This window comes from Saccopteryx leptura, chromosome 1, assembly GCF_036850995.1.
Source record: "Saccopteryx leptura isolate mSacLep1 chromosome 1, mSacLep1_pri_phased_curated, whole genome shotgun sequence".
In the NCBI taxonomy this organism is placed as follows: domain Eukaryota; kingdom Metazoa; phylum Chordata; class Mammalia; order Chiroptera; family Emballonuridae; genus Saccopteryx; species Saccopteryx leptura.
Window position 1 is genome coordinate 259667975 of NC_089503.1, and position 126734 is coordinate 259794708.

The window sequence follows — 126734 nt, forward strand, 5'->3', positions numbered from 1 at the left end:
CATTAATAATTGGGTACAACTGAAGTGCAGTATGGAGGGTGCCTGAAACAGTGGCAGCTGGCATAAAAACTAATCAACTAATATAGTGAGCACTGGCTTAGTTTGGGGAACCCCCAGGAGCCAACCCTGAGACTAGGAGTAGAGGGCATGTAAAAGATTCAGGAAGACCCTGTAGGGGTTAGGCAAGTAAGCTGGAGGGAAGGAGCCCTCGAGCAGTGGTCCCCAACCCCCAGGCCGCAGACCGGTACCAGTCTGTGGGCCATTTGGTACCGGTCCACAGAGAAAGAATAAATAACATTTCTGTTTTATTTATATTTAAGTCTGAACGATGTTTTATTTTTAAAAAATGACCAGATTCCCTGTTTCATTCGTCTAAGACTCCCTCTTGACGCTTGTCTTGGTCACGTGATACATTTATCCGTCCCACCCTAAAGGCCAGTCCGTGAAAATATTTTCTAACATTAAACCGGTCGGTGGCCCAAAAAAGGTTGGTGACCACTGCTCTAGAGAATGCCAATTAGTAGAGTCCCCACTAGGGAGCGAGGGGGTGGGGTAGGACTGGACCAACCCTAAGAAGCATCTGGGGATAGCTCCATGAGATACTGGTCTCCTTTACAGATGGGAAAACTAAGTCATCTGCCTGTGTTACAGCCAGGAAGTACCCAGAGTTGTGGGGGAGCCAGGAGGATTGGTGGTGAAGGTGAATCTGGTGAAGGTGTTTGCCAATAACCAGTGCAGGAGCCCAGAAGACTCCCCACAAATGGAACCCTCTGCATCTTTCTTCTGGGGCCCTAGTGGGTTTGAGCCTGTTAACTCCTATATAAAAAACTAAAACCAGTATCTACCCTTAAACTATCTTGAGAATCAACAAGGTAGTGGCGGGGAAGAATATATCCTGAAGAAAGGCTTGGAAAGTGAGCTCCTGCCTGGCCACTCGGGTCTTTGGGGACTGGGGTGAGGGAAGATAAGGGACCAATGGTGATTAAACCATGAAAGGAAACCCGCTAGGCTAAGGAATAGGGCTTCACCCCTGGGCGATGGAGAGCCCTGGCAGGTTCTGCTGGGGAACTGTAGGGAGATGTGGACGACTAGAGAGAGATAAAAGATATAATTCAGGACAGGAGTTGAGAGGGTCGCTGTCAGTCCTCAGACCTAAAGATGTTGGTAATAACGTCCAGCTCCCTTTCACAGAAAAGCCTCTTCTCTTTCTGGCCCTGCCCGGTGAAATCCTGGGCCAGCGAACGAGCACAGGCATCAGGGAATCCCTGTCTTCGCGGCATTGTGAGTTGGGAATTCCGGGAGCTTCCAGATCTCCCCGCGCGCGTAGCCAGGACGACCCAGCGGGGCCGGGGGAACCGCCGAGCGTGCACTGCGCCTGCGGGGCTCCAAGCATCAGGGCTTTCCCGTCGCGCGCGAGAAAGGAATGCCGCGTCTAGCGCGCATGCGTTGATCCCCAGTGGGCCAGGGAATCCTCACCCGCCGCAGTGCACACTGTGGGTGGGGCGGGGAAACCGGCTCAAACCGGAGTGGCGTTTGTTGAGGAGGTGGCGGGGGAAGGAGCGAGAGCTGGGTCTTCCCCAGGTTCCAGCTCCGACCCTCGCCGTCGTCTTGACAACCAGGCGCGCGGGCCGCAGTGCGGAGGCGGCCTCGGGGAAGCCCAACGGTTTCGCGCCTATGTGGAGCTCCGCGTCTGTGGCCGGGGTTCCCCCTCGTGTGCCCGGGGGATCCGCGGGGGTGGATGCGGGGAGGGGAGGAGAGGGTGGGCATTAGGTGGAGTGCGTGGGTGAGCGAGGAGGGCGGGGCTGTGGAGGCGGGGTGGGGATGTTAGGGAAAGGGGTGCAGGGGAAGGAGGGGCTGGAGGAGAGCGTTCGGAGAGGACAACAAAGGGATAGGGAGGGGAGGGGGGAGTTGAGGAGCAGTTAAAAAAAAATGGACAATCTGAGGACAAAGAGAAGCCTTTGAAGGTGGCATGGTGAGGGCTTGTGGGGTTGACGGTAAAAAGGAATGGGAGAGAGGACGGAAACCTTCTGGATCCCCAACCCCACCCCAGCAAACCCCCAGAAGGTTCCAGCCTAAGTTTTCCAGGTTTAGAAAAGAAAAAAAATACAGGACTTTGAGATAAACAACAAATATAATTTTAATTATTATAAGTAGGTCCTATTCTGTGCTCAGTATATTATCCGGCAGCCCTAATTTTGGTTGCACGTCTACCCTTTCCTCTCCTCCCCCCTACACGCCTGTCCTTTGAGCCTTTCTGAAAGCCGTGGGGACCTCGTAGATGACGCCTTTGTCTCTCACCTCTCTAGTTCCTTAAAACGCGGCATGCTGGGTCCCACCCCCACCCTGTTTCTTATGTCATCCCCCATCCTCCTGACCTTCAACACCAGCCTGAGGAATTCTGACCAGGCAGTAAAATGCGCCAAGGCGTAGCACTCAACATGTACCTTTAAGGTCCTTCTCTCGTCAACGCAAACCGTACCCCATGCGCCTGGCCCCGCTGGTCCTATCTGCCCTCACCTCCTGGAACCTCCAGGGCTCACTACTCTCTGCCTGTGACCCGGGAACCCCCACCTGCCAGGTTCATCCTCAGTCTCTGGCCACATAGCATATAGTAGGTGCTTGAAAAACATTTGAAGGTAATTTCATGGGAGCAAGTAAGGGAGGGAGTTGATTTTTCAACAGGGACAGGTGTGTTTTCTGTCCCACAGGAGCAAATACCCTTTCTGAGTATTTGTACCCTCCAACAAAACAATTTTCCTTGTGTAAGATAATAAAACTTGGCCTGACCTGTGGTGGCTCAGTGGATAAAGCGTCGACCTGGAAATGCTGAGGTCACCGGTTTGAAACCCTGGGCTTGCCTGGTCAAAGCACATATGGGAGTTGATGCTTCCAGCTCCTGCCCCCCTTCTCTCTCTCTATCTCTCCTCTCTCTCTGTCTATCCCTCTCCTCTCTAAAATGAATAAAAAAAAAAGATAATAAAACTTATAAAACTTTATGGAAAAACTTATAATGGGGAAGGTCAGCCCCTGAGGGCTCCTGGCCCGGAACTATTCCCAGTACCCCCCACCATTCTCATCTTTTCCCTTCATACTTACTTGCTGTGGGAACACTTCAACAGTTGCTCCTTGGGCCTGGCTTCTTTCTTAACAGTTTGGGAACTTGGTCCCTGTGAATCATTTTTTCCCAGTGCCATGTTATTCTGGAAACAAGCTAAATGGTCCCAGGGGTTGGGAACATGTGGGTGTTTTCAGTTTTGCTGTCCTAGGCAATACCCCTCAAGAAGCAGGACCTGGATCTTTCTTTTGCATGTTTTAGGGATGCTTTTCCAGGGTGCTGTCCCTTTATTTGGAGCTGGGTAGCTCTTGGGGTGGTCTTGGGTCAGAGTGGCCCTCTCCTCTCATCAGCCAGAGCCCACATTGCACTGAGTCCCACATTCAACTGGGAGAGGGGGAAAAGATGGTGAATAAGTGAATAGACCACACCAGGACTTGAAGACAATAAACTAGGATGATATGCCCAGAGAGGTAACATTGGACTTGGCTCTGAAAGATAGTGGAGGTGAGAAGAGCAATCCCGGCAGAAGGAACAGCAAATGCAAAGGCTCTGAGGCTGGGCTAGTTAGTACAGATGCTAGGCATGGCCAGAGCATGGTGGATGCTCCAGGGAGACGACAGCTAGAGGGCTAGCACAAAGGGGAGGGATAGCCAGACAATGTGGGATTTTGAGGAGGGGGCAATTCAGGGTCCTTCTCTTGGTTCAAGGAGGAGAGTGTCAGTTATTCGGGTTAGGGACTTGACCAGTCACATGGATGAGGATAGCCTTCTGTGGAGCGTCTTGGAGAAGGGACTGTGGGGAAGCAGTGGAGATGAGATGAGCTGCATGACTGGGAGGGGCCTTCTGGGGGCTCCACAGGGCAATTGTGAGGGTTCAAGAGTGGGAGAACCCCCAATGATGGGCACTGTTGTGACTGCTGGCTCCCAACTGACCATGATGGTGTCTGACCAATACATGGGCCTCAGCCTACCCCCATGAGTGGTGGTGAGTCACTCTCACAGGAGGTGCTGGAAGCGGTACCTGCAGCCCTCTCCCTCCCTATCTCTGCAATGCAGACCCTGAGCCCACCCCCCCCTTTCCTTCCACACATGGTCACGGTCATGCTCTCTGAGCCTGTGTCACACACACAACGGGAAGAGATGTGTTCCCAGTGCCCACCCCTCCATCCCCACCCTCCTCTTGTGGGTCCAGTCCTTCAGCTCCACCTTAACCAAGGAATCCGGGTCATTGAACCCTAGCCTCAAAACCCCACCCAGGGAGTGCATTACCTTTCACCAGATGCTCTTAGTCCCTTGGGGAGGTGGTTTGGAGGGGGAGGGCTATTTTTAGAATGAATGAAAGAAAAGGGCAACAACAATAACAAAAAGGATGGAGGCTTTTAGAAACCTCTGGCTCCTAAGAGGAAACCCCTCTCCCCAGGCCAGGGCAGAAGGTGGGTAGGGTTTAGAGAAAGATTGGGCTGGGGTGAGTGGGGCGACATAGAACTGTATGGTCTGGAGGATGCCACGCTTCTTGGGGGTGGGGAGCTGGAGGGGAACAGCAAAACGTAGCCGGCAGCCCCACAACCCCCCAGAGTTGGGTGCTGTCCAGTTGCTGAAGTGAAATAGGCTCAGAGAACAGCCTGGCAGCACCAAGGTCACCGCAGGGGCTAAGCCCTGGGTTCTCCTTGCCTCATCCTCTAGTGAGCTAGGACGTGGTAGCTGCATTGTTCTAGTTGGGCAGCGTGATCTTCGCAATCTGCTGCCCAGGTCTCTGCCATTTATACTCATTGGAGTTTCCCAATAGTGAGAGGAGAGGGGGGACTTCGTGATTGGACGATGACAGAGAAGTTTCCTGTGGTTTGTTTACTGGCCACCCAGGGTGCCCCCACCCTTACTGAGACCTTTCAGCCTAGGCAATGTCACCAGCTCTCCGAGGCCTCCGGGGTTCACACTGGACCCTAGGACTCCAGAGCCCGCTCAGAGTGGGGGGATGCTAAATTACCTTCTTAGCTCCCTGGCTCCAGTTCTTTCCTGACGCTGGAATGCAACCCCCAGAGTGAAGAAGGAAGCAGTAATTTGTGCTGCTGGGGTGCTGGGCCCTGGCCAGGGACACCCCTTCTCTCGATCTCAATTTTCCATCTGTTAAATGAACACTTTGGTCCAGAGGTGGCAGAGGGCTCCTCCAGTTCTTGGAGCGTTCTCTGAGGTTTGCAGGCACACTCCTGCGGGAAGGGGCTTGCTGGAGACCCAGAGGGGGAATCTCCCCAGAGCAACGTGGCACAGGCGGGGGTCAAGCGACGGCCTCTCCCTGCGCGGGGTGGCGGGGCGGGGCCCGGGACCACGGGGAGGGGGCGCTCTGCGGCGGCGCACACACCCTCTGGCTCGCAAACCCTTGCCCTGCCGCGCACTTGCCTTCGAGCTCGGGCCAGGCTCGGGGCTCCGGCTGCAGCGGCCGTCTCCAGACAGTGAGTAGGCAGTGTGTGTGTGTGGGAGGGTGTTCTGGGGGTCCCGGGTGGTGGTCCCCGCAGAGTTCCCCTTTTCTTTGATGGGCATATGGGAGTGTGTCCAACTCGGGGAATTCAAAGGGGGACTGCGAGAGGGAGAGAACCCCCTTCTATACACCCCAACACCAAGCCCGAGTCAGCTCCAGACCCCACCCCCCATACCCTTGTGAGGAGGGGCTCCTGTTCCCGCAATCCAAGGTGCAGAAATCCTCCCACCCCCCGTTAAAGTGAGGACTTGAGGATCTCCCATGCAGCCCTCAGTGGGGGGGGGGGGAGGGAAGGACTAGCCCCAACGCCCCTTTCCAGTGCCCACCCTGGGTCATTTCTCTCTCTCCCAGTGTGTTGGGATTCCCCACCTCAAGCAGAGTGAATGGGAACCCTCCACCTGCCAGCCTTTTGTGCTTCTGAGCTGACACTCAGCTCTTCCCTAAGCTTCTTCTCTCTGCCTTCCCAATACTCCCATTAACAGGGAGATGGGCCAAGACCCAGAGAGGGTTAGCACCTACCCAAGGTCACATAGCTAGGCAGGGGCTGAGCAGGGTTTGTGGCTGACTCACTAACTGCAGAACCCAGCCAGTATCAGCATTAGGGGTTTCTGCTTTCTCCATTTAACTGCAAGTATGAGGGTTACTCTCTCCCCCTTACTGGAGCCTCAGGCAGGACTAGGTGATACCCCTGCTTGGTTCCCTCCTCCAGGCTTCCAAGTTTCTAGTCCCCTTTAATACTTCCAACCCCATTCTCAGGCTGCCAAACCTCAAAGGAAATCCCTGAGTGGGGGGTGGGGGGTGGGGGGTGGCAGGGAGTTTTCTAGATGGGTGAGCCAGAGCATCATGAGCTGGTAGAATATGCCTGATGGATGACCCCCTGCCCTTACAGGGTCAGAGTTAGCTCCAAGGTCCCCTGGCTGGAGCAGGTGGCAGCCCCTGAGCCATGCAGGTGGCCATTGGCTCTATCCCAGACCTTTGGCAAGAGAAAGAGCAGCTGGAGCATTCACAGCCAACTGTGTTTCTCCTTAAATCCCATTCTGAAGTCTGGCTGTGACCCCCTATTCCTCATCACCACGGGGCTGCTCTGTAACCCCTTCTGCCCCCTCCTTCAGAACCGGTACTGTGTGCTACACGAGGGCTCTGAAGACGACCCTGTATATAGACAGATAATACCATGAGGGAGCTACAGGCCCCAGGATAGCAGTGGACAGGGGCAGGATTTGGGGGTGGCCAAGAATAGAGTTAGTTGAGACAGGGATCCAAGATGCTTTCATCCTCACACCAACCCATTCCAACCGTACCTACTCAGATCTTATCATGAGGAAGGAACTGGGAGGAGGACAGGAAACAATATGGGAAAAGGCATATGGAGCCTTCAGACTAGTGTCCAGTAGGAGAAGGTGGAGCCTCCAGGGAAGGGGCCTGGCATGGGTGAAGGTATATGCAGGGACTCACTGAGGGGCCTGAGGGAGGAAACAAGGCCCCACTGGATGGACAACTCCACAAATATTAGGTTTCCTTAAAACTTACAAAGTGACCCAGCTTTTCAGAGCACATCTCTGCTGTAAAGACCATTGTAGTCTGGGAACTATTTGTACCCCATCCTCCTGGGCCCCAGTCTCCACTCTATCTCCATGTCTGGTCCTTACAGGTCAAGGCAAAAAGAAAGGCAGCCACAGTCCTCCACCAGTGAAGTGGTAACCCAGTGGGACTGAAGGAGACAGGTCCTTTGGTGGTGGCTTGTCAGGGAGACCCCTGAACCCCAGGGTGTGTCCCTTTGGGGGTGAGGGTGGCCCAGAGGCTGGATGGAAAAACTTGTGACATAAGAAAAGTACCAACCTTTGAAATAATATTAATAATATAATAATAATGATGATGATGATGACTATGCTCCCTAGAGACCCCCAGAGAATCACTGTCCACTTTCTCTGATCACTGGTGGTGTGGGAACCTGCTCAGAGAAGTTAGATGACCTTCCCAGTGTCACACAGCCAGAAGGGGGAATTGAATCAGGTTGGAAAGACCTGACTCCTACAGTCTTTAGCACCCAACTCCTGTGTCCTCACTCCCTGGAGACAGGCCTTAGGGAGCAGCCCTTTTACTTTTTTCCTGAATGGACAAGACAGCTCAGGGCAGGGCTCCATGGGTATGGTGGTGGCTCCTTGATCTCAGCAGCTTTGAGGAGATTGTGCTTATGACAGATCTGATTTCCTGCCTGCCTGTCACCCCCAGGCTCCTACCTCTTCCTTCAGAGCAGTGACTGAGGGCTCAGTGGGCTGCCAGTGGGGGAACCAGGGGGAGCCACATGCCTCCTCTCCCCACCGGTCCCTTCAGTTGTATTTATTTATTGATCAAGATCTTATTTGCTCACTGGTCTGAAATCTGTGTGTGTGTGTGTGTGTGTGCACGCGAGCATGTGCGTGTGCTCGTGCCTTTGTCACCCTAGTATCCCCACCTCAGGGTATAAGCTTTGCATACAAAAGGCACACAATAAATCAGGGGTCCCCAAACTTTTTACACAGGGGGCCGGTTCGCTGTCCCTCAGACCATTGGAGGGCCACCACATACAGTGCTCCTCTCACTGACCACCAATGAAAGAGGTGCCCCTTCCGGAAGTGCGGTGGGGGGCCGGATAAATGGCGTCAGGGGGCCGCATGCGGCCTGCTGGCCATGGTTTGGGGACGCCTGCAATAAATGCTGATAGAACGAAGGAAGCCTCTCCAAATGTCTAAACCCAGAGAGCCCAGGAACAGGCTGTCTGGGACACTGTCCCTGTTCCTTATGCTGCCTCAACAATTCCTGGACACTAGGGGGCTTAACCCTCCATGACTTCTGCTCTGCTCAGAGTCCTCCCACACACAGCCATGCTGATGTGACCCCCCACTCTGACTTGTGCCACCATGTTTGCCCCTTCCCTTTAGCCCCATTGGTCTCCTTTTCCACTCACATGCCCTCCTTGGTCCCACCTCAGGGCCTATGCCCTCAAATTGCCCCCTGCCACATGTACCTTCTCCCAGCTCTTTCAGGGCAGCTCCTGGCCCCTTTTGAATGTTCCCTCTTCCAAGAGTCCTCCCCTGACCACCCTATTAAAGTGTCCCCATCCCTGTTCCTAGTTTTTGTGATTTTACCAGATCTTTTCCCAATACTTTCATTAATCTAGAATTCTTTTTTTTTTAATTTTTAATTTTTTCACTTTTTAATTTTTTTTACAGAGACAGAGAGAGAGTCAGAGACAGACAGGAATGGAGAGATGAGAAGCATCAATCATTAGTTTTTCGTTGCGCATTGCGACACCTTAGTTGTTCATTGATTGCTTTCTCATATGTGCCTTGACCATGGGCCTTCAGCAGACCAAGCAACCCCTTGCTTGAGGCAACGACCTTGGGTCCAAGCTGGTGAAGTTTTGCTCAAACCAGATGAGCCCACGCTCAAGCTGGCGACCTCGGGGTCTCGAACCTGGGTCTTCCGCATCCCAGTCTGATGCTCTATCCACTGTACCACCACCTGGTCAGGCTAATCTAGAATTCTTATTGGTCCTTGATTTGGAGAGGGTTGTTCCTCTCTTCTAGAGGTTCAGCTCCAAGATGGGCAGGTTTTATATCTGTCTCAGACTAGGCATCTCCAGCACCAGACTCAAAGAAGAGGTTCAGTAGATATGTGGTGAATAAATGAATGAATGAGTGAATGAGTGAGTGAATATCTTCCCCATTATTCTGCCTTCCCACTCTCACAGGGGACTCAGCGTCTGGTCTCATCTCTGTCCAGGCAGCCATCAGTTAAACCCAGGATGGGGATGAGATTTCTGTAGATGCACAGCAGGGAGTTTTGGGAGGTGGCCAGCCCATCCCTGTTCAGGCAGCTACCTCTGGGTCCCTCAGCTCCTGTAAGGTTTTCTTAGCTCTCCTGTACCCACACCCAGGAGGAGGGTGTTCCCTGTTTAGCTACCAGTTTCTCCCCTGCCTGGTCTGTAAGCCATTTCCTGGGGCATGCAGCTATACTGCGATCACTCCTGGCCAACGATGGGCTGAGGGGCTCTGTGTGGGATGGAGATCCAGGTAGCCCGTACCCAGTACCTCACCTCCATCCATCCCCAATACCCATTCACCACTGCCAGCCTTGTCTCTGAGAGCTAAAGTCCAAGCAGCAGACAGAGTTGGGGCAGAAAGTGATCAGTCACAAGGTTAACCATCCTAAGTTCAGTTCCTTTAAGGGGGTTTCTGATATCTCAGAGCAGGTGAACCCAAAGGAGAAAAAGGATCTTTCCAGGGGAGGCCTCTGAGGGTGGTGGCTGGTGCTTTTGTGAGTGTCTGAATGTTTATGCGTTAGACTTGAATTCAGAAATTGTCAGATGCTGCAGGGCTTTCCAGCAGCCTGTGCAGTATGGAGTCAGCCCATGGGCACGGTCTGAATGCTTGTCATGGGGCCCATATGTGGGCTGGGCCATTGAATGTGGTGCAGGAATGTGTGCCAGAACCCAAAGGAAATGTGAGTAGCTTCATCATTGTTTTAGAGAGAATCCCTAGCAGCCCAGGTCAGGGAAACAACCAGTGCAAAAGCCTGGAGGTAGGAATGGTTGAGGGGAGATGAGAAGCTTGGGTAGGAGTGATGAGTGGATGGGGGGGGGGTGCAGGAAGGATACTACAGGCACAGAATGACCCTTTTAATCACCACTACCCCATTCCTGGTGCCCTTGTGGACACAGCAGGGGATGGGTGTTCCTTAGACCTCCACTTCTAAATCATCACAGCATTGGGCTCTGTCATCAGAGGTAGGCTTTCCTCAGGGTGACCCAGCAGGCTGGGATGAAGAACAGGACTCTTGAGAGAAGTGGACAGGAGTAGCCAACCCAAGGCTGTCACCTGTCCCTGTTCAACCTCACCACCATCACCCACCCATGGGACCCTCCCTGCACAAGCTGTTGTCCATTCATTCATGTATTCATTCTGTCTAGCTATTTTCTGGGCCATAGAAGAAAGAAAACAGATCCTAACCTGGTACAAAGCTGAGGCCGGGAAGACAGATGTGGGGCTGGGAGAGATATGGAGGAGATGCTGCCTTCAGGAGCCCCCATGCTGGGGAGACAGAGCTGGGGGCACGGGTGGGGACACAGTGAAGCTGAGTTAGTGAGACCACCTGGGGGAGAAGGAGGAGGAAGAAGAGGAGGAGGAGGACAAGGTCTCCCCTCTGCTGTTAACAGTGAATGGATGAATTGCCCAAGGACAGCCTTGGTGACAGGAGAAAGGGGCACAGTTTTGAGGATTCCCCCAAATAGTCTCCTGCTGTCCTGCCATCCTGGCATTTGTTTTAGGGATTAGGATTGGGGCAAGGGCACAGTCCCAAAGAAGGTGGCCTTGAACGGATAGCCCTAGCAGACACACCCATGACGCCTGAAAGCCCTCTTGCCCAATTCCTAGTCACCCACCACTTGCCAATATCCTCCTTCCCCACCCCAAGGCTTCCCCACATTGAGCAGAGTGAAAAGGTCTTTTCTGGGGGCGGAGTGGAAAGATGTCCAGTCGCTTTGCAAATTTGTCCTCTCAGCAAATGCGCGTGGAGCACAAAGGTTGAGGGGTAGCTAGGGTTTGGGATGGGGTGGCTAGTAGTTCAAGGACTGTCAAGGACGGGTGTGTGGCTTGGCTAATGTCTCCTCTGTAGCCCGGGGCAAAAGGGCGAGTTTGAGGCCCCGCAGAGCGCTGAAGGGTGGAACTGGGTACTGGGAATGAGGGATCTTTAAATGTAGGCGGGGCTTGAGGGATCGCTCTGGGCGGGGCCAATTGGGCTTAGCCAATCGGAAGCACCTCCCGCGTCGCACCGCCCCCTCCTCTCCTGTCTTGGGCGGGCGCTCGCCCCCTGGCCCGGCGAGTGCACAGGGCGGCGGGGGATGCTCCCTCCGCCGCCGCCGCCGCCCCCTTCTCCCCCACTCCCGCCGCAGTCGGGCTCAGCGTCCTGCAGCCACTACCCGCCCCCGCCGCGACCCCGGCCCCGGCCCGGTCCTGTGGGTCCGTGGCCACACGGGACTCTGTCCCCTCCAGCCTCGTTTGCCCGCCGGAGCCTCGCCTCGCAGGTACTGGGTAGGATGGGCAGAGGCGCCCTGGGAGAGAGGCACGTCCGGGAGGGAAACGCGGGTTGGGGCAAGGTACACAGGGAAGGGGATGTCTGTACACTGCCAGGGTGAGTGACGAGTCTCGGAGGGGGAGGGTGCTGGTTTCTCTTTGGGGAGGTGAGTCTCCAAACTCCATAGGTACAGTGGGAGGAGCTCTCAGGAAGGATGCAGTGACCCGAGACTGACTTGGTAATGGGAGGAAGGAGACCCTCACTACTAGTCTCTGGATTCAACAGTCAGGGCATCCGAATAGGGGTCAAGAAGCCCAGCTTTTTTTGGACAGAGATCGGGGTACCCGGCACAGAGCACTGCCCGCTATCCTGCAGGGCGACCCATAGATGTGAGTGCTAGAGGCTGGGGCCGAGTGGGAGAAGCTGATGGAGATGTGAAGAAGGCACTAATGGAGCCAGACTGTGGAGGGCAGGGCAGGCTAATTGCACCCTGCTGGCTGCTGGCAGGTTCCTTATGGGGTGGGGGTATGCCTGGGGGAATCGGCAGTCAGCCAGTGCCTCACTGCATCCTTGCTGGGCAGCCCATGGGCAAAGGGTAAGTGAATCCTGCCCACCCTGCATAGTTAGGGTCTCAAGAGTGCTGGAATGGGGCGGGGGGTGGCCCAGGGTCCTTCCCCAGCTCCACAGAGACACACAACCCATGAATTGTCCATACATCCTGAAAGGTTCCTCTATGTGCTGCTCTGGCTGTGGTTCCTGGGAGTGAGTGGTGTGGTGGGTATTTTGCCCCACAGCAGTTTCTGCCTTGGGGACTGAGGGGGCAGGAGTCACCTTCTCCTGGTCCACCTCTGCAGGACAGAGCTTCGCTTTGGGCAGCGACACTGTGACGGGTGTACCCATAGCCACATACTAAGATTTTCCACATGAGATCTGGTCACCTACCCTGCTGAGTGGGCACCAAAATGCCTCTTTGCTGAAGAGGCAGCTGAGGAGGTAATTTTGCCCTGGCTGGGATACTAGAGGGTCCCTCTGCGCAGCCCCTGCAACCAACGTGTCACTCATAAAGGGGCTCATTCGAGTGCCTTCAGGGTCTGGTGGGTTTCTTTGTCTTCCTTTTGGGTGGGAGAGCCCCCTGCTCCCTGTCACCTTCCCACCTTTCTCAGCTCCTTAAGAGCCTTCCTGGGTGCCCCCTGTCCTTACTTGGTTCATAAGATTCCCACAATGTCTCCTGGGATGGTGTGGAAGAGGGCTCTGCTCATCCTCCTTCCCTGGCCTTCGAGAAGGTCTCATGCTGCAGACAGACATATTTGACAATTTTGGTGTTCCAGGACCCCTCAAAATGGAAAGCAGCCCATAGGGTGTTCCTCACCATTTAGGGGAGCTCTCTAAAGAACTTGGGAGACATTACCCCCCCCAAAACACCCTTTAATGGACATCCTGATTCTCTAGAAATCCCTGAGGTCACAGGGACCCCAGTTTTAGGTCCAGGTCACAGTGGGAGAGGAGAACATATCCCTGGGAAATGGAAGGGTCTCTTGTTTCCAGGTCCTTCTGGTCCCACTCAGCCTTTAGAAAAAGGATGCCTCCATGGAGTCTCAGGCAGACCACTTTGTTGTTCTGTTTCTTGTGAGGTCCTGGGAGAGCGTCAGGCACCCACCATACCTGTGCCCTGAGCTCTGGGGCCCCTCAAGGGCAGGGACACACTGTTTCCTGTACAGATGATGGCTCTTCAAGAGGGAGCCAGGAAGACCCTGCAACCGCTGCCCCCCCACCCCCCAGTTGGCACTGACTTTAGTCCCTGCCCTTCCTAGCTGTGTGACCTTGGACAAGGTACTGAAACTCTCTGAGCCTTGTTGCCCTGTCTATAAAATGGGGTCAGGGATGCCACCTGCCTTGGTGAGTGGCAATGGGGATTAAAGTGATAATTCTGATAAAGAGCTCAGCCCACAAGAAGCACTAGGTACATGTTAATATGATGGGCAACAGGAATGCCCTCCACCCCTCTGCTCTCACAGAAGCCACCTGCCGCCTGTCCCCACTTCCCCACCCCCACCCTGTCCAGGGCACTTTAGGACTCGGCTGCCAGGCGAGGAGGATCATGGCCGACAAATGGCTGAATTTGGCCTGTGCGTAGGGTGGCTGAGTCACATCCCCAAATTGCATCTTCATTGGTGCATTTCCGAAGGTCATCTGCCAGGCCCCCACCCCCTTCTCATCCTGTCTACCAGGCCGTTCACTTATCCCGTCTGTCCCCCCCCCAGGCCCCCCAGCAAGGACCTGAACTTTGAGGAAGGATAGTGAGAGGGGTGCTTGGGGTTTCCCACTCTCCCAGATGAGGGCAGGCTCTGGAGTTGCTCTGCTGACAAGCTCTCAGACCTGCTTAGCAGCCAGTAGCCCTCAGGGTAGTGGGCAGGGGCTCCAGCTCAGGAGGAGAGCAGCACCCAAGTGTTTGTGAGGACAGAGAAAGGGATATCAGAGCCAAGGTCAGCCTTAGAAACTGTGAAGTGCCTAGTCCACAGGAGGCTAGGCCTTATAAACTATGAAGTGCTGGGCCTGTAGGAGACCAGCCCATATAAACTGTACAGTGCAAAGTTTGTAGGAGGCCAGGCCTTATAAACTGTAATGTACTGGGCCCAAGTGAGGCCATGCCTTATATACTGTAAAGTGCCAAGCCTGCAGGAGGCTAGGCCTTATAAACTATGAAGTACTAGGCCTGCAGGAGACCAATTCATGTAACCAGTGAGATGCTGGACCTGCAAGAGGCCACGCTTTATAAATTGTGAATGATCAGGCCACAGGTGGCGACAGCCTGGTTGATGTGATGATTGGGAATGGCGAAGAAGGAACATGTTCTAAGACTCATGAGGTCACTCACCATGGAAAGAATATTTCTTGGCCCTGGCCGGTTGGCTCAGCGGTAGAGCGTCGGCCTGGTGTGTGGGGGACCCGGGTTCGATTCCCGGCCAGGGCACATAGGAGAAGCGCCCATTTGCTTCTCCACCCCTCCCCCCTCCTTCCTCTCTGTCTCTCTCTTCCCCTCCCGCAGTCAAGGCTCCATTGGAGCAAAGATGGCCCGAACCTGGGGATGGCTCCTTGGCCTCTGCCCCAGGCGCTAGAGTGGCTCTTGTCGCTGCAGAGCTACGCCCCGGAGGGGCAGAACATCGCCCCCTGGTGGGCAGAGCGTCGCCTCCTGGTGGGCGTGCTGGGTGGATCCCGGTCGGGCGCATGCGGGAGTCTGTCTGACTGTCTCTCCCCATTTCCAGCTTCAGAAAAATACAAAAAAAAAAAAAAAAAGAATATTTCTTACACTTTGGTGTGCTGATACCAGCACCTGGGGGCATGTAGTGAGCAGTACAGACCCAATCTGGGGGGGGGGGCACTGGACAAAGGCACAGTTGGTCCTGTGATGCATGGGGTGGACACTTTGACAAAGGTCACCAATGTCCTACTCACATGCATGGCTCATCTTAACATGTCCTTGACAGTTTACACAACTGTCACCCCAGAACATAGTTTTAGAGCCAGGGAGATGTCCTGTCTGTGCACATAGTTCCCCCCACACCAGGCCCCCAGTTATGCTGGTTTGGCCTTTTCAAAGGGATTACCACTTGGCACACTGCCCACTGCTGCCAGGCCTGTTGGGAGAATTCCACCCAGGCAGTCCGGTCCAGAATCTGCCCTGTAAGGAGATAGTCCCTTCACAGCATGGTTTCTCAATTTTCCCAGCTATAAAGCTGTCCAAATCCCAGGACCCCCTTCTTGGGAGTATTGTGAGGATTTAGGAGAAAATTTGTGTGAAGGATGGAGCCTGATATGTGATAGATAGTTAATAAATGGCAGGGTCATAGCAGGTAGCATGCAAGGTTGAGGAAGTAGGCTGTAGCGGGTCTGGCAAGTCAAAACCCAGCAGACCAGACTCCAGACAAAATCATTGAGGTCCCTGCTCTTGAACATGACACCCACATTACAGCCCTATGCTGGAGCAGAATCTGATGATGTTGAGCAGTCTGCTCCTCACCTGGCAGGGAAACTGAGGCTGGCCTGGCATCACAGGTTGTGGCTGAGCATGTCTCACAGGCCCTATATTCTTTTTTTTTTTTTTTTTTGTATTTTTCTGAAGCTGGAAACCGGGAGGCAGTCAGACAGACTCCCGCATGCGCCCGACCGGGATCCACCCGGCATGCCCACCAGGGGGCGATGATCCGCCCATCTGGGGCCTTGCTCTGTTGCAACCAGAGCCATTCTAGCACCTGAGGCAGAGGCCATGGAGCCATCCTCAGCGCCCGGGCCAACTTTGCTCCAATGGAGCCTCGGCTGCAGGAAGGGAAGAGAGAGACAGAGAGGAAGAGAGGGGGAGGGGTGAAGAAGCAGATGGGCGCTTCTCCTGTGTGCCCTGGCCGGGAATCGAACCCGGGACTCCTGCACGCCAGACTGACACTCTACCACTGAGCCAACCGGCCAGGGCTCACAGGTCCTATAGATTCAATTCTGGGATCTTAGAGTTAAGTCCTAGATTGCCACGTTGGTCCTGAAATCTGCTTGGAGATCATGGACCTGTATCTGCCCAGGCTGGAGGGAGCTAAGGGTCTCTATAGCCCTAGCCTCAATCCATAATGTCACCCCATTCATATCCTACACCTAAGTAAGTGTGTTAAGACCTTGGAACAACTCAAGGGGAAGAACTGGAGGCTCAGTAGAGTGAGGTTAAATTGTCCAAGAACCTGTCCTGCTTGGTTGGTTAGAGCATCGTCCTGAAGCACAGAGGTTGCTGGTTCAATCCCTGGTCAGGGCACATACAGGAGCAGATTGATGTTCCTATCTCTCCCTCTCTCCCTTCCTCTCTCTCTAAAATCAATTAAAAAAAATTTTTTTAAAGCTTGCCTTTAAAATAAAATTGTCAGCAAGAGACCAGCTAAGGTTGGAATCATCTACCGACTGCACATCTATATGGCCCCTAGTCTTCCCAAACAAACCTATCAGCAGATCCCATCTCGAGGTATACAGAAATATTTACTGAGTATTGGCTATGTGCTAGGCATTGTCTAGGTACTTGGAGACCTAGAAATTAGTGGGCAAAGGTCCGGTATGAGAGTGTTCCTGGCAGAGGTGTTATAGCATGTGTAAAGGCCCTAAGGCAGGACCTAGCTGGTTGGGATCAGTGATAGGGAAGCCAGTGTGCTTGAAGGGAGTCACTTTGGGGAGATTGAGAAAGATGAAGGATGTGGAACCTGGACCATAGAGGGCCTCCTGGCCATGGTGAAGAGTTTGGTTTTTTTGTTTGTTTGTTTTTTACACACAGAGAGAGAGTCAGAGAGAGGGATAGACAGGGACAGACAGGAATGGAGAGAGATGAGAAGCATCAATTATTAGTTTTTCGTTGTGACACCTCAGTTGTTCATTGATTGCTTTCTCCTATGTGCCTTGACCGTGGGGCTACAGCAGACCGAGCAACCCCCTGCTCGAGCCAGCGACCCCGGGTCCAAGCTGGTGAGCTTTGCTCAAACCAGATGAGCCCGCACTCAAGCTGGCGACCTCAGGGTCTCGAACCTGGGTCCTCCACATCCCAGTCCAACACTCTCTCCACTGCACCACTACCTGGTCAGGCAAGAGTTTGGTTTTTATGTGATGATAATAAGGAGACATGAGAGGATTTTAGCAGGGGAGGGACATAGGTTGACTTGTATGTTTCTGGGGTGGCAAACCCATGTGTCAGCTGTTCTGGGTTCATGAACTCCCAAACCTCAAAATGTTCTGGAGTGGTGGCAATAGTCCCTGGCCCTCTGTTCAGTTGGCATGACCATGTCCCCCATGCCCCTGCAGGTCAGCGTGGGAGCCCAGCTGCTGAGCCATGCCGGGACCCCGGTGGCCTGCAGTGAGTCCAACCCCAGCACCCACATAGTCATGAACAACCACAGCCACAATGGCTGTGGGGGGCGGCCACTGGGAGGCGGGCCGGGGGCCCTGACCCGAGACCTTCCGGACCCGGAGGCCAGCCAACCCCTGCAGCCCCCACATAGCCCAGGCCTCCAGGTGGTGGTGGCCAAGAATGAGCTGGGCCAGTTCTCACCTGGCAGCCCTCGGGGGCAGCTCCAGGACCAGGAGGAGGAGGAAGACGATGAAGAGGATGAGGCAGGTGGGGAGAGGGGCTCTGGGAAGCCCCCCAACGTGGGCCATCGCCTGGGCCACCGGAGGGTACTCTTTGAGAAGCGGAAGCGCCTCAGCGACTACGCCCTCATCTTTGGCATGTTTGGCATCGTTGTCATGGTGACAGAGACAGAGCTGTCCTGGGGGGTCTACACCAAGGTAGGCATGGCCCTTCCCCTTGGCACCTCATAGAAGCCCCCCCCAGTCCCCCACAGAGGCCCTGCCTGGCACACATGGCTGCTAGCCATCCCTCAGGCATGAGGTCAGGGCACATCAGCCCCGGGAGAGGAGGGTGGGGGATACAAGGGTTCCTGGAGATGGGAGGTGAGGTGCCCCTAGGGTTCTTACTGTGCCCACCTCTTGAAGGTAGCAGGGAGGCTGCAGATGAGGAGGTGGAGACTCCAGTCCATTCCCCTGCCTGTACCAAGGGGCTGCACCCTGGCTAAAGGCGGGGGAGGGTTTGCCCTCTCAGGAAAGATCTGGGCTGGGGAGCCCCAAACAAGGCCTGGGTGGGGTGCAAGGAAAGAGCTTCACTCCCTGAGCAGTTGGGGCCAGGTTACAAGCCTGGTTGTGGGTCCCTCAGTGCTACCCGAGGGTGTGTGAGGACAGAGAGCGAACAGGGCTATCAGCCCACAAACTGTGAAATGCTGTGCCTATGTGAGAACTGACCTTATACACTCTGAAGTGCTATGTTTGCATGAGGCCAGGCCTTATAAACTGTGACATATGGAGCCTATAGGCCTTATAAATTATGAAGCACTGTACCCACATGAGGCCAAGCCTTATAAATTGTGACATGCTTGGCCTTTAGGAGGCCAGGCATTATAAACTGTGAAGTTCTCATCCCACATGAGACTGGGCCTCACAAACTGTAAAGTGCTAGACCTATCTTACTTTCAGCCCAATCCTAAGGAGCAAGACGGGAGCATCAATTTCTGAGCAAAATGCCCAAGTGTGGGCTGCCCCAACCCCAGCATCATCCTACTGTCTGCTCTCTCTCTCTCTCTGCCCAGGAGTCCCTGTACTCATTTGCACTCAAATGCCTCATCAGCCTCTCCACAGTCATCCTGCTAGGTCTGGTTGTCCTCTACCATGCCCGGGAGATCCAGGTCAGTGCCCAGCTAGTCTGGAGTATCCCCTCTCCCTGCCCCAGAGACTACCAACACTAGCCACCTGGAACCCCAGCCCTCTAAACATAAAAGGACCAATAGCCTCCTTATAGAAAAAGATCTCTGTGAAGACACTCCATTTATACCACTTTAATTTTCCTGGAACACGTGTCTATGTTTTCATTTTTATTGAAAGGGTTAGTGAGAGCACAGGGCAGGGGTGCTGAGCTAGGGTCTGGTGCATGTGGAGCACACGAAGCCCTGGAGTCTTCTGAGGTTTTACAGTGGTGGGAACCAGTGTTTGTAGCACCAGGCTCCTTTTATATTCAATAGGACCCTATGGTTAAAAGATTTATTACATGCCAGGGAGTTTGTTCTTCTTTGGGGGAATTAATCAAAACCAGGACAGGCTTGAGTCTAGTTCAGGGTGTGTCAGCCAGGTGTTTCCACCAAGGGCAGACATCTGGGTCTGGTGCCAGGTCCCAGGGACACCAAAGGTTGTCATATTTGGCTCCTCTCCTCTAGTCTCTGACCCCTAATAGTCTGACAGGAGATAGGTGCGGAAAAATCCTGCCTGGGTAGCACCATGTGTAGATGTCTATGGGGACAACCAGGGTCTGGCACACAGGAAGGACTCTTGATGTGGCTGCATGTAGCAGAGAGGGGTACAGTGACAACACAGCTGAAAGGAAGCAGTTCTGAGGGTATAGCCACTGGAGACAATGTTCTGGCAGTAGTTAAATAGTTAAACACAGAGTTACCACATGACCCAGCAGTTCTACTCCTAGGTATAGATCCAAGAGAAACAAAAACATTCACGCAAAACTTGTTCACAGATGCTCATAACAGCCCTATTTACAATAGCTGGAACAGTGGAAAGAACTCAGATGTCTGTTAACTGGTGTATGGATAAACAAAATGTAGTCCATTCATACAGTGAAATTGCTATTCATTGTATTATTAGTATATTATTGTATTTATATATTACTCATTTATTTACTATTCAGCCATAAAAACAAAAGAACGAAGCACTGCATGAGTTTGCTAGGGCTGTAACAAAGCTGCACAACTGAGTAGCTTACACAACAGAAATTTATTCTGTGACAGTTCTGGAGGCAGCAAATCCAAGATCAGGTGCTGGCAGGGTTGGTGCCTGGTGAGTCCTCTCTTCTTGACTTGTAGGCAGTCACTTTCTTACTGTGCCCTCACGTGGCCTTTTCCTGTGTGCATGTATTCCTGGTGCCTCTTCTTCTTAGGACACCATTCCTATAGAATTAATGCCCCATGCTCATGACCTCATTTAACTCTTTAAAGGCTTGTCTCCAAATACAATCACATTGAGAGTTAGGGCTTCAACACATGGATTTGGAGGGGAAACAATAATTCAGTCTATAGCAGAGGTTGGCAAACTCATTAGTCAACAGAGCCAAATATCAACAGTACAACGATGGAAATTTCTTTTGAGAGCCAAATTTTTTAAACTTAAACTGTATAGGTAGGTACATTGTTATTAACTTAATTAGGGTACTCCTAAGCTGGCCTTTGCTAAAAACGTCTTCAATCTGATTGAACTGCATATGGCTCGCTAGCCGCGGTTTGCCGGCCACTGGTCTATAGCAATCCACCCTCTAGTCCAGGGGTCCCCAAACTTTTTACATAGGGGGCCAGTTCACTGTCCCTCAGACTGTTGAAGGGCCAGACTATAAAAAAAATATGAACAAATCCCTGTGCACATTGCACATATCTTATTTTAATGTAAAAAAACAAAACGGGAACAAATACAATATTTAAAATAAAGAACGAGTAAATTTAAATCAACAAACTGACCAGTATTTCAATGGGAACTATGCTCCTCTCACTGACCACCAATGAAAGAGGTGCCCCTTCTGGAAGTGCAATGGGGGCTGGATAAATGGCCTCAGGGGGCCGCATGCGGCCAGCTGGCCGTAGTTTGGGGACCCCTGCTCTAGTCCATCCCCCAAAATTGTGCCTCCTCCCATGTAAAATGCATTAATTTCATCCCAGTAGCCCCCAAAGTCTTAACCCATTTCACCATCAACTCTAGGTCTGAAGTCTTCTTTAAATATCATCTAGCCTGACCTGTGGTGGCGCAGTGGATAAAGTGTCAACCTGGAAATGCTGAGGTTGCTGGTTCAAAACCCTGGGCTTGCCTGGTCAAGGCACATATGGGAGTTGATGCTTCCTGCTTCCCCCTTCTCTCTCTCTCTCTCTCTCTCTCTCTCTCTCTTTCCCCCCTCTCTATAATGAATAAATAAAATCTTTGAAAAAAAATAAAAAATAAAAGTATTAAAAAAATATATCATCTAAAGGAGCTCTGAGTGAGATGAGATTCTTCTCCAGCTGTGAACCAGACAAGTCACTTTCTTTCAAAATATAGTGGCAGGACAGGCAGAGGATAGACACTCCCCTTCCAAAAGGTAGAATCTAAAACAAGAAAAGGATGATGGGTCCTAAACAAGTCTAAGGGCCGCCAAGGCAGATTCCAGGAGACCTGCAAGCTCAGGAATGATCCTCTTGGCTCAGAGCTCCACCTTCCAGGCCTGCTGCAGTGGCTGCATTACCCCCTCGGCCCTGGGAGTGGCCCTTTGTGTCTGTCTTCTGTCACTCAGCAAGAGGTTTCAAGCGTCATCCCTGTTGCAGTGTGTGTCAGTGCCTCACTCCTCTTTATGGTTGTGTAATAGTCCATTGTGTGAGTGGGCACATTTTCATCCACTCATCCTTTGACGGACACTTGGGTTGTTTCTACCCTTGGCGATTGTGACTAGTGTTGCTGTGGCTGTGCACGTACAAGGATCTGTGGAAACGTGTCTTCATTCCTCTTGCATATCCTACCTAGGATGGGATGGTTGGGTCACTGGTCACCCTGTGTTTGACTTTTGGAGGACCACCAGTCCCGTGTTCAGTTTGAAGTGTCGCCAACCCTGGGATCTAAGGAGTTTTGCCTCTGAGGCCACGTTTCTCATAAAAGTTGTGTGGGAGGGATTTAAGCTTGGTTCTTGCTGGGGGGCCTGGACCTATGTCCCAGACCCACCGCCGCCTGCCTTGCCCACCCTCTGCAGCTGTTTATGGTGGACAATGGGGCAGATGACTGGCGCATTGCTATGACTTGCGAGCGTGTCCTCCTCATCTCCCTGGAGCTGGCCGTGTGTGCCATCCATCCAGTGCCTGGCCACTACCGCTTCACGTGGACAGCACGGCTGGCCTTCACCTATGCACCAGCGGCGGCTGAGGCGGACGTAGACGTGCTGCTGTCGGTCCCTATGTTCCTGCGCCTCTACTTGCTTGGCCGCGTCATGCTGCTGCACAGCAAGATCTTCACAGACGCCTCGTCCCGCAGCATCGGGGCCCTCAACAAGATCACCTTCAACACGCGTTTCGTCATGAAGACGCTCATGACCATCTGTCCAGGCACCGTGCTGCTGGTCTTCAGCATCTCCTCCTGGGTCATCGCGGCCTGGACCGTGCGAGTCTGCGAGAGGTGTGCCTTGACACCCACCCCCTAACCCTGTGACCCCCAGGCCCACCTATAACTGCAGTGACTCAGGGCTCCCTCTGCCATCTCTTTCATCCCTTTGATTTCCCCCCACCCCCTTCCAGTTCCTGGCCTCAGTGACTGTCCCATAAACCTGGAACTCCTGGCCCCTCTCCTGACCCACATGCCTTTGGGACCCCAGATCCCTCCCTCCTACCTTTCCTCAGGGGGCTCATATCCCACTTTCTCCCAGACCCTCTGCTCTGTGCAGCTGACTTCTGACCTCTGGCCCAGGCAGTGGAGGCAGCAGGAACAGGGATGCCTTGCATCTACCTGTCTCCCTTCAATTTAACTGGCTCTCCTTCTCCCCTCTGCCCACCCTGCTGGACTGTAGGGAACACATGTGAGTCCCACCTCAGTCAAGCTTTGTACATAGAGTTGCTGCCACGTGCTACCCACCAGGAATTTAAGATTAGCTGCCTAGAGGAGAGGGAATGGGGAGGTGAGACAGGGTAGCCAGGACCGGCAGGAGCCCATGGAACATGAGAAGAACCCATTCCTGCTTGGAGCCAGGTGGGATTGAGTCAGGCCCAGAACAGTGGGAGGCAGGCCATTCTCAGATTCTGTCCACTTGGTGTCCTTGGGAGCTTTATCTCCAAGGGGTGGGAAGGAAAAAGGGTTTAGCTCTAGTGTCTTGTTCGAGCAGCTGACCCAGGAGTCTAGAGTCTGGGGTGAAGGAGAACAGACCCAGCCTTTAGGACCCCTGCTTGGGATTTGTTCTGAATGGCCCTGGAACCCAAGAGACTGGCTATCAACCCAAGTTACAGATAAGGAAACTGAGGTTTTCAGGGGCAAAAGGGCATTCCCAAGGGTTTGTTTCTCGTTGGAACAATCCCAAGGGTCCTAACCCCTGGGGAGATCCAGGAGAGGGAGGGACACTGCTGGGCCTCCCAGGACCTAGAAATACCTCTTCCCGCAGGGGTCTCCAGCATTGCGCCTAGTTGGGTAAGGTCTTTGGTGGGGGGGGGGGTCTGTGTTGGGTGCTGTTATGATTGGGCTCTCTGGGTAGGGGGTTCCTGGGCTAGAATTGTCCTCTGGAAACCCACTCCTCACCTCTTCAGGCCCCCCATCCACAGTCTCCCCTGCAGACTGCCATGGGGCTCATGGGTGCCAGGGCTCAGCTCTTCTTGTCATTCAGGCTTACTACCTGGGGGTTGCATAGGTCCCCTTGGATCCCTGATGTGCCCTCATGCCAGTTCCCACAGCCGACCCCCCACCCCGTGAGGGTGGGCTCAAGATCAGGGTCTGGGGAGTTGAAGAGGGGCATTCTTCCTCAGGCATCCCTGAGGTCCAGGTTGGTCATTTCAGGGCCTCCAGGTAGGGGTGGGGAATGGGGCAGGGTGATGGAGGCTGCCAATCCTAAATTCTGGTCCATATTGCTGCTTGAAGCCCCCTTGCCTGCCTCGCTCTGCCCCTGTGGCTCTGTCCCACCCCACCCCACCTCCTGCATGCCCCCACTCTCTAGTCTTGGGTGGGTGCAGCACCCACCGAAGGCTAGAGGGCCCCCCTTGGCTCCTGCCTCCTGAGTGGGGGATGACTATCTCCCCAAAGCTGGAGGCCAAGGCAGCTTGGAGCTCAGGTACCTCAGTGAAAGATGGGAATCAGTTTCTGGAAGCCCCCCATTGGGATGGAGATTCCCAAACACCAGACCTGCTAAGGCCTTCGTCACTCCTGCCCCCATTGTGGCTTCCCTTCCATCTCCTCCTCATCTTGAACCCCTAGCCCTAGCCCTATCTGCCTGAAACAACCTTCCCCCAGAATCCCCCCAGCCAGGGGCCCACCTTCTTTGTGCCACCTCAGTTGACCCACCCACTGACATGGGTTTCAGATGGCCAGAGGCCTGCTAAGGAGGGGTCATTTGGAAGCAGCTTCCCTAAGCTGAATGGGCTTCGCAGGCTGAAAGCTGGGCTAGAGCAGGACCTTGAGCTGCCCCCAGACCTTGAGAACTAGCCCCTCAACCTCCCAGCCTGGGCTGACTGTAAGTAGAACCTGTTTCTAGCCCGTGTGGCCAGGGTTCCAGGCCAGGCTGTGATGGGGACAAAATACTGTCCTTTGCAAGGCCTTGGGACCTGTCCCCTATACCCACACACCAAAAATTTAGCCCCTGTTTTCTCCCCAGTGCTGAGCAAGCTGTCCCCATCCTCCTTACCCCCAGGTCAACCTTAGGCCTGGGGACTGGTGCTGCCCTCCACATACTGATGTCCCTTCTACCAAGTCTTGGAGCATGATCCTTCAACCTCTGATCTCTCCCAGTAGCTCTCCCCTCTCTTCAGGGGCTCAATGGCTGGGGAAGGTCTTTCCAGTGTCTGACTTGAATCCTCACCTACACTCCCGGCCACTCCTGGTGCCTGTGACCACCCGTGTCCACGTCTGTCTTTGGGTAGAGTATTGTGTGGACATGTGTGGATACATGAACCTATCTGCACCTGGATCCCCCTTTGCCCTGTGACGAGGGCCGGGAGAGAAGATGTTCCAAGCAGCAGCTTGGGGATGGGCAAGGAAGAAAAGAGCGAACAGGAGGCTGGAAAGGAGGATGTGGGTGCCTTCTGCCCTGTGGAGTCTGCCTGGGAAGCTAAGCACACAGGCCCCCGCAACTGTGCCTTTATTACTGAGTGCACAGAATGACCCTCTCCCTGCAGTTGAGTCACTGCCCCAGAGGGTGTGATGGAGGAGGGACCAGTGTGGGCTGACCAGCCCTCCCCACTGTCTCCAGGTACCACGATAAACAGGAAGTGACCAGCAACTTCCTGGGGGCCATGTGGCTTATCTCCATCACTTTCCTCTCCATTGGCTACGGAGACATGGTGCCACACACCTACTGCGGGAAAGGCGTGTGCCTGCTCACCGGCATCATGGTAAGGCTCAGGGCCCTTGCATATCCCCCACTGACAGAGTGCACCCTATCACGAGCTGTATCAAACAGAGACAAACATTTGTTTTTCAAAAAACAATGCCATCCCACCACTGTTTCCTTTCCTCCCACAGAAGGAAGGGCCATTTTGCAGGGGCTCACCCCAGCCCCCTTCACTATATGTAGATTGTCCCTAGTTGTCACCATCTCTTGGAGCCTGCAGCCCAGTTGCTCTGGTCCTGATCACTTCTCATTCCCTCCTGTTTGGGCACAAGCTGGGGGTCTACTTCCTCCTGCCTCCCCCACGAGGGCCGCCCTTCTCCTGGCTACGCTGTTCCCTCTCGTGAAATGGCATCACCCACATGTGCTTGTGTTATTTTGTGACAATGGAAGGGAAAAAAACAAGATCCACTACAATCCGTCGGCCCCTTCCCCAGCAAGTGAACTTATAAACAAAACAATACCAAAAATACTCAGATACGGTGAGGACTTTAAATCCAGAAAACACTCAGTGAAGTGGAAAAGCTGTTTTGCCTTTGTCTTCTCTGGAATGCGGCTCCTGCCAGAAAAACAGTTTCCTGTCCAGCCTGCTACTGGCTCCCAGTCCTCGCCCCAGCACACACACATGCAGTCATGCTTGGATCCCTTTTAGCTCTGTCCTCTTCCATCTGTGCCCAAGTATGTCCCATCTTGGTCACTGTCCAATGGACTTGTCCCCTTCTATCTCACCAGACACATGTCTCCCTATTCTTGAATTTCAAGGCATCCCAGTGGTGCCTCCTCTGAGCCTGGCATCTTTTGCTCAACATGGCGCCATGCTATTGTGCAGATCTGTTGGCTGTTCTTTTTCCTTCCTGTGTAGTATTCCGCGAGCAGGTTTCCAATATGTTCTGCCCCCAATCAACAGGGCTTTTCCTGAGAACAGGCTCGTAGATCCTCACCCTGATCAGTAACCCTCAACAGGCTCTCCTTAGAGGGTAACTTTGTGCCCACCCCTCCAGACCCAATCAGGACAGTTTGACAGTATCCCTGACCCTTGTCCATTCTTCCCCATAAATGTTTTCTTCCACCCCTAAGAAAAACTGATTGCCCAGCTGCACCCCCACTGAGCCCCCAGGGCCCAAGCTAGGGTTTCTCCCTCCTTCCATCCCGAACTCAGCAGCCACTGGAGGAAGCAGCTGGCCTGTGAAGAAACAGGGACAGCCTCCAGCAGTCAGGGAGCCAACTTCTGGCTCCATCACCAGCCCCTGCCACCTACTTCCTGAGGCTGATGATACCTCCTCAGTGCCCTAGGCTCCCTGGACCCCACTTCTCAAAACAACCTCCTGCCTCCCTCCCATTCTTCCTCCTGTGTCGCTTTTTGCTGCCCCCCATCTGTCTTCCTTTCCTTTCTCCTTGGGGCCTCACTCCTGCCCTCTGTCCCTCCCAGCAGCCCCCAAGTAGACAAGCAAGACCTCTTTGACCTCTTTTTCTAGCCAGAGTTTGGCTGCCATTTAGGACATGCTGGGGAGGGTGGTTGCAGCCACATGAGGAGGCATCCTTCTCCCACTTCCCCACCACCTGCAGCCCGTGCTCTGACTCTTCCCTTCTGCAGATACCCCACCATGGGCAGCTGGCTGGCGCTTCCCTCTCACTGCCCTTCTTACTTGTCAGCTAACCCCCATTACTGTTCAATAACCTGTCAGCCTGGTCTGTTTCCAGCACCCCACCTCTAAGTCCTGGAAGATTCTAAATTCTCCATGGTATTGGTCCTGAATGTGCTGCAGGTCCTGTTTTTTGTCCTTATCCCCAAGCCTCAGTTTCCTCCTCTGCCCAGTGGAGATAAGAGGCGTTGTTGGGATAAAATGAGTTAATTTGTAGAACATGCTCCCTAGACATTTGATGGATAAAGCTAATGGGATCAGCAGTTAGTGAACTCTGTGCCAATGCAGGCTTGAAGGGTAAAGTTAAGGGTGGAACCAGAGCAGGCTCCCTGGAGTAGGGAGGTTCTGCTTGTGGCCTGGGATTCACATAAAGCAGGACATTGATGTGCCTCCCACACTCCTCATGCAGGGGGCTGGCTGTACGGCACTCGTGGTGGCTGTGGTGGCCCGGAAACTGGAGCTCACCAAGGCCGAAAAACATGTGCACAACTTCATGATGGACACACAGCTCACTAAGCGGGTAAGGATGCTGCCCCCCCATGTGGCCACCTGCCCTCCTGATCCTCAAGGGCAGACCCTGACCACCTTACTTCTGCACATCACAGGCACACCTATGTGCCCACAAATCACTATCTCCTGTGCCTGACAATACAGCACCAGACTCTGCAAATTATGAGAATGTTCATGAGCTGTGCAGAAATGTGGCAATGGCCACAAGTGTCCACCTGTGTGCCTAGTTACACAGCCCAGCCATGGGCCATGCAGTGAGAAGCAGGAATCCTGAAACCAGGCAGCCAAGTGCAACTTACAAGCTGACCTTGGCAGGTTGATGTCTATGTGCCTCAGTTTCCTCATGTATAAAATAGTGAACTGCTCTTTCTCTGGCCCCAGGTAAAAAATGCCGCTGCTAATGTTCTCAGGGAGACATGGCTCATCTACAAACACACCAGGCTGGTGAAGAAGCCAGACCACGCCCGGGTTCGGAAACACCAGCGTAAGTTCCTCCAAGCCATTCATCAGTAAGTCCAGCACCTTTCCCGCTCACGTTTCTGTATCCGCCTGGGGCGGAGGCAGCGTGACACCCCCCAAACCCTGGGAGGAGGCACAGACAGCTCAGCATGGTCTCGTCATGCTGGTGGTTAGTTGATTAGGGCCTGCAGCTCCTGTTGAATGGGATAGTTGAGATGGTCAGAGGGAGCCAGCACTTGCCCAGGGAAATCACCTTTGATAAGTCATGCAGCCCCCAACATAAATGACAGGAAGCATATTTTATTCTCTGTAATAGCCAAATTTATTTTGCCCCTTAGGCACTGAAGCAATTTCCCCTTTTTGCTTTGGCTTCCAGAAAGCTCACAATTTGTGGCCTGATCTGTAAACTCATTGGGAATAATTAGAAATTACTTAATTTCCTCTTTTATCCCTGTGTCCTGAGAATTACTTAATCAAGTAGTTCTCATCGTTGGCTGCTCACTGGAGACACTCAATGTAGAAATCCTACAGGCCACACTCAACACTAGTTACAGTACAGTCTGGGATATAGTCTGGGTTTAAGCTTAAATTCCTCAGGTGAGTCCATTGTGTAGCCAGCGTTGGCAACTTTTTCTGTAAAAGACCAGATAGTAAATATTTCAGGCTTTGTGGATGAGATGGTTTCTGTCACTGCTTTACTCTGACAGTAACAGGAAGGCAGTGGAGATGAAAGGGGTGTGTCTGTGCTCCAATAAAAATATTATTTTCCAAAACAGGGATCGGGTTAGATTTGGCCCACAGGCTATGATATGCCAATCACTGTCCACTAGAAATATCACATGAGCTACATATATCATTTTAAAGTTCCTAGTACCCACATTTTTTAAGAGAGCAAAAGTATGCAAGTAAAATTTACTATACTTATTTAGTATATCTAAATTATTATTTAAACATGTGGTTAAGATAAAAAGTCATTGCCTGACCTGTGGTGGCATGGTGGATGGAGTGTTTGTTGACTTGGAATGCTGAGATTGCTGGTTCGAAGCCCTGGGCTTCCCGGTCAAGGCACATACAATAGGCAATCAATGAACAACTAGAGTGAAGCAACTATGACTTGATACTTCTTGTACTCTCCCCTCCTCTCTCTGTAAAATCAATAAATAAATTTAAAAAAAATTTAAAAAGATAAAAAGTCATTAATGAGATATTTTTAAAAGTTTATTTTATTTTATTTTTACAGAGACAGAGAGTCAGAGAGAGGGATAGATAGGGACAGACAGACAGGAACGGAGAGAGATGAGAAGCATCCATCTTCAGTTTTTCGTTGTGACACCTTAGTTGTTCATTGCTTGATTTCTCATATATGCCTTGACTGCGGGCCTTCAGCAGACCGAGTAACCCCTTGCTCAAGCCAGCAACCTTGGATCCAAGCTGGTGAACTTTGCTCAAACCAGATGAGCCTGCACTCAAGCTGGTGACCTCGGGGTCTGGAACCTGGGTCCTCTGCATCCCAGTCTGACGCTCTATCCACTGTGCCACCACCTGGTCAGGCGTCCATTGTATATTTTACACTTACAACTCATTTTTTTCCATTTATTTATTTATTTATTTATTTATTTCAGAGACAGAGAGAGAGACAGATAGGCAAGAACGGAGAGAGATGAGAAGCATCAATCATCAGTTTTTCGTTGACACCTTAGTTGTTCATTGATTGTTTTCTCATATGTGCCTTGACTGTGCGCCTTCAGCAGACTGAGTAACCCCTTGCTCGAGCCAGTGACCTTGGGTCCAAGCTAGTGAGCTTTTGCTCAAACCAGATGAACCCACGCTCAAACTTGCGACCTCAGGGTCTCGAACCTGTGTCTTCTGCATCCCAGTCCAACGCTTTATCCACTGTGCCACTGCCTGGTCAGGCTACAAGTCATTTTTATTTGGACCGACTACACTTCAAGTGCCCTGTAGCCATTTATATGATGTATGGGACAGCACTGAGTGTAAACAGCACCAAACCCTGAGGTCTGAGGCACTCAAATGTAAATTACAGTTGAGTCACAGGTACCTGATTTAAAAGTAAAACCGTGTCTGTAGGCACTTTTCAGAATGAGCCTCTCTGAGGTGTGTTCCTGTCTCTTGGAAACCCTGCTCCTAGGTGAATCAGACAGCTTCCCCAAGAGCTCCCGGCCAGACTTGGGCTGATAAGTTAGAGAGTGAGATGAACAGTGTTAGGGTCTGAACCAGTACAGCAGGAAGGCAGCTGAGTCACCATGGGGTACAGAACCCAGAGGCAGCACAGAGGACACCAGTGTGAGCAGCGGGGTGGGGAGGTTAGATGGAGGGGGAGCCCAGGGTGTGGTTGGGGCAGCCCGGATCCCGGGGTGCTAGAGGAAGGGAGAATGACCGTTTACAAGGAGAGACCAGGCCATGGGAGAAGAAGCTCAGCCACGTGGAATTTAATTTTGAAATTCTGTTTAATCATTTTTGCCTCTTTTTAAAAAACAGCTTTATTAAGATACAATCAGGGCCCTGGCCGGTTGGCTCAGCGGTAGAGCGTCGGCCTGGCGTGCGGGGGACCTGGGTTCGATTCCCGGCCAGGGCACATAGGAGAAGCATCCATTTGCTTCTCCACCCCCCCCTCCTTCCTCTCTGTCTCTCTCTTCCCCTCCCGCAGCCAAGGCTCCATTGGAGCAAAGATGGCCCGGGCGCTGGGGATGGCTCCTTGGCCTCTGCCCCAGGCGCTAGAGTGGCTCTGGTCGTGGCAGAGCGACGCCCGGAGGGGCAGAGCATCGCCCCCTGGTGGGCGTGCCGGGTGGATCCCGGTCGGGCGCATGCGGGAATCTGACTGTCTCTCCCGGTTTCCAGCTTCAGAAAAATACAAAAAAAAAAAAAAAAAAAAAAAAAAGATGCAATCAACACAGAGTCAACTGCACCTATTTAAAGTGTACAGTTTGATCAGTGTTAACTTATGTACACACCCATGAAACTATCATCACAGTGAAGATAATGAACAGATCCATCACTCCCAAACTTTCCTTATGCTGCTTACCATCCTTGTTTTTTATTTATTGATTGTTTTTAGAGAGAAAGGAAGGGGGAGAGAGAGAGAGAGAGAGACACACACACACACACACATAGACATAGATTTGTTTTTCTACTTATTTATGCATTCATTGGTTTATTCTTTTTTTTTTTTTTTTGACAGAGACAGAGAGAGTCAGAGAGAGGGACAGATAGGGACAGACAGGAAGAGAGAGAGGAGACGCATCAATTCCTCATTGCAGCATCTTAGTTGTTTGTTGATTGCTTGTTCACTGATTGCTTTCTCATATGTGCCTTGCCTGGGGGAGTACAGCAGAGTGAGTGACCCCTTGCTTAAGCCAGTGATCTTGGGCTCAAGCCAGCAACCTTGGGCTTCAAACCAGCGACCTTTGGGCTCAAACCAGTGACCATGGAGTCATGTCTAAGATCCCACGCTGAAGCCAGTAGCCCTGTGCTCAAGCTGGTGAGCCTGTGATCAAGCCGACGACCTTGGGGTTTTGAACCTAGGTCCTTCGCGTCCCAGTCTGACACTCTGTCCACTGTGCCACTGTTTGGTCAGGCCATTGGTTTATTATTATATATGCCCTGACTGGGGATCAAACCTACAACTGCTGTATCTGGAAGAGACTCTAACCAATTGAGCTACCTGGCCAGGGCTTATCCTTGTCTTTTAGCCATTTACATTTATTATGTTTGCTATTATAATTGGGATTACTTTATGTATGTATGTATGTATGTATGTATTTATTTAGTGAGAGTAGGAGAGGCAGACACAGACTCCCGCATGCATCCCAACTAGGATTCATCCGTCAAGCCCACTAGAGGTTGATGCTCTGCCCATCTGGGGCTCTTACTCTGTTGCAACTGGAGCCATTTTTTTTTAGCACCTGAGGCAGAGGCTATGGAGCCATCCTCAGCACCCGGGCCAACTCGCTCTAATAGAGCCATGGCTGCAGAAGGGGAGAAGAGAGAGTGAGAGAAGTGAGAGGGGGAGGGGTAGAGAAGCAGATGGGCACTTCTGTGTGCCCTGGCTGAGAATCAAACCTGGGACATCCACATGCCTGTCTGTTGCTCTACCACTGAGCCAAATGGCCAGGGCCTAATTGGGTTGATTTCTAATAATAATGGTCCCTACTTCCCAGGACTTTGGGAGGTCTAAATGAGATGATATGTAGAAATGCCTAGTATAGTCCCTAGCACAGAACAATCATTTGGTAATTCATGGAGTCTAACCCCCCCCCCTCCCCCACACACACACCTCTACTCTCTGCGTCTGCTTCTACTGTCACCTAAAAACCAGGGAGAGGAGCTGGTATCCCATTTGCTCAACTTTGCTGTGTTCAGGTGTTAGTCCTACCTTCTCATAAGACTTTGAGGCTCTTAAGGACAAAGAACTCTCTTCATTGACTCTTCACAGCTATTAACTGACCACTGGGTTCCAATCTCATCTCTTCCACCTAACTGTGGGGCCTGGGCATGTAACACACTACTCCAAGTAACTTATATGTAAAGTGGAGATGATGGTAATGTGCCTTTTCTCCAGGAATGGGGTATGGATCAAACATAGTTGGGGTGACATAGTTGTATGTGACTGCCACACAGTATTTTCTTTTCTTTTTTTTTCTTCTTCTTCTTTAATCTTTCTTCTTCTTATTCTTTTTTTTTTTTTTTTGAGAGAGAGGCAATGAGAGAGAGGGACAGAAACATCCAGCTGCTCCTGTATGTGCCCTGACTGGTAAATTGAACCTGCAACCTCCGTGCTCCGGGTCAATGTTCCAACCAACTGAGCCATCTGGCCAGGGATTAATTTTTATTGATTTTAGAGAGACAGATAAAGGAAGGGAGAGAGAGGGGAGGGAGAAGGGAAGCATTTGTTGTTCCACTCATTCATGCATTTTTTTTGGTTGCTTCCTGTGTGTGCCCTGACTGGGATTCAAACCCGCAACCTTGTTGTTTTGGTATGATGCTCTTAACCAACTGAGCTAACCAGTCAGGGCCCAGTATTTTCTAAATATAGGAACTGACATTATTATTATTGCCACCCTCAGTATGGTCATTTTGTCATTCCACAAGCATTTCCTGTACCAGCTGGTATGTGAGACATGGGGACCACAGACACGGCCCTGCCCTGGACCTTGCCCCGTGGGAGGGTCCAGAATGTACTCTGGGGAAAGTAGGAGTATGAGCATTGAGAGAGCCAGGTCTGGGGAGAAGGCACCTACTCTGTGAGTTATCTGTGTCCATTTGTTCTGAGGCAGGACCATCTCACTCACCTTAGATCCCTCTGCACCCCACCCCAACAGCAACAACAAAAAACAACAAAACAGCAACAAAAAATAGGGGCCTGTAAGAATAGATGATGAAATCAGGCAAGTTTGAGCTACGGCCTGAAGGGGTCATGGGATTTGAGCAGGAAACAGAGAGGCAGGAAGGCAGAGCAAGGAGGGCCCACAGGCTGAAGAAAGGCAGGGAGGTGGGATGAGCACAGTGCCAGGGAGACTGGAGGTCTGCTCTGCAAATGTGAGGCAGCCATGGCATGCCGTTGAGCTGTAGAGGTCCCACAATGGGAGCACTGTGTGCACAGCCAGTGAAAAGGAAGAAATGGTCTCAGAGAGAAGATGGATTGGGGCGCACAGCCTGGGTTTGGGGAATGCGTGTTTTCTTTTTTTGTGTGAGAGACAGAGGGACAGATAGGGACAGACAGGCAGGAAAGGAGAGAGATGAGAAGCATCAATTCTTTGTTGTGGTTCCTTAGACTCCTTTTGTTCATTGATTGCTTTCTCATATGTGCCTTGACTAGGGGTCTACAACAGAGTGAGTGCCCCCTTGCTCAAACCAGCGACCTTGGGCTCAAGCCAGCAACCTTTGGGCTCAAGCCAGTGACCATGGGGTTTTCTATGATTCCATGCTCAAGCCAGTGACCCCTTGCTCAAGCTGGCGAGCCCTTGCTCGAGCTGCATGAGCCCATGCTCAAGCCTTTGACCTCGGGTTTCAAACCTAGGTCCTCTGTGTTCCAGTCTGACACTCTATCTACTGCGCCACCACCTGGTCAGGTAGGGTGTGTGTGTTTTCTAGGCCTGCTGTAACAAGGTACCACTCACAAAGTGAGTGGTTTGAAACAACAGAATTTATGATCACTGTCCTGGACGCCAACAGGCCAAAATCAAGGTATCATCAGCCTGACCAGTGGTGGTGTAGTGGGTAGAGTGTTGACCTGGGATGCTGAGGTCCCAGCTTCAAAACCCCAAGGTCACTGGCTTGAGCGCAAGCTCATCTGGCTTGGGTGCAGGATCCTTGAGTTGAGAGTGGGTCATCAACATGACCCCATGGTTGCTGGCTTGAGCCCAAAGGTCACTGGCATGAAGCCCAAGGTTGCTGGCTTGAGCAAGGGGTCACTGGCTTGGCTGGAGCCCCCCAATCATGGCATGTATGAGAAGCTATCAATGAACAACTAAAGTGATACATACAACTACAAGTTGATGATTCTCATCCCTCTCCCTTTCTGTCTCTCTCTCTTTCTCACTAAAAAACAAATGAAACAAAACAAGGTATCAGCAGGGCATGCTCCCTCTGAAGGTGCTAGGGGAGGGTCCATTCCAGGCCCCTCTCCTAGCTTCCGGCAGCCTCAGGCATTCCTTGGCTATAGATGCCTTCACTCCAATTCTCCATTTTCATGTGATGCTCTTCCTGTATCTTCTTCACGTTGTTCTCCCTCTGTGCATGTCTGTGTCCAAACTTCATCCTTATTATAAAGATACCAGTCATACTAGGTTAGGGTTCACCCCAAAGACTTATTTTAACCTGGTCAAATAAGGTCACATTCTGAAGTCCTGGGGTTAGGACTTCAAAATATCTTTTGTGGGCGACACCATTCAACTCATATAACAGAAAGTTTATAGAGAAGCCAAGAATGACTTCCCCAGGGAAAGGGTGTCTCAGCAGGATTCTGGGGTTGGGGTATCTCTATCCACTTCCATTTCTCAGACTGAGGGCTGTGTCTTGGGGGCCTGGCCATATTCAGCATTGTGGGCCTCAAGGGGCCTCCCTGAGCATCCATCACATGTGGGCACACATGGGTTGAATTTGAACCAGTGAGGGAGAGAGTCCTACCTGGAACTATCTCCCTGGGCTGGTTTAGCTACAGAAGGTATGGAGAGGAAGAGCAAGAACACACAGACCAGTTCCCCACCCCTTGGGCAGCTGTTGGAGGCCAAGCACGTGGAGGCTAAGTGGTAGACACAAGTTTAAATCCTACCAGGGTGCTATCAGACAGTGGTTTTGCCTCTCCGAGTCTCAGTTTCCCCCTTAGGAAATGTCATAGGAATAGTTTTCTGGACAAAATGTCACCTCTGGGACCAGGCGCCTGACGTGGGTTGGTAGACAGCAAGGTTGCGGAGCAAGGGCAGCTGCATTTTTCCTGGCTCAGGCTGGGCGGATACTGCTCAAGGGAGGGGCAGAGGACAGATGCATCTTTGAGGAGTTGCCACTGCCCTCTCAGAGACTGAGCCCCTCCCTAGAGCAAGGGTGACAGCCCCTAGGCTGTCCAGTGCCCCCAGCCTGACCCTGGGGTCAGCATGTGGGAGATGGACAGTGTTGGGCATGAACTGCCCAGCAATGCTGAGATTAAAATTACTCTGTGATTTCTCTCCGCTTCGCCGGGTCCTGCCAGAGCTCAGAAGTAAGTCTCTGCTGAGGGACAGGGGTGCATGGTGCAGGGTGCATGGGGCAGGGTGCATACTGAGGGCAGCTACTGGAGACAGCCAGGGCTCGTGTTCACCCCGCAGACCAGGGCAGGCTTCACCTGGACCCAGAGGTTCAAGGTACTAGACCATGTGGTCATGACCAGAGATGATGGACACTGGTGGTGGCTGAGCTGCCTCCACGGCGCTGATGCTCCCTGGGTGGGTGAGGAGATGGACTGCAGTGGGTCTGACCCCAACTTTCACCTCATCTCCCCCTTGCATGTCCCACATGGCAACCCTGGGTGGGGCAGGTGCATGGAGGACCCTCTTTTCTGGTCAGTGCAGCCTCCACTAAACTCCACCTACCCACCTGTCCCCAGGCTCCGGAGTGTGAAGATTGAGCAGGGGAAGCTGAATGACCAGGCCAACACGCTTGCAGATCTGGCCAAGGTGAGCAAGACGGGTGGCTCCCCAGACTAGTCTGGGCTGGATGGGTCTCCGGGGAGAAAGGGGGGCATTCAGTAAAGGACAAGGAATAGCTGGCATTCTCAAGGCAGGCAGGTGACAGGCAAGGGATGCAGAGCGAACAGGACAAGCCACCAGCCCTGACTGCATGGGTCCATCATGACCAGAGGTGCTGACTGTGAAAGGGACTCTGGGAATCTACATCTGTGTGTAAAAGCTACTTTTAACATTGCCAGTAGTTTTTGTTTTTTTTTAAAAAAATTAATAACTAAGAAAATAGCTTTAAAAAGAACATAATTAGTGGGCAAAATTGATTATGTTCTTTTGCTATGAATATAAATTCAAATTATGGCATCAACAGAATGCTAACTTATATAGCAATTAAACACCTCCCAAGAAATTAAAGTTGATTGCATGAGCTCAGTAAGATCAGTTTGTATTATAAATGGATCTATTTGTTACCTTCTTTCTTGCTTTGTGTGTGTGTGTGTGTGTGTGTGTGTGTGTGTGTGTATCAGAGACAGAGAGAGTCAGAGAGAGGGACAGATAGGGACAGACAGATAGGAAGAGAGAGAGATGAGAAACAAATTTTTCATTGCGGTTCCTTAGTTGTTCATTGATTGATTTTTCATATGTACCTTGACCGGGGGGCTACAGCAGACCAAGTGACCCCTTGCTCGAGCCAGCGACCTTGGGCTCAAGCTGGTGAGCCTTGTTCAAACCAGATGAGCCCGCGCTCAAGCTGGCGACCTCGAGGTCTCGAACCTGGGTCCTCTGCGTCCCATTCTGACACTCTATCCACTATGCCACTGTCTAGTCAGGCTCTTTCTTGCTTTTTATTAAAAAGTGTCAATTGACCCAACTTTAGTTGGTGAGCTGTTAGGATGTTTTCACACTAATCTAAACTTGCTCCTGACTGATGACATGCATTTCATAAATAGTTCATGCATGAGCTTTGCTTATTAGCCCCACCTTCTAATCACTTATCAGTCCGAGGCTAATTTAATAATATCTTTGCCTGACCAGGCGGTGGCACAGTGGATAGAGCATCAGACTGGGATTCAGAGGATCCAGGTTCGAGACTCCAAGGTTGCCAGTTTGAGCACAGGTTCACCTGTTTTGAGCAAAGTTCACCAGCTTGGACCAAAGGTTGCTGGCTTGAGCAAGGGGTCATTCGGTCTGCTGTAGCCCTGTGGTCAAGGCACATAAGAGAAAGCAATCAATGAACAACTAAGGTGTTGCAACACGCAATGAAAAACTAATGATTGATGCTTCTCATCTCTCTTCGTTCCTGTCTGTCTGTCCCTGACTATCCCTCTGACTCTCTGTCTCTGTCAAAATAATAATAATAATAATAATAATAATAATAATAATATCTTTAGAAGATGTTAAGTCCTGGCCCTGGCTGGTTGGCTTATTGGATAGAGCATTGGCCTGGCGTATTGATGTCCCGGGTTCAGTTCTGGTCAGGGAACACAAGAGAAGTGACCATCTGCTTCTCTCCCCTTTCCTCAGCTGGTGGTTGAGTTGGTTCCAGCATTGCCCTCCCTGTGCTGAAGATAGCTGGGTTGGTCCCAGCATCAGCCCTTAGATGGAGTTGTCAGGTGGTTTCCCGTCAGGGTGCATGCAGGAGTCTGTCTCACTATCTCCCCCCTCTCACTTGAAAAAAAAAGAGATGTATTCTATTTCACTTTTTTTTCTTTTCCTTTTTCTCTCCCCTCCTCTCACTTGGAAAAAAAGAAGATGTTAAGTCCTGTTCTATATCACTTCATTTTTTTCTTTTCTTTTTTTTTTTTCAGGTAAGAGGAGGGGGAGATAGTGAGACAGACTTCTGCATGTGTCCCCACCCAGAACCACCCAGCAACCCAGTCTAGGGCTGGAGAGAGAGCTATTTATAGCACCTGAGGCTGAGGCACTCAACAGACCCAGCTATCCTCAGCAGGCAGGCATGCTCCCTCAAACCAATCTAGCCATTGGCTGTGGGAGGGGAAGAGGGAGAGAGGGGAGAGAGGGAGCACAAGAGGGAGCGCGGGAAGCAGATGGGCGCTTCTCCTGTGTACCCTCACCGGGAATCAAACCCCGGACATCTGTAGGCCTGGGCAGAGGCTCTATCCACTGAGCCACTGGCCAGGCCTCCAATCTTAAATTTTTATGCTTTCCTTTTCAAGTTGATGATTTCATTTGTATCCCTCTGACAAAACAAAACAAAAACCCAAACCTGTATCTTAAGTTTAAAACAAACAAAAAAAAAAACCTTAAAAGAGGGCCAGAATGAAGCATTTCAGGGCTGGATGCCTTCAGATACTATACCCTCTGGCCCTGGGGACTGGGATTCCCCGAGGCAGGCTGGGATGAAGGTCAGTGGCCCTAGGACGGGCTGCAAAGTGTTTGTCCTTCTCCTCGTGGAGTGGGGTCGGCCTACCTGAAACAGAAAGGGTCAAGTGTACGGAGGAGGCAAAGGCATGGGGAATCTGGGAGAGTCTGCAGGTATTGTAATAGGCGTCTCATCCTATATCTCTCCCTCAGAGCGAGGGTTTGTGGGGAGTTTTCCCCATGGAGCCAGACTGCCCCTTTAATCCTCCCCTCCAAAACCTGGGAAAGGTGGTTAACTGCAGTTCGCCTGGCGGGGTCTGTTCACCACGGAGCTGGGGTTACAGATGCGGAGCAATGCTCGAGCGCCACCTGGTGGCGAGAGTGGCGTCTGCACCGAGAGTAGTCTCGTGGCTGGCCTCCCTTTCCAGCTCCAGGCAGGGTCCATTTGGACAGTGGCAGAACCGGTCCCTGTTGGCTGCGTTGTGGGGAGCAGTAGAGGTGGTGGGGACACCCCGTTGCCTACCATAACAGTAATTATGGCTGTCATGTTCCCCAGTCTGTGATTGGGTCAGATCCTCTGGATAGTCACCTCTCCTTCCAGACCCCTCTCCCAAGCCATGTCTAATGTGCCACGTAGCCCTCGGGGCAGCTATGGTCCCAGCCACTCATTCCAAAGGACATCCCTTGGCCTTACTCAATCCTGCTGGCCCCAACGTGGCATTTAAGATGTGCCTGCCCCCTCACCTATTTTCCCTCCATTCCATGAGGTCCAGCAGGAGACCTATAGGGCTGGGGTGTCCTCACAATTGCAACTGTCTCTCTGTGTGTCTGTCCCTCCCTGTCTCACTCAGCCTCTTCTTTCTCCCACTTCTCTGTCGCTGGCAGACCCAGAATGCCATGTATGACCTCATGTCTGAACTGCATGCCCAGCACGAGGACCTTGAGGCCCGCCTGGCTGCCCTTGAAAGCCGCCTGGATGCGCTGGGCACCTCCCTGCAGGCCTTGCCTAGCCTCATCACCCAAGCCATATGCCTGCCCCCCCCACCCCTGCCTCTCCAGCCTGGTCCCCCAGATCAGGCAGCCCGGAGCTCCCTGTGCCAGTGGCCACCAATGGCCCCTTCAGACTGTGGATGATGGCTCTACCTACCACTGGACTCCACAATCTTGGCCATTGTGTGGCCACCACCTCCACACCATCCAGGAAGCCCTGTCCAGTTGCGCCTCTTGTTGTTCAAAGAGCCAGAGCTGAATTGGGCCGAGTGGCCAGGGGCCCATCCCACCCAGACTGTCTGGACAGGGGCAGCTGTGCCTGATTCTTCTGATTGGCGCTTGAGGAGCCTAGGACTTCCTCTGGTCCCCTGGCCCCCTGACTCTCCCCAGGCCCCCAGTGGTCTCAGAAGAGCTGGGGGAGGGGTCCTTGCCAGTTCTGAATAAAGCAGGACCCATCAAGTTGCTGTGTGTTGTTGTAGCTAGGGGACACTCATAATCATAATATGGGCGGTGGACACCTGGCCTGGGGCCCCAGAATGGATATGGGGGTCAAAGTGAGCCTATCTCCACCACCTTTCTAGCCTGGTAGTCTCCTCAAGCTCAGTCAGGACATCTCCCTGAAGACATCTGCACCAATCCCACCTGGCACTGATTGAGGGACCTGCAAAGGATGTGGCCCAGCTGCCACAAGAGGCATTGAATAGTCAGACATCCTTCCCTTTGACCAGTTGACTTGGCTGGAACACCCATCGTGGGCCAGATGGCAGAGAAGAAGAGTTCAGAGGGGGAGTTGACATGGATGAGGAAGGCTATTTAGTCTTCATTGGACATGTATTGAGCACAGAGAATGTGACATAAATTATCACAGACTTTACCAGAACCTGACCAGGTTAATATGGAGAAACTGAGGCTCAAAGAAGTGAAGCCACCTACCTGGGGCTACAGAGCGAGGAGGGGTGATCCATGACTCAAACTTGGGGACCCACACGCCATCATGAAGAATCTGGACTTGGTAGAAGACACTTCATGGGGGGGCTGGTATGAGTTGGGGAAAGTGTGGTATAATCCTGGGGTTGCAGTGGCACATTTTGGGTGAGCTGGAAGGGAAAGTTCTGGACACGAGTAGAATCAAAAGGTCCCTTCAGGCTGTGGGCTCTGGGTGCTGGGGTCAGGGAGGGGTGTGGGCATTTGGCAGATGCTGGGCCCTGGTGGGGGTGGGAGGGGAACACCTGGGGAGGCTTATCTGGGCCCAGCAGAGAGCCCAGGCCCTGGCAGCCCCTGGCTCAAAGAGACAAGTTGGGTGCAAGAGATAAGGACGTGGAGAGATGTCAGTGAGCTGTGATCAGACCTAGGTTGGAGTTTTGACTCTGCCACCCCTGCGTGCCTCAGGCAGTGGCTGCCTCCTTGGGGTTCTCTGTTTGCTCATCTGTAAAATCCAGTGATGAGACTAGGGCACAGTGCCCACCCTTAGGGGTACCCAGTGTGATGGAGGAGCCACAGTAGACACACAGCAGTCTCAAACACAGAGAGCAGAGCCATAAAGAATAAACAAGGCCAGAGCTACGGGACTCTGAGGAGGCGACATTTGGGCTTGGGGGCAGGTGGGAGGGCGGATCTGGGGAAGGGCGTTCCTAGCAGCAGAACAACGGTGTAAAGGCCAAGAGGCAAGACCTGAGCTTGGTGTGTTAGGGGAACAACCAGTAGGTGACAGGAATGGAAGGAGTGGGGAGGCTGAGACAGCACCCAGGGCCAAAGGTGCCAGATGGGGTACGCATGAGACAGCAAAACACGGCCCCTGTGTGCCTCTACTCTGCGCCAGCCACATCTGCTCCCGCCCGCCTGTGACTCATTAGAGCCGACCCTACAAAAACAAGGCCCGCCCCGCACTGGTGGGGGGGGGGGGGAGGTGTCAAAGCCAACAGCGTGGCCCCTGCGGCCCGGGGCACGTCACGAGGGCGGACGCGAAGGACCAGGAAGTCAGCCCAGCGCCTGCGGCTTCTGCAGAAGTTCTTAGAAGCTGGAGAATGCGCCAGGGGCGGCGAGGACCAGCGTTGAGACCTGGGACACCCGTTGTGCGCCTGGTGACTGCTGTCCCAGGCCGTGACCCACGCCGGGTGCACCGTCTCTGCTGTGCACCCAGGCCTGCGCCATGCGCCCGGGGGGCGTGCGCAGGTTTGCGCTGGAGCTGGCGCGGGGCGGTGTATACCGCGGCGGAGAGCGCCTGTGTGGTCGGGTTCTGCTAGAGGCGGTGGCGCCGCTGCGGGTAAGAGGGCTCGAAGTGGCTGCCCGCGGCCGGGCCACAACGCACTGGTTCGAGGGCCGAAGTGTGGGCGTGAACGCAGTTTCCAGCGACTTCGCGGCCGCCGAGACGTATCTGCGACGGCGGCAGCTACTTCTCGGAGGTGAGCCCCTCACCCTCCTAGTCCATAGCCAGGATTTCCTCGGCACCGTCTCCCCAGGTCTGCGCGCCCCCCTCCAGAGCCAGGAACCTTTGACTTAGAGGCGGTGCGGTCGGGCAACCCTTCAGAAGAAGTGGGGGCCTTATTTCTGGACCCTCCCACTGGGACATCCACCTACGTAACCCCCTCCAAAACCCTTTTCCCCAGGAACCCCTCCCAACGTCTTAGCACCTACCTACCTGCTCCAGAGACTTGACGCCCTCAATTTTGAGGCTGTGTGGTGGGGACCTTCTCTGTGTGTGTGTGTGTGTGGGGGGGGGATCCTTGGGTGGAGCCGGGAGAGCCTCTTCTCTGGGCGCCAGGATCCTTGTTAGCCCCAGGTGTAGGGTCTCTGATTCCCAACGAAGGCCCCTATCTCGCTTAACCAATGCACCCTTCCTCAGATTAAGTCCACAGTGTTTGCAGAAGCGAGTTCTTCCCTGGATTGGGGGGTTCTGGTGGCTTTTGCAGGTGAGGGGGAGGAAACTTGGGGTGAGGTCAGATTAAGCTGGGATTCCGATGCTGGGTTGAGTATCAGTCTCCCACCCTCAGGCCACACGACTCCCCAGTCAGGAGCAGAACAGGGGCCACAGAAAGCTGCAGGGAACTTGTGTCTTTCTGGGTGACCCTTACACCTTTTTCCTTACATCCATCTGCAAAATGTGCACCACAGGAGGCAACTTAGATCTGGCCTTGCAGCCTTGCTCCTATGTTCCCCAGGTGCAGGGAACTCTCCACCAGACAGCCTGTCCCAACAGCCCCCAGGTTTGGGGCACTCTTCCCTCACCAGCTGTGGAAACAGGCATAGCTGGCATGGGGTGTGGCCGGAAAGGACCCCAAAGGAACTTCCCTTCCCCTGCAGCTCAAGCAAAATTGGATCTGGTCTCACCTTACAGCCCCCTGGTCCCACTCACTGGTGGCTTCCTCAGGACAATTAGAGGCAAAGTTTTTGGATCTGCTTTATGACCCTGCCCATCTCTGGGCCTCTGGGGACCTATCTGTAAAATGGAGGGGGAAATGTTTGCTCATTATGAGACTTCCTGTCCCCCCCCCCCCCCCCCCGAGTCACCTCATGCCCCACCTCCTCCTGGCTTATGGCTTCCTATCCTCTCTCTTGTCTCCACTTGGCCCTGACAGCAGGCTTTAACCCCTTATTCAGCCCTAGAGCCCCCTCCTTTAAGCAGGTGCCAGGCTGATCATTGAGTTGAAAGCCTCTGCCCCCTCCATTTGGGCCTGCTCTGACCCCTGTCACGCACGAGCTGACTGTATCTGGTTATGGCTGTCTCCCACTAGAGGTGCTAGAAGCTTTCATGGGGCGTCTCTGTGTGGCGGGAGCCAGACTCAGGGATGGCCAAGGTAGGCATGGGTTCGAGTAGCAGTGCATCACGCTGCCACCAGAGGACGCAGGTGCCCCACAGGTCGTGAGGAGGCAACTTCCAGCCTAGAAACCCAAACGTACAGTTCTTCTTTGGGGAAACTGAGGCTCATAGAGGGGTCATCCTCACCCCGAGGTCATACCACAGCCCTGGATCTGGAGGTGCCTGCAGCTTCCCCTGCACTCGGTTCTGTCTGTGAGGGCACCAGGGCAGGAGGTGCCCGAAGTAGGCACGGGGATAGGCCCAGAAGTCAAGTAGGTGTTTGCCTGGGGCTGGAAGTTGGGAAAGAAATGTTGGTTGTTAGGTAGGAACACCCTGGGCTAAAGTGCTTTAAGCCCATCGGAGTAGCAGTGGCAGGTCCAGAGTGGGTTGGTGATCAGGAAACAAGGCTCTGGGAGGGTCCAGTAGGGGCCTCACTCTCATTCATACACAACTTTCTGAGTGGAGGACTGATTTTCTTCCGGCACTGCGTACATGGAAACTCAGGTTCCAAGAGGTTGTCACTAGTCCTGGGTCAGCAGCTGAGTAGGATTCGAGATAGGGGCAGCAGTTTCCCCCCGGGAGGGTGGGAGCGGGGCGGGAGACTCCACAGACTTCCTTCTGTCTCCCCATTGCTCAGAGGGGGAAACTGGGACCTGAGAGACATAGGCTCTCAGTGCTTCGGTTGCGGCAGGCCATTCCACCCCCCTCCAGCTCGGGCTGGACATGCTCCGAGTCACGTCTGCAAGTAGTGACGGGTTGATGATTAAACCGAAGGACAGAATGGTCTATCTGAATGACCTCAGGCTCAGGCCTCGGTTCCTGGCTTCATTTCCCCCCCCCGGGATCCACTAGAGATCATCTCTGGTCCCCAGTGCTTCAAGTTTCTCCCCAGGGTCCACGAGGGCGGAGGGCAACTAGGCTGCCAGTCTGTGAGTTTGTTATTTTGCTCCACGCCTAGACGGAGCCACGCCTCCCTCCGCGCCATTGGCGTATTCCCTTCCGGGGCGTGGCATGTGTCTCGCCGCGCCCCGCCCTGCCATATAAACGTAGCGCTGGCATAGGTTGTGAAGAATTTCTGGCCCGCCCTGTGCATGCTCCTGTGAGTGCCGAGTGGGTTCGCGTCTTGAGGCTGTGGCGTCCGCATCTCGCTCCTCGGTGTCAGGGTCCGCATATCTAGGGTTCGCATCCCTGGTGCAATGCTGTTCCACAAGGTGAAGGCATTCATGGTGCAGTTGGACGACGCGATCGTGGGCGCCAATCCCGTGTTCAGTGGCGGCCAGGCCGTAGCCGGCCGGGTGCTGCTGGAGCTGGCGGGCCCGGTGCGCGTGGGTGCCCTGAGGTTGCGCGCGCGGGGCCGCGCCCACGTGCACTGGACCGAGTCTCGCAGCTCGGGCTCGAGCACCGCGTATACGCAGAGTTACAGTGAGCGCGTGGAGGTCCTGAGCTACCGTACCACGCTTTTCGCGCCAGGTATGACGCGGGATCCCTGCGCTGTACACGTGTTGCGCGCCCTAGAAACCCACTCCACCACTGAGCCACCCTCTCTTGCTCCTACCTGCAGACACGGGAGAGACCACTACGCTGCCTGCTGGGTGCCACGAGTTCCCGTTCAGCTTCCAGCTGCCTCCGTAAGTCATCTGGGATGCTGGGTTGTGGGGGAGTACCTCCCGGGTTTCTGAATCTACTGTTCCTATCAGGGGACTTCTGATCCCCAAGATTGTCTCTGCTGGGAGACCCTCAGGAGTGTCTCTGTTTCTCAAGCCCCCCCTAAGTCTTTGGGAATCCCCAACCTACTAATCTTTGTATCTTGCCTCCTGAAGCCCCTTCCTTCCACCCCAGGACACTGGTGACATCATTCGAGGGCAAACATGGCAGTGTTCGATACTGCATCAAGGCCACCCTGCACCGGCCCTGGGTTCCTGCCCGCCGGGCAAGGAAGGTGTTTACTGTTATCGAGCCTGTGGACATCAACTTGCCTGCCCTGCTGGTGTGTGGTTGACTGCCCCTGGGGAAGTGGGATGGAAGCACCTGGGGCAGGGGCCTGGCTGCTGGGTGACTCCTACTGGCTCCTCACCCCCTTCACAAGAATCACAAAGTATGGGTCAGGGTTGAGCCCTCTCAGGGAGGGAAGCAGGCAGGCAAGGCAATGTCTGTAGAGTCAGAGTGGCCTGGTGCAAATCCCAGCTGCACCAATTCGCTCTGTGACTTAGGGCAAGTGTCGCATCCTCGCTGAGCCTCAGATGCCCTGCCTGTGAAATAGAAAACAGCCAGGGCACAAAATGATAATGGCTTGCTAAGCACTAAGTAGTGGATTGCTTATTTCATTTTTAATTTAATGAGATGGGTCATATTCCTGGATCTATTTTACATTTTTTCCTAGTTTGTTAAAAAGAAACCAGAAAACTGGGCCCTGCCCCAAGTCTTCCCTCAGCTGGGGATGGTTTGGAAATTCCACAGAGTGACCCATTTTTGTCCTTTTCCTCCACTCTGTCAGGCCCCTCAAGCAGGAGCTCGGGAGAAAGTAGCCCGATCCTGGTACAGTAACCGTGGCCTCGTCTCCCTTTCAGCCAAGATTGACCGCAAGGGCTACACACCAGGTAGCAGGCATGAGTAGCCAGATTGGGAGGGAGGGCCAATGTCAGGACTGCAGATGGGGAAACTGAGGCTCTGCCATTCCCATTACAGGTGAGATAATTCCTGTGTTTGCTGAGATTGACAATGGCTCCATGCGTCCGGTGCTGCCGCGAGCAGTCATGGTCCAGACGCAGACCTTCATGGCTCGAGGTGCCCACAAGCAGAAGCGTGCAGTGGTGGCCAGTCTTTCGGGCGAGCCCGTGGGCCCAGGACGGCGGGTGCTGTGGCAAGGCCGGGCCCTTCGGATCCCTCCGGTGGGCCCTTCCATCCTGCACTGCCGTGTGCTGCATGTGGATTATGCCCTCAAGGTGGAGTATCTTAGGAGGCAGGGGCCTGCATCTACTTTATCCCCAGAAAGGGTCCCCCCAAGCCTGGAGCTGGGACCTCTCAGCACAGGATGGGCCTTCTGTAGGAGGCACGTGTGGCAAGGCTGCCTGGCCATACTCTGTTCTGGCTGCTTCTTCCAGGTCTGTGTGGACATCCCAGGCACATCCAAGCTGCTTTTGGAGCTGCCACTGGTCATTGGCACTGTTCCTCTGCACCCTTTTGGCAGCCGCTCATCCAGTGTAGGCAGCCACACCAGCTTCCTTCTAGACTGGGGGCTGAGGGCCTTGCCGGAGCAGCCTGAGGGTGAGTGCCTTGTTCTGGAGTCCCCAAGGGGATGGATGGGTAGAGGAGCAGGTTCCAGGCCAACATGTCCTCCCCTACCTCAATGCTTCCATCCGTAATAATACACAATAATGATCACATCGACAACCATGGGCCCCCCAAGAATTCCAGCCTGATAGCACAACCCAGCAGTCCAGAACTGGCACAGGCAGGCTCCTGGCCATTGTCTCCAAACCTAGGGCTCGCCTGTCACCACTCTCACCTCCTCTCACTTCCAGCTCCTCCAGAGTATTCAGAAGTGGTGGCAGATGATGTGGCAGCCACAGGGCAGAGCCCCTTTTTACTACCTCAGGACTCCGACATGAGCCTCGAAAGCCCCTTCTTTGCCTATATCCAAGAGTTCCGCTACCGTCCACCACCCCTGTACTCTGAGGTGAGCACGGGGATCCAGGAAGCCCCCATGCCTTTCTAGACCCTGGGGGCTGAGATGGGGGTGAGAGACATGAGAGTTTTAAATATAGAGGAAAGTCCTATATATAAGTTCAGGACCTGAATCAGCTTCGAGCCCCAGTCTGCTCTAGGAGTTGGAGACTGGTGGGGTGTTTCTGAGCCTTTGGTGTCCCTGAGGCTTGATGAGTCTGTTTTCCTCAGGAGGATCCAAACCCCCCCTCTGAAGCCATGAGGCCACGCTGTATGACCTGCTGAGTGGAAATGGATACCTTGACAGACAAGATTGCATATATGCTTCTGGCCACCGTGGACGTGGGGAGTGGCTGGGTGGAAAGCAGACCAGCCTGACTGCATTTAAGTCAGGGAAATCAAGTTTTGGAACTGGGCAGGGCTGTTCACACAGGACAGAGGAAGAGCCAGTCTGGCATCTGACTTATCTGGTCCTTGGAAGACATCAGATGCCTGGTGCAGGATCCAGGTGACTGTTCAAGCTGACTGTGCTGGCCTGTGTGTAGGGCTGGGGTTCCCCCAGGAGCCTCCAGTCTGGGAGGGCCACAGCCAGACAGAAATACTTCCAGTTTTGTGGGACCAGAAGAAGACCTGGGAGAGGCCAGAGAGGAAGCAAGAAAGGGCATTTTAGCTGAGGCTTTGGTGTATTAATAAGAGCTCAGGAGACAGGCAAGCAAGAGGGTAAGTCAGAGGTCAGAGTTTAGTGATGTTTGGAGACTTTCCTTTTCATCTTAGAACTTGGGCTCAGAGGACAAGTGCCTCAGTTGAGGTCGCACTGCAAGGTCCAGCATGGAAGATGACCCAGGAACAAGGTATTCAGCGAAGCAGGTCACAGGAGCTATGTGGGATCTGTGGTTGGCAGGGGCAGCAGCCCTGGAAGCTTTGAAAGCTGGAGGTTCCTGCTGCTAGCTGGGACTGCTTGGTGGCTTCTCCAGGCACTCCAGACACAGAATATGTGGCCTGTAAACCCAGGTTCAGACGGACAGACAAGACTTGCTACAGAACTTCAAATGAAAATGAGGGCCCTTGTTCAAGGAGTGTTAAGAGTTTCAAGATAATGATAGCAGTGCATTCAGCCAGGCCCTGGGTTCAGAGGTCAGCCTGGCATGACACAGGAGGGCCAGTGTGCTTCTGGAGACCCCTTTGTCCTGGAGGGACAAAGCAGGAGGGAGCAGCTGGACAAGCACCCAACTGCAGAGTCCTGGCTCTGGCTGGGGCAGGGTCCTAGCCTGGGCCTCAGCATTTCTGATAAGCCTTAAATCGTTCTCTTTTGTACAATTATTTTCTAAAAATAAAAGTGTGGAGGAAGAGACTGGCGTTATTGGTTTATTTTCCCCCAGCCACTGAGGAAGCTGGGGTGGCCTTGACCACCATCCTGGGTCCGGATCTCAGATTGAATTCCAGGCTAAGGAGGGATGAGGGGCTCAATGTACAAGGAAACATAGGGAAGCTGAGCTCAGGTTGGAGCCAAACCCTCCCACCCCAGCCCTTTCCCCTAGTGCAGTCACAGTACTGGGAGCATGGATGCTGGAGAAGGGGCCAAGGTCTCCTCTGTCCTCAGTAAATGGAGAGGAGGGGGCTGGGTTGTAGGAGGATCCTGACTATCTGAGCCTGGGCTTCATTTTTTTTTTTAAATTTTACTTTTATTAATTTTTAGAGAGGAGAGAGAGTGAGAGAGAGAGAGAAGGGGGAGGGAGGAGCAGGAAGCATCAACTCCCATATGTGCCTTGACCAAGCAAGCCCAGGGTTTTGAACTGGCGACCTCAGTATTCCAGGTTGACGCTTTATCCACTGCACCACCACAGGTCAGGCTTCATTTTTTTTAATTGAGGTACAATGTAAAATGACCATAAAATGAATAGTTTAAAAAAAAATAAATTCTGTAATGTTCAGCACATTCACAATGTTGTACAACCATCACCTCTGTCTAGTTCCAGAACATTTCACCACCGCAAAAGGAGACTCCATCTCCATTAGCACTTACTCCTCATCCCCTATCCCCCAGCCCCTGGCAACCACTAATCTGCTTTCTGTCTCTGTGGATTTGCCTGTTCTGGACATTTGCTATAAATGGGGTCACATACTGTGTGGCCTTTTGTGAATGGCTTCTCTCACGCAGCATCATGTTTTCCAGGTTCACCCACATTGTAGTATGTCAATGTTTTACTCCTTTTTAAGGCTGAGTAATATTCTGCTGCTGTAAATAGACCCCCTTTTTTTTCTAAGTGAGAAGCAGGGAGGCAGAGAGACTCCTGCATGCACCTGGACCAGGATCCACCTGGCAAGCCCCTTACCAGGCAATACTCTGCCCATCTGGGGCTGCTGCTCTGTTACTCTGCATCTGAGAAGTTTTAGGCCTGAGGCGAGGCCATGGAGCCATTCTCAGTGCCTGGGGCCAACTTGCAATCGAGCTGTGGAAAGGGAGAAAGAGAGAAAGGGGGAGGGAGTGGGGGAGGGGTAGAGAAGCAGGTGATTACTTTTCCTGTGTGCTCTGACTGGGAATTGAACCCAGGACATCCACATGCCAGGCTGATGCTCTACCACTGAGCCAACTGGCCAGGGCCGAATAGACCACATTTTGTTCATCCCATCAGTTGATGGACATTTGAATTGTTGAGTCATTTCCATGTTTTGGCACTGTGACATGGGGCTTGTGTGGACTAATGTGTAAAGGATTTGTTTGACACTCATTGGATGTTAAAGACAGCCCAAGTGGTGGGAGGTTGTCATTCTCTTAGAATTGCAGGTGGAAAAAATGAATCCAACAGAGTGAGATGACTTGTACTGGGTCCCACAGTAAGGACTAATAGAGCTACCACTCAAAATGACCCCTGGAACTTCAGAGGCCACATGACACCCCACTTGCTGCTCTCACCATACCAGCTGCTCAGACTCTGCCTCAGACTCCGAGCCCTGCCCCTTGGGGCAAGGTACAATTAAAACCCTGTTCTGAATGCTATACTGTACCCACCAGCTGGCCCAAGGCTGTGAAAATTCCCTGGCAGCTGAGGATGGTCATTGGTGGGGTGGAGGGGCAGGGATGAGACTTGGGTGGGTGGGAGGAGGGAACCTAGGGGCTGAACACTGGGACATCCAGGCTGAGCCTTTGCTCTATGTGACCATGGGTACGGCATGTGCTTCTAAGTCTCAGTTTCCCTATCTCAGACTCCGGGACACCCCAGAGCTTTTTCCATCACCCCCTTCCCTGGTCTGAGTTTGGTCCCTGATTTGCAGCTGCTCCTGGTCATGGGCTCTACCCAGTGCTCCCTGTCCAGCGGCATCTGCTCCGGGCAGCTGACCTGGCATCCAGCTCTGAGTGCACCAGACTAAGTGGTCTCCAAGGCTGGGGTGAGGGGAGGTCTTTCTACAGCACAGTCACCCAGACCCCAAATCGGCTGCTTCAGGAGAGGATGTATGCAAGACAGAACATCCCAGTTTCCAAAACTGAGACGAGTCCAAGGTATTTATTGCAGCAGCAGGAGTGGGTACAGTTCTACAAAAAGTTCTCCTCAGCAGGCTTGGGAGGATGAGCCACCCCAGGTCCCCAGGACTCCTGTGTCTGCAGCTATGGGGAACTAGATCCCTAAAGGAGATGGATTTTCTGGTTCAGATAAATGACAACCGGGATGCAGCTGGCTTAGGTAGTCCAGAATCCAGGGAACTCACTGAACACAGAGGCCCATAAGGTAGAGATGAGAGTAGCCAAATACTCTTCTAAAATAAAATCTGACCCTTCTCCAGGTTCCTAAGATCTCCCACCTACCTCTCCTTCCAGCTCCTTTTCCATCCCTGGCTGCTAAGCTGGTTCCCACCGCAGAGTCTTTGCACTGGTGATTTCCTCAACTGAAGGCTTTTCTCTATGGCTGGCTCCTCTTTGTCCTCAACCTCATCTTTTCAAGTACATCCCAACTTCCTGGCTGAAGTCATCACCACCCCTCTCAGTCCCTGCCTCATCCCCCTGTCCTGTTGTCTTCATAGCCCTCACCATTTTCTGAAATTCTTTAGATATTTACTTGTTTGTCTGAGCCTTTGAGGGCAGGGCTAAGTTAGAACTGTGTCCTTGGCCCCAGCACATAGCAGGTGTGAAGGCATTGCTGATGACTGAGTGACTGGAGGGGTTTTCCTCCTTACTCTGGTGTAAACAAAGTTTCTGGTGGGGGTGGGGGTGCCACTGCCTTGCAGTTGTTCCCAGGACCCCCAGGCCAGACCTGGAACCCATTCAGAGGGTCTGTCTTTGTCACTGCCTTGGCAGTTGCTCTCACTCACTATCTCTGTCTCTGACTCTTTTTTAATTATTTTTATTTATTTATTCATTTTAGAGAAGAGAAAGAGAGAGGGGGGTGGGGAGGAGCAGGAAGCATCAACTCCTATATGTGCCTTGACAGGGCAAGCCCAGGGTTTCGAACTGGCGACATCTGAGTTCCAGGTCGACGCTTTATCCACTGCGCCAGCACAGGTCAGGCTGTCTCTGACTCTTGCTCACTGTCTCTCCTAATCATCATCTCTGTCTCACTCTGACTCACTATCTGCCTCTGTCATTATTTCTATGTCTCCCTATCTCTGTCTCACCATCTCTGCAATCTCTGCCTCTCTCACTACCTCTCCGTCTCTAGCTCTCCATCTCTCTGTCTCTGTCACTCTTTGACCCTTTTACCATCCCTGCTGCCTGTCCTGGCTGGGCCAGGCCCAGGGTATGGGGTGACAGGCAGGCAGGGCTTCCACTGCTTGTTTTCCACCCTCGCTGGCAGGGAGCCCAGCCAGGCTGCTGTTCAGGAATCCTCCTGCTACCCTGCTCCATCCACCAGACACAGGCTGCCTCTGACCTCTCTTCCCAGCACATTCTGTCCTGAACAGGGTGTGCTGAGGACGGACAGGAAGGGAGACAACTTCCTCTTGGGGTCCAGTAACAGGACAGCCTGTCCTAGTGGCCCTGCTCTCCACCAGGGCTGTCCCCTGATGCCTCCCCTCCCTGCTCTGAGCTTAGATCTTCCTGAATGGGGCTCCTCTGCCAGCTCATCCCCACCTCAGGGCCTTTGCACCTGCTGTGCCTTACACCTGGAGTTCTCTCTCCCCAGATCTGCCCAGGGCATTCTCTCCTACAGGCTTCAGATCACACATCACCTCCTCAGGACATCCTTCCTGTCTCTAGGTACCCCTGGGGTCCCCATCCCTGCATTTTGCTTTCTGATCTTTCCCTTTCCCCAGAGTTAATATATTTACTTGTTTGTTGTGGTTTCTATTACCCCAGGGCTCCACTGTGTCCCCAGCTCCAGGCACACAGGGTAGGTGCCCGGTGAATAGTTCAGAATTGATGTCACTTCCTCCAAAAGCTCAGTTTTGGCTGAGGCTGCCCAGGCTCACTCATGCAGCTCCTCATCCCTCAGCCTGCCTGACCCTGCACCCCTGCTGTTCCCTGTAGCCTCCTGCTATTCCCTGAACCTGACAGTCTCCCAGCCCTCCCGCCTTTGGCCAGGGAATTTCTTCCACCAAATGCACCTTTTACAGCAAGGGGCTGGGTCTCTCTGTCCACAGGGCTCCACACACAGGACAGCCCTAATGCACACACACATGCAGAAATACACACGTGTGCATACATGTGTAGAGACCAGAAACGGGCCGGTTACCTGGGGCACATGTACATCAAGTATGCTAACATCTGTCCGAATAGGTACAACACAATGCCCATGCTCACCTCAGCGCTCGGAGCCCACAGCCCTAGGTAAGGGTTTGCACGGTGTTCATGTGCAGAGTCCTCCTCTCCAGTGAAAGTGGTTGTGGCCTCTCTGTTATGGGTGAGGACAGGATGTGAGAATACACCTATGCCAGTGTGTGCACAGACTTGCACACTTGTCTTCTGCCCTTTCTTCCCCTGCCCTAGAGTCTTCTCTAACTTATTTCTGATGTTCAGGGAAGGCTAGGAAAGTCCCCAGAAAGTATCAGGCTGGGCAAGGGGCCCAGGAGGAACTGGTGAGTGACTCAGCAGGTGGCCATCAGTGCCTGCAAGACTGGGCCACTGTCTGGGAGGCCACAAAGAACAACAGTGAAGTACGGGGCTACAGAGTCAACAGCGGGTGAGGGAGGGGCGAACGCTTCTGTGCTCCAGCACCTCAGCCCTGCTGAGCCTGGTAGGAAAACTGAGACACAAAGAACAAGTGACTTGCCCAAGGCCCCAGACAGGATGGGGCAGGCAGGGACCTCCAGGTCTGGGGGCATCTACCCTCCCTGCCTGCCTTTAGTGAGCAAAAGGAGCCAAGTCCATCTGTCAGCTTCAGATGTGGACATGAGATCAAATCTGGTCTCTCAGAGCCTTTTGTCACCACAGATACAGGAATTGGTTCAGGGATAGGCATGTAACTCTGGCTGCACCAATCATCCTGAGGGTTTGGGGGCTCCCTAGAGGGGATAATAGGCCTGGAAGTGATGGAAGCCATCTTGCCATCATGACAAGGACAGCAAAATGAGTCCCAAGGACACTGTGGAATCCACAGACACCTCCAGCCCTGTAGAGTCAGGATGGAATCAGAGGACAGTATGAGGACTGGTGGGTCTTAGGATGGCTTCCAAGAGGAGAGGACATTCAAGTTGGGGCTTTGATGGATGAAGAGGAGTTCACCAGGGAGCTAGACATTCCAGACAGAAGGGATAGTTTGTGCAACACAGCAGCCAAAACAGAGCTAGTTGGGCTGGAATGGGGGGAGCACTGAGGTAGTGGCGGGGAGGAGCAGGCCTCCAGAACATACCATCAGCAGTTCCCAACCTCTGAAAACAGGAAGCCAGCTCTCAAGGGAACCCTCAGCAGCACTTCCTGAGCCTCCTCATGATGTGACAAGGGGCGGGGGATGATTTGCAGGCGGCCTGGAAGGAAAGTGCTAACAGAGCGCCTGTGTGTTTGTGTGTCGGCCTTGCTGGCAGAGTCACCTTGAGCTGTGTGCACACATATTATATGTGCCTTGCATGTTGGTTTATACATCTCAGCCAATGTGGGAAGCAGACATGTGCTTGGTGCATGGCCAGTCTGGGCTTGGTGTTGGCATGTAGTTGTCTGTCAGTAGTGGGTAGTGCTGTGCGCTGGCCACTGCAGGCCTGTGCTGACATGGGCTGGTTTGAGCTGCGAATGCTGGCAGACCGGAGCCTGTGCGGCCACCCCCAGGTCTCTGAATTCCCAGGTCCACCCTGATTCAGGTGCCAATGATCACTCTAGATTCCATCTCTTCCCTGCTCCAAACCTACCATGGCTCCTCTTGATCCCCAAGCCCCTGCACGGCCCCTGTGACTACCCATCCTCCTTTTCTTTCATCTACCCATTGCTCCTTAGACTCCAGCCCACTTGCCTCCCTGCTATCCCTTGAGGCTGCCAAATAGGTCCCTACCTCAGGACCTTTGCACCTGCTATGCCCACTGGCCAGCTTGCTCTTCCCTCCTCTTAGGTCTCAGAATAATGGCCTTACATGAGTCACTCACCTCCTGATTCTCAGCTGTCCCATGCCTTGCCCCAAGTCTGACCACAGTCCCTAGCTTTGACTACTTCATCTGCATCCTAAGATGGGTAGCCTCCCTCTATAAGCCTCAGTATATTTTCCTGTAAACTGGGAAAAATTTTGGTGTGGCCTCACTTGCCCAGAATCACCCAGAAAGTGGAAAAGCCTAGATTCAAGCCTGGGCTGCTCTGATCCCAGAGCCTGTGTCCTTTTCCCATCGAGTGGGAGAAACACTTGCGGGTCAGGGATAGTCTGGGGTCACTCAGCTGCAGAGGCCAGATGAGGCCAAACTGGGGCCTCCTGCATGTCACGTTCCTGGATGCCTTTCTCTTATCTGCAAACTTCTACTCATCCTTCAAAACCTCACCTCCAATACCCCCCTATCTCTGACCCAGTCTTGACCCCGTGGGTTGAGGGTATCTGTATCTGGTTGCCAAGACTGAGGCCTCTCAGGAGCCCAGCAATGCCCAACCAGAAACATGAGACCATGTTTCCCACATGCTGACTTTCTGGAGCTGGCCAAGCTTTAATCCCCAGGAGGTGCCTTCTGCTGCTGTATCACCCTCAGGACCTGCCAAGCTCTGTGCCTTAGAAGAGCAGGCAACACATATCACTTGCCTCAGAGGCCCATGTGTTCTTGGAACTTCCCTGCTCTGGTCAGTGGCCTTTCTGGCCTTGACTCACATCAGCTTAATGCCAAGCTGGTTCAACTGTGGAATGAACCAAAGATATTCTAAAAGCCCAAGCAGAGCAGTGGGAGTTTTTTGCTGGTGTCTCAGTGCCTTCAACCCAGAGCAGCCATAAGGGCTGTGAAACAAGGTTCGGATCCCTTGTACACCCTCCCCAAAGGCCATGAGGGCCCATGTGGCCCGGCCCCTACCATCTCCATCACAACAGGTTCAGTCCCACCTCAGGGCCTTTGCCCAGAGAGCCCTTCCCTTACTCCCTACAAGGCCCCACCTCTCCTCCTTCAGGTCCCCTCTTCAGAAGGCCTATCTGCCTCTCTTAGCTCTTCCCTTGTGCTTCTAGAATTCATAATTAGAACATATTGGGTCCTGGCTGGTTGGCTCCACGGTAGAGCATCAGCCTGGTGTGTGGAAGTTCTGGGTGTGATTCCCAGTCAGGGCATACAGAAGAAGTGACTATCTGCTTCTCCACGCCTCCCCACTTCCCTTCCTCTCCTGCAGCCATGGTTTGAATGAGCAAGTTGGCCCCGGAGCACTGAGGATCTGAGGATGGCTCTATGGCCTCTCCTCAGGCACTAAAATAGCTCGGTTGCCAAGAACAGAGCAGCAGCCCTAGATGGGCAGAACATCAACTCCACACAAGGGTTACTGGGTGGGTCCATGTCCCGGTGCATGTGGGAATCTGTCCCTCCATCTCCCTGCCTCTCACTTGATTAAAAACAAAACAAAAACACCCTGGCCGGTTGGCTCAGTGGTAGAGCGTTAGCCTCCCGGGTTCGATTCCCGCCCAGGGCACACAGGAGAGGCACCCATCTGCTTCTCCACCCCTCCCCCTCTCCTTCCTCTCTGTCTCTCTCTTCCCCTCCTGCAGCCAGGGCTCCACTGGAGCAAAAGATGGCCCGGGCGCTGGGGATGGCTCTGTGGCCTCTGCCTCAGGCGCTAGAATGGCTCTGATTGTGGCAGAGCAACGCCCCGGATGGGCAGAGCATCGCCCCCTGGTGGACATGCCGGGTGGATCCCGGTCAGGCGCATGCGGGAGTCTGTCTGACTGCCTCCCTGTCTCCAACTTCAGAAAAATACAAAAAAAAACCCCAACCATATTGATGGGTTCATGGCTGTCCTCTGCCTCCTCTGTAAGGGAAGCTCTGAGAGAGCAGTGCTGCAGATATGGTGAGTGCAGTGAACACACCAGGACAAAGAAGACAGTGGAACCCAGAGCACACCCCTCTGAGTGAGAGAGTCCCTGCCTCACCTCTGGCTCCCAACTCCTTGCTGTCTCCCATCTCTGGAGGCTGCTTGGTGTTTGGGGTATTGGAGAGGAAACCAGAGGCCCTGCTCTGTTATATGTGCACTGGCCTCTCCCATGAATCCTCTCAATCACAATCTGAAGCAACTTTGCTTCCAGGCTCCAGGCCTGGAAAGGTCCATATTCTGGCCACCTCAACCAACAGCATGAATGGGAAGGCCAAGGTCACAAGAAGTTTTGTCCCTGTATCCATGCTCTGCTCCCACTCTGGCTATAGCTCCCCATCATGCTTAGGAGAAAGTCCAGCTCGTCAGCTCAGAGTTCCTGGTCCTGCCCAAGAGGGGCGAGAGCCTTCCTTTCTCCTTTACATAATGCTCAGTTACCCTTTGTATCTTGTCTCAGTTGGTTTCCCAGTATTGACTGTTCACACAGTCTCAAGACATTGACTGCTGTCAGAGACCAAATATTCCCTGCATCCTGCATGTCAGCATATCTGGTTGAATGTGACTCTTACAAAGTAAAAGGATATGCTGTTTACACGTTATATGAACACCATGAACCACTGAGCCCATTGACTGTACAGTATATGAACACTGTGGACCATTGAATACTAACAGGATATAAATGCAATATAGGGACAGAGACTTTCCAAGAGCTTAGAACAAGAATCAACAAACTTTCTCTATAAATAGCCAGACAGTATTTGAAATTTTGCCAGCCATACTGTCTCTCATTGTAACCATTCAGCTCAGCTCACTTGAAAGCAGCCCCACACAGTGCACAAGTGAGTGGGCATTACTGGATCCCAAAAGAACTTTATTTGTGGACACTGAATTTCATATAGTTTCATGTCACAATATATTGTCTATTCGTCTGTTTTCAGTCATTTAAAAGTGTGAACGCCATTTCTAGGTCATGAGCAGAGCTATAGTTGGCCAGCCCCTGAGTAAGGTAACCAAGTATCGGGATTCATTGTTACAAAGAATCGAAACGCTGTTTAAAGACCTTCCAGTTAGCCAGCTGAGAAATATTAGGGCAGATTGATGACTAAGAGGGACTATTGACAAGTAACAGGTATCTGGACTGATGTTTATTTTTAGTATCAGAACAAAGCAAGCATTGACTGCTGAGGGGGGTTAGGGCCTCAGTTGAAGTCCAACCCACCCCTGGCCCTGTACCTCATGGACCAGACTGGGTGCTGCAGCCCATTCTCCGAACGCTGTTTACCAGGTATCGAGTGACAGGGGCCAGTGGCAGGGTATCGAGTCACAGGGCAATCACACCTAGACTTGGGCACTGTGACAACTCTAGATACTAGTTGTTTACAGTGACATAAGACCAGTTGTTTACAGGGGACTGGCTGCCCCATTATCAGTTGCCAGAATTCAGATGGCCCATGGTATGAGTTCCCCTTAGCTGTTCCCAGAGGCTCTGGTCCTGGAAGTCCTCTACAGTGGCTGCTGCCTCCAGTACCTGCGGTGGGAATGAGGAAGGGGCTCCTGACCCAGGAAAGGTGGGGCTTTTGCTCTCTTGGGACCCCCATACTCAATTTTGGGCTATTTGGAGGCAGAAATTGAATACTAAAGACCTTGGGTCCCATGGTCTGACTTCTGTCCTCCTCTTGCTCCTCCCTGGCTGTGCCACCTGGGACTCATCATTTATCCTCTCTGGGCTTCCACTTCCTTATCTGTAAAATGGGCATGATAATGAGTCAGGGTTCCCAGACAAACTACAGGATACTCAGTTAACTTTGAATTTCAGATAAACAATGAAAAAATTATTTTATTATATCTCATGCAACATTTGGGTTATACTTATACTTAAAAAATGTATTGGTTGTTTACATGAAATTCAAAGTTAACTGGGGGCCTAGATGTTTATTTGTTAAGTCTGACCTCCCCTAGGATGAATCTGCCCCCCCCCCACAAGAGGTTATGAAGATCCTGAGGGAACCCTTGGTTAGGCTCAGAGAAAGTACCTGATCCGTGGTAGCCTGGGGTTTGTCATCCTTTCTTTCCCATGATGAGAAAACTGGGCCCAAGTCAGGTCTAACGATTGGTTCATAAATGCATCTGATGATTGGCTCATAAATGTATCATCTGTCTCTGGGGAACAGGAACAGGACTGGTGTGACAAGAATGGCACCATTATTCAAGAACTTCACTTGATCATTAATTAGCAAGAGCCTCTGGACCACAGGGGTCCTACAGGAGGGCAGAGGATCGGGTTTCTTTATTCATAGCATATCCCCAGGACCCAGAGCCCAGCCTGGTGCCCTACTCTGCTTAATAACAAGTTGTTGAATGAATGAAAGATGGGATTCAGTAATTATTGAATTTAATGATTGCCTGGCCTGTGGTGGCACAGTGGATAGAGCAGTGACCTGGAACACCGAGGTCACCGGTTCAAGACCCTGAGCTTGCCTGGTCAAGGCACATACTATAAGCAACCAATGAACAGCTAGAGTGAAGCAACTGCTTTTTGGTACCCCCTCCTTTCTCAGTAAAATCAATAAATGAAATCTTAAAAAAAAAAAAAAAAAGAATGCAATGATTGATTCTACTGCTCTTTATTGAATACTTACTATATGCCAGGCACCTCTACCCCTGCCTGTCCATGGCACCCCATCAACAAGGGAGATGGATATTAATCCAGTCATTACTTTAAGTGCAAAATTGTAACTTGAACACACACTGCCAAATCTAGACACCCAGTGCTAAGACCACTGCATAGGGTCCAGGAGGGCTTTCTGGAGGAGGGGACATCTGACAAAGACCTGGAAGAGGAGATTTGTAGATACAAATGGGGGACAGGAAATGCCAGAGGGTACCGCATGCGCAAAGGTCCTGGAGTGGGAGAGAACACAATGATTTCAGGGACTATTTTTATGTCACTCCCAGTTTCCTTTGATAATTTGCAGACTCCAGCAGATAGCTAGAAGGCCAAATTTGGATGGCCAGGGTTGCCTGGCAAGTTGGACAGCATATGATGTCCTCAATTGCCTCTAGGGGGGAGGGCAAAAGCCCCAGGCAGGGACAAGATGAACTGCACCTGGCACCACCTCTGTCCTGGAATTCCTCAAGTCACCTTCTTGCCCAGTGACTTGTTGCCTCCAGCCCTTGTTGCCATGGCCACCTCAGGGACATAGAGCAGAAGGTGTGGGATGTGGCTGCAGGCAGTGTCGGGAGGCAAAGAGAAGAGCTATGGGATGCCCAGCTGGAAACTCTCAGGACCAAGAACTAGAGCTGGGATGGCCACAGAACAGGCACATAATAAGCCATTAATGCCTATTAATGCCCAGCTGAGACTTGTTGGAAGAGATCTCATTTAATAGCTATAAAAGCCCCACCAGGCTAGTTCTTTTTTTTTTTTTTAAGAAATCTTGTCCTTTTTATTTTATTTTTTTAGATTTTATTTATTCACTTTTAGGGAGAGAGGAGGGGGGATAGGAAAGAGATGGAGAGAACCGAGGGAGGAGCAGGAAGCATCAACTCCCATATGTGCCTTGACCAGGCAAGCCCAGGGTTTCGAACCGGCAACCTCAGCATCCCAGGTCGATGCTTTATCCACTGCGCCACCACAGGTCAGGCCCCACCAGGCTAGTTCTTTTTTTTTCTTTCTTTTTTTCTTTATTCATTTTTAGAGAGGAGAGAGAGAGGGAGAGAGAGAGAGACAGAGAGAGAGAAGGGGGGAGGAGCTGGAAGCATCAACTCCTATATGTGCCTTGACCAGGCAAGTTCAGGGTTTCAAACCGGCGACCTCAGCATTTTCAGGTCGACGCATTATCCACTGTGCCACCACAGGTCAGGTGACCAGGCTAGTTCTTGAGAGTCTCAGGGAAACTGAGGCTTGGCGGGATGAAGCTGCTGGCTGAGGACTTGTGGTGACCCCAGGATGCAGTGGGGCATAGTTCAAGCTGCTATGACAAAAATGCCAAAGGCTGAGTGGCTTAAACACCAGGCATTTATTTCTTACAGTTCTGGAGGCTGGAAGTTGAAGATCAACGCTCTGATAGTCATCTGGCTGTCTTGCTGTGTTTTCACGTAGCAGAAGGGCAGGTACGCTCCCTAATTCCATCATGCTCTCATCACCTCCCAGAGACCCCACCTCCAAACACCATCAGGCTTTCAGGTTATGAAAATCTGGGAGACATAAACATTTAGTCTATAACAACACTTACCTTTCTTTCACTTTTAAGGTGAGAAGATGGAGGGCCAGCACCCAAGGCCAGAGTGGGGGCCACTGAAACTGCTGGTCCATTTGTCTCTAAACTCAGTAGCACTGAATGTAAAATGGTACTTTGGCCAACTGCAGAGGGGCATAGGCTGACCCTACCCCAGGCCCTTGGGGGACTGTGGCAGCAGGAGTCCCCAGATCCCTTACCCACTGAATCTGTAGCTCCCTGTATCCAGTCGGCAAAGACAAACGTGCTCATCCAGTATTCATCACCGTATACTTTGAGTAGGGTCAGAGGTTGGCCGCACAGGGACCACAGTGGAACTTTCTGGACAATGGGAATGTTATATCTGGGCTGATATTTCCAGAACTGGACAAATGCATCCAAATAAACTCTGTTGTATGTGAGTTATACCCTGATCAACCTTACCTTAAAAAAAGTTACAGGACTGGCCCTGGCCGGTTGGCTCAGCGGTAGAGCGTCGGCCTAGCGTGCGGAGGACCCGGGTTCGATTCCCGGCCAGGGCACACAGGAGAAGCGCCCATTTGCTTCTCCACCCCTCCGCCGCGCTTTCCCTCTCTGTCTCTCTCTTCCCCTCCCGCAGCCAAGGCTCCATTGGAGCAAAGATGGCCCGGGCGCTGGGGATGGCTCTGTGGCCTCTGCCCCAGGCGCTAGAGTGGCTCTGGTCGCAACATGGCGACGCCCAGGATGGGCAGAGCATCGCCCCCTGGTGGGCAGAGCGTCGCCCCTGGTGGGCGTGCCGGGTGGATCCCGGTCGGGCGCATGCGGGAGTCTGTCTGACTGTCTCTCCCTGTTTCTAGCTTCAGAAAAATGAAAAAAAAAAAAAAAAAAAAAAAAAAAAAAAAAAAAAAAATGAAAAAAAAAAAAAAAAGTTACAGGACAGCCTGACCAGGCAGTGGCTCAGTGGATAGAGTGTTGGACTGGGATGTGGAAGGACCCAGGTTCGAGACTCCGAGGTCGCCAGCTTGAGCGCGGGCTCATCTGGCTTGAGCAAAGCTCACCAGCTTGGACCCAAGGTCGCTGGCTCCAGCAAGGGGTTACTCGGTCTGCTGAAGGCCCACGGTCAAGGCACATGTGAGAAGGCAATCAATGAACAACTAAGGTGTCGCAACGAAAAACTGATGATTGATGCTTCTCATCTCTCTCCGTTCCTGTCTGTCTGTCCCTATCTGTCCCTCTCTCTGACTCTCTGTCCCTGTAAATAAATAAATAAATAAAATTAAATTAAAAAAAAAAGTTACAGGACAGTGATTTTTAACCTTTTTCATCTCATGGCACACATAAACTAATTACTAAAATTCTGTGGCACACCAAAACATACACTTTTTGCCAGTCTGACAAAAATAAAGTATAATTTTGACTTATTTACGTTGGACGGCTATTGTTGTATTGGCTGTTGTCTTTTTTTAACTTGACAATCTAAGGGAAAAGAGGTCAGTGCCCCTGATTAAATAATCAATCATTGCATGTTTTAAAAAATTTTTGTAGCACACCAGTTGAAAATCACAGTTCCGGTATATTTTATTTTGAGACTATGGGGAAAAGACAACACAAGAGAAAAATCTAAGTGCTTTATATATAGTCTTCTGTTTCAGAAAACTCCTGCTTTGATCATAACTCTGGAAGGATGAGAAGGGCCATCACACTCTAATACCCAAACTGCCTATTAATGTTTGCTTTCCTCACTTCAAAAGAAAACACATCTGTATTTTAAATTGTGTAAATATTACTATACTATATATGGAGCATTATATAAACAGAGAAAAAAGGTAGCCCTGGCCAGGTGGCTCAGTCAGTAGGAGCACCGTCCCAAAAGGCCAAGGTTGCAGTTTTGATCCCCAGTCAGGGAACAATAAAAAAGAAAAAAGAAAGAAAACAAACAAAATTTAAAAGTGGAAGTTTTAGCCTGACCTGTAGTGGCACAGTGGATAAAGTGTCAACCTGGAATGCTATGGTCACCAGTTCAAAACCCTAGACTTGTCCAGTCAAGGCACATACACAAAGCAACTACTACGAGTTGATGCTTCCAGTCCCTACCCTCACTTTCTCTCTCTGTCTATATATATATGATCTTCTCTCTCCAAAAACAAAAAAAGTGAAGGTATTAAAGCTGTTCCAGCTGCGCATGCAGACATTGCCTCAGTTTCCCTCTCTGTACATGGTGGTGATAACGCCCTCCTATGGCCTGTGGTAGTGCAGAAGGTGTTATCAACCTGGGATAAGTACACCCTAAGGTTGATTTAGTATCTCTGATTCTCAGCTCTGTTTGTTTTATGCCAAGGTATGCTAAGGTGAGTCATTGTCCAAATGCTCAGGTTGTTTATTACTAAGTAGGAGAGTCTCTGCTGGCTGGGGCCACCCTTGTGAGGCAGTGGCATCACCCAGGTCATGCTCCAGTGTACCACTGGCTCTCCTGGTTCTTTTTCTTTTTTTGTGACAGAGAAAGATTGAGAGACAGAGAGAGGGACAGATAACGATAGACAGGAAGGGAGAGAGATGAGAAGTATCAACTCTTTGTTGTGGCACTTTAGTTGTTCATTGATTGCTTTCTCATATGTGCCTTGACTGGGGGGCTACAGCAGAGCAAGTAACCTCTTGCTCAAGCCAGCGACCTTGGGTTCAAGCCTTCAACCTTGGGCTCCAAGCCAGCAACCATTTTTGGGCTCAAGTCAGCAACAATGGGGTCATGTCTATGATCCCATGCTCAAGCCAGCGACCCCGCGCTCAAGCTGGTGAGCCTGTGCTCAAACTGGATGAGCCCATGCTCAAGCCAGTGACCTAGGGGTTTCAAACCTGGGTCCTCTGTGCCCCAGTCTGATGCTCTATCCACTGCGTCACCACCTCGTCAGGCTTTCCTGGCTCTTGATAAGGTCCAGGCCTGGAGCTACTATTCTAGAACAATGTTGGGGTTGGTGAGGAACCCAGGTCAGTATCTTTCTTTCTTTCTTTCTTTCTTTCTTTCTTTCTTTCTTTCTTTCTTTCTTTCTTTCTTTCTTTCTTTCTTTCTTTCTTTCTTTCTTCTTTTTTACAGAGACAGAGAGTGAGTCAGAGAGAGGGATAGACAGGGACAGACAGACAAGAATGGAGAGAGACGAGAAGCATCAATCATTAGTTTTTCATTGCGCCTTGCGACTTCTTAGTTGTACATTGATTGCTTTCTCATATGTGCCTTGACCGTGGGCCTTCAGCAGACTGAGTAACCCCTTGCTGGATGGGTGATGCCACTGCCTCACAAGGGTGGCCCCAGCCAGCAGAGACTCTCCTACTTAGTAATAAACAACCTGAGCATTTGGACAATGACTCACCTTAGCATACCTTGGCATAAAACAAACAGAGCTGAGAATCAGAGATACTAAATCAACCTTAGGGTGTACTTATCCCAGGTTGATAACACCTTCTGCACCACCACAGGCCATAGGAGGGCGTTATCACCACCATGTACAGAGAGGGAAACTGAGGCAATGTCTGCATGCGCAGCTAGAACAGCTTTGGGTTCAAGCTGGTGAGCTTTTCCTTAAACCAGATGAGCCCGCACTCAAGCTGGCGACCTTGGGGTCTCGAACCCGGGTCCTCCACATCCCAGTCCGACGCTCTATCCACTGCGCCACCACCTGGTCAGGCCAGGTCAGTGTCTTAACACCCTGGAGTCCTTGATCACCAACATTGGACTCAGGGTGACCAATAGGGGAATTTGGGGACCTGGGAACACCACTTTGGGGACTCAGCAATATGGCTTCTGTGGTGGGGGGTGTGAACAGGATTAAACAAGATGCCCAGGCCTCATCTGAACGTCCAGTCCATCAACCATTCATTGTAGCTTCAACAGTGGCTCATCCCACTCAGACTGGAGGCCTGAGGGTAGGTGCAGAGGCCAGGGGAGAGATCAGACAAGGGGCCCAATCTACCTGTGAGAGAGACAGACGGTGAGAGACGGGGGAGACACAGAGAGACAGGGAGAGAAATAGGAGAAAGACAGAGATGGAAAGGGAAGAAGACAGAAATAGACACAGAGAGGGAGACAGACACAGAGATGGACAGTAGGGGAGACAGAGACAGGGGAGGCAGAGAGAGATTCCTAGGCCATTAATTTCACCACCAAATCTGGCCCATGGACTCCTCCTTGCCCCCATTCAGATGAGGCCCCTTTTGCATACAGGTGGGGAAACTGAGGCCCAGAACAGCCAACCTGCAGTTCCTAAGGCTATGACACCAGTTGGACCTTGAGGAAGGGGTGGAACAGGTAGGACTCAGAAGGCTAGGGTGCTGGAGTATAAAAAGGACCCAGGGGGACTTCTTGGGAGCTTTGAGTTTTGGAGTTGGCTAGTCCTGTGAGAACCATCTCAGTTGACCTTGGGATGAGCAGGAGCCCAGTATGGTCGATAAGGGAGGCTGTTGTGGAAATGAGGTCAGTACCGTCTGGGTCCTATGAATTTTGGGCATCCCATGGGTCACTGTGTGTTCTCAACAGCAGAGCACATTTGAAATTTTTCATGATGCCCAGAGTTTTAAAATGACCTCTGGCACCTGGGGTTGATCCCAGACCTGGATGGAGGAAAATTTCAGCTCTTTCTGGAGGCCAGCCTAAAGTAAGGGATGTCAAGAAAACTCTGAGAACATCTGGAGCCTAAGAAGAAGGCGCCAAGTGGCCTCGAGGGTGTGGCTGGGAATTCTGCTTCTGGCATCACCATACCATCTTGGGAGCATGTTGAACACATCCCCACACCTGCTGGAACCCAGGCTGAAATGACCTCAGTAGGGACCACCCCTTCTCACCGCTGGGAGGGGCATTAGTAGTACACAGAGTGACCCCCCACCCCTGGACACGCTGGGGCAGTAAGAAGTGGTGGCCTGAGGTTTTAGGGCAGTTGGGGTCTCACTCCATTCTCTGAGATTGGGGGACTGGGATTGGTCTTATCATTGATGTCCTTGTGGAAATGGGCTGAAATCTAATGGTCAGATCTGGAGAAATCCTCATTTCACCAGAAAAAAATCATTGAAAAACAGCTTCCATCAGAAGCAGGAACAGGAAGACAGATAAGCCAGGAGATTAAAATGAACTTGATACACATCCCAAAACAGGCAGGGAAGATGCCAGCTGTGTGATAGTGAGTCCATCCAAAAACTTCAGAAAAAAACCCTCATAGTTGGAATAAGGAGCACAATGAGAAAAAAATGACCTGGTGAAACAGAAGATCAGATGGAAGCTCTCCTGCATCAGGAAAGAGGAAGAACTGAGACAGACAGTGCTCTCAGCCCTTCAGGGAAACAGACACAGCCGTATTCAGAGGTCCTCAGGAAGCCACCGAGGTGGTGGATTTACCATGTTTATGGACAGGGAGCTGGAGGCTCAAAGACGCTGATTCTACTTATTTGATGTTTTTACACAATCCCAACCAAAGTCACAAGAAAGTTCCCCCACCCTGGAACTTGATAAGTTGATTCCAAAATTTACATGGAAGAACAGAAGGTTGCAAACAATCAGGATACATCTGCAGAGCAGGATGGTGTTACCTGTCCTACCAGATGCTAGGACCCATTACAAAGCCTGTAATTGAGTCAGAAGGATATTGGCACTGGGACAGACACATGGACCACTGGATTGGAACTAAATGCCTACAGACACTGGATGCAAATAAGGAATTTTGCTCCAAGATGGAGAGGGTCTGTCTCAGAAATGGGGATGGAAGACTATTATTATATAAAAGGATCTGGGTAGTGAAAGCCTCTGTTGAAAACAATTAAATTGGACCCTGGCTGGTTGCTCAATGGATAGAGTGTTTGCCCAGCAAATGGATGTCCTGGATTTAATCCCTAGTCAGGGCACACAGGACAAGAGAAGCAACTCTGCTTCTCCACCCCTTTCTCTCCCTCTTTTCCTCCTAAACCAGTGACTTGATTGGTTCAAGCATGGCCCTGAGCACTGAGGATAGCTCAGTTGGTCCTAGCGCATCAGCCTCAGGCACTAAAAATAGCTTGCTACTTGAGTGTCAGCCCCAGACTGGGTTGCCAGGGCTCATGCAGGAGTCTGCCTCACTATCTCTCCTCTTCTCACTTAAAAATCAAAACAAGCCTGACCAGGCAGTGGTGCAGTGGATAGAGCATTGGCTTGGGATATTGAGGATCCAGGTTCAAAATCCTGAGGTCACTCACTGGCTTGAGCACGGGCTCACCAGCTTGAGCACAGGCTCACCAGCTTGAGTGTAGAGTCGCTGGCTTGAGCATGGAATCATAGGCATGACCCCATGGTTGCTGGCTTGGGTCCAGGGTTCTCTGGCTTGAAGCTCAAGGTCGCTGGCTTGAGCAAGGGGTCACTGGCTCAGCTGGAGCCCCCCAACCAAGGCACATACAAGAAAGTAATCAATGAACAACTAAGGTGCTGCAACTATGAGTTGATGTTTTTCATCTTTCTCCCTTCCTGCCTTTCTGTTTCTATCTCTCACTCTCTCTCCACTCCCTTGCAAAAATAAATAAATAAATAAGTAAATTGGATCTTATGTTACAACATTCACAAAACTTGATTTCAAGTGGGAGAGAGGTTATGTGCAAAAATATAATAAAATAAAGCTTGACTATTTTGGTAGAAAAGGTAGGCAATCTAGGGGTCAGAAAACAAGATCCTACACAAGAGTCAACAGGCTTCATCTATATAAGAAAACATTGATTAATTTGCATATATTTAGGTTAGCACTTTTTGTTAATCAAAAGGCTTCTTGACAACGGTTAAAAGGCAAGTTACAAAGTCAGGGAAGATACAAAACAAACTAAAAAAAACCTAGGAGAAGATATTTTCAATATACTATACTGACAGAGAAATCGTATCAACATACATAAAGAGCTCATCATGGAAGAACTCAGAGGAGGAAATGCATTCGGCTAAAAAATGTTTGGCATCTATTGGAAATAAGGAAGATGCAAATCAAAACACCAGTTAGATGCCATTTGATTGGCAAAAGCTACAAAATCCAATAACACCAGTGTTTCTCAAGTCACAGATTCACAAGAAAATCACACATGGCTGGGGAAGGGTAGATGGTTCCTACACCTTAGAAAAGTGTCGGGACTTTCTGAGCACATCAGAGTCTACAACTCGCATCCCCTTCAAATGCCAAAAGAGAAATGCATACCTTCTTCCTCCTGGCCAGAGTGTCTGTGTGTAGGCCCTGCCCTCACCGGCCAGAAGGCAACGACCATTATCTGGGATGGCAGGAAGTGCAGGAGTGTCCTGGGGGGCTGTCAAAACAAAGTATCACAGACTGGGTAGCTCAAAACAACAAAAATTTATTTATTTATATTTTATTATTATTAAGTGAGAGGAGGGGAAACAGAGAGACCAATTCCTGCATGCGCCCCCACCGGGATCTACTTGGCAACCCTAGCCTAGGACTGATGCTGAAATCAACCGAGCTATATTTAGCACCTGAGGCAGATGCCCTGGGGCCAACCAAGCTATCCTCAGTGCCCAGGCTGCCGCTGGAACCAAATGAGCCACTCGCTGCAAGAATCGAACCCGGGATGTCCATACACCGGGCTGAAACTCTATCTACTGAGCAAACCAGCCAGGGCCAATAAAAATTTATTCTCTCACAGCTCTGGAGGCAAGAAGTACAAGAATAAGGTGTGAATAGGTCTGCTCCTTCAAGAGCTCTGAAGGAGAGTCCATTCTAGGCCTCTCTCCTGGCTTCTGGGGAATTTTTAGCATTTCTTGGCTTGTAGCAATACTACTCCAATCTTTGCTTCTGTCAACACCTGGCCTTCTCCTCTTATCTTTTTTTCTTTCTCTTTCTTTCTTTCTTTCTTTCTTTCTTTCTTTCTTTCTTTCTTTCTTTCTTTCTTTCTTTCTTTCTTTCTTTCTCTCTCTCTCTCTCTCTTTCTTTCTTTCTTTCTTCATGTAAGAAAGAGACGGAGAGACAGAGACAGGAAGAAAGAGAGATGAAAAACATCAACTCGTAGTTGCCTCACTTTAGTTGTTCATTGATTGCTTCTCATATATGCCTTGACCTGGGGGCTCCCACTGAGCCAGTGATCCCTTGCTCAAGCCAGCAACCTTGAGCTTTAAGCCAGCAACCATTGAATCATTTTGATGATCCCACCCTCAAGCTGGCAAGCCTGTGCTCAAGCCGACGAGCCCACATTCAAACCTAGGTTCTCAGCATCCCAGGTTGACAATCTATTGCACCACCATCTGGTCAGGTACCTTTCTCTTATCTTTTTTTTTTTTTTTTTAATTAATTTATTTTTTACAGAGACAGAGAGAGGGATAGACAAACAGGAATGGAGAGATGAGAAGCATCAATCATTAGTTTTTTGGTTTTTGTTTTTTACAGAGATAGAGAGAGGGGCAGACAGACGGGAATGGAGAGATGAGAAGCATCAATCATTAGTTTTTCGTTGCGCATTGTGACACCTTAGTTGTTCATTGATTGCTTTCTCATATGTGCCTTGACTGCAGGCCTTCAGCAGACCGAGTAACCCCTTGCTCGAGCCAGCGACCTTGGGTCCAAGCTGGTGAGCTTTTGCTCAAACCAGATGAGCCCACGCTCAAGCTGGCGACCTCGGGGTCTCGAACCTGGGTCCTCGGCATCCCAGTCCGATGCTCTATCCACTGTGCCACCGCCTGGTCAGACTCAATCATTAGTTTTTCATTGCGCGTTGCGACACCTTAGTTGTTCATTGATTGCTTTCTCATATGTGCCTTGACCATGAGCCTTCAGCAGACTGAGTAACCCCTTGCTGGAGCCAGCGACCTTGGCTTCAAACTGGTGGGCTTTTGCTCAAACCAGATGAGCCAGCGCTCAAGCTGGCGACCTCGGGGTCTCGAACCTGGGTCCTCTGCATCCCAGTCTGATGCTCTATCCACTGCGCCACTGCCTGGTCAGGCCCTTTCTCTTATCTTAATGACACTTGTCATTGAATTTAGGCTCCTAAATCCAGGATGATATTATCTCAAGATCTTTACCTTAATGATGTCTGCAAATACCCTACTTCCAGATAAGGTCCCAGTCACAGGTTCCAGGTGGGCATGTCTTTTGAAGGACACCAGCACAGCTCACTGCAGGGGGACCCTTGATCCTAAAATTGTACTCTAATCTATGGAGCATCCAGCAGTCTGAGGTTCAAAGGTCACATCCCTGATGCTGTAATTCTTGTTCCCCTCTGTGTCCCAAGGACTTGGCATATAGGTGGAGCAGTGACATGGGTAAATCTGAGCTCCAGACAGCTGGGGTTTAAGTCCTAGCCCTTCAGATCAGTCACCTGACTTTTTTGTGCCTCTATTTCCTGGCCTGTACTGTGGACCTGGTGATACCTACCAAGGGAAGAAGGAATTGTGGTCCCCTCAAAGATATGTCTACCCAGAACCTTAGAACGTGAACTTAAAGGCCACAGCAGACATAGTTGATTACAGATCTTAAGAAGAAGTCATCCTGGTTTATGATGATCCTAAATTCAGTGACAGGAATTCTTGCAAGAGAGAGAAAAGGAGACAAAGAGAGACAGGTAGGAGCCCACTTGGAGCCAGGGCCAGAGATGGGAATGATGTGGCCACAAGTGGAGGGTTGCCAGCAGCACCCAGAAACTGGGAGAGAAGCCTGGGACAGACTTTCCCTCAGCGCCTCCAGAAGGATCCAGCTCCACCCACACCTTGATTTCAGACTTCTGGTCCCCTGAGCTGGGAGAAAAAATGGTGAGGTTTTTTGTTTGTTTGTTTGTTTGTTTTGACAGAGAGAGTCAGAGAGAGGGATAGATAGGGACAGACAGGAAGGAAGAGAGATGAGAAGCATCAATTTTTTGTTGCGGCACCTTAGTTGTTCATTGATTGTTTTCTCATATGTGACCGTGGGACTGCAACAGACGAACCCCTTGCTCAAGCCAGTGACCTTGGGCTCAAGCTGGTGAGCCTTGCTCAAACCAGATGAACCTGCGCTCAAGTTGGCGACCTCAGGGTCTCAAACCTGGGTCCTCCGCGTCCTAGTTTCATGCTCTATCCACTGCACCACTGCCCGGTCTGTTTTGTTGTTTTAGGCACCAGGATACAGAGGTTTGTTACACAACCCCAGGAATACACATGCATTGCCTTTGTAGGACTATTGGGATGATTAAACGAGGGAAGTAATACTTGCTACACAGTAGGCACTTAATATATGCTCACTGGGAGAATAAAGCATGCTAATTCAGCAAAGCATGAAGTAAGTACCAGTTGTGGATTGTAGTGATCAAGGCTGAGTGGAGACAAGGGCTCAGAGCACCTCTTCCCAGACCTTGATTGCCCCTGGGTGGGGTGCCCTCCAAGCCTGGCTTGTCCTCTTACAATACCAACCATCCCCGGTAGTGGCCCAGCAAACCTCCCAGGGCTGCAGCAGGCAGTTGGAGCTGGATGCTATTTGCATATTGAAACCGGAGCCTGTGGCTTTGGCCACCTACTTGTGAAACTGGCGGTGCTATTCCTCCCTGTGAGAAAGCTCCCCAGTGAGGCTGCTTGGGGGAGGGACTGGGTACACAGTATAAATGCTATGGGACACATGGCCAGATGTGGCAGGGGTGGGGTGGAGGAGGGCCAACTCTATTCCCAGGGGACTGGAGAGGACAGACACCTGGCCTATAAGTAGAGCTGATAATACTTGATAAAAACTGGGTCTCGCCTGACCTGTGGTGGTGCAGTGGATAAAGCGTCGACCTGGAAATGCTAAGGTCGCCGGTTCGAAACCCTGGGCTTGCCTGGTCAAGGCACATATGGGAGTTGATGCTTCCAGCTCCTCCCCCCTTCTCTCTCTCTCTCTCTCTCTCTCTGTCTCTCTCCCTTTCTCTCTCCTCTCTAAAAATGAATAATAATAAAAAAAAAACTGGGTCTCAGTTTCCTCATCTGCAACCGGGCCACATGGGAGCAAGGGAAGAAATCACAGGCTCCTGGTTGTGTAAGTCATGTCACCTCTCTGAGCCTCAGTTACTCCATTTGTGAACTGGTTGAAAACACAGGGCCACTAGACTGGCCGCAAGGGATCATGTTTCTTTCTTGTGAGGATACATATCAAACCCTATCACTCACTGTGAGACCTTCTCAGGGTGCCCTATTGCTCCTAAGGGGCAGACCAAGGTCCTCCTCCTGGCCCCAAGAGCACTGCCTCATCTTCCTCCACTACCTCCTCAGGACTCGACCCCAGTGGCTTCTCAATCTAGAATGACCCTCCCTCTGCCGCATCTGGACATGTATCCCATGTTATTTATACTGTCCAACCCTCCCCTGCCCCAGACCATGACTCCCCCAACAGCAGGGATATATCTCAATTGCCCCAGTTAGTTGTGTCCCCAGCCCCCAGCCCAGGGCCTGGTGCACAAGAGGCACCTGGCAAATGACTCTTATTATCAGGGTGATTATTTTGAGTACACTGCTTAGAACAAAATACAGATTCCTGATGGCAGAAAAGGAAGAAAGGGCATGTGAGTGGTTATGACACTTGAGCTGAGACCTGAAGGAGGTGGGAAAGATATCCCGGCATTTGGTGAAAATGGTCTCAGGCAGAGTCACAGCCTGTGCAAAGGCCTTGAGTAAGGAGAGTGCCTGACTTATTGGTGGAGCTTCAAAGAGGCCTGAGTGCAGCCAGGGGCAGGGGGAGGAAGTAAGGGCGGCAAGACCAGCAAGGCCTTGTGGCTAAGAGAAGGACTTTGACTTTTCCCCTGATGGAGGTGGGAGCCATAGAGGGTTCTGAAGAGGGGAAGGATGAGTCTGACTCCAGCCACCATATAGAGAAGAATCTGTGAGGAAGAGAATAGAAGCAAGGTGACCAGGGAAGCAGTGCCTGCACTGGCTCCAGAGATGGTGACGGAGATGGACCTAGTAATCAGAAGGGGTTGGCTTTGGGAACAATTTCACTGTGGTGGATGGGGTAGGGATGGAGAAGAGAGTCAAAGATGCCTGTTTGGTCTCATTTCATGGAGGGAAACTGAGGCTCTAGGGGCAGAGGGATCTGGGTAAAGAAGAGGCTAAAACGGTCAGGTAGCCAAGATAAGGGAGGAAGCCTCAGGATCCCATCTCCCTTGAGGCTTCCTCCCAATGCAAGCCCTTTATCCTTCTGTCTTTCTTTGATTTCACCTCTATATTTCTAATCTACACTTGTAAGAGGGAGGAGGCATACCACTCAGATGACAATAGGCCTGATCTGGCTTCACACAGATTCATTTACTTCCTCAGCAATCCTGAGACACAGATACTGTGTCTGTTTCATTGATAGGGAAACTGAGGCTCAGGGAGGTAAAGTAGTCATCCAGGTCGATGGATGGCAGAAGAGGAATTAAAACCCTGGATGTCAGGTTCCTGACTGGGCTCCTGACCAGTTTCCTGAGCACACTATGCCTGTGGGTACTCAAGTCATCAAACATCCCACCCTGGAATGTATTACTCAGTCCCAGCTTCAAAATGGTGCTGAGGTGAGAGCCCCAAGGTGTGCTAAGAATTCCGGTTTTTGTTTTTATGACCTTACATCTTTGCATGTCACACGTTTGTTCATTCATTTGTTTATTCATTTTCTGACACTTTCAGGGCCTGTTTTTGTGGGTTGATGTCCCAGGTTGGGTGGGTCTAGGCCTGACATAGTTTTATAGAGTCAAGCCCAGGTCAGAGTGAGGTACCCAAAGGTGGGGGTCCCAGGAGTCTAGGGGTCTTTCTCAAGAAGGAATTCTCAGCCCAAGAAGCCTTGAGCCTTCTTCCCTGCCCCCCTACCCCAAACACATACCATGATGAAAACCAGGGAGGGTGGAGACACTGTGAGGTTTCTACAGAAGACCCTTGTCCCTGCCCCAGACCCCACCCTCTGGTCCCCATTCCTGGCTGACACCAGAAATCCACCAACACCACAGGATGTATCCTGGGCCAACTGCCAGACTGGCTGCTAGGAAACCAGCTCCAGGATGTGGGGTTGTCACTGCCTAGCCTGTCCCTGTGGAACCATCTGTGCTGACTGTTTATGGGCCAAGCCCAGAGGACAGTAGGCTAGAAGGCAGCCAGATAATGTCAGAGCCCAGCAGCTGGACCAGGGTGACCAGTGATGGGTCTTCATGATACAGGCCTCAGTTTCCCCATTTAAAAACCTTAGGGTGGGGGGAACACCATGTCTCAAGACTGGGTATTGAGCTGCTGGGCTTCCAGGGTTAGAAAGAATTCTTACGTGATTTGGACTTCCATATAGCAAGTGAGAGTGCCAGGCTTCCTGGACCTGGCTCTGTTGGGGAAAAGTGGGGGGAGATTAGAATCTGGGTCTGTTTCCTGAGGCCCAAAGACACTGGCCAGGTCTAGGCTGATCCAGGTGGTAGAGGGCTAAGCTGGGAATAAGGCTGAGAGAGAGACAAAGGCAGTGAGACCAAAGAGAGAGACAGAGAAACAATGAGAGGGGGAGAGATGAGACAGACAGATACATAGAGAGAGACTGGGGAGACAGTAGAGACAAAAGAGAAAGAAAGAGAGAGATAGGGAGAGAAGGGGAGGAGGTCAAAGAAGACACAGGCCCCTCCCCACCTAGCAAATCTGGGGATGCAAGACCACCCCCGGTGGATTGGACTGAGGCGCCCCTGAATGGAATGAACTTCTGTACACCTGAACAAACCCTGGCTCTAATATTATGGAGGATAATATTAGTGACAGCTTATGCTCTGGTGGGCGCCCCAGGTCCTGGCTCCTTCTTACTGCTCACAACTTTCAAGGAGGATTAAATACCCCCATTACTCCCCCAGGGAAACCGCACAGCTAGCTGAAGAAAGAGCCAGAACCTGCAACTGACTGTGACCTCCCTCGCTGCCAACCCTAAGAACAGGGAGGCTTGCAGAGGAGAAACCTGCTCCTCCCCACCCTCTTCTCCACTCCTGGCCCAGGGGGACTGGGAGAGTGTTTTCCTTCCCTCCTGCTGGGTGTTTTGGTTTCAGCAGGAACTGCCTGCGGGAGCAGGAGCAGGTGGTTCTTGCTGGTCAGGGTTGGCCCAGGACTGAACAGGAACCAGGAGTGTCTCCACACCGGGGTGGGGACAGCGAGCTCTTTCAGAGTTGCCGGTCCCGTTCTCTACATCACCCTCACCCCCGCCGTGCCCAGTGCCTCAGTTTTCCCACCTGGAAAGTGGGGCCCAGTGTGGGCGCGGCCCCTACATGTGGCCACCAGGGGCCCGTCGCTGGCTGCAGCCAAGTGGCAGATGGTTCCAGGCGCGGTTTCCCATGTCCCTGCCAAGGTTCCGTGTGCTCGTTATTAAACATTGATGGAGGTGGCCTGGTGCTGCCCTAGAGCCTCCTGGTGGCAGGACAGAGTTGGAGGCAGATGCCCCAACCCAGAGGGGATGAGCTAGAGGTAGGGACTGGGGCGCCAGGAAGACAGCGACAGGTGCCTGCAGAGACCAGAATTCTTAGCTATGACACCAAAAGCACAAGCAACCAGGTGAAAATACTTAAGTCAGACTCTATCAAATTTACAACTTTTCTTTGACAAAAGACACTCTTTTTTTTTTTTTTTTTTTTTTTTACAGAGACAGAGAGAGAATCAGAGAGAGGGATAGACAGGGACAGACAGACAGGAATGGAGAGATGAGAAGCATCCATTATTAATTTTTTGTTGTGCATTGCAACACCTTAATTGTTCATTGATTGCCTTCTCATACATGCCTTGACCACGGGCCTTCAGCAGACCGAGTAACCCCTTGCTCGAGCCAGTGACCTTGGGCTCAAGCTGGTCAGCTTTTGCTCAAACCAGATGAGCCCGCGCTCAAGCTGGTGACCTCGGGGGCTCGAACCTGGGTCTTCCGCATCCCAGTCTGACGCTCTATCCACTGCGCCACCGCCCGGTCAGGCAAAAGACACTCTTAAAAGAATAAGAAGATAACCCACAGAATGGGAGAAAATATTTGCAAATCATATATCCAAAAGGGATTAATATCCAGAATAGAAAACTCTTATAACTCAATAATAAAAAGGTAACAACCCAATAGAAAATGAGCTACAGGATTCGAATAGACATTTATTCAGAGGATACACAAGTGGCAGACATGCACATGAAAAAGTTCTCAACATCATTAGTCATCAAGAAATGCAAATCGCCTGACCTGTGGTGGCGCAGTGGATCAAGTGTCGACCTGGAAATGCTGAGGTCGCCAGTTCGAAACCCTGGGCTTGCCTGGTCAAGGCACATATGGGAGTTGATGCTTCCAGCTCCTCCCCCCTTCTCTCTCTTTGTCTCTTTCTCCTCTCTCTCCCTCTCTGTCTCTCTCTCTCCCTCTCTCTCTCCTCTCTAAAAATGAATAAATTAAAAAAAAAAGAAATGCAAATCAAACCACATTGAGATACCACCTCATATCCACTAAGATGGCCAGACTAAAATAAAAAGAGAGAAATAACAGTGTTGCTGAGGATGTGGAGAAATTGGAATTCTCTTGTCTATGGCTGATGAAATGTGAGTGTGCAGCTGCTTTGGAAAACAACTTGGTGCTTCCCCAATAAGCTGAACATAGAATCACCATAGGACCCAGCAATTCCACTCCTAGGTATAAACCGAACAGAAATGAAAGCCCATTCACACCCAAACTTGTACACAATGTTCACAGCAGCGCCAGTCACAATTGCCAAGAAGTGGAAAATAACCCAAATGTCCATTGACAAATGAATGGATAAATAGTAGGACATCTACACAGGGGACTATTATTCAGCCATACAAAGAATGAAGCACTGACAAACTCTATTACGCATATGAACCTCGAAAACATCATGCTAGGGCCCTGGCCAGTTGGCTCAGTGGTAGAGCGTCGGCCTGGCGTGCAGGAATCCCAGGTTCGATTCCCAGCCAGGGCACACAGGAGAAGTGCCCATCTGCTTCTCCACCCCTCCCCCTCTCCTTCCTCTCTATCTCTCTCTTCCCCTCTTGCAGCCAAGGCTCCACTGGAGCAAAGTTGGCCTGGGTGCTGAGGCTGTGGCCTCTGCCTCAGGCGCTAGAATGGCTCTGATTGTGGCAGAGCGACACCCCAAGATGGGCAGAGCATCGCCCCCTGGTGGGCGTGCCGGTTGGATCCCGGTCGGGTGCATGCGGGAGTCTGTCTGACTGCCTCCCTGTTTCCAGCTTTGGGAAAATACAAAAAAAAGAAAGAAAGAAAGAAAGAAAACATCATGTTAACTTTCTTTCACAAAAGAATAGACAAAAAAGACCACACAGTATATAATCCCATATATATCAAATGCCCAGAGGAGGCAAATGCCTAGAGACAGGAAGCAGATTGGTGCTTGTCAGGGGATAGGGGACAGGGGATGAGGAGTAACTGTTAATGGAGATGGGGTCTCCTTTTGGAGTGGTGAAATGTTCTGGAACTAAATAGAAGTGATGGCGGCACAAAATTGGGAATGTCCTAAATGCCACTGAACTGTTCACTTTAAAAGGATGATTTGGCCTGACCAGGCGGTGGCGCAGTGGATAGAGCGTCCGACTGGGATGTGGAGGACCCAGGTTCGAGACCCTGAGGTCACCAGCTTGAGCGTGGGCTCAGCTGGCTTGAGCAAAAAGCTCACCAGCTTGGACCCAAGGTCGCTGGCTTGAGCAAGGGGGTCACTCGGTCTGCTGAAGGCCTGTGGTCAAGACACATACGAGAAAAAAAAAAAAGACACATAAGAGAAAGCAATCAATGAACAACTAAGGTGTCGCAACGAAAAACTGATGATTGATGCTTCTCATCTCTCTCTGTTCCTGTCTGTCTATCCCTCTCTCTGACTCTCTCTCTCTGTCCCTGTTTAAAAAAAAAATGATTTGTATGGTATGTGAATATATATATATATTTTTAAAACACACACGGACACACAAAATGAGGAATGGGAAAAGACACCCAATTGGGGGGAGGGCATTCCTGGCATCTAGGGGAAGCAGGTCATAAAGTGTGAGAGAGGCCAGGCCAGGGCTGTTCTGTGTCATCTCCTGTAGCCCGTGGTCTCTAGAGGCCCCTGACACGCCACACCCATCCAGGCTCAAGGGCAGAGGTAGAGACAACCTCTCTTTGTGACCAAATCCAGAAGCCACCAGAAAGAGAGAGGAGGGAGGTATCTGGGGAGGTAAACTGAAGCAGCCTTCCCCCTGATGGATACAAGCTACCTGACTCACAGTGGGAACCATGGGGAAAGAGAGAGTTCAGCCCAATACAGACAGACAGAGAAGAGGAGGTGAGAAGGGAGCAAGGGCTCTGGAGTGGTCACCTTACCCATTTTATAGCCAGAACACCAAGGCCAACAAAGCTGAGTCACCTGCTCTATCTAGACTGAACCACAGTGGGAAGAATCTGGATAAGTCACAAACCTGGTCTGAACTCTCCTACTCCAGGACACTCCCACACCCAGCCTAAGAATAAGTCCATTAGCCCCCCTGCCATGGCCTGTGAGCTGTGACCTCTATCTTCCCCTTACCCATTTTCACCGGCAACACATGCCTCAGAATCTATGATCTCACTGTTCTGGCCTCTCTTCACCATCTTTTTTTTTTTTTTTTTGTATTTTTCTGAAGCTGGAAACGGGGAGAGACAGTCAGACAGACTCCCGCATGCGCCCGACCAGGATCCACCCGGCACGCCCACCAGGGGCGACGTTCTGCCCACCAGGGGGCGATGCTCTGCCCCTCCGGGCATCGCTCTGCCGCGACCAGAGCCACTCTAGCGCCTGGGGCAGAGGCCAAGGAGCCATCCCCAGCGCCCGGGCCATCTTTGCTCCAATGGAGCCTTGGCTGCGGGAGGGGAAGAGAGAGACAGAGAGGAAGGGGGGGGGTGGAGAAGCAAATGGGCGCTTCACCTATGTGCCCTGGCCGGGAATCGAACCCGGGTCCCCTGCACGCCAGGCCGATGCTCTACCGCTGAGTCATCCGGCCAGGGCTCTTCACCATCTTGACTCTAACATCACCTCTTCCAGGAAGCCCTCTCTCATGCCCATTCTTCATACTTTAACTTGTCACTCTTCTAAGTTTATTATAACACTGTATGATGATTAGAATAGTGTCTGCCTTCCCCACTCAACTATGAACCCCTCATAATGGGAACTGTGTCAGACAGGATTTGGTAGGTGCTCTGACTTCCTGCATCAATGAATGAATGAAGCTGTGAATTGTGGTCTACCACAGTCTTGACTCCTGGAGTTGCTAAGACCAGGGTAATGAGTACACAGCAGGTAGTCAATAAACACTGGGTCAGGGCTCTGCTAAGCAGATTTGGTTGCCCAAACCATTGAGGTAGGAACCTCAACTAATGTTCTAAACTCCTTCCTAATATACTGACAGGCAAGCAGAGGCCCACAGAGGACCCTCTTGTGGGTCATTTCGTCACAGCAGAACCAGAACTCAATGTGGCTTCCACAAAAAGAGAACTTGATGAAAAAAAACTCTAGGGTCGTGATCTTCAGGCATGGTTAGATCCAGGGACTAGGGATCCATCTTTCTATATTGCTGTTCTCCATGCAGGCTTCTCTGAGGTAGGCTCAGCCTTCCCCTGGAAGTAGGGTGTCCCTTTTCCCATTCACTTCAGCAAGAGTTCTAGGCAGTGCTCAATAAATGTCTAACTTCTGTTTCTTGGATCCAGAGGACTGTGCCTGGGGTTAAGTTTGTGGCCAAACTGGGCCCTGTGCTATAAGGTGGGTCCAAGACTGGGACTGCCGGCATGGGGCAGTTAGCTCCCTGAAGTCTCTACTATGGTGGGGGGATAGAGGGTTCTGGACTTGAGGGGCATCAGGTCACTCTGGTCTTTCTCACGAGGCTGCTGACCCAGCATCTTCTCCTATCTGTCCATTTGGCCCTGCTCCTGTCTGGGCCACCTTCTTAGGCTGAAGCCCAGCCCTAAAGATGAGGAGGGAGTCCATTCAAGGAGGGCATGCCTGGTGGAGGGCAGGCTTGTGCAAAAAGCTGGGAGGTGGCAAATCCAAGGATGGAACAGTAAACAGCCACGTGTAACTGGAGTACAGAGGTTAAGGTCTCCGTGTACCCATCTAGACACATATCTGGGAAACTGAGGTACCCCTCAAATGGGCGGTGCCTGAATCTCTTGCCTCTTAGTCTTACCGGCCATCTGATGTTCCTCACCCATTGTCCTCATATCCTTTTGCCATAAATTTTTTTTTTTTTACCTATACAAAAAGAAGCTAAACTTAATTCTTTTTTTTTTTTTTTTTTTTTTTTTTTTTACAGAGAGAAGGATAGACAGGGACAGACAGACAGGAACGGAGAGATGAGAAGCATCAATCATCAGTTTTTTGTTGCGGGTTGCAAAACCTTAGTTGTTCATTGATTGCTTTCTCATATGTGCCTTGACCACAGGCCTTCAGCAGATCTAGTAACCCCTTGCTCGAGCCAGCAACCTTGGGCTCAAGCTGGTGAGCTTTTGTTCAAACCAGATGAGCCTGGGCTCAAGCTGGCGACCTCGGGGTCTCGAACCTGGGTCTTCCACATCCCAGTAGGACACTCTATCCACTGCGCCACCACCTGGTCAGGCTATTCTTTTTTTTTAAAACAAGTTCACGTGTACTGTAAGATTTTTATATTTAATTGTAAAAGTTTTAACTAAAATAGTATTCATGATCTACGTAGGTGATTTTCTCTTTTAATTTTTTTAAAATTAATTTTAATGGGATGACATTGATAAATCAGGGTACATATGTTCAGAGAAAACATCTCTAGGTTATTTTGACATTTGATTATGCTGCATTCCCATCACACAAAGTCCAATTGTCTTCCGTCACCTTCTAACTGGTTTTCTTAGTGCCCCTCTCCTCCCCCCCATCCCGTAACCCCCACACTCTTGTCCATGTCTCTGAGTCTCATTTTTTTTTTCAGGGACAGAGAGAGAGTCAGAGAGAGGGATAGATAGGGACAGACAGACAGGAATGGAGAGTGATGAGAAGCATCAATCATCAGTTTTTTGTTGCGACACCTTAGTTGCTCATTGATTGCTTTCTCATATGTGCCTTGACTGCGGACCTTCAGCAGGCTGAGTAACCCCTTGCTCAGCCAGTGACCTTGGGTCCAAACTAGTGAGCTTTTTGCTCAAGCCAGATGAGCCGCGCTCAAACTGGCGACCTCAGGGTCTCGAACCTGGGTCCTCTGCATCCCAGTCCAGTGCTCTATCTACTGTGCCACCGCCTGGTCAGGCTCTGAGTCTCATTTTTATGTCCCACCTATGTGTGGAATCATAAAGTTCTTAGTTTTTTCTGATTTACTTATTTTGTTCAGTATAATGTTATCAAGGTCCATCCATGTTGTTGTAAATGATCCGATGTCATCGTTTCTTATGGCTGAGTAGTATTCCATAGTATATATGTCCCAAAGCTTTTTAATCCACTCGTCCACTGATGGACACTTGGGCTGTTTCCAGATCTTCACTATTGTGAACAATGCTGCCATAAACATGGAGGTGCATTTCTTCTTTTGAAACAGTGCTATGGTGTTCTTGGGGTATATTCCTAAAAGTGGTATAACTGGGTCAAAGGCAGTTCGATTTTTAATTTTTTGAGGAATCTCTATACTGTTTTCCACAGTGGCTGCACCAGTCTGCATTCCCACCAGCAGTGCAGGAGGGTTCCCTTTTCTCCACATCCTCGCCAGCACTTATTCTGTGTTGTTTTGTTGATGAGCGCCATTCTGACTGGTGTGAGATGATATCTCATTGTGGTTTTAATTTGCATTTCTCTAATGATTAGTGATGTTGAGCATTTTTTCCATATGCCTATTGGCCATCTTTATGTCCTCTTTGGAGAAGTGTGTATTCATTTCTTTAGCCCATTTTTTGATTGGATTATTTGTCTTCCTGGTATTGAGTTTTACAAGTTCTTTATAAATTTTGGTTATTAACCCCTTATCAGACGTATTGTCAAATATATTCTCTCTTTGTGTAGTTTGTCTTTTTAGTCTGTTCTTATTGTCTTTAGCTGCACAGAAGCTTTTTAGTTTGATATAGTCCCATTTGTTTATCCTGTCTTTTATTTCACTTGCCCGTGGAGATAAATCAGCAAATATATTGCTGCAAGAGATGTCAGAGAGCTTACTGCCTATGTTTTCTTCTAAGATGCCTATGGTTTTACAGCTTACATTTAAGTCTTTTATCCATTTTGAGTTTATTTTTGTGAATGGTGTAAGTTGGTGGTCTAATTTCATTTTTTTGCAGGTAGCTGTCCAAGTTTCCCAACACCATTTGTTGGAGAGGCTGTCTTTACTCCAATGTATGCTCTTACCTCCTTTGTCAAATATCAGTTGTCCATTAAAGTGTGGGTTTATTTCTGGGTCTCAGTTCTGTTCCATTGATCTATATGCCTGTTCTTATGCCAGTATCAGGCTGTTTTGAGTGCAATGGCCTTGTAGTATAACTTGATATCCAGAAGTGTGATACCCCCCACTTTCTTCTTCCTTTTCAAGATTGCTGAGGCTATTTGTGTTCTCTTTTGGTTCCGTATAAATTTTTGGAATATGTGTTCTATATCTTTGAAGTAAGTCATTGGTATTTTAATTGGTATTGCATTGAATTTATAAGTTGCTTTGGGTAGCCCTGTCCGGTTGGCTCAGTGGTAGAACGTTGGCCTGGTGTGCAGTAGTCCTGGGTTCGATTCCCGGCCAGGGTACACAGGAGAAGTGCCCATCTGCTTCTCCACCCCTCCCCATCTCCTTCCTCTCTGTCTCTCTCTTCCCCTCCTGCAGCAAAGGCTCCAGTGGAGCAAAGTTGGCCTGGGCACTGAGGATGGCTCTGTGGCCTCTGCCTCAGGCACTAGAATGGCTCTGGTTGCAACAGAGTGACGCCCCAGATGGGCAGAGCATCACCCCCTGGTGGGCATGCCGGGTGGATCCTGATTGGGCGCATGCAGGAGTCTGTCTGACTGCCTCCCTGTTTCCAACTTCAGAAAAATACAAAAAAATAAAATAAAATAAATTGCTTTGGGTAATATAGACATTTTAATGATGTTTATTCTTCCTAACCATGAGCACGGTATATGCTTCCACTTGTTTGTATCTTCCCTGATTTCTTTTATCAATGTTTTATAATTTTCTGAGTACAAGTCTTTAATCTCCCTGGTTAAGTTTATTCCTAGGTACTTTATTTTTTTGGTTGCAATGGTGAAGGGGATTGCTTCCTTAATTTCTCTTTCTGACAGTTCATTGTTAGTGTATAAAAATGCCTCTGATCTCTGAGGATTAATTTTATATCCTGCCACCTTGCTGAATTCATTTATCAGGTCCAGTAATTTTTTTGACTGAGACTTTAGGGTTTTCTATATACAATATCATATCATCTGCAAATAATGATAGTTTTACTTCTTCTTTTCCAATTTGGATGCCTTTTATTTCTTTTTCTTGTCTGATTGCTGTGGCTAGGACTTCCAGAACTATGTTGAATAAGAATGGTGAAAGGGGGCATCCCTGCCTTGTTCCTGATCTTAAGGGGATTGCTTTTAATTTTTGTCCATTGAGTATGTTGGCTGTGGGTTTGTCATAGATGGCCTTTATCATGTTGAAGTATGTTCCCTGTATTCCCACTTGGCTGAGAGTTTTGATCATGAATGGGTGCTGGATTTTATCAAATGCTTTTTCTGCATCTATTGAAATTATCATGTGGTTTTTCTCCTTCCTTTTGTTTATGTGATGAATCACATTGATTGATTTGTGAATATTGTATCAGCCTTGCCTCCCAAAAATAAATCCCACTTGATCATGGTGTATGATTTTTTTCATATATTGCTGGATCTGGTTTGCTAATATTTTGTTGAGGATTTTAGCATCTAAATTCATCAGGCGGCCAGGGCACACAGGAGAAGCGCCCATTTGCTTCTCTACCCCTCCGCCGCGCTTTCCTCTCTGTCTCTCTCTTCCCCTCCCGCAGCCAAGACTCCATTGGAGCAAAGATGGTCCAGGCGCTGGGGATGGCTCTGTGGCCTCTGCCTCAGGCGCTAGAATGGCTCTGGTCGCAACATGGCGACGCCCAGGATGGGCAGAGCATCGCCCCCTGGTGGGCAGAGCATGGCCCCTGGTGGGCGTGCCAGGTGGATCCCAGTCGGGCGCATGCGGGAGTCTGTCTGACTGTCTCTCCCTGTTTCCAGCTTCAGAAAAATGAAAAAATAAATAAATAAATAAATAAATAAATAAATTCATCAGGGATATTGGCCTATAATTTTCTTTCTTTGTGTTGTCTTTGCCTGGTTTTGAAATCAGAATGATACTCGCCTCATGAAAGGAGCTTGGAAGTCTTCCTTCCTCTTGAATTTTTTGAAATAGCTTGAGAAGGATAGGAGTTAGTTCTTTGAATATTTGGTAGAATTCACTTGTGAAGCCATCAGGTCCAGGACTTTTCTTTTTGGGGAGTTTTTGATAACTGTTTCTATCTCATTTGTTGTAATTGGTCTGTTTAGGTTTTCTGATTCTTCCAGATTAATTTTTGGAAGATTATATGTTTCAAGGAATTTGTCTATTTCATCTAGGTTGTCTAGTTTTTTGGCGTACAGTTCTTCATAGTATTTTCTTACAATATTTTGTATTTCTGTTGTGTCAGTTGTTATTTCTCCACTCTCATTTCTAATTTTATATATTTGAGTCCTTTCTTTTTTTCTTGGTGAGTCTGGTTAAAGGTTCATCGATCTTGTTTACCTTTTCAAAGAACCAGATCCTGGTTTCATTGATGCTCTGTATTATTTCTTTAGCCTCTATGTCATTTATTTCTGGGTGTTATGCTCAACCCTGAGGGCAGGGGTGAGCACCTTTGCTCAGCTGCGGGTCTCCGCCTGATTCCGGGCTTTCGCCCCGCCCCTGCAGGAGGAGCCCGCTCAGGCAAGCCTTGGCTCCACAGGCCAGTCAGGACTGCGTGCCCACGCTCAGTAGTAGGATTCCGCCTGTTCTGGGCTTTTGGCTTCACCCCTGCGGGAGGAGCTGGCTCCCACGTCAGGCCACAAGCCTCAGTTCGTGGGCAGGGCAAGGCTGTGCTCCTGCGCCCTTGCTCAAGGGCGGGTCTCCACCCCTTGCGGGGCTCCTGTCCTCCCCCCCCCAGCCCCCCAGGCTGGATTACAGGTGGCCCGCAGCTGGGCTTGACCACTTTTGCACGTCCTCTCCTCCCCAGCTGGGCAAGACTGAGCTCACACCTGGGCCTCAGTGGTGGCCAGCTGGCTTCCACCCTTGCCAACAGAACCGTGCTCCCACCCTCGGGGGAGCCCTCAGCCGTGTGGGTGGGGGCGCTGCAGCTCAGAACCTAAGACTCACTACTTTAGCCCCGAAAGCTCCCTCCTTCTAAGCGACTCTGCTCTGAGTGCCGTGGGAGAGCTTGTTTGGCTGGTGTCCTGCTTCCCTTTGCTGGTATTGCTGTTTCCAGGGGAAATATTCACTTCAGATTTGGGGAGTGACTCATCCCAGAGGTTAGGGTGGCTGTCTTTCAAATTGTTTCTCCCTGTGCCTCCTAGATTACACTCTCTTCCTGCTACTCCAGTCCTCTCCTCTCTCCCCATCCCCAGGAGCCCCGGGTGAGTGGTTGTGAGAGAGGTTTTCTGCGCGGTCCCTTTAAGAAGAATCCTGGGTCTGAGAAATCAGTCTCGTTCTCACAGACAGTATCCTGTCTTGTTTCCAGCTAAATACTGTCCATACGCCTCTTCTAGGCTCTGGGGCTGCAGGCTGGGGCTTTGTTCCTGGGACTCAGGACCCTCCCCTCTCTGCTAAATTCACTTCCCACCATGCGAGCCTCTCCCGGCTGCCGTTTGCTCCGGGGAGCTGGGCAGCCCTCTCCACATTTCTGCTTTTCCTACCAGTCTCAGTGTGGCTTCTTCAGTGTTTCTTGGTTGAAGAGTCCTCTTAGTTTAGTCCAAAGTTGATTTTTCCAGATGATGGTTCTTAAAATTAGTTTGTAATCCACTTTGGTTCTGGAAGGTGGAAGTTGGTACGTCTGCCTACTCCATCGCCATCTTGTTTTCCTCAACTTTATTCTATTTCATTGATTTATCTTGTATGTAATCAATTTCCCCATGTCTTCTTGTTCTCCTCAGTTGGGCTCAGAACTCAAATCAACAAGTCATGACACTTGAATGGAGTCTCTGGCCTCCAGACCCTCCATGGCTGCCATTTGTTTATTATCTTTCAGGGACGCATCCATTAGAACGTGCCAGGACCCTCCGCCCCACACCCCCCTGCACTCCCCCCTCACAGCCCGCCCCCCCAAAAAAAGTGCCAGGACCCAACCAGTATTGCAGACCTGGCCAGGTAACACAGTGTGGACAAAAAGGGATTCCATTGATAGGGTCCTTCTCGTGATCTGTTAGAATATTCCATTCATCCCTCTCGTGGCCATCGATCTAGAAACCATCACGCTGCCTCAGCGACCGCCTCACTCGGAGCCTGGGCTGCGGTCCCTTTGCCATAAAATTTAATGGTTCTGAGTTTTAGTCTCTGCCTTCCCCACCCCGTTTTTGTTTTTTGTTTTTTAATCGGAAGTGTCTGTTTTGCAAACTTGGTGAAAAGTGGAAGCGGGGGGAGGCGGGCAGGCTGGCCTTGGAGACACGCGCCGGATGGTCATGATGGGAATGGGCGACAATTCTAAGATGAAGGGTAGATCCTGTGGGGAAAGGTTCAGGAAGCAGTGGGTTCTGCGGTGTGTATAAGGATGGGGAACACGGGTCCTGCTGCGGCGCTTTAGGTGTGAGGAGGAGGGAGGAACCCCAGGTCCCGGCCTGAGCCCGGAGCAGAGGGCAGACTGACTGCTGGAATGCGGCGAACCAAGGCACCTTTTATGAGGGGAACCCAGACTCACTTCCCTGTCCTGTTCTGACTTTTCAGAGAGATCCAGCTGTGTTTTCCCCAGAGTGGGTGCTCTTGGGCGTACCCAGGAAAGATATTAATAAATTCACATGAATGAATGAGTAAATGAATTCTCGGGCTTTTATTAGGGGATTTTGAGCAGGAATTCAGGCTTCCCCCAGGGGAAAGAATCCAAGAGGAGGCTCATTTATGAAGGCTTAGACTCCTCCAACAGCTCTATGAAGTCCACATTATCATCATTCCCATCTTACTGGCGAGGAGACAGAGGCCAGAAAAGCGTCATCATCTCCCCCCAGAATATTAGAGGCGCCCTTCTTTTCCTCTCACTTAGATCCTCTGAGCCTGGAGACCCTGCAGTGCAGGAGGGAGCCGAATGCCCAGACTCCCCATCCATTGCTCTTGGGACAGGACTCCCAGCCCACGACCCTGCGATCAGCTTAGCCTCCTTTGGGCCACCCTCCAGTCTATTTCACCCCAACAAGCCAATGGCAGCACCTGGTGTAGCAGCTCCTGTTCCATGGGAATTTTAAGCTTCCCCTCAGGATGTGTGGCAACAGGTGTGGGACATAGTGGGGAGAAGGGCAATGGTGGCAGAACCTAAGAAGTGGAAATGAAGTATGAGTTACTTGGCTAGAGTTTGACTTCTGTCTGTGCTGTGTGGTTTCAGGAAAGCCACTTGCCCTTTCTGTGCCTCAGTGTTCACATCTGTAAAATATGACAGTAATGTACCTCAGGCATCATGCAAGTGTCTGAATGGAAAGGCTAGGTTATGCAATAAGCATTTGATAACCAGCTACTGTGATTTCAATCATCGGTCTTCCTGTCCATAAGATGAGGTAGACATTCCCTTTCTTCCCTCAAGCCTCCAAGTCCATGTGTTGAAGACTGTAGGACCTGGGGCTTTGCATTTGGTCTCCCAATATCAGGGACAGTCCAGCTGCCTGGGCAGGGCTAGCCTCCAGACTGTCCTGCCCACTGGACTCCAGAGGCCCAGACTCAAGGTGTCCTTGCACCTGTCTCCTGTCCAAGGGCAGCGCTATGTCAAGAGCTGGCTCAGGGATGCCACGAGGCAGCTCTGTCTTGTCCTTGAGAGGGCTGGGTGTGTCCAGGTCAGCCACCTCACTTTTTCCACAGGGCATAGTCACCACCAGGGCCTCTTTCAAGAACTCCTCCTCCTGGAAGTCTGCTGGGCTGGTCCACTGCCAAGCCTGGAGAGGGAGGACAGGGAAAGGCTGTGTGCAAGGTTCTATTTCTTATCCACATAAGGATGGGATGGGCCAGATACCTGCTGGCTAAATTTTCTAAAATTTTGAGATAAATTTGAGGATCTGATTGAAGGAACCCCATTTCTCTTTGGGAAATCGCTCCTGCTTTTCTCATAGTTGATGTAATTGGGCATGTGACCCCTGGTTCAACCAATCAGAGCACTCTGGCTTACCATAGGTTCAGGGATGGACTTGTGACCCATGCTGGGCCAATCAGTGATGGCCCTGAGAGTTTTGCTCCAGTTAATGGAGAAAACAGACATTTTTTTCCATGGGAGAAGACTGAGCCTACTTGGGAGAGGGGCCTGTAGAAAGGACAGCAGCACAGAAAGACAAATCCATATTTCCTGGATCCAGTCATGCCTGAAGCCCACCACCCTGGGATTTATTTTCCCCCATCAGGTTCCCTTTTAAATAAAGCTATTCTGGGTTATTTCTGCTGCTATAAAATGGCCCCCAGGATGTTCCTTTTTGGGCCTCTGCTTGCCCATATGTAATAGAATAGTTTTTTGGGACCTCTGTCTAAGTGAGCTGGAGTAGAATAAAATGAGCTAATAATGGCCATTACTCAGCAGAGCCCTGGCCTAGAGTGTGGATGCAATAAACAGAACTTGGGATTAAAAAGGGAGCCCTTGCCTGACCAGGCGGTGGCACAGTGGATAGAGCACTGGGCTGGGATGCAGAGGACCCAGGTTCAAGACCCCGAGGTCCCCAGCTTGAGTGCGGACTCATCTGGTTTGAGCAAAAGCTCGCCAGCTTGGACCCAAGGTTGCTGGCTCGAGCAAGGGGTTACTCAGTCTGCTGAAGGCCCGCAGTCAAGGCACATATGAGAAAGCAATCAATGAACAACTAAGGTGTCGCAATGAAAAACTAATGATTGATGCTTTTCATCTCTTCGTTCCTGTCTGTCTGTCCCTATCTACCCCTCTCTCTGACTCTCTCTCTCTGTCTCTGTAAAAAAAAAAAAAAAAAAAAAAAAAAAGGAGCCCTTACCTGCTTGCCCTGACTGCCAGGGAACTCGACAGCAGTGCTGGCACAGGGTGTGGGCAGGGGTGGACACAGGTGTGGCAAGACCCTGGAGAGGGAGGGGAGCTGGTCAGAGGAGCAGTACTTCTGTCTATTCTTACTGCTTCATTGTTCTAACTTTTTTTTTTTAATCTTCATTAGGTTACAAAGGGAATGAGGATGTGGATTGGGGAGGACAGTGCAGAAGTCTGATAGACCCAGGGTCACATCTTAGCTCTGCCCTGACCATATGGGTCTCAGCTTCCTCATCTGAGTGAGTACAAATGCCTACTTGGCATGAGTGGCTATTACCATTATTGTTACTGTTACTATAGCTATTATTGGGGATCATGTCAGGGAGAGGTTGTAAGTTACCTGTGCAGGCTGATGTATCCAAGGATGCCCATGAAGAGAATGCCCAGGAAGCTCCCAAGAGACGCCAGAATGATGGACAAATCAGTCAACTTCGAAAGCTGGACTTCTTGGGAGTGAGAAACTTGGGTTGAGGAAGGGGTACCTGTTTCCTCTCATCAGGGAGGGAGCTGGGTCGGCCAGGCTCTTTATCAACTCCCTGTTGACCCTGGCATACCATGGGCCCCCATCATGCCTCAGTTTCTCATCTGTGATGTGGGAGACCAGGGGATCCACCTGCCCTGGGACTGCGGGATCAAGGCCTGAAACGCAGGAGTGCTCAGGACTCTGCTCCCCTGGACCCAGAGGTGCCCATACCACATGGAGCCTGACTATTGGTTGTCTCTAGATTTTACTCCAAGGTCAGCAGGCAGGGACATGGCAGGAACAGGGATTGTTTGGTCTCCAAATCTCTCACAGCCTTACACACCAAGACAATGAAGCCTACCTCATTATCTCTGTGATGAAAAAGACATTTATTCATATACATTTGTTTACTCAATAAACAGCTCCCTCCTCCTTTCCAGGAACTTCCAGCTGGGGGAAGCAGAGACAGACACAGACACATCCACCCACTCCCAAGGTGTCAGACGGGGATGAGGGGAAGCCACAGGTAGAAGGTGCCCAGAGGGAAGCACAGAAGGCTTCCTGGAGGAGGTCGCTTTTGTACTGAGTTTTGAAAAATGAATAGGACTTTGACAACAGGGAGGACAAATATTCCAGGTAAAGGGGCCTTCATGGGCAAGGCCACAGGGGTGTGAGAAAAGGTTCCAAAGGGGAAGCTGTAGGAGCTAAGGTTGGTGGAGGCAGTAGTGGCACATCAAGCTGGAACTTTCTCTGAAGGTGATGCATGGAGGGCAGGGCTGCTTGCAGACTCAGGTGGGATAGGACAGTGCATGCTGGGTAAGTCTCTGGGCCCTGTCCCTGGCTCCCCACTCACCTATGCGGAAGTGCTGGGGCTGGCTCCAGGCACCCCTCAGAGTCGCTGTGTCTGCTCGCACTTGCACGCTGTAGGTTATACCAGGTCGCAGGCCATGAAAGGTGACCTGGTTCTCTGTGGGGTTCACAGGTAGCTCTGTAGGGAGAGGCAACCATGGGTCCATGGATCCTCTTTACTCCCAAGAGGCTGGACTTGGGCAGTGGGATGTCCCAGTTCCTCCCAGCAGGGCTGTGACACCATGGCAGTGGAGTTGCTGATGAGTGAGGAATTGCCATCCACGAACCTGCTACATGAGTACTTGGCCAATGCCCACTGGGCCCTCTCTGGAGGTTTAGAAGGGGCAGTCAAGACCCTGGAGTCCCATTATCTTGTGTTATAGGAAAACCACAGCCCAGAAAGGGGCAGTGAGGTGCTCAGGGTCACACAGGAAGGGGGACTCCTTCCTACCCCAGTCAGGCCTGTGCTGCCCCACATACCAGACACCTGGTTGCTGTCCTCATCCCAGCAGCGTACAACGTACTTCTTTAGAATGCCAGGGCAGGTGCTTAACAGAGATGGCATCCAGTCCACAGACACTGAGTCCAGGCTGAGTGTCTTCACAGATACGTGCTTCAGGCTCCCAGCCTCTGAAGCTGCAACCAGCATCATTGCATAGTCAACTCCCAGAACACTAGCCAAGTACTTCCTGCCCAGCACTGTCCAGGTCGCTGGCCACAGAATCCTGGCTCCACCACTCAAGCACTGTCACTTTTCCTCCCTGAGCCTCTCTGAGCCTGGGGCAATGCCTCTCAGGGTATCTGAGAAGTTGACTGAACTCACTCTATATATCCGACTTCTGGCCAGGGACTGACAAGCAGTAGATGCTTCTGAATGCTTATTCCCTCCTCTTGACTCCTAAGGCCACTGTTGAGTCTTCCGGAGAGACCACCCTGCAAGTTTGAGCCACTCACCATTGCCTCCAAAGTGGTAGGTGGACAAGACTGTGGACCATGAGGTGGGCCTCTCCGGTTTTTCAGAGGCAAATATGGTGATGTGGTAACATTCTTCCTGCCTCATTGCCCCAGAACCTCGGCTCCAGTGGTGGGTTACTGGAAGGATTAACAAGTGTTAGGCCAGTAGTTTCCATTCACACTTCCACATCTTTGCACTTACTGTGCCATCTGCAAAGAATTCCTAGAGCACTCTTACTCATACTTCAAAGCCTTTGCACTAATGTCTCCTCCTCCCAGATCCCTTCCCTATACCCCCAACCCAGCCCTAAACCTTCCAGCTTAGCCATTACTCCATGGGACAGGGTATCTGCATCCAGCTCTTTCTCCCCAAGCTGTAAGCTCATTAGGGACAGGTTGAGGCTAAAAATTCCTATGACCCTGGCCAGGCCCAGGGCAGGAAGTAGGAGAGTGAAGGGCTACCTGGGCCATATAGCACCCTCTCTTTCTCTCCAGAAGCCTCATTAATTTGCCACCATCTGCTTGCTAGCTGTCACCTTCCTTGATGAGGGTGGATGTTTAAGAAACAGACTGGAATGTGAGACTCATTACTCACTGGGTGCCATCTTCCCAGGGCTGAGCCCTGACACCCCCGATTCCCAGTAGGAAGCTCCAGCCTGCATGGGTGGCATGGGGACCTCGAGTCTCGGCCTGTCCCCACCTTTCTGTGATGCAAGCAATTGGCGAGACCTGCCTGGACTTCAGACACCCTACATGTACAGTCCCTGTAGATTTGGGCTGACCAGGAGCTCTAATGGAGGGTACAGAGGCAGGTACCAGTTCCAGCAGGATCCCGGTCTTTGGGTGCAGTCAGGGTACAGGTGACAGGGCTCCCGTATTGGCCCTTGAACTGCCACTCGATGCAGTATGTCAGGCCCGGGGCCCAGGCTGGCCAACTCATAGTGGTCCCATTGGCCCCAGAACTGATATTCAGTACTCCTGGTTCTGAAAGGAAATAGGGAGTCATATTAGGACGGCTGCCGCAGTCTGCCCTCACGCCCACCAAGGTTCCTGTTGCCCACCTCTACCCAACAGGGCCCAGAACATCTGTATTTGTCTCTCCTCACACTGGGAGCTGCCGGGTGAAAGGCTGGGCACAGAGGGGACAGAAAGGCTGTTTAAATTAGTTGAGTCCTCACTGACCAAGAGTTCCTTGCCAGGACATCCCTATCAGTCACCTGGACTGACACATCCCTGCACCAGCCTGGTGGGCATTTCCTACTCTAGCAGATGCCTGGCCAGCCCCGACCCACCTCACCCAGCATTGGGTGAGGCATGACCAGAGCTCAGAGGCTGAGGACACACCCTCTCAGTCCCTTGGCACATCATCTCTTCTACTCCCTAGAGCAAGGGTGTCTGCAGCAACCTCAGAGAAGTGGGTGCTGCTTCCAAGCAGACTGTATGCCACAGGCCAGTGCCGAGTGCTTTACAGGAACAACTTTGCTACACAGTGGGACCATGATCACCACAATGATATAGAAACTGAAGCTCAGAGAGGGAGAGTCACCAGACCAAGGTCACACAGTGAGGTCATGGCCCAAACCAGGCCAGGGGCTTACTAACTTACTGCTGTGCAACCCTGGCAAGTGGGTTCACCTGTCTGAGCCTCAGTTGTCCCAGCTCTAAAAGAGGCATCATTGCTCTGGCCAGATAGCTAGGTTGGGTAGAACATCATCCCAAAGCTCAGAGGTACCCAGTCCGACCCCAGTCAGGGCACATACAGGAACAACTCAATGTTCCTGTCTCTCTCTCTTCCTCTCTCCCTAAAATCAATAATAAATAAAGACTTTTTAAAAATAAAACAAAATGGCCTGACCAGGCGGTGGCACAGTGGATAGAGCATCGGACTGGGATGCGGAGGACCCAGGTTCGAGACCCCGAGGAAGCCAGCTTGAGCGTGGGCTCATCTGGTTTGAGCAAAAGCTCACCAGCTTCAACCCAAGGTCGCTGGCCTCAAGCAAGGAGTTACTCAGTCTGCTGAAGACCCACGGTCAAGGCACATATGAGAAAGCAATCAATGAACAACTAAGGTGTTGAAATGAGCAACGAAAAACTAATGATTGATGCTTCTCATCTCTCTGTTCCTGTCTGTCTGTCCCTGTCTATCCCTCTCTCTGACTCTCTCTGTCTCTGTAAAAAAAAAATTTTAAAATAAAAAAAATAAAATAAAGTAAAATGGACATCATTGTAGCAGCCTTGCACTCATAGGCTTGTTGGGTGCTCAACATGGCCAGACCCAGGATGAGATGAGTGAGACACTCATCTCAGGCATGAAATTTAAGGAGGCAAGGAGAACTTAGTCATCAAGATAAACATTATTCTAATACAATCTTTTTAAAAAATCAAAATAAATGCAAAAATATGTCATGAGCACTATTCATAATAGCTAAAAAGTGGAAACAGCCCAAATGTCGACCAGTGGATAAACAGATAAACAAAATGTAGTCCATCCACACGTGGATTATTACTGAGCCATAAAAAGGAGTGATGCACTGCCTGACCTGTGGTGGCACAGTGGATAAAGCCTTGGCCTGGAACGCTGAAGTCACTGGTTTGAAACCCTGGGTTTGCCCAGCAAGGCACATACGACAAGCAATCAATGAACAACTAAAGTGAAGCAACTATGAGTTGATATTCCTCCCTTTCCCCTCCCGTCTCTCCTGTCTCTGTAAAATCAATAAATAAAATCTTAAAAAAAAAAGAAAGGAGTGAAGCACTACAATGCAGATGAACCTTGAAAACATCATGCTGAATGAGAGAAGCCAGACACAAAAGACCATGTAGTATGTGATTCCATTTAAGTGAAATGTCCAGAACAGGCAAATCCATAGAGACTAGAAGCAGATTAGTGATTGCCAGGGGCTGGGGGTAGGGGAATGGGGAGCAACTGCCAATGAGGGTGGGGTTTCTTTTTGGGGTGGTGGAAATGTTCTGGAATTAGAGGTGGTGGTTGCACAACATTGTGAATGTACTAGATGCCATTGGATTGCATGTTAAAATGGTTAATTTTGCCCTGGCCAATTTGCTCAGTGGATAGAGCATCAGCCCAGCATGCAGACTTCCTGCGTTTGATCCCCAGTCAGGGCACATATGTAAAGCAACCAGTGAGTGCACAACTCAGCGGAGCAACTAGAACAACTAGATGGATCAACAAGTTGATGCTTCTCTCTCTCTCCCTTTTCCTCTCTTTCTCTCACATTGATGGAAAACTTTTTTCTTTAAATGGACAGTTGGGCCTGACCAGGCAGTGGCGCAGTGGATAGAGCGTCAGACCCCGAGGTTGCCAGCTTGAGCGCGGGCTCATCTGGTTTGAGCAAAGCTCACCAGCTTAAACCCAAGGTTGCTGGCTTGAGCAAGGGGTCAATCGGTCTGCTGTAGCGCCCCAGTCAAGGCACATATGAAAAAGCAATCAATGAACAACTAAGGAGCTGCAACAAAGAATTGATGTTTCTCATCTCTCTCCCTTCCTGTCTGTCTGTTCCTCTCCCTATCTCTGTCACAAAAAGAAAAAAAAATGGCTAGTTGGCTGGGCTGTCCTTTGCCTGTGAGAATTTTTTTTAAATATTGCATTATAACATTATGAATCTCCATTAGTGACTTTTGGCACACCCCTAAATTAAACACCCCCTTAAATCTTTGTGCTTCACACATCTCACCTTAGTCTAGCTGAGGCTCAGAGTAGATGCTCAGCTCCAAAGGGCCTCCCTCGGCCTCCCAGCCAGAGCAGTTACCTGTGTGTGTGTGGGCAGGGATGTGTCTTGATTGGTTGGGGCCAGAGCCAAAGCGATTCTCAGAGATGATAGCCAGGTTGTAGGCAGCACCGGAGAGCATGAGTGTCTTCTTTCTCGGGCCCAGGACCTTCTTGGCCTGGGCCTTACATGAACAGGACAGCATGTGCAAGTGGAGGTGGTAGACTACCTCTGCACCAGACTTGGACCCACGGCAGCCTTCTGGAAGCTGGAGCTGGGGCAGCTGTCATGAGTGGGAGAGATAGCTTGGGAGAACCTGAACATATTCATTGTCCTTGTGGGCTGACATCAGAGCAAGCCCACGAACACAGACTCATCCACAGGCCAGAGCCTAGGACATAGGCCACAAGTTTAAAATAGCCTGACTGCTGGTGGGGTAGTGGATAGAGGATCAATCTGAGATGCTGAGATCCCCAGTTGAAAACCCTGAGGTCACCAGCTTGAACATGGGCTCATCAGCAAGAGCAAGGGCTCCCCAGCTTGCACATGAGGTTGGTAGCCTGAGCACGGGATCATCAACATGACCCCATGGTCACTGGCTTGAGCCCAAAGGTTGCTGACTTGAAGCACAAGGTCTCTGGCTTGAGCAAGGGGTCACTGGCTCAGCTTGAGCCCCCGGGACAAGGCACAAATGAGAAGCAATTAATAGACAAATTAAAGTGAAGCAACTACGAGTTGATTCTTCTTTCTTTCCCATTCTCTCTCTCCCTTCTCCTCTCTAAAATTAAAAAAAAAATTTTTTTTTAAATAATAAACCTTGATGTTAGCAAGACTGCTGGGGAACTGGCGTTCACATCTAGTGCACACTGGGGTATTTTGGGTGGGGGGAATAATTTGGCAAAACCCACTGAAAGCCAGGAAAAAAATGTTTCCATTTTTGGACCCAGTGACCTCAACTCTGTAAATTTTTCCTGAGAAAAGGAATTAAAATGAGGAAACGCTGGAAACAAAGGAGCAAAGGGTTTATTTTGATGGCCCATTGGGGACTTAGCTAAGTCAGTAATGGCAAAAATTTGTTGTAGTTTTGCCCCTGACTCAGGCAAGAAAATTTCCCTCTGTGCATGTTTCCTTCTCTGTAAAATGGAGTTAATTAGACTGTACTAAATGGGTTGTTTTGGGGACTTAAAAGAAATCATCTCTCATCCAGCACAACACAATTGACCCCTTCATGGCCTTCCAGTGTCCACCAGAGCACTCCACAATCTGTTCCCCTGATGGCAGCCAGAGGGAGCCTATGAACACTTAAGTCCAGTTATACCCCTCTTCTGCTCACATACCCTCTATGGTTCCCCAGTACCTTCAGAGTTAAACCTACAGTTCTTCAATTCCCTGCCACCTCAACATCTTGTCTCCCTCCATCTCCCACTAGTGCACCGCACCCTAGGTCCCCCTGCCCACCACCAGTCTTGTATCCTCCCAAGGCCACTGCACCACACAGCCCCAAAATAGCCCTTGTTACCTGCTTCTGCAGGGTCACTCGCCTCTTCCCATTCAGGCCAAGCGGCTCCACTGAGAACCACACCTCCGGCTGTGGTGGGGTTTCTGTCATAAGACAGCAGGACAGTGACACTGAAGGGGGGTTGCCCTTTCTCACAACCTCCTGCAGACCTTGAATGGGGACCTGGGACCCTTTCCTTCCTTCCCATAAAACACAGGCTTCCATGGAATTAAATCCACTTTCACCCATCAACTCCTTGTGCAGCTTTCAAAAACCAAACGAATTGGAACAAGAGGCAGACTGATAAATGTTTTCTTTTCAGATTATGGGTTCCGGCCCTGGCTGGTTCAGTGGTGGAGCGTCGGCCTGGCGTGCAGGAGTCCCGGGTTCGATTCCCAGCCAGGGCACACAGAAGTAACCATCTGCTTCTCCACCCCTCCCCCTCTCCTTCCTCTCTGTCTCTCTCTTCCCCTCCTGCAACCAGGGCTCCATTGGAGCAAAGTTGGCCCGGGCGCTAAGGATGGCTCTGTGGCCTCTGCCTCAGTCGCTAGAATGGCTCTGGTTGCAAACAGAGCGATGCCCCAGATGGGTGGAGCATCGCCCCCTGGTGGGCGTGCCGGGTAGATCCCGGTAGGGCACGGGAGTCTGTCTGACTGCCTCCCTGTTTCCAACTTCAGAAAAATACAACCCCCCCCCCCAAGAAAAAACCAGATTATGGGTTCCCCTCGTATGAAGCAAAACTTGCTCATGGCCACCTGTTAACAATTTTCACTAATTTCTCCTGCTGCCTTATTTAAAAAATTTGTCATCTTGTTTTTAACACTTGCTGCTGCCATAGTTCTAATGCCTGTCCCTGTTCTTGTGGCTGTGGCATTCTCACCAGGGGGGACACACACAGGGCTGCTCCAGCTGCTCCACGGTCTCTCTGGGTCTCCTGACCTAAGCTGCCGGCGCCTAAGCTGGAATTCCTGCACTTTGTTTATGTCCAGTGGGCAAAGGCACGACTCTGGTGGAAAACAGGTCAAACGTGAGAACAAGGGACTGGCCCATACCTGGGGGTACAGAAGTAACAGCACTGGTCACTAAGCCATTGTGCATGCAATGAGTGCCAACTGTGTACATGCACTTATTAGGTGCCAGTTGTATGCATGAACTTATGAAGAGTCAACTGTATACCAGGCCCTGAGGACATGGCAGAAACAGTCCAGGGCCTGTCTTCTTGGGGCCTCAAGGATCATCTACTTTTCCTGTCCCTGGTTCGAGTCCCAGCAAGGCCACCACTTGAAATGTGACTTTGGCCTATGGCTTCTCACACCCCTCCTCCAGCCTTTGTTTCCTCACCTGTAAAGTGGGAATAATCCAATACAGAACTACAGGGGAGGCCAATAGTTATACAAAAAAGTTAGCACTGGCCTGGCACACATTAAGTGCTTGATTAATGCTAATTTGCCGCAACTGTTGCTGTTGCTATTTTTATTCTCACCGAAGCCGGCATCATCTTCATCATCCTGGTGTTCACAGTTGCCCTAGGACAAAACCATATTTATATATTGTTTTACATTTTGGTGTTGAAAATATTAGCTCTAATATTATTAGTAAAAATATTATTCTTTTATTATTAATATTCTATTTAAAAATATTATTTTACTGAGTGCATTGTGAAACCCTGGACTGAATCCAGGAGAAAAAGCAGACATCCTCGGAGAGATCTGCCGGAGTATGGCTCAAAGCGATGCTCCCGTCTGCTCAGTCTAGGATGTAAGATGCTAATGGAAGGAAAGCTGGGCAAAGATTCTATGGGAGCTCATTGTATTTCTTTGTAACTTTCCTGAAAAAAAATCTAAGATCATTCCAAAATTAAACATTTATTTATAAGAATTATCTTAGGGCCCTGGCCGGTTGGCTCAGCAGTAGAGCGTCGGCCTGGCGTGCGGGGGACCCGGGTTCGATTCCCGGCCAGGGCACATAGGAGAAGCGCCCATTTGCTTCTCCACCCCCTCCCTTCCTTCCTCTCTGTCTCTCTCTTCCCCTCCCGCAGCCAGGGCTCCATTGGAGCAGAGATGGCCCGGGCGCTGGGGATGGCTCCTTGGCCTCTGCCCCAGGCGCTAGAGTGGCTCTGGTCGCGACAGAGTGACGCCCCGGAGGGGCAGAGCATCGCCCCCTGGTGGGCAGAGCGTCGCCCCTGGTGGGCGTGCCGGGTGGATCCCGGTCGGGTGCATGCGGGAGTCTGACTGTCTCTCCCCGTTTCCAGCTTCAGAAAAAAATATATATATACAAAAAAAAAAAAAAGAATTATCTTAGGAGACAACATTTATTTTATAATTTTTAAAAACGTATTTTAAGAAGCAAAACCTGTCTGTCTGCAGTGTCAGGGGTCAGGAGAGCCCTGCCCCAGCCTGCCCCAGCCTGCCCCATGTTCCTCATGTGACCTGAGAGGTCCCTGACATCCTGAGCCTCAGTTTCCTCATCTACAAAGGGGTCTGAGAGGGCCTACTGCAGAGTGTACTAGGGGGCTGGAAATAAAACATGGAAAGAGGTCCTCCCTATCAGGGTCCCATGTCACCACATCTAGTCACCTAATGGGGAAACTGAGCCTCGGGGAGGGGCACAACATTTGGAGGGAAGATGGGCTGAAGCTGAGGCAACTCCCTGCCCTTGAGATGCTCCCAGTTTGAGGAAGGAAAGTGGCCACAATTCGGAGGCTGGGTGTCTCTGTCTTCCTCAGACTGGGGGCTCCTTGGGAACTGGGTCGAAGCTGAGGTTTTTTTGTAGGTATAGGCTTGTCTGGCTGGGACAGCGAGGCTACAGACAGTAGCTGAAGAATGAATAAAGATCCAAAGAAGACATACATATGGCCAGCAGGTACATGAAAATTTGCTCAACATCAGTAATCATCAGGGAAATGCAAATAAAAAACCACATTGGCCTGACCAGGTGGTGGCAGACTGGGACTCCAGACTGGGACGTCAGACTGGGACTCAGAGGACCCAGGTTCGAAACCCTGAGGTTGCCAGCTTGAGCGTGGGCTCATCTGGTTTGAGCAAGGCTCACTTGGTCTGCTGTAGCCCCCCAGTCAAGGCACATATGAGAAAGCAATCAATGAACAACTAAGGAGCCACAATGAAGAATTGATGCTTCTCATCTCTCTCCCTTCCTATCTGTCTGTCCCTATCTGTCCCTTTCTCTGTCTCTGTCACACACACACACACACACACACACACACACACACACACACACACACCACATTGAGCCTGACCAGATGGTGGCACAGTAGATAGAGCATTGGCCTGGGACACTAAAGACCCAGGTTCAAAACCCCGAGGTTGCTGGTTTGAGTGCAGACTCATCTGGCCTGAGTGCAGGCTCACCAGCTTGAGTGCAGGGTCGCCAGCTTGAGTGTGGGATCATCAGCATGATCCCATGGTCGCTGGCTTGAGCCCAAGGTCACTGGCTCAGCTTGAGCCTTCCCACCCACACCCCGTCAAGTCACATATAAGAAGCAATCAATGGATAAATAAAGTGTCGCAACTACGAGTTGATGCCTCTCATCTCTCTCCCTTGCTGTCTGTCTGTCTCTCTCAATCTCACTAAAAAATAAAAAGAAAAATAAAGGAAAAAGAAAAAAACCTGTAACTATGTGTGGTGTCAGAAGTTAACTAGACTTATTGTGCTGATCATTTAGCAATATGTACAAATATTGAATCATTATGTCATACACATGAAACTAAGATAATGTTTTATGTCTATTACATCTCTATTTTTAAAAAGAAGAAAGGAGAGGAAGGAACCAGCAGAAGGGCAGCTTTGTCAAGAGGTGGCCCTTGAGCTGGATTCTGAGGGTGGGCTGGGTTCATATGTGCTCATATAGAGAAGAGGGCAGATAGAGGAAACTTCATGTGAAAAGGCAGGCCCTGGCCGGTTGGCTCAGTGGTAGAGCATCGGCCTGGTGTGCAGGAGTCCTGGGTTCGATTCCCGGCCAGGGCACACAGGAGAAGCACCCACCTGCTTCTCCACCCCTCTCCCTCTCCTTCCTCTCTTCCCCTCCCGCAGCCAAGGCTCCATTGAAGCAAAGTTGGCCCAGGCGCTGAGAATGGCTCCATGGCCTCTGCCTCAGGCACTAGAATGGCTCTGGTTGCAACAGAGCAACGCCCCAGATGGGCAGAGCATTGCCCCCTGGTGGGCATGCCAGGTGGATCCCGGTCGGGCGCATGCAGGAGTCTGTCTGACTGCCTCCCCGTTTCCAACTTCAGAAAAATACAAAAAAAAAAAAAAATTTAAAAAAAGAAAAGAAAAGGCAAAGAGGCTAGAAATCCAGGGCATGGGTAAAGAATGATGGCCATTCAGCAGTATGCCAGAGGAAGCACATGGCAAGTGAGGGCACCTAGGGCTGACTGAAGACAACCATGCCTTGTGAGGGTAATAGGGAGCCATGGAGAGTATGTGAAGAAGGGAGGTCACAGTAAAAGCTTCATGTCAGAGAGACCTCAGAGATTAGACATGGGGTAAGAGTGAAGGCCAGGTGGGAGGTGTAACAGATGTACAGATGATGACACTGACCTGGAAAACAAACTCACCAACTTCCACAGGCTTCCAGGTGTCCGGTGCCGGTACTGCACCTCAGCGCCATCCTGGTGGGCTGGGGTCGCCCATTTCATGTACAGCCTCCCTGCTAACACTGACACCTTGATGTCTCCTTGTGGAGGGTCATATTTAACTGGAAGCAGAGGTGGAGGTTGGGGAGGGAAAATAGGTGTTTGTGTGAGTTGTTGGTCCAAAATATTCCAGAAAATCTTTCCAAGCATCGCCTAGCCCAGAGTAGCCAACCAAGTCCCCCAAATGTGAATCAAGGACACCCTTGTGGTTCCCACCTAAGCCTGGGAGTCTATGGGTCAAAGAGTCAAAATTTATACACAGGATCCTGTTAATGAAGACATCTTTATAATATTAACACCTACTGCTGACAAGGTTGTGGTGAGACAGGCACTTTTGTTAACTGCTGACAAGAGGGGAATGAATTGATTCTATTTTTCTGGAGGAGTATTAAGGGGAATCTTACTAGTTCTTTAGACCCAATTCAAGGTGCTCGACCTAAGGAGAGACATCTATCATCTTGCCACACCCAATTCCACCTTAGAGCCTTTGCACATGTTGTGGCACACTCTTTTCCACATGGACCACACTTTCCCACCGTCCTTCCCGCTGGGTTCATTCTATCCTTCAGGACTCAGCCTGAGCTGGAGGCCTCCCTTGACCTCCCAGCAGTATCTCATCATATGTATTGATCATGCCTCATCCATCACCCCTGCTTGAAACTGGGCTCCATGAAAGAAGAGGCAGGATCAGGATCAGGGTGAGGCAAGTGAGGAAAGGTTGTACAAAAACAGGGTTGGATCCTGTCTTTGTTTAAAATTTTGACATTTTGTTCATCATGGATAATTTTTACATTAATTTTTATTTTTAAACAGATTGCATGACAGTGTTGCTTCTATTAACTACTGAGGGGTTTTTGGCACCCCCCCTAAAATTTTGTACCCCAGGTGGTGTCTCAGTCACTTCATTTTAGTGCCAGTGCTAGGCTGTGACTTCTGCTGGCCTTGCCCATGGCACTTATGGCTCAGTGTGGTACACAGTAGCAGCTTGACAACTATATGCTAAATGCATGTTATTGACTCATGAAAACAGTTTTAAAAAAACCAAAACCCAACAGGGTCCTGGCACCATGACAGTGTCAGGGAGAAACCAAAAGCAACCTGATTATCCAGCAATAGGCAATAGGTAAGGGAATTGTAAAAGACTCTGCCAAGTCATACAACAGTGTTTGATGTGTAAATGGCTGAAAATTTCAAGCCCCTTTCCAGGGGCCCTGTATATCCCCAGGTACAGGCTTGAGGACCATCCTCTGAACAAGGGAAGGGCAGTGAGAAGGAGGAGAAGAACAGGGTGCTGACCAAAGCTGTACAGGTTCAGGGTAATCTCAGGAGACTTCTCTGTCTGGTTGGCAGCCCAGGATTCCACCCAGAGAGTGACAGGGTACAGCACAGATACAACATCCTGTTCAGAGAACTGCAGCTTGGTGGATGAGCCCGCAGAGAAGTAGCAACAGCGCCCGGGCCGGAGGCTGCAAAGAAGGAGTGTATTGATGCTGAATCTGGGGTCCTAGTGGGCCTCAGAAATGTCTCAGCCACAACAGATGGTGTGTATAACATCCCTGCATCCTTACATCCTTCTCTGCCCCTTTGACTCTCCCTCACCAGCCTGGGGGTTCCTTGGGGAGCAGCTTGAGATTGAGGTGCTTGTGGGACCCCAAATATCCCAACATGAGCTGCCTGCCACAGAGAAAGGGATAAATTAATTGAGGGATGAATGGATGGACGACCAAACAAATGAGTGAGGGGGTGAGGATAAAAAAAGGACTAGAGCTTGACCAGGTGGTGGCGCAGTGGATAGAGTGTCGGACTGGGATGCGGAGGATCCAGGTTTGAGACCCCAACGTCGCCAGCTTGAGCGCGTGCTCATCTGGCTTGAGCAAAAAGCTCACCAGCTTGGACCTAAGGTCGCTGGCTCGAGCAAAGGGTTACTTGGTCTGCTGTAGCCCCACGGTCAAGGCACATATGAAAAAGCAATCAATGAACAACTAAGGTGTCGCAAGGAAAAACTGATGATTGAGGCTTCTCATCTCTCTCCGTTCCTGTCTGTCTATCCCTCTCTCTGACTCTTTCTCTGTCCCTGTAAAAAAAGAAAAAGAAAAAAAAGGACTAGAGCCTGACCAGGTGATGGCGCAGTGGATACAGCGTTGGACTGGGATGCAGAGGACCCAGGTTCAAGACCCCGAGGTTGCCAGCTTGAGCATGGGCTCATCTGGTTTGAGCAACGCTCACCAGCTTGGACCCAAGGTAGCTGGCTTGAGCAAGGGGTTACTCGGTCTGCTGAAGGCCCGCAGTCAAGGCACATATGAGAAAGCAATCAATGAACAACTAAGGTGTCGCAACGAAAAACTGATGATCGATGCTTCTCATCTCTCTCCATTCCTGTCAGTCTGTCCCTATCTATCCCTCTCTCTGACTCTCTATCTCTGTAAAAAAAAAAAAAAAAGGACTAGAGGGACCCTGATTGCTTTCCAATCTGGATGCCCACCCAAGCTGACCCCTCACAACACAGAGCCCCCTCCTTCCCTGATCACATTATAAACTGAGGCCCAGGAAGAGGTATGGACCAGCCCTGGGCTGCAATCACACATCCATGGGCAGATGCATTAGGTCAGGAGCAAGGGCTAGATCAGGGGTCCCCAAACTTTTTACACAGGGAGCCAGTTCACTGTCCCTCAGACCGTTGGCGGGCCGGACTATAAAAAAAACTATGAACAAATCCCTATGCTCACTACACATATCTTATTTTAAAGTAAAAAAACAAAAGAGGAACGAATACAATATTTAAAATAGAGAACAAGTAAATTTAAATCAACAAACTGACCAGTATTTCAATGGGAACTATGCTCCTCTCACTGACCACCAATGAAAGAGGTGCCCCTTCCAGAAGTGCGGCGGGGGCCAGATAAATGGCCTCAGGGGGCCGCATGCGGCCCGTGGGCCGTAGTTTGGGGACCTCTGGGCTAGATGGTGGTTGAGGGTTTGGAGTCTGGGAAGGGGTTCTCACCAACACCGCAGGAAATGGCTGACCCCAGCCGTGGGACCCTCATACTCCCAGGAGCATTCATAACCAGCACCAGATATCCGGTAGCAGGTCAGGTTGCTGGGGCCTGAGGCTGACCCCAGAGGAGATCCTGGAGGTTTGAAAACAGACGAGAGTAAGGAAGACATCTCTGTGCTGACATACCCTCAAAATGAATCTTTGTGACACTTATGAAATCCAGTGTTTCTACAGTCTAAACAGCTCCCAGCATCCTCCTGTGCCCTTCACACCTGTCTCCTGCCATCTTCTCTGCTCCCCCTGCTCCATCCACACCAAGCTCACTCTCATTTCAGGGCCTTTTGCATGTGCTGTGCCCTTCCCCCAGATCTTGACATTTCAGTGTTTCCTTCAGTGTCACTTCCCTGACAACCAGACAACCAGAAACAGCCCCCTCCCCCCCACCCCTCCCCCTGCTCTGTGCACATCAGTATATGCAGTTATACCATGTAGGCAGTATATACATTTATTGATCTGTTGTCTACTTCCCTCATGAGACTGACCCCAGGAGGACAGCTGGGCTTGCAACTGATTCCTTCATGTCTAGGATTTTGTGTGCACGTATTAGGTGCTCAGTAAATATTTCTTGAACAAAAGAATGAATGATGCACCTGCTCAGTCGCAGAACCTTAGTGGGGTGCATTATAAGCCTAAATGTTCCAGCAATGCCTGCTTGGGGGTGATTAAAAATTCAAAATATTTAACAGCTGCTTAGCCCCATGTGCTGACCAATCTAAACAGATGCAAACACCTGTGACCCTGGTAGGGAGGGGACGAGCCTCAGAGAGAGTGACTGCTCCAAGACACCAGAGCTTAGTGAGGACAAGCTGGCTGACTGTGAGGTAGGGGCTGCCAAGACCCCAAGTAGCCTGACCAGGTGGTGGCGCAGTGGATAGAGCATCAACCTGGGATGAGGAGAACCCAGGTTTGAGACCCTGAGGTCGTCAGCTTGAGCGCGGCCTCATCTGGTTTGAGCAAAAGCTCACCAGCTTGGACCCAAGGTCACTGGCTCGAGCAAGGGGTTACTCGGTCTGCTGAAGGCCCGCGGTCAAGGCACATATGAGAAAGCAATCAATGAACAACTAAGGTGTTGCAACGAAAAACTGATGATTGATGCTTCTCATCTCTCTCCGTTCCTGTCTGTCCCTGTCTATTCCTCTCTCTGACTCTCTCTCTGTCTCTGTAAAAAAAAAAAAAAAAAAAAAAAGACCCCAAGTGGACCCGGATCTTTGACTGGACAGGAAAGAGCTGAGTGAGGGGCTGCTAGGGGTTTATCAGTCAGAGCCCAACATGACACCAATGGGAAACTGCCCCAACCTGAATCTGCAGTCTGATATGGTGGGTCCTGAAAACAGCACCTGCTGGTATCACAGGCTTCAGCTGTAAAGACAACAAAGAGATAATGACAGTTCCAGCCTTTCACCACATGGGGAGAGGGGCTCAGCTGGGAGCTGGCCAAGTAACCATTCACCCCTCACCCACGTTTCCATCCGTGCACCCACCCATTCATCCATCCATCCATCCATCTCCCTACTCATCCACCCATTCCCCCATCAACCTCTTGGGCTTCTCCTCCAAAGCAATCCAGGGTCCCCTGGTCTCCACCCTATCAGACACCCAAAGGCTCTGAAACCTTACTAATCCCCAGTTTACAGAGAGGGAAACTGAGGTCCAGAGAGGCAAAAAGTTGCCCAAGATCACACAGTAGCAACGGAGGAGCTGGAATAAGGGTCTAAACCCAGGCATCCACAGGAGGCTGGGCCCTTTCCCACCCCATTCCACAAGATGGAGAAAGAGTAGATATAATACATAATACTATGTTAAGTATATTGATAATTTACATACTTGTTCACTATCCCTTCCTTGACTATTTCTCATTGACTCTGGGACGTGAGAAAGATTCAAAGATCCAACCCATTCTACAAAAGACGACATTAAGACCAGAGGGGAGATATCCAAGTCTGACTCAAGAAGTCATAATGACCGATCATCTGTATGACAGAGAAAGAAGGCACACAGACACAAAGCCAACGCTGGAACCCGGGTCCTCAGTCCTCCACACACAGCCTCCTACCCTCAGCAAGACATGCAGTGGCACTAGGGTAGAAAACTTACCTCCCTGCCTGGGGAGCAGGAGGAGGAGAAGGGAGACCAGCCTGGCTGCCCGCTGCCCCATCGGGTCCACACAGAGGCCTGTAGTCTCAGAAGAGCTTTTGCGCTGCCAATGAGGCCCCAACCGCCCTGTCCTTGCCCCAGAACACTTTGAAGCTGAACAAGAAAGAAGACTAAAAAGGTTTAGAAGAAAAAAAGTGAGGAGTCCTGGCCCCTCTTGGGCAAGTCAAAGTGAAAGAGAAACCCAGGAAGTCAGCTTGGTGGTGGTCATGGCCTCATGCCTGCCACAACCTGTGCAGGGCAAGTCAGACACAGAGCAGGGGTCTGAGCTTCTGTTCTGCTGGCCCCAGACCAAAGCTGCCTACCAAGTGCCAGTCCCTTGGGTGGCCTGGGGCTCTGTGTCCTTGGCCAGGTCTCTAGCCCTCTCTGGACAACCTCTGGGACTCAGGAGTTGAATGGGAGCCCAGTGTCCTGGAATGTCTTAGGTCAATCTTCCCCAAAATTGTTATGAGGTGCTTGCTGTAGACTGAGTCCCCCCCCCCCCCCCAAGTACCCACCTTCCCATTTTCCAAACACCAGCCTCAGGGTAGGTTTCAGCTCTTTTTTTTTTTTTTTTTTTTTTTTTTTTGCATTTTTCTGAAGCTGGAAACGGGGAGAGACAGTCAGACAGACTCCCGCATGTGCCCGACCGGGATCCACCCGGCACGCCCACTAGGGGGCGATGCTCTGCCCCTCTGGGGCGTCGCTCTGCTGTGACCAGAGCCACCCTAGCGTCTGGGGCAGAGGCCAAGGAGCCATCCCCAGAGCCCGGGCCATCTTTGCTCCAATGGAGCCTTGGCTGCGAGAGGGGAAGAGAGAGACAGAGAGGAAGGGGGGGCGTGGAGAAGCAAATGGGCGCTTCTCCTATGTGCCCTGGCCGGGAATCGAACCCGGGTCCCCCGCACGCCAGGCCGACGCTCTACCACTGAGCCAACCGGCCAGGGCCTGTATTTTTCTTAAGTTGGAAACGGGGAGGCAGTCAGACAGACTCCTGCATACGACCCACCAGGATCCACCCGGCATGCCCACCAGGGGGCGGTGCTCTGCCCATCTGGGGCATCACTCTGTTGCAACCAGAGCCATTCTAGCACCTGAGGCAGAGGCCATGGAGTCATCCCAAGCTCCTGGGCCAACTTTGCTCCAGTGGAGCCTCGGCTGCGGGAGGGGAAGAGAGAGACAGAGAGGAAGGAGAGGGGGAGGGGTGGAGAAGCAGATGGGCGCTTCTCCCGTGTGCCCTGGCTGGGAATCAAACCCTGGACTCCTGCACGCCAGGCCGATGCTCTACCCCTGAGCCAACCAGCCAGGGCGATGGTTTCAGCTCTTGAAGAGTCTCTTTGCTTCCTTTAGATTCATATTAATCTTTCCTCTATGTCTGTTTCTTGGCCTCTGCGGGTTTCTTCTCACCTTCTGTCCCCACTGTCAGCAAAGGCCAATGTGTCCATGGAGATGATTCACACTACAATGTGGATGAAACTCAAAAATATGACGCTGTCTGACCTGTGGTGGTGCAGTGGATAAAGCGTTGACCTTGAATGCTGAGGTCACTAGTTCAAAACCCTGGGCTTGCCTGGTCAAGGCACATATGGGAGTTGATGCTTCCTGCTCCTCCCCCCTTTCTTTCTCTCTTTCTCTCTCTCCTCTCTAAAATGAATAAATAAAAATTAAAAAAATATATATGACGCTGAACCTGACCAGGAGGTGGCGCAGTGGATAGAGAGTTGGACTGGGATGCGGAGAACCCAGGTTCGAGACCCCGAGGTCGCCAGCTTGAGCGCAGGCTCATCTGGTTTGAGCAAGGTTCACCAGCTTGAGCCCAAGGTCGCTGGCTCGAGCAAGGGGTTACTCAGTCTGCTGTAGCCCCACAGTCAAGGCACATATGAGAAAGCAATCAATGAACAACTAAGGTGTCACAATGAAAAACTGATGATTGATGCTTCTCATCTCTCTCCGTTCTTGTCTGTCTGTCCCTATCCCTCTTTCTGACTCTCTCTCTGTCTCTGTAAAAAAAAAAAAAAAAATGATGCTGAGTTTACAGAAGCCAGACAAAAAAGACCACATGATGTGTGATTCCATTGATATGAAATGTCCAGCCTGGCCTGTGGTGGTGCAGTGGATAAACCTTCGGCCTGGAATGCCAAGGTTGCCAGTTCAAAACCCTGGGCTGCCCTGGTCAAGGCACATACAACAAGCAAGCAATGAACAACTAACATGAGCAACTATGAGTTGATACTTCTCATTCCATGCTCCCCTTTCTCTCCTGTCTCTGTAAAATCAATAAATAAAGTATATATATATATTTTAAATGTCCAGAATAGGCAAGTGCATAGAGACAGAAAGCAGATTCGTGGTTGGGGAGTGACTCTTTATGGGGACGGGGTATTGCTTTGGGATGATGAAAATGTTCTGGAACTAGATAGAGGTGCTTGTTGCACAACACAGTGAATGTGCTTAATGCCACTGAATTATATGTTCTAAAATGGGTTTTTTTGTTATGTGATTTTTAGCTAAAAAAAAATGTATACAGAGCCCAGCATGAATGAGAAGCAGGGGAGGGTCTCTGCTAGGGAAGAACATCTAGGAAAACTGAGGCCCAGGTGGGCAGAAAGGAGACCTCTCTTCTGAGGATCCCAGTCCCAAGGGGCAGCTGGGCCAGCCAGGGTCAGGCGCCCAGCAGGACATGAGATCAGAGCCATGGGAACAAAGAGGCAGTGTTCCAGGCCTGGCACAGTGGGGATGGTGACCTCATGACCCCACACAGTGTCACCAGCAGTGCAGGCCCAGGAGGCAGAGTAGATTTCAGGACTGATGTATGTGGCCTGGGGGAGGGGCAGAGACAGAGACAAAGATTGAGAGAAACATACAGAAAGATGGAAGAGACAATTTGCTCTCAACAATTCTGAGACCCCACCACCCCAGAAGACGCCATCACATGCCCCACTTCACAGATGGGGAAACTGAGCCCAGAAGTGCCCTGACCACTTGAGGCCTGGGCTGGAGGTGAAGAAGTAGAAAAAGAACCTACCAGTAAGGTTGAGCTTTGCCCCTGTAGGAGTAAGGCTCATTCCCCAGGGCTATGCCCCACCTCTGACCCCACCATGGTTGGTCCTTTCAGGACTCAACTTCTCCATCTGCACAACGCATTGCAAGAAGAGTAAAGAGGATTCTGCCCATCAGAGAGCCAATATAATTAGTCATTGTTTTGGAACCCCCCTTTCCATGTGCCTTTGCTATTCTCATACCTCTTCCCAATCCCCCAGTATCAGAGCAGCTGCTGGAAAAACACTGATGGAAACAGAGAGGTGGGTGGGTATAGAGCTGGACATAGGTGTCCCCAGTTCCTTGGGGTCAAGGAAGGGCAGAGTCTGGGAGTGTTTCAAAGGGCAAAGGGCAGCAGGAAAGACTGTCCAAAGAAGGAGGTTCTTGGTTTATATAATTACAGGACAAGATAGGCAGATAGATAAATAAATAAATAATTTTAAAAGATTTTTTAAAATGCCCTGGGCAGATAGCTCCATAGAGCATCATTCCAAAGTGTAGTTGTCAGTTTGGTCCCTGTCAGGGCACATACAGGAACAGATCAATATTCTTATCTCTCTCTCACTCTCCCTTTCTCTCCCTTCCTCTCTTGCTAAAATCCTTAAATTAAAAAAAATAAAAAAATAAATATATAATTATAGAACATTTCCAGCAAAAGGCACAGCAGAAGTAAAAGAGCAAGGGACACACTTTGGGGAACACCAAGCTGAACATGGCAGGTCTAGGGCTCTGTGGGCAAGATGAAGGTGATGAGGTGGGTCAGGGCCTGGAGGGCTGGGCCTCTTTCCAAGAGCACTGGGGAGCCATGCGGGCTGTGTGGGCGGGACCCTAGCCACACATGAGGTGCTGTTTTTACCCTTATTGAGGTCACAGTCCAAGACTCACCCTGAGGTTCACCACATCCCATCTTCTAAGTCTTAGCATACACCCTCCCCCTCCCTTGATCTGCCTTCTGCCTACCCAGAAAGCCCTGAGGGAGCCTTATTGGCTCCTCCCAGGTGCCACAGAAGCACAGCTGTGATATACCCCCAGGGTTGCCCCACTTTCAGATGCCCCACAAACTGGGGGGAGGGGGGGTGCAGTCAGGAAGGATAGGGTTACAGACACTCCTCCCATCCCCTTCCCCCTGGAAATTGGAAATCTTGTCAGGAGGAACCACAGAAATTCCCCAGCCCCTTGGCTTCTGCTTGCTTTCTCTAGAGAGTAACCTTCAGTCTGAGGAGGGCTGAGCTAACTTACCTCCATGTGAAGTCCAAGAGACCTTCATGTCCCTGATGGGCATCTAAGGAGAATGTTGAAGAATGAGTAGGAATTTGCAAGGAGAAAAAATCTATCCATTTCTTTAACAATCACATTAATAGGCATCATTCACCAGTAAGCTTTTTCATTTACTCAACCAGGACTTTCTGATGCCTGAAAAGGATCATTTGAGGATGTTTTAATTTAAAGAGTATATAGAAGGTTACAAAAAAAACTTCATTCATTCACTTAACGATCACACTTCCTAATGCCTCTTATGGAGACATCTGAGGAGGGTTTTGATGAATGTGTAGAATTTCACACAAAAAAACCTATTCTTGGCCCTGGCCGGTTGGCTCAGTGGTAGAGCGTCGGCCTGGCGTGCAGGAGTCCCAGGTTTGATTCCCAGCCAGGAGACACAGGAGAAGCACCCATCTGCTTCTCCACCCCTCCCCCTCTCCTTCCTCTCTGTCTCTCTCTTCCCCTCCTGCAGCAAAGATCCATTGGAGCAAAGGATGGCCCAGGTGCTGGGGATGGCTCCTTGGCCTCTGCCCCAGGCGCTGGAGTGGCTCTGGTCGCAACAGAGCGACCCCCCCTCCCCGGAGGGGCAGAGCATCGCCCCCTGGTGGGCAGAGCGTCGCCCCTGGTGGGCTTGCCGGGTGGATCCCGGTTGGGCGCATGCGGGAATCTGTCTGACTGTCTCTCCCCGTTTCCAGCTTCAGAAAAAATACAAAAAAAAACCCCAAAACCAAAAACCTATTCTTGCCTAACCTGCGGTGGTACAGTGGTTAAAGTGTCGACCTAGGACGCTAAGGTTGCCAGTTCAAAACCCTGGGCTTCCCTGGTCAAGGCACATATGGGAGTTGGTGCTTTCTGATCCTCCCCCCTTCTCTCTCTCTCTATCCCCTCTCTCTAAATGAATAAATTAAAAATAATTAAAAATTTTTTAAAAAGTCTATTCTTTTTTTAAAGATTTTATTTATTCTGGCCCTGGCCAGTTGGCTCAATGGTAGAGCATCGGCCCGGTGTATGGAAATCCTGGGTTTGATTCCTGGCCAGGGCACACAGGAGAAGTGCCCATCTGCTTCTCCACCCTTCCCCCTATCCTTCCTCTCTATCTTATCTCTTTCTTCCCTTCCCACAGCCAAGGATCCATTGGAGCAAAGTTGGCCCAGGTGCTGAGGATAGCTCCATGGCCTCTGCCTCAGGCGCTAGAATGACTCCAGTTGCAATGGAGCAACGCCCCAGAAGGGCAGAGCATTGCCCCCTAGTGGGCATGCCATGTGGATCCCTGTCAGGTGCATGCAGGAGTCTGTCTCTGCCTCCCTGCTTCTCACTTCAGAAAAATAAAAAATAAAGAAATAGATTTATTTATTGATTTTAGAGAGAGAAATGGCAGAGGAGAGGGGGCAGGAAGCCTCAACTTGTAGTAGTTGCTTCATATATGCCTTGAGTGGGCAAGTCTGGGGTTTCAAACTGGCAACCTCAGCATTCCAGGTTGATGCTTTATCCACTGCACCACAACAGGTCAGACAAAGAAATCTATTTCTTCAAAAAATGTTCTCTGATGCTTCTCCAAGAGACTTTGAGATGGATTTTGAAGGATACATAGGTATTTACCATTGAAAAATTGCATTTATTCATCAGTCAGTCAATAAATGTTCCCTGTTGGACATTGAAGGGGTCATTTTGGAAGGTGTTCTGTGTAGGAGCTCTCCAGATAAAGCAGGGACATTTGAGATCTCTCTGGTGCCTCCCCATCCAACAGCTCCCCATTTGCCCAGCCCAACCAGCTCCAGTACACAGGGAACCTTTCTTTTCTCCAGGATTCCATCCTAAGTCCCAAGGAAAACTCTGATTGGCTGACCTTGAGTCATATGTCCACCTTAAACCAATCACAGTGGCTGAGGTGAATAAAGACTTTAGGTCACATGTCCACCCCAGCCTGGACTACAGGAGAACTTTCAGGCAGAACTAGCCAGAGACAGAACAGCTGGCCATTATAGGGCATGAGCTTCCCATCACTTGGAATATGCAAGTCACAACCAAAGTACAGTTAGTATAGGGTTGCCAGATAAAACACAGGACACTGGATTAAATTAGAATTTCATGAAATGCTGAGGTCATTGGTTTAAATACCTGGGCTTGCCTGGTCAAGGCACATAAGAGAAGCAACTACTGTGAGTTGATGCTTCCTGCTCTTCCCCCCTTCTCTCTTTCTCTTCTCTCTAAAATCAATAAATGAAAAATCTTAAAAAGCATTAAAAAAAAAAAAAAAAGCCTGACCCGCAATGGCTCAGTGGATAAAACGTCAACCTGGAATACCAAGGTTGCTGTTTCTAAACCCTGGGCTTGCCCAGTCAAAGCACATAAGGGAAGCAACTACCACAAGTTGTTTCCTGCTCTGCTTCTCTGCCCCTTTTTCTCTCTCTACTCTCTCTCAACAAACAAAGTAAAATAAAATAAAATAAATAAAATCTTAAAAAAAAAAAAAAAAAAGAAGCCTGATCAGTTAATGGCACAGTAGATAGAGTGTTGACCTGGAATACTGAGGACCCAGGTTCTAAACCCCAAGGTCTCTGGCTTGAGCCACAAACTCACCAGCTTGAGTGCAGGGTCACTGGATTGAGGGTTTGAGTGTAGGATCATAGACATGACCCCATCGCTGGCTTGAGCCCAAAGGTCGCTGGCTTGAGCAAGGGGCCACTAGCTCAGCTAGAGCCTCCATCCTGGGTCAAGGCATGTATGAGAAAGCAATCAATGAACAACTAAAGTGCTGCATCTACGAGTTGTGCTTCTCATCTCCCTTCCTGTCTGTCTGTCTCACTAAAAAAAAGGGAAGAAAAGAATTTTAGATAAGCAACACATAAGTTTTCAGCATAACTGTGTGCCAAGTATTGCATGGAACATATACTGAAAAATTATTCATTGTTTATCTAAAATTATTTATTTATTCATTTTAGAGAGGAGAGTAAGCATGTGAGAGAGGGAGGGAGAGAGGGAGAGAGGGAAAGAGAGAGAGAGAGAGAGAGAGAGAGAGAGAGAAAGAGAGAGAAAGAAAAGGGGGAGGAGCAGGAAACATCAACTCCCATATATGCCTTGACCAGACAAGTGTAGGGTTTCAAACTGGCGACCTCAGCATTCCAGGTCGACACTTTATCCACTGCGCCACCACAGGTCAGGCTGTTTATCTAAAATTAGGCCCTGGCCGGTTGGTTCAGTGGTAGAGTGTCGGCCTGGCGTGTAGGAGTCCTGAGTTCGATTCCTGGCCAGGGCACACAGGAGAAGAGCCCATCTGCTTCTCCACCCCTCCCCCTCTCCTTCCTCTCTGTCTCTCTCTTCCCCTCCCGCAGCCAAGGCTCCATTGGAGCAAAGTTTGCCCGGGCGCTGAGGATGGCTCTGTGGTTTCTGCCTCAGGCGCTAGAATGGCTCTGATTGCAGCAGAGCGACACCCCAGATGGGTAGAGCATCGCCCCCTGGTAAGCATGCCGGGTGGATCCCGGTCAGGTGCATGTGGGAGTCTGCCTGACTGCCTACCCATTTTCAACTTCAGGAAAAAAAAAAAGGTTAAAATTAAATTTAACCACTGGGTTGTATTAGTTTGCTAGAGCTGACATAAAGTTTCACAGATTAAATGTCTTCAATAACAGAAATTTATTCTGTACAGTTCTGGAGGCTGGAAGTTCAATATTAAGGTGTTGGGAGGTTTCGTTTCTTCTGGAGTCTCTCTCCTGGGCTTGTAGACGTCCATCTTCTCCCTGTGTTTTCACAATGTTATCCCTCTGTGCATGTCTGTATCCCCATCTCCTCTTCTTATAAAGACATCAGTCATATTGGATTATGATTCACCTGCATTACCTCATTTTACTTTAATTACTTCTTTAAAGGTGCTATGTCCTAATACAGTCACATTTTGAGGTCTTAAAGGTAAGGATTTCAACATATGAATTAAGGAACACAGTTTAGCCCTTAACAGTAGCTGCATTGGGAAACAGTCTAGTAGTTTTTGAGAAAGTTAAAACATAGTTACCATGTGAACCAGGAATTCACTCTGGGTATATACCCAGGAAAATTTAAAGCAATGTCCCCACAACAACTTGTACATGAATGTCCATAGCAGCACTATTCACAATAGCCATAAGTGTAGAAATAACCCAAAATCAATTAATGGATAAATGGGTAAACATGAAGAGTGGTACATTTATAAAAGAATATTACTCACCGAGGTCTTCTTCTTTGCCTCTCTTGGCAGGCCTCCCCTTCTTCCTCTTGACATCAAGTTGTGTCTTGAGTAGGTTTTTCCCACACGACACTGGTAGTTCCCAGTGGGCTGGAGTACAACAAGTGGTGACCCCCTACATGATTGTGTGACATCTGTGCATAAAGAGTTTAGCCTGACCTGTGGTGGCGCAGTGGATAAAGCGTTGACCTGGAATGCTGAGGTTGCCGGTTCAAAATCCTGGGATTACCTGGTCAAGGCACATATGAGAGTTGATGCTTCCTGCTCCTCCCCTCTTCTCTCTCTCTCTCTCGCTCTCTCTCTCCTCCTTCTCTCCTCTCTAAAATGAATAAAGTCTTAAAAAAAAAAAGAGTATAGTAGCCTGATCTGTGGTGGTGCAGTGGATAAAGCGTCAACCTGGCGACGCTGGGGTTGCCGGTTCAAAACCCTGGGCTTACCTGGTCAAGGCACATATGGGAGTTGATGCTTTCTGCTCCTCCCCCCTACTCTCTCTCTCTCCCCTCTCTATAATGAATAAATAAAATCTTTTTTTCTTTTTTTAAAAAGAGTATAGTAGTTTAGCAGCGGCATCTTACAGGGAATTCCGGCAAGGAACAGTCCCTACGTGCCTTGAGGAAGGGATTGAGGCACGTAGGTTAAAGAGGGGTTTCCACATGGGTCAGGAGCTCACTAAGCAGCAGCACATTGACATTAGAAGTTTATAACACTTGCTCCACACTGCTCAGTGTATTGTAGAGCCTAAAACATTACAGCAACTCTTACTGGCTATACAAGAGCACTGCCCATGGTTCTCCAACAAGAGAACCTTAAATTTCAAATTATGGGAGCAAGTAGGTAAAGTTTTGAAAAGGCGAATTGAACGAGGATTAAAGGTTTCTTTTCCTCTTCTCACAACATGGCAGAAAGTAAAAGAGGAATCTCAGCAGTCAACCTGACCGCCAGGTACAGCAACCATGAAATTTGAGGAGGCCTCTAAGGAGGACAAAACACCTTTCCCTCCTTCTTTGCCTCTTCTACCTCTTCCCCACCTTCACTCCAGCCCAGACCTGGGAAGAGTCATACTCTTTCCTTAATGGAAAATTGTCTCTGAGTAGGATTAATGTTAGGAAACCCAGATACTATTAAAGCTACAGCTTCCCTTGCTATTGTAAAATCCTGAATTTTTCTGATTTTCTTTAATGTTTAACTACAATCCTCTGAACTATTATTTTGTTTCTTCCCTATCCTTTGCCTTGAAATTAGTCCCAGACTAGGGGACCCTGAAGGATCTGACTACAGTACTTCCCAGGCAGCTCTGAGTGTGTATTTACTCAGGGCGGTTCTGCTAGTTACATTCTCTAGTGCCCCTGTCACAAAACACCCTGACTGAGATCGGGCAGGCATCTTTCTGGTCTGGTTGAGAACTGAAATCCCAGATTCCTCTCTGGTTTTTCTGATTCTGGTTTCTGTTTAGTTTTTGTCTGATATTGTAGCAGAATGCATAACACCCTGTCCATTCCTAAGGATAGTTCCCCTAGGGTGAATTCTGACTAATTGGTCAACCTATGTTTATAAATCTATAAAATAATACCAATTTAAAATAGTCAAAAGGGCCTGACCAGGCGGTGGCGCACTGGATGGAGCATTGGACTGGGATGCGAAAGACCCAGGTTCGAGACCCCGAGGTGGCCAGCTTGAGTGAGGGCTCATCTGGTTTGAGCAGAAAGCTCACCAGCTTGAGCCCAAGGTCTCTGGCTCGAGCAAGGCGTTACTTGGTCTGCTGAAGGCCCATGGTCGAGACACATGTGAGAGGGCAATCAATGAACAACTGAGGTGTTGCAACGTGCAAAGAAAAACTAATGATTGATGCTTCTCATCTCTCTGTTTCCTGTCTGTCCGTCCCTGTCTATCCCTCTCTATGACTCTCTCTCTGTCTCTGTAAAAAAAAATTAGCCCTGGCCGGTTGGCTCAGTGGTAGAGTGTCGGTCTGGCCTGCAGAAGTCCCGGGTTCAATTCCCGGCCAGGGCACACAGGAGAAGAGCCCATCTGCTTCTCCACCCCTCCCCCTCTCCTTCCTCTCTGTCTCTCTCTTCCCCTCCCGCAGCCAGGGCTCCATTGGAGCAGGGTTGGCCCGGGCGCTGAGGATGGCTCTATGGCCTCTGCCTCAGGCACTGGAATGGCTCTGGTTGCAGCAAAGCGAAGCCCCAGATGGGCAGAGCATCACCCCCTGGTGGGCATGCCGGGTGGATCCCGGTCGGGCGCATGCGGGAGTCTGTCTGACTGCCTCCCTGTTTCCAACTTCAGAAAAATACGAAAAAAAAAATTAAAAAAAATAATAATAATAAAAAAATAAAATAAAATAGTCAAAAGGTGGCTCTTTTGAGGCCTAAATTAAGTTCTTGCATGCAAAAATTGGACAAGCCAGCTCTAATACTGAACTAAATAAAATAGTTTTATTCTTGCATTGTTGCTTTAAAATTGAAATATGTAAGGAGTGCCCATTTAAATTTAAATAGAATGGAATTTTGCATCCTAAGCTTTTTCTTTGGTTTGTACTTTCTGAGGTCCTGCCATGCTGATTGCTCTAGTCTGTATTCTTTGTCTTTGGAGTTGGATTCTGCCATTAGGATTAGTCAGATTTATTTATGTGTCATGCCCATATCTCTGTACTGTAATTGTATTGTTTGTGTGTAAAATTGTACTCAGGTCTGTGAAACAGAGGGATAAATAATGGATGGCTAGTTTTTAATTTTGGCATTTTTCAATTAGAACTACTTAACTGAGAGTCTAATCAAAGAAAACCTTTGCTGGATAAATGAGAGCCTGAACTTGTTCAGCTCTGAAGATAAGGGGCTCTTCCTCTGTCCAGTGCAAATCGAGTATTCCTAGGTGACTAAGAATCTCTGTGGAGGTATTGAGAGGGCATCCCTCATGACATGTAGGCTGCCCCACAGGGACTTCCAAATTCACATGTAATTTAAAAATTGACTCATCCAGGGACGGGCATATAAAGGCTGGTTACCTAGTGTTCCGAGTCCTCACAGCTATATTAGGCAGCCGGGGAGAGAAACCGAGACATGTTACTCTTCTCTCCCAAAATGGCCTCCTAACTCCTCCTTTTAAAACTTTTCAGCATGAAAGCCCTCCTCCAGCACACATTAGCATAACCAAGCCCCTTCCCAAGCAGAAAGGTAGTTAGATGTATCACCTGGGCCACTGCCATTCACGTGGGCAGAACCATTTTTTTTTTTCTCTTTAATTCTGAAGCTGGAAATGGGGAGAGACAGTCTGACAGACTCCCACATGCGCCTGACCGGGATCCACCCGGCACGCCCACCAGGGGCGATGCTCTGCCCACCAGGGGGCGATGCTCTGCCCCTCCGGGGCGTCGCTCTGCCGCGACCAGAGCCACTCTAGCGCCTGGGGCAGAGGCCAAGGAGCCATCCCCAGCGCCCGGGCCATCTTTGCTCCAATGGAGCCTTGGATGTGGGAGGGGAAGAGAGAGACAGAGAGGAAGGGGGGGGGGTGGAGAAGCAAATGGGCGCTTCTCCTATGTGCCCTGGCCAGGAATCGAACCCAGGTCCCCCACACGCCAGGCCGATGCTCTACCACTGAGCCAGCCAGCCAGGGCCGGCAGAGCCATTTTTAACAATAAAAGTGAGCAAAACCAAATAACACAAATTTTACAAACTTATTTGCCCAACATCCCTCCTAAGTGATTTTTTTTCTGCACGCTCAATTAGAAAATGCCAACTCTAAAGTTAATATTAAATGAACAGAAAGCAGACATTGATTGGAAATAGAAGCTTCTGGGAGAAGTACAAAAATACTTTGAAAAAAAGTTTTAGACTGTCTCTAAAGTAATGAATGGCCTTGGAAGTTAATGAATGATACCCCCCCCCCCATATCTCTCGTTCTACAGCTTCTCTTCTATTTGCTACCTGAGCTCCCTCGTCTGGACTCCCCCTCATCCTCCTTTCTTCCTTCCTCTTCTATCTTTGTCTCATCTACTACCACTCCCTACTGATTTAGGGGAAAATAAGAATAGGAATTCAGATAAGAATAATCCAGGAATTCTAGCAGCTCCCTTTGAAGAAAAACTGGTTTTAGGTAGAGAGGAACCAGCAATTGTGTATGTTCCTTAGACTACAAGAGAATTAATATACATAAAAGATTTCCCTGACTTTATCTGGGACCCTGGTGAGTTCACAAAGAAATTTAAAATTTAACTGTTGGAACATTTGATCCTGGCTATTCTGACCTATTCCAAATAATATATTTACTGGTTTCTAGGAGCCAAACAACAGAATTTAGTTAGCTTAAACTTCTGCAGCAATGATGACCGGGTCATCCTTTTTTAACTGTGGGAAGCCTGGACATATGGCTCAGGATTGTAGAGCACACAAATAGGAGTTTTTTTGTTGTAAAAAGCCAGGTCACCTTAAAAAAATAGGAAGCTGAAATGGGATTTAAAAAACATCTATGTATTAAGCATATAGTTGTACCAAGGATTATAGAAGGGCATTTCCCTTTCTCTTTACTAAGAATTTAGGAGAAATTAAAATTACCATTAAAAATGGAAATTGCTGGCCTGACCTGTGGTGGCGCAGTGGATGAAGCGCCAACCTGGAACACTGAGGTTGCCGGTTCAAAACCCTGCACTTGTCTGGTCAAGGCACATATGGAGTTGATGCTTCCTGCTCCTCCCCGCTTTTTCTCTCTTTCTCTCTCTTTCTCTCTCTCCTCTCTAAAATGAATACATAAAAAAAATTTTAAAAAAAAGAACTTGCTAAGGCCCGGGTAAATACTGTAGGCTACTTTATCTGTTCTTAGCCCTACCCAACTAAGTTGCATCCTACTTAAGAGTAAAGCTTATGTACAAATGGTAGGAATATGTAATCAATCAATGCTTGTTAAGTCAAAACCTGTCACTTTCCAATGAGGGAATATTAAGAGGCAATATATATTTTGTTAATCAAGTTTTCCCCAGTTAGCCTGGCCAGGTGGTGGCGCAGTAGATAGAGCGTCAGACTGGGATGCAAAAGACCCAGGTTCGAGACCCCGAGGTCTCCAGCTTGAGCGAGGGCTCATCTGGTTTGAGCAAAAGCTCACCAGCTTGAGCCCAAGGTCGCTGGCTCGAGCAAGGGGTTACTCGGTCTGCTGAAGGCCGGCGGTCAAGGCACATATGAGAAAGCAATCAATGAACAATTATGGTGTTGCAATGCGCAACGAAAAACTAATGATTGATGCTTCTCATCTCTCCGTTCCTGTCTGTCTGTCCCTCTCTCTGACTCACTCTCTGTCTCTGAAAAAAAAAAAAAATCCCGGCCAGGGCACACAGGAGAAGTGCCCATCTGCTTCTCCACCCCTCCCCCTCTCCTTCCTCTCTGTCTCTCTCTTCCCCTCCCACAGCCAAGGCTCCATTGGAGCAAAGTTGGCCCGGGAGCTGGGGATGGCTCTATGGCCTCTGCCTCAGGTGCTAGAATGGCTCTGGTTGCAACAGAGCAACGCCCGGATGGGCAGAGCATCGCCCCCTGGTGGGCATGCCGGGTGGATCCCGGTCGGGTGCATGCGGGAGTTTGACTGCCTCCCTGTTTCCAACTTTGGAAAAATACAAAAAAAAACCCCAAACTGATTACCCACATATCTTCCAGAAGGATAAAATGTCAGAGTAAATCAAATACTGCACCAATTGGGAAAAATAATAATTTTAAAGAAATTTCTATGAAAGAAAAGTAATCTTGAGACTAAAGGTTTGTTGCAGGACATTCCAATACAACTTTGAGCCTTTCTCAGTACAGATATTGACAACATATGCCAATGTCCTTTAAGATCTGATGCACTAGCCTGACCTGTGGTGGCGCAGTGGATAACGTGTGGACCTGGAACGCTGAGGTCACCGGTTTGCCCAGTCAAGGCACATATGGGAGTTGATGCTTCCTGCTCCTCCCCCCCTTCTCTAAAATGAATAAATAAAATCTTTTTTTAAAAAAATGCTCACCAGCTTAGACCCAAGGTCCCTGGCTCAAGCAAGGGGTTACTCGGTCTGCTGAAGGCCCACGGTCAAGGCACATATGAGAAAGCAATCAATGAACAACTAAGGTGTTGCAATGAAAAACTGATGATTGATGTTTCTCATCTCTCTCCATTCCTGTCTGTCTGTCCCTATCTATCCTTCTCTCTGACTCTCTCTCTCTGTCCCTGTAAAGAAAAAGAAAAAAAGATCTGATGCACTAGGAATTGGAATTAAGACCATTATACTAGATTACTTGAAAAAGCATTTATAGCCTGGCCTGTGGTGGCACAGTGGATAAACCGTCGACCTGGAACGCTGAGTTCTCCAGTTCAAAACCCTGCGCTTGCCTGGTCAGGGCACAGATGGGAATTGATGCTTCCTGCTCCTCCCCCCTCCCTCTCCTCTCCTCTTTAAAATGAATAAATAAAATCTTTTGGAAAAAAAAAACATTTATAATTCTATGTACAAGCCCTTATAATTCTAGCTTTCCAGTAAAATAGATTTATAAAATATCTCAAAGTTTTAAATAAGATACCATAATTATTCCTAGACATGCTGTGGTTCCAAATCCACATAATCTATTACCAGCTATTCCTATGGATTGCCAATATTTTTCAATAATAATAAAGTCATGTAGTGCTTGTTTGAGCATGTCTATAAAAGGACAAGGATACCTCTTTGCTTTCACCTGGGAAGGTTACAAGTTTAGTTACACAGTAACACCACAGGGATACACAGAGAGTCCCATCTATTGTCTTAGATACTAAAAGCTGATTTGAATAGTGCTGAATTTTCCAGAGATTTTACTCTAATCCAATTCATAGATAAGATACTTAGCCCTGGCCGGTTGGCTCAGCGGTAGAGCGTCGGCCTGGTGTGCGGGGGACCCGGGTTCGATTCCCGGCCAGGGCACATAGGAGAAGCGCCCATTTGCTTCTCCACCCCTTCCTCTCTGTCTCTCTCTTCCCCTCCCGCAGCCAAGGCTCCATTGGAGCAAAGATGGCCCGGGCGCTGGGAATGGCTCCTTGGTCTCTGCCCCAGGCGCTAGAATGGCTCTGGTTGCCGCAGAGTGACGCCCCAGAGGGGCAGAGCGTCGCCCCCTGGTGGGCGTGCCGGGTGGATCCCGGTCGGGCGCATGCGGGAGTCTGTCTGACTGTCTCTCCCCGTTTCCAGCTTCAGAAAAATACAAAAAAAAAAAAAAAAAGATACTTGATGCTCTAGGTCAGGACAAGCTCTGATTCTCTACCTTTAGTGAAATACTTGGGAAATCTCACACTTAAAAATTGGCTACTAATTAACCCTGAAAACTCAGAGGAATCCCATATTTCAAAAACAAAATGGCTTACAGGATTTCTGGGTTTGATTGGATATTGTCTCAATTAGGTTCCAAAGTTTTATTACTAAAATCAAATTTACATAAGGAACATAGACATCATCCTATAAAATGTTATAATCAGCAACTTGATTTCAGTAGCAAAAGGGCTCCATCCCTGAATAAGGGCTATCTCTACTACAGCCATGTAATGTAAACAAGCAAAAGAAATAAGTATGGCCTCACCAGGCGGTGGCGCAGTGGATAGAGCATCAGACTGGGATGCAGAGGACCCAGGTTCAAGACCCCGAGGTCGCCAGCTTGAACGTGGGCTCATCTGGTTTGAGCAACACTCACCAGCTTGGACCCAAGGTCGCTGGCTTGAGTAAGGGGTTACTCGGTCTGCTGAAGGCCCACGGTCAAGGCACATATGAGAAAGCAATCAATGAACAACTAAGTTGTCGCAACGAAACACTAATGATTGATGCTTCTCATCGCTCTCCATTCCTGTCTGTCTGTTCCTATCTATCCTTCTCTCTGACTCTCTCTCTAAAAATAAAAATTAAAAAATAAATAAAAACAAAAGTACTGGCTGGCATTTGCTACAATACAGATAAATCTTGAAACCATTATGCTAAGTAAAAGAGCCCGACACAAAGACCACATAGTGTATGATCCCATTTACTGTATATGAAATGTCCAGAACAGGCAAATCCATAGAGACAGAAAGCAGATTGGTGCTTGCCAGGGGCTAGGGGACAAGGAATGGGGAGTGACTACTCATGAGGACAGGGTTTCTATTGGGGATGATGAAAATGTTCTGGAATTAGGCCCTGGCCGGTTGGCTCAGCGGTAGAGCGTCGGCCTGGCGTGTGGGGGACCCGGGGTTCGATTCCCGGCCAGGGCACATAGGAGAAGCGCCCATTTGCTTCTCCACCCCCCCTCCTTTCTCTCTGTCTCTCTCTTCCCCTCCCGCAGCCAAGGCTCCATTGGAGCAAGGATGGCCCGGGCGCTGGGGATGGCTCCTTGGCCTCTGCCCCAGGCGCTAGAGTGGCTCTGGTCGCAGCAGAGCTATGCCCCGGAGGGGCAGAGCATCGCCCCCTGGTGGGCAGAGCATCGCCCCTGGTGGGCGTGCCGGGTGGATCCCAGTCAGGCGCATGCGGGAGTCTGTCAGACTGTCTCTCCCCGTTTCCAGCTTCAGAAAAATACCAAAAAAAAAAAAAAAAGTTCTTGAATTGGATAGTGGTGATGGTTGCACAACTCTGTGACTATGCTAAAAATCATGAAACTTTAAAATGAGAATTTTGTGGTATGTGAATTATATGTCAATTTACAGAGACAAAGAGAGAGTCAGAGAGAGGGATAGACAGGAATAAACAGACAGGAACGGAGAGAGATCAGAAGCATCAATCATCAGTTTTTTGTTGAGACACCTTAGTTGTTCATTGATTGCTTTCTCATATGTGCCTTGACCGTGGGCCTTCAGCAGACCGAGTAACCCCTTGCTCAAGCCAGCGACCTTGGGTCCAAGCTGGTGAGCGTTGCTCAAACCAGATGAGCCCACGCTCAAGTTGGCAACCTCGAGGTCTTGAACCTGGGTCCTCCACATTCCAGTCCGACACTCTATTCACTGTGCCACCACCTGGTCAGGCTTTTATGTCAATTTAAAAATGCATGTGTTAAGAACTAGTTTTGCCTGGGGGTCCTGTGTTTTTATGTGCTCAATCTGGCCATCATAACTTGGCAAATCCTACAGAACCTCTGTTGGTCAAATAAGTTTTTAAATATGATATATATGTTTGCTTGCTTATAGTTTGCATTGGGTGTGGGGGACAGGCTGTAAGCAGGCCGGGTCCTTATAGCCTAAGGCTTAGTTTCAAAACTAAGTCTTTCCCCACACCCTTGACTGTTGCATGATGTGGGGTGGTGCACTCTCATGAGGAATCCCATTATGCTTCAGATAAGTGACTTTGTATCAGAGACTTCCTTGTTTGTATATTGGATTAAAGGTTTGGATTTCTACACAATAAAATGGGGCAGAGGAGCCCATGCAGGAGGAGGACAGAGAAAGGCCGTGTTGAGGAGAGGAGAAGCAGCCAAAATGGCTGAGTGCTGAAGGAGAAGCCAGTTTGTGCAGAGTTTGTGCAGAGAGAAGGAGATGGGGAAGAGAGGTGAATAAGGCTGGTGAGGTGAGGTACAACTTTTGTGTAAGAATGAGACAGCACTCGATCACCAGATGTGCAGGCTTTATTAGAGGAGAAAGACCTGCCGGGGCACTCCTTCAGGAGAAGCGCAAGGGGTTACAGACTAGGGGTGAGTTATATAGTGTTTGAGAGAGCCTGAGGGGATAGTGAGGCAAAAGTCCTGGTATGTCCGGAATGCTCCTCCTTGGGGGGCTTCGAGCATGTGGGTGTTGAATCAAAAGTCCTGGTATGTCCAAAGCCCCTCCTTGGGACAGCTTGTCAGCTTTTTGGAATTCCTCTGTCTCAGGGGGTTAGTCCAGTAAGGGTGAGGCCTGACAGATAAGCGGAACATCAAGAGGGCAGTTTGGAATACACATATCTATCACTTTGATTCTAGGAAACTCAGATAAGTCAGTGGCTTTGGGAGCCCTGAATGGAAAGGGAAGTGTTTCCCCACTGTGTGTATTTCTTGCCCACTGGGTGCAAGCTAGGATTAAAGCTAATGGCCCACCAGTTCTTGGCTCCGTTGTTTCATTACCGTCTGTCTGAATCAGATGCAAACCTGCATGGACCAGGCAGCTGTGATGGTGGTCGTGGCTACTGGCTTTACAACCTCTCAGGCAATTAGACAGATGACCCTCCTGAGGGTTCCCACCAGCCTGACAACATATTCTTATGTACAGGTCCAACTGGGGCAGCGGAGGAAACCTGCTGCTGCAGAGACAGTGGGAGTCCTAGTAAAAAAGAATGTGTGTGGTGCTGGGCAAATAAGTTTGTAAAATGTGTTTTTTAGGTTTGCTCGCTTATATTTTGCATTGGCCTGGGCAGCGCCATGTGTATGTAGTCTGTGAAAGGCTGTGGTGCTTGCCCTCATGGCAGCACATTGCAAATTGTGGATTATCTTCCTGCTTGGGAGGGGCCGTTGTATTGCTAATGTTTGCTGGAGAAGGGATTTTCCCCTCCTAGCTGGGGTTTTGCAGGAAGAGAAGGAGTGCAGATGTGGAACCAGGGCTGAGGGGCATTGGGAACTCTGCCGAGGTTGGTGGAGGCCTTTGATTCAGGAGGAACCAGAGAAGATTTTCTGAGTTGTGGAACTGGAGAATGCGTCAAGGTTTTGGGAACTCTGAATGAGAGGGAAGCGGTCTTCCCTGCCTGTTTGCTTGCCTGCCGATAGGAGACTTTAATAAACGAAATGGCCCACTGTAAAGCCAGTAGCCACAGCCACCATTACAGCCTCCTGGTCCATGCAGGTTTGCATCTGATTCGGACAGACGGTAATGAAACAATGAGCCAAGAACTGGTGGGCCATTATCTTTAATCCTAGCTTGCACCTGGTGGGTAAGTAATACACGCAGTGGGAAAACACTTCCCTTTCCATTCAGGGCTCCCAAAGCCACCAACTTATCCGAGTTTCCTAGAATCAAAGGTTTCTAGCTCACTAAACTTATTCACCTCTGTTCCCCATCTCCTTCCTTCTCCCTGCACAAACTGGCTTTTCCCTCAGCATTCCACCATCTTGGCTGCTTTGCCTGGCCTCCTCTATGTGGCCTTTCTCTGCTCTTCTCTCCAATACTAATCTCAGAAACCGTGAGAGAGCAAGCTCTCGGTCTGCCCCCATTTTATAGTGTAGAAACCAAAACCTTTAATCCAATATACAAACAAGGAAGTCTCTGATACAAAGTCACTTATCTGAGGCATAATGGGATTCCTCATGAGAGTGCACCACCCTACATCATACAATCAGTCAAGGGTGTGGGGAAAAGCTTATTTTTATTTATTTTTATTTTTTTGTATTTTTCCAAAGCTGGAAACGGGCAGGCAGTCAGACAGACTACCGCATGTGCCTGACCGGGATCCACCCAGCATGCCCACCAGGGGGCGATGCTCTGCCCATCTTGGGGTGTCGCTCTGCCGCAATCAGAGCCATTCTAGTGCCTGAGGCAGAGGCCACAGAGCCATCCTCAGTGCCTGGGCAAACTTTGCTCCAGTGGAGCCTTGGCTGCAGGAGGGGAAGAGAGAGACAGAGAGGAAGGAGATGGGGAGGGGTGGAGAAGCAGATGGGCGCTTCTCCTGTGTGCCCTGGCCGGGAATCGAACCCGGGACTCCTGCACGCCAGGCTGACGCTCTACCACTGAGCCAACCGGCCAAGGCCCGAAAAGCTTAGTTTTAAAACTAAGCCTTAGGCTATAATGACATGGCTTGCTTACAGCCTGTCCCCATATCCAATACAAACTATAAGTGAACAAACATTTATGTCATATATATTTTTTTCTCTTTTTTATTTTTCTGAAGCTGGAAACGGGGAGAGACAGACAGACAGACTCCCGCATGCGCCCGACCGGGATCCACCTGGCATGCTCACCAGGGGCGACGCTCTGCCCACCAGGGGGCGATGCTCTGCCCCTCCGGGGCATCGCTCTGACGTGACCAGAGCCACTCTAGCGCCTGGGGCAGAGGCCAAGGAGCCATCCCCAGTGCCCGGGCCATCTTTGCTCCAGTGGAGCCTTGGCTGCAGGAGGGGAAGAGAGAGACAGAGAGGAAGGGGGGGGGTGGAGAAGCAAATGGGCGCTTCTCCTATGTGCCCTGGCCGGGAATCGAACCCTGGTTCCCCGCACGCCAGGCTGACGCTCTACCACTGAGCCAACCGGCCAGGGCCCATTTATGTCATATTTAAAAATTTATTTGACCGCCTGACCAGGCAGTGGCGCAGTGGATAGAGCATCAGACTGGGATGCAGAGGACACAGGTTTGAGACCCCGAGGTCGCCAGATTGAGCGTGGGCTCATCTGTTTTGAGCAAAAAGCCCACCAGCTTGAACCCAAGGTTGCTGGTTCCAGCAAGGGGTTACTCGATCTGCTGAAGGCCCTCGGTCAAGGCACATATGAGAAAGCAATCAATGAACAACTAAG

General features: G+C 50.3%; 3 protein-coding genes across 11 annotated transcripts; 2 read left to right on the top strand and 1 right to left on the bottom strand.

The window, feature by feature from the left end:
• The first annotated feature begins 11395 nt into the window (after positions 1–11395).
• Positions 11396–39795, top strand: KCNN1 (potassium calcium-activated channel subfamily N member 1). 5 transcript variants are annotated; one of them, XR_010747071.1, is made up of 9 exons: positions 11396–11591; positions 17402–17884; positions 18739–18834; positions 21915–22333; positions 25101–25242; positions 27291–27401; positions 27773–27875; positions 35949–36018; positions 39232–39363. XR_010747071.1 is itself a non-coding variant. In XM_066350240.1 (9 exons), the coding sequence occupies exons 1-9, from the start codon at positions 11409–11411 to the stop codon at positions 39478–39480; spliced, it is 1881 nt and encodes a 626-aa protein (XP_066206337.1). In that variant the 5' UTR covers positions 11396–11408; the 3' UTR covers positions 39481–39795. The 5 variants fall into 5 exon arrangements, 4 of the variants coding, with proteins under 4 accessions (XP_066206337.1, XP_066206334.1, XP_066206353.1 ...); XM_066350240.1 differs by having other exon boundaries at positions 27773–27900; positions 39232–39795; XM_066350237.1 differs by lacking the exon at positions 35949–36018 and having other exon boundaries at positions 27773–27900; positions 39232–39795.
• A 1490-nt stretch (positions 39796–41285) lies between these two features.
• Positions 41286–48144, top strand: ARRDC2 (arrestin domain containing 2). 2 transcript variants are annotated; one of them, XM_066349731.1, is made up of 8 exons: positions 41286–41738; positions 44694–44760; positions 44972–45119; positions 45627–45729; positions 45818–46074; positions 46234–46396; positions 46654–46808; positions 47027–48144. In XM_066349731.1, the coding sequence occupies exons 1-8, from the start codon at positions 41486–41488 to the stop codon at positions 47078–47080; spliced, it is 1200 nt and encodes a 399-aa protein (XP_066205828.1). In that variant the 5' UTR covers positions 41286–41485; the 3' UTR covers positions 47081–48144. The 2 variants fall into 2 exon arrangements, with proteins under 2 accessions (XP_066205828.1, XP_066205817.1); XM_066349720.1 differs by lacking the exon at positions 41286–41738 and adding an exon at positions 43730–44602.
• Positions 48145–86306: 38162 nt separating this feature from the next.
• IL12RB1 (interleukin 12 receptor subunit beta 1) lies at positions 86307–105983 on the bottom strand. 4 transcript variants are annotated; one of them, XM_066350216.1, is made up of 16 exons: positions 105785–105983; positions 104987–105049; positions 103637–103763; positions 101932–102101; positions 100558–100697; positions 97467–97509; positions 96864–96989; positions 96005–96087; positions 94528–94768; positions 91574–91741; positions 90758–90895; positions 90284–90439; positions 89808–89942; positions 88832–88934; positions 88445–88526; positions 86307–87394 (listed from the first exon to the last, which is right to left on the bottom strand). In XM_066350216.1, the coding sequence occupies exons 1-16, from the start codon at positions 105843–105845 to the stop codon at positions 87044–87046; spliced, it is 2187 nt and encodes a 728-aa protein (XP_066206313.1). In that variant the 5' UTR covers positions 105846–105983; the 3' UTR covers positions 86307–87043. The 4 variants fall into 4 exon arrangements, with proteins under 4 accessions (XP_066206313.1, XP_066206308.1, XP_066206320.1 ...); XM_066350211.1 differs by having other exon boundaries at positions 88832–88937; XM_066350223.1 differs by lacking the exon at positions 96864–96989 and having other exon boundaries at positions 88832–88937.
• Between the last annotated feature and the right edge of the window lie 20751 nt (positions 105984–126734).

Excerpts from the sequence above, each read along its gene's own strand:
- KCNN1 (XM_066350237.1), top strand. The coding sequence starts at position 11,409 with ATGCTCCCTCCGCCGCCGCCGCCGCCCCCTTCTCCCCCACTCCCGCCG. Across the intron at positions 18,835-21,914 it reads ACCATGCCCGGGAGATCCAG|CTGTTTATGGTGGACAATGG; the intron begins GTCAGTGCCCAG and ends CACCCTCTGCAG. Across the intron at positions 22,334-25,100 it reads ACCGTGCGAGTCTGCGAGAG|GTACCACGATAAACAGGAAG; the intron begins GTGTGCCTTGAC and ends CACTGTCTCCAG.
- ARRDC2 (XM_066349720.1), top strand. The coding sequence starts at position 44,329 with ATGCTGTTCCACAAGGTGAAGGCATTCATGGTGCAGTTGGACGACGCG. Across the intron at positions 45,120-45,626 it reads TCAACTTGCCTGCCCTGCTG|GCCCCTCAAGCAGGAGCTCG; the intron begins GTGTGTGGTTGA and ends CCACTCTGTCAG. Across the intron at positions 46,075-46,233 it reads ATGTGGATTATGCCCTCAAG|GTCTGTGTGGACATCCCAGG; the intron begins GTGGAGTATCTT and ends TGCTTCTTCCAG.
- IL12RB1 (XM_066350211.1), bottom strand. The coding sequence starts at position 105,845 with ATGGGGCAGCGGGCAGCCAGGCTGGTCTCCCTTCTCCTCCTCCTGCTC. Across the intron at positions 96,990-97,466 it reads TGAAGATGATGCCGGCTTCG|AGTCGTGCCTTTGCCCACTG; the intron begins GTGAGAATAAAA and ends GTTTTCCACCAG. Across the intron at positions 91,742-94,527 it reads CCCTGCCCACACACACACAG|AACCAGGAGTACTGAATATC; the intron begins GTAACTGCTCTG and ends ATTTCCTTTCAG.